At 43.4% G+C, this 143,803-nt stretch overlaps 1 protein-coding gene across 5 annotated transcripts; it reads left to right on the forward strand.

Moving 5' to 3' along the window:
* The first annotated feature begins 27,105 nt into the window (after window positions 1-27,105).
* Window positions 27,106-121,573, forward strand: hao2 (hydroxyacid oxidase 2 (long chain)). Of its 5 annotated transcripts, none has more exons than XM_080203745.1 (8): window positions 27,106-27,363; window positions 40,527-40,752; window positions 99,564-99,716; window positions 102,262-102,413; window positions 103,410-103,693; window positions 105,233-105,451; window positions 107,286-107,444; window positions 120,425-121,573. In XM_080203745.1, exons 3-8 carry the CDS (start codon window positions 99,586-99,588, stop codon window positions 120,614-120,616), a joined length of 1,137 nt encoding a protein of 378 aa, XP_080059871.1. In that variant the 5' UTR covers window positions 27,106-27,363; window positions 40,527-40,752; window positions 99,564-99,585; the 3' UTR covers window positions 120,617-121,573. The 5 variants fall into 5 exon arrangements, with proteins under 5 accessions (XP_080059871.1, XP_080059873.1, XP_080059870.1 ...); XM_080203744.1 differs by lacking the exon at window positions 40,527-40,752 and adding an exon at window positions 113,410-113,479 and having other exon boundaries at window positions 27,112-27,363; window positions 120,425-120,639; XM_080203749.1 differs by lacking the exon at window positions 40,527-40,752 and adding an exon at window positions 94,493-94,601 and having other exon boundaries at window positions 27,219-27,363.
* The last annotated feature ends 22,230 nt before the right edge of the window (window positions 121,574-143,803 follow it).

A 143,803-nucleotide genomic window follows, 5' to 3' on the forward strand; every position in this document is an offset into this window, starting at 1 on the left:
GCAGACATACCACTTGATGAGCAACACGTGTCAGTTCCGAGATGTACCTGAAAAAGAAGGGATCTTACTTCCTCAAAGTTCAGCTAATATTCAATGCATCATGCAGGTAAATGCCTGCTATCCTGTCAGCTGTCACAATGTCTTCATTCTATGGCAGCCCACTGTGAAATTTGCAGTTGAAGCACCAGGACAAACCAAAGCCTCTACTTTCTCAGGAAACTAAGGAAATTTGGCATCTCAGCTATGACTCTCATCAACATTTACAAATGCGCCATTTTTCTGGTTGTATCACAACTTGATATGGCTCCAGCTCTGCCCAAGACCACAAGAAACTACAAAAAGTCGTGAATATAGCCCAATCCATTAGCAAACCAGCCTCCCATCCATTGACTCTGTCTACACTTCTCACTGCCTCGGCAAAGCAGCCAGCATAATTAAAGACCCCACACACCCCAGACATTCTCCCTTCCATCTTCTTCCTTCAGGAAAAAGATACAAGATTCTGAGGTCATGTACCAACCAACTCCAGAATAGCTCTTTCTCTGCTGCCGTCAGACTTTTGAGTGAACTTAACTTGCATTAAGTTGACCCTTCTCTACACCCTAGCTATGACTGTAACACTACATTCTGCACTCTCTCATTTCCTTCTCTATGAATGGTATGTTTTGTCTGTATAGTGCGCAAGAAACAATATTTTTCACTGTAAACACGTGAAAATAAAAATCAAATCAAAATCAAAAAGGTTGGCTACTGGACACCAGGGGCTATCCACTGACCATCTGGCTCATGACTCTGATGCACTACCCAAACATATATGGACAGCATGCATATAACAATGCCATGCTGCAACATGTAGTATGAATGAGTATACCATTGGGGTACTTAAACATCATTTCCTCCGCTGTGTCAGCTCTGATGGAGAGGTGTATTACTAGGAGGAGCAAGTGTCAAGATTCATTGCCGTCTGCTCTGCATGCTGCACAACCTTGCCATCTTGAGGGCACAACCTTTGCTACCGGACTTGAGGAGAAGGAGGAGCAGGAAGAGGAGGAAGATGAGGTGGAGGAATAAAACAAGAACCAACATAATCCCTTTCTGGCCTGGCTGTCCATGATTAATTCATTTGATTGCGGTAATGGTGAACATAAGCACAATTCTCCATTCACCAGCAGTCCCATTGCTTAATTAATGAGCAACCCAGTATTGGCTCGGCTGTAATACTAATAAAAAAAACTACAATAAAACAAACATTCCAAACCATATTTCTAAATCAACCCATCTAACATTCCATGCTAAAGACAACTAGTCATCCTCATGTGTCCCCTTACTGCCAGTCTTGTGTGTGTTCTTTCCTGTTCCAGTACTGCAGTGCAGTGCCAAAATGACTGCAGCATGGTTGGAGCAAGACAGCTGACTTTTACTGAAAGACATTGTAGATGGCCTCGTAGGATGATTTTGAGCCCTGGGATCCCTAGAAGGCCCAGCTTCAGATTGTACCACCCTGGTATGCAGCAGTCTAGGCTGGCTGACTGACAGAAAACAGCAAGGTCACGGGCAGAATGGCAGTGGTGGGAGGATGAATGCTATCACCTTCAGATAAGGCGGCAAGTTCATGCAACATGATGCCACTGCCTTTCCCATGAGGCAGCACCCAGCAGTCTAGCTTTGTGTTGGCAGACAGATTGATGACTGGTATGATACTCTGCAAGCCCATTTGCACACTAGTAGCTGTAGGACATGATGGCAGCAGTCTGAGCTTGTGTGGCAACAAGCTGAGGATTCATCTGAGCTTCCAATGCAGCACTCAGACATGGAATGGTTATTGCTTGTGTTGCAGTGGATTTGAGACATCAACAATCAGATGCTTCATCACTCTCACACCTGCAAGTTTTCTCAAGGAGTTGACAATCAGTTCCTGACCAGAGAGGTTGTGCTCCAAGCTCTACGCAAAGCCCCATGTCATCTTGATGCTGAATTCTTCCATATCCGTGAAATATCCTGCAAGATTTCAGCCAAGTCTGTCAATAGAGATTGTTGGGAGATGAGCTGAATTGAACAGAATGTGAGGCTATTGGTCAGTTAGTGGGATATGACATTTGACTATACATTCGTTGCATTGACCATTCATATGAAAGCAATTAAATTTCTAGCAGTGCTGCATCCAGATTTTGGGGTATTACTGGCTTGGGCCACAGCATTTATCTGCTCCCACTGTCTCACAATCTTTGTATTGAAAGTCTCCTGGCCTTTTGCAGATAGAGGACCTCTATCTTCCTATCCTCCGCCTGCTCCAAGACTCCCAATGCAGCACTTGAGAACCTGGAGCCTGCTGTCTCTCCTCCGTTACACCAATAGTCATTCTTCTTGAAGGTCAGACACTCTTTTGCAACATCTGCTGTTACTAACAAGTACCTTCTTTTTTAAGCTTAAAGTGATGCTAGCCTAACATGAGCATGGACAACCTTTGTAAATTATGGACGTCGCTGGCTGGCTGGCATTTATTGCCCATCCCTAGTTGCCTGAGTTTAGTTGAAAGTTATTACTACATTGCAGTGGCTCTATAGTCACATGTAGGCCAAACCAGGCAAGGACGGCAGATTTCCTTCCCTAAAGGGCATTAATGAACCAGATGGGCTTTCCCGACAACGGTTTCATGGTCATCAGTAGATTCTTAATCCCAGATTTTTTTTTATAAAATTCAAATTCTACCATGGCAGGATTCGAATCCAGGTCCCCAGAATGTTTGCTGAATTTTTGGATTAATAGTCTAGTGATAATAACACAAAGCCATTGCCTTCCCCGCTGAGGTGTGAAGCCATTCAATAACACATTTAACACTGGGCTGCATGCTACAGTTGTTTCAATGAACAGGTAACAGAAGAAGCAATAGGCATGGATTAGTATCACATCATGGTTCACGTGAACATTTTTGGGGACTGCCTAGTTTTGCTGCTAGAGGTTTCAGTTTCAGATACGGTTCAAAAGGCCTGAGTTATATCTTTGAAAATTCACACTAAATCAAAGCAGTTTACTGTAATGTTTATACAAACAGAAATGTGAGCATGTGTAGGCCATTCTCGTCTGCTCCACCATTCGATGTGATCATGGTTGATCTGACTGTGGCTTTAACCCTACCTCCCTGTCTCTCCCCATAACCATTGACTCCTTTCTTAATCAAAAATCCATCTAGAATCCATCTTCAACGATTCAGCCTCCACTGCTCACTGGCGAAGAGGAATTCCAAACACTAACAGACTATTTGAGAAAAGAAATTCCTTCTAATCTCTATCTTAAATAGAGAGCCGTTTCTTTTCAACTGTGCCCCCAATTCTTGGTTCCCAAATGAGAGGAAACATTTACCCTGCCAAGCCTCCCCTGCAACCCCCAGAGTCTTAAATGTTTTAATAAGATGAAATCAGAGAATCCCCACAGTGTAGACGGAGGCCATTCAGCCCATCAAGTTTGCAGCGACTCTCCAATAGAGCATCCTATCCAGGCCCTATTCCTGTAATCCAATGGGTTTACCTTGCTAATCCCTTAACCCACACATTTTTAGACACTAAGGGGCAATTTATCATGGCCAATCATCCTAACCTGCACATCCTTGGGGTGTGGGAGAAAATCAGAGTGCTCAGAGAAAAACCCACACAGACATGGGGAGAACGTGCAAAACTCCACACAGCCAGTGACCTAAGGCCTTAATCAAGCCTCTCATTCTTCTGAACTCCATTGAGTATCGGCCCAAGCTGTTCAGACTGTCCTCATAAGACAACCCCAAGAATCAGCATAGTGAACTTCGTATTTTTAAATGAAGTGGGCTAGATTTTGCAAAAATCTACACTGACTAGAAAACCTGACTACAATATTTTTCACAATATTTCATTTATTTATGCAGCTGTTGAATTTTGCAGGGAACATAATACCACAAGGTGGTGCTATTTCAGTAAAATCAATGCTGCCAAGGATCATGAGAAAGCGAGTTAAAAATACTTGCAAAGTGCTCCTTTTCAAGGGCAACAGTCAGTCCAAAATCTCTTGATATCGCTAAGTGATGCTTCTTGTGGTAGTAGACTGAATTTTTAATCTGCCATTCATATAGTCTCTCAAAAGTAAGCGAAATAAAATATACAACACGTTCTGAAGACCCTCTCGTGTTGTGGATAATCTGCATTTTTGGATGCAATGATGCAACCTTAATTTATTTGTGACCATAAGCAGCTGCTGTAAGTCTAATTAGTACAAAACAGGTAGGATTGTGTTAGGTTGTACCTACAGAGATATCTGCAAAAGCCAGATGCGCAACAGCAGCTGTGGACTGGCCATTTGGTGTTTTAATGAGATCTAAAGCCCCTGTGAGCTGATGAATGAAAGGCAGGATGACAGAGCAGCTGCAAAACTAATGATGAGCTTTCAACTGTGAAAAAAAAATCATAAAACCCTAAAGACACCTCTCACATACATCTGTTTTCCATTTCCCTTCTCCAGTTTTTCAGTACTGGAGCCCATCCACACAGCGCTGGAGTTTAATTAAAGCCTGATCGCTGGGAGGAAGTGAGAATGCCAAGACTTTTTCCCACAATTCATGGGTCTACCATGCACACCTCAGGCCAGCTTCTGGGTGTGTTTGTGGTTTGGGAGTTTTGGCTTGGGCCCTTTCTTTCAGCTTGATATTTCAGCTACATGCCCAGCAACCCCACTGTACTGAAGTGCAGTTCCTCTGGGTGCTCCGGTTTCCTCCCAAAGTCTGAAAGACGTGCTGGTTAGGTGCATTGGCCATGCTAAATTCTCCCTCAGTGTACCCAGTGTGGCGGCTAGGGGATTTTCACAGTAACTTCATTGAGTATTAATGTGAGCCTACTTGTGACACTAATAAATAAACAACAAATAATTAACTATGTAATCAGTGCAATGATAGCATGGGCTAACGTCCCATTTCTCCTAAATGTAGATTAACATTTTCTTGAACACTCAATGAAGCTGAACTCTAATGGGAAAGGCCCTTTCTAAGAATTAACTTCCCTTTTGTTAATTTGTTAGTTTTTATTTCTGTGGCCAGATCAAAGTATAATTATCTATTTCAGGCTGTAAGGTTACCATTATATTTCCATTTTGGTATGCATTCTAAGTGCAACGTTTTGAATGAAGAAAGGTATTTTCTGTACAAAGTTTGTCTCTCATTTTATAACTCTTTAACAGCTAGAGTTGTGGAATGTTTGAGAGAGAGAGGCATTGTCAGTATGAAACAATGATACATCACATGACATGTAACCATTGGATTTTCCTGTGCGAAACTGACGAGGTAATATTATGGTATGCAAAATAGAGCAATCTGAAGAGCATAGTTTTCTTAAAAGTATCCTTGAGAATGAGGATAAGAAAATATTTGTGCTGGAGAATAGACCATTTTTACTTTTTTATCATAAGAATCAAGGGTCTTCTATCAGGCATTAGCTGAATTATATACTGAATAAAATTGCTTTATATACATAATAGCAGTGATTACACTTCAAAAGTGTTTAATTGCCTTTAAGGTGTTTTGGGACATTTTGAAATTGTGGAAATTGTTGCATTGCCTTTATATATCATTACCAAAATGCCATCATACCAGCCACTGACTCTCCAACTTTCACTACCATTTAACACTCATTAGAAGGCTTAATTTGACTAATAAGATTAGCCAACCAATCTTCAACCCAGCCTGACATAGTGCTGTCATGTTCAGAAGCAGTACTGCATCAATCTGCCTGGGATTAAGTTCTGGGATCAGGGATGCCTGGGGGAGTCAGGACACCGGGGAAGCAGGGTTCCCAGAGCTCCAATGTCCCGGGGAAGGTACCCCATCATCCCTTCCCCACTCCCACCAGGATGGAGAAAGGTCTAAGGACATAATTTTCACACCCTGCCCACCATGGGAATCATAATGGGGAGAGGTGGACCATGCAAAGTCCGTGGACGTCAGGGGAGATTTTCCAGTCTTGGGGCAAGTGCGGCTGGAAAATTCTGCCCTCAATTTCACTTCCCACCTTACCCTCACCCACTCTTGCCAGCCTAAAAAGTGAGGCTGGGTGAGACAAGGCCCTTCGATAGCCATTCAGTGGCCACTTAAGGGCCCTAATAGCTGAATGGGTGGGGTTCCCACTTGAGGCCCTGCTCACCAAAGCATGAAATTGGGCAGCAAGTTCCTGGGAGGAAATCTGTCCATTGAATTTTACACACCCCTCCCCTACCTCAGAACCTGCCTTGTGGAGAGTGTGAAATTCAGCCCCATAGCTGAAAAATATAAAGTTTGTTTTTAAATGTAATATTTTAATTTATGTCATTTTGGCTGCAATTTTGTCTATTCAATATAAAGGTGTCAGCATGGACCACGGGCCTTTGTTTGCGTTTGGGCATTGTTGGTTTGGGGCAGTTCTGAGTCAGGTCTCAATCAATTATAAAGTAAAATTTCTCAATTGAGTCTATCGATTTTAACCAGAAAATTACCTCCTACTGCTCCAATGTGAATGTTTCATTCCCTAAATCCATATATCTTCAAGCCTTCTGAATGAAAATGGCAACTTAATGGTAATTGTGTTGTGAATTTCAGCTCAATGAAATCACTCAAATAATTTTTCCTTAGGATTCTTGCAGAGATCAAAGAGAGAAGAGTTAGCCCAGATTGAATTCAAACTAAAATTTCAGAGATGATATTACTTTTACAAACCAGACCCCTGTAAACATGTGATTTTGAATAGGATGACATGATGAAGATTTTTCACTGTTGTTAATTTCAATTGTAGTTTTTATGGTTATTGATGTTAGATTCAATTAAAATCAGTCACCTGCACTTGAACAATAGTATGAGTTTAATCTCCAATAAAAAATTCTAGAATGCCTTAGTAGGTGTCTCCTGAAAAAACTGCAACCTACTAAGGATTTAGAAATTACCTGCTCATTGGATCTTGCTTATATCTTTCATATCTTTCCTCCTCTAGCTATTCAAAAGGGGAGACAGTGGCGTTGTGATATTGTCACTGGACTAGTAATCCAGGTAATGCTCTCTAGGGGACCCGGGTTTGGATCTTACCACAACAGATTGTGGAATTTGAATTCAATAAAAATCTGGAATATAGATGCCTAAAGATGACCATAAAACCATTGTTGATTGTTGCAAAAATCCATCTGGTTCACTAATGCCCTTTAGGGAAGGAAATCTGCTGTCCTTACCCAGTCTGGCCTACATGTGACTCCAGACCTACAGCAATGTGGTTGACTCTGAAATAAACAAAAACAAAGAACAAAGAACAACCCAGCACGGGAAACAGGCCCTTCGGCCCAACAAGCCCGCGCCGCCGCAGCACCCTACACCTATTCTACCCTGCGTATCTACAAATAGAACCCCTGACTTAGCCAGATTCAGGGGAGAATAGTGTCAATTTGTTATACCAATCAGCCTAAGAGCACATCTTTGGGGTGTGGGAGGAAACCGGAGCGCCCAGAGGAAACCCACGCATCCACAGGGAGAATGCACAAACTCCCACAGACACAGGCCCAAATCCATGTATCTGCACAGCTAGCAGTGCTAGTCACCGAGCTGTTGCGGCACCTGTCTACCGGTCCAGGATCAAGCACACACACCGACACGAAGTACTAGGCCACTCCCGGAACCTCCAAGAGCAGCCCACGCACGACCCACCGTGTGCATGCCCCTCGTTTGACAACGAGGTGGACCTCCACCTGCGGAATAAAAAGACAAAAATGTTAATCACAAGCCTGCCTTTCCGGTGTCTCCCGAGGTTCTAACCCTTATTTAATAACCCCTACCATAACCCTCCATCCTTGTTTCACTCATGTACCTATCTAACTGAACCTTAAACGAGTCCAACGTTCCCGCCTCCACCACCCTACTCGGTAGCGCGTTCCATACCCCCACAACTCTCTGCGTAAAGAACCTTCCTCTCGTATCCAAATTATACCTCTCCCCCCTCACCCTTAAATCATGTCCTCTTGTATTTGTAACCAATCTAGGGAGCAGTCTCTCACTATTGACTCTGTCTATTCCCTTCAGTATCTTATATACCCCTATCATGTCCCCCCTCAATCTCCGTCTTTCCAAGGAGAACAGTCCCAGTTTCTCCAACCTTTCCTCGTAACCCAGCCCCTCCATGCCAGGCAACATCCTGGTAAACCTCCTCTGCACCCTTTCCAGAGACTCCACGTCCTTCCGGTAGTAAGGTGACCAGAACTGGACGCAGTACTCCAAATGCGGTCTAACCAACGTTCTATACAACTGAAGCATTAGACGGCAGCTTTTAAACTCTATACCCCTTCCTATAAAGGCTAGCATTCTATAAGCCTTCCTGACAACATTCTCCACTTGTGTCGCAACCTTCATGGATTTGTGAACCTGCACTCCCAGGTCCCTCTGTGTTTCTATACTCCTAATTTGTCTACCTTTAATCACATAGCTCCTCTCTACATTATTCCTTCCAAAATGCATCACCTCGCATTTGTCAGGATGAAATACCCTCAGGGTGGGCAAAAAATGCTGGCCCAGCCAGCAACACTCACGTCCCATGAACAAATATATAAAAAAAGATCAAAATAATTCTTCCTGAACTTTTCCAATGTATGTTATCACTATCAACTTCTAATTGTCTGATTATTGGACACTTCATGTCATCTTGAGTCTGGGCATAGAAGCCATGGGCAACAGCGGGTCACCTTTGTCTCCTCTGGCTTCACTAAGGAAAATGTATTCATTTCTCTTGGTGGCTTCCTGGCAACTTTACTTGGTGGGTTGGTAGTGATGGCCTCCAGGCCCAGGGTTCTTTAAAATAGCCTTGCCGTATTTCTACAACATGGAAACCTAAGTTGGTTTCAATAATGCGTCTTTCACTCAAGACCTTAGGAGAGCCTCATGTTTGCCAAACATGGTGGAGTTAAAATGGCGCTGCTGTATTTTATCTGTCTATACACACTCCCGGCAGCTTTCCCTCTGATCAGAGAGAAGTAACATTTCCCTTATGCTACATGCTTGAAAGGGTGAAGCGGGGAAAGTTTTACAATACTTTATATTTTCCTATTGAGGCTGACATAAATCTCTTTCTTATGATTTTGTGGAGCATGTGTTACGGACAAGATTTTTTTATTCACGCGTATCCTCTAGAGTCGGAAGTAATAGCTTGTTCAAGTGTCACTGTGGATTTTGAAATGTGGGGAAGAAAGCCGACCTCTGAATTACTTTGCCATTAATTTGATACCTTCGTGTTTCTGCAATGAACTTTGAATTATTTTCACTCAGAATAGCCCTTCCACCTTTATTGAGAGCAGGACACATGTGGTCCATTGAGAATCATAGCTCATCGCAGGCCTTTTACCTTTGCCTCTGGTTTCTGATGTTCCCATTTCAACCTTTTCTCGATGGAGTAGTCTTAGAAAGAGCTTGGTGTATCCCAATAAGCTCCACTGCCATTGTTTTAACTGGGAGATCTTAAGGCTCAGAACATGACCTACGCCTGGAAGTCTGGATGGAATTCAGACTTCAAGAAAGCCTCTGGATGTGTCCCCAGAACTTAACAGGGACAGCAAATAGAAGCATCTAATCCTCCTGGAATTTCTCAAGAAGCTTTCAAAAGTTAGAAACTTCATGGATTCAAGCCAAAATTGTGCCACTTTTTTAATGCCACCTCTGGAATTTCTAGTTTTTGTTTGGCGGTTCATTTAAAGTTCCTTTGTTAGACATGCTTTTAATTGAAACAACATTAAAGTTCGGATTTTCTCTTCAAAAGACCTCTGTCCAATTTTTAAGATGTTCAGGCCAGGCTTTACTCGAGACATTAAAAATACAATTGTATTCTTTATAAAGATGTTTCAAATGATATAACAGAGATTAAAAAATTCATATCATTTTCAACTAATCCTCTGGTTTGAAAAGAATGTTTCCTTTGGGTTACAGATGAAGAATGCACAATACACTAATGCAGCGATTCATTCCTTTATTATTAGACAAAACAAGCAGTACCAAGCTGAAATGAGAATAAACCATGTAACTGAGGAAATATATATCTTTACTGGAATGGGATCTAACTTAATAGCAAACACTCAAATAGAATCATAGAATCCTACAGTGTAGAAGGAGGCTATTCAGGCCATCGACTCTACACCAGCCACAATCCCATCCAAGCCCGATCCCCATAACCCTTTGTATTTACCCTAGCTAGACCTCCCCCACCCCCCCCCCACCCCCCGACACTAAGGGGCAATTTAGCATTGCCAATTTGCCTAACACACTCATCTTTGGACTGTAAGAGGAAACCGGAGCACCCTGAGGAAACCCACGCAGACACGGGGAGAGTGTGCAGACTCCACACTGAGAGTGCCCCAAGCAGGGAATTGAACCCAGGTCCCTGGTGCTGTAAGGCAGCTGTGCTAACCACTGTGCCACCATGAATAAGTACATAAGTAAATAATGAATAATAACTAAATAACAACATTTGGTGGGTGTATTTCTGTTTGTGCAAAAAACTTCCTAAAAGACATGAGGAAACAGGTGAGCAAGTGTAGTTATAAAGGACTAGACTTCACTTTTGTTTCTAGACTGATTTCAAATCAAATTAATTATCTTACCTTGACAGATCAGCCACTGATAAAGTAGTTTGGATCCATTATTAATACTTCCAATACATCTTGTCATTGCAACTGTCCACTCCTGAAGTGTTTTGGTTTAGAAAATAATGGATGTAACTTTGAGGGGGCGATGAACGATTTATAATGTTCAAGGTTAACGTTTCATACTTAGAAAAAGAAATAGACTCGTCTCTAAAGAGATTGATGGTTTGACTAATCTAAGGAGAGGTAATAACTTCTAGGTGTTTGGCATTTCAGATTATCTAGACAGCTAAATCTTCATTACTTTGATTCAGGTTGAAAAAATGAAAAAAACAGTTATCTCATCATTTTCCTTCCTGTGGAAAGAGTTTGTAGGATGGGTTCCAAATTTTGGGTCTGCTGTAGATATTGTCTGGTTACGTTGACACCAGTCACTCCTGGGATTGCCTGAGAGTCCCAAATTCAGGAGTATGCCTGCACAACTATCTAGTTGTGTGATAGTGTCACCTAAAGATGCAAAAAATAGTACTTTCCTGTTTTGGATATAGCATAGATACCATGGATGTCTCAGTGCAAAAGATGGCCATTTGGCCCATCGGGTCTGCATCAACAACAATCCCACCTATGCACTATCCCTGTAACCCTACATAATTACCTCACTACTCCCTCTAACCTACACGTTCTGGGACACTATGGAGTAATTTAGCACCTAATCCGTGCATCTTTGGACTGTGGGAGGAAATTGGAGTACCCGGAGGAAACCCATGCAGACATGGGGAGAATGTGTAAACTCCACACAGACAGTGATCCAAACCGGGAATCAAATCCCGGTCTCTGGAGCTGAGAGGCAGCAGTTTTCACCCCTGTGCCACCATGCTGCCCTTGTCTGCACCTTTCACATATTTAAATGGTGGACTTGTATAACGAGGCCAGATGCTGTTCATTAAGTTGGGTTTATTTTTGCTTTGTAACAGACAAAGCAAATTTCACAAGTTCACCTCAAAAAATGGAAGAACATAATAAACTACTTCTCCAGTTTCTTTACTGAGTTGACTTAGTTGTTTTTTTTAAATAATCCATATGCAAAAACTGATCTGCAGCATTTTGGCTTGAGGCATGAAGCTCACAAACTCTTATTTAAAATCCAGATTCACAGCCCATGTGTTCTTTTGTCTCTCCAAGCAGAGAATGGCTGTGACATTAACTCCTTCCTGGTTCAGTGATTCACTCGTAGACACATCAATAAAACTGGCTAGCTCTCCACCCATCATATCCCAACCATTGGGGTATGGGGCCTAGTAATTCAACTGTACAATACCCATTTTTCACACTCTAATGAGCTTTCTAAGCTTAGAATATGGCAGCTAGAAAGTGCACCCTGACTATGAGTTAGAAGTGAGTTGCCTGCCATATTGGTACAGGCCATAAAAATCAGTCTGCATTGCCCATGTCTGAAAGTGGCTTGTGGTCTCATATTCACATACAGTTTGAGGCTACCACTACAGGGCTTTTTTTTTAATCTTGAGGCAGCTAACACTAGTTGCACTCAGGAAAACCAGGCTTTCCCAGGCAGTCCTGAGAGGAGTGCTCCTCTTTATGTCACATGTAAAGCACATGGGAACATCCTCCCCTGTATCATGAGAAAACAAATCAGCTAATTCAGTGTGGAGGCACTGGGTGACAAACTGCAAGTCATAGAGGTCCATTTGGAGTTGTCGATGGCTATCAGGTTCTTAAGTGCGCAGGGTACAGCAGATATTTAAGGTTCAATAAGATTGATTCTCCTGTTAATATTTGGTGACTTGTGCCTGCGTCCTGTACCAATAGAATAGTCAGAGTGCATCCCGCAAGGTCATAGTGGAGTACTCAATCAATACCCTGCATTGACCTTCACAGGGAAGTTCACATGAAGACTCCCTGTGCTACTGATCTTGTCTGAAGATCTTGCAGCAGCAGTGAACAGAACTTTTCCAAAGTTTTGTCACTGAAGTGTTACTGCTCAAGATTAAAATCATGAGGGAGATCACTTGGGCTGGTATTTTTTGGCTGGTGAATACTTCTGGGTTGATCAAGCTGTTGTTTTTTTTGTGTGTGCGCACGCTGCTTGATAAGCCTCACTGTCCTTCCAGTTCCTGCTGCTGTTCTCCCCCTAAAATGTAAATTTTGATAATTGGGAAACCTATTTTGCAATGTTCAGACAAATATGGCCTCATTTCTCCCCATATAAGATGAAAGCCTCGGGAGTAGATCATTAACGGAGAATCTAATCAATCCAAAGAAATGTTTGTTAATCCATCAGGTTACTCTGAATGTTAACAATTTACATCTAACAAATCAAACTCTCCTTACCCAATTCATCTGGTTTATTGCACCTGCCAGATATGGTATTGGTATGTACTTGACTTAGAAAAGTTCACAAGAAGCCAAAAGTGACAGGAGTTTTGCATAGACAATATCGTCACATCCTAAGCTCATTATTTGTACAGCTGTGATGTTGAAAGGGTGTGTGCCCTCAAAATGATGGAATTGATAATGAATTTTAAATCGGATAGAAGCCAGGAGGATCTTGTTCAGCTTTCGTCTTCCAACTTTCAATCCAAGAATTTTGTGCCCGCAAGTTTAAGAATAGCCAACATTTTGAAATTCAAGAAGTAATAAGATGTCTCTTCGTGTGAATCAATAACAGTGACAAATGACTCAGGACAGTAAATATAATGGATTGGTTGAATGAATGTTTCTTTTACAAAGCTCATGACAAATTAGAATCATTTTATGAAGAAGGCTAGTACACAGCACATCAACTGCTACATTACTTTTCAAGCTGAAGGTCATCAGAAGTTCAAGTCAGTCAGTTCTCAGCCAAATCCCTGGGTTGAATACTGTGGGTGAGGGATGCATTGCATTCAGAAGGGAAGAAATCACTAGTGTGATCCTGTCATGTGCCAGTTACATTTCTCGGAGTAACAGTAGCCCATACAGTCTCTACTTCCCAATTATAGTAACAAACATTGAAGCAAGGAAAAAGTAGGTCGGGTATGAATCTTAAAAATGCAAAGATGTTTTGTATAATGAATATTACAGAAGCTCCAATGTAGTAATGGCTTTAAATAAAATGGTTTGCAAAGTGTTTCCATCAGAGAATTTCCATCTCTGCCTTTTGCACAAGTTTGCAGCACCCCAATTTACTCTCAACAATGGCAGGTGCTCGACTCAAGGGTGCATCCACGTTCTGACAAAAGGCCAGTTCACATCAAGGCAACATTTGACTGAATGTGACATCAAGAAGCCTAGTCAAACCAGACCTAATGAGAATCAGGGAGAAGAGTTTCTGCTGGTTGGAATCATACTTAGCACAAAGGAAGATGGCTTTGGTTGTTGGAGGCCAATCATTTCAGTCCTAGGACATTGCTTCAAGGGTTCCCCATGGTAGTGACCTACCTCCAAGCACCTTCAATTTCTTTATCATCAGGTCTGAATTGGGAGTGTTCACTGATGATTACGTAATTTTCAAGACCATTCATTACTTGATGAAACAGCCTGTGCCTGCATGCACAACACTCAGACTTGGGTGGGTAAGTGGCAAGTAGCACTGGCGCCACACAAGTGTCAAGCAATGACTACCTCCCCTTGACATTCAAGAGCATTACCATCACAGAATATCACACCATCAATATCCTGGGAGCATTCATTGACCAGACACGTAACACCATATAAATTGTGTGGATACAAGAACAGATCAGAGGCTGGGAATTCTGTGCCAAATCTTGACTTCCCCAAATCTTTCCACTATTTAGGCATTGTGGTGGAATACTCTCCACTTGCCTGCATGAGTGCAACTCCAGCGACACTATGGAGTCTCAACGTTAACCATGAACAAGTCATTTGATCCACATCCCATCCACCAACTTAAACATTTTACTCCTTCCACCACCAATGCAATTATAACTGTATGTGTATCTCCTACAGGATGCACAGCAGGAATTCACAAAGGCTTTTCCAACAGAATCCACAAATTTCACCACCTGGAGGATAAAGTAAATGGGAAAGCATCGAGCAACATCGCCTGCAAGGTCCCCTCTAAATCATACATTATTTCTGAGTTGGAAATATATCATTGTTCCTTCATCTTGAGTCAAAAACCTGGAATTCCCATATACAGTGCTCTGGGAGTTGTATCAGCTCGGAGGTGTGGATAGGGAACAGCTGTTCCCCTGGTTGAAGGATCAGTTAAGAGGGGCACAAGTTAAAAGCGAGGGGTGGGGGTTTTTGAGGAAAAGCTTTTTACTCAGAGGGTGGTGACGATCTGGAACGCACTGCCTGGCAGGGTGGTGGAAGTGAGATACCTCACATCCTTTAAAATGTATCTGGACAAGCGCTTGGCACGCCAAAACATTCAAGGCTATGGGCCAAGTGCTGCCAAGTGGGATTGGGTGGGCAGATCTTGGTCTTTCATGAGTCAGTGAAGACTTGATGGGCTGAAAGATCTCTTCTGCACTGTAGTATTCTGTGATTCTTTGATTCTGCAACAGGCTTCAGCAAGTTAAGAAAATGACTCATCACCATCTTGTCAAGAGCAACTAAATTAATGCTGACCTTGTTGGTGATGCTCACATTCTGTGAATTAAAAAGCTAGAGGAAAATCTTGACTATCCCGTTCTGTTTCCAATATCCCCTCTGGTCCATATGTGGCAAGAGTCTGACAATGTTTCCATTTATACAATTTGCAATAAGTAAAACAGTGATTTGAAAATCTGGTAATCCATGTAAAATAATTGATAAAGTTATTAGCATATAAAGGTATTACAATATAATGAATTCCGTTTCAAATCATTAATTTCTTGTCCGTTTTGAAAATAACCAAGATTGAAAGCTCATTAATTCGTCTTCTTGTGATAGTCCACAGTTTACAACACTGATTCTTTTCAACTCATTCAAACACAGAAGTGCTTTCCTGTATGTTTGCTAAAATTTAATCGAAAGAGTGTTGTGATTGTCCCTTTAAGGATCGATCTGCAGGCTAAGGGTCACATGACCGGGGGAGCCAATTAGGGAGCAGGATGGGAATCACCCTGATAAGCACGGGTTTCTGTCCTCAGAGTCATCTCAGGAGCTGATTAAAGCCAGGAGGGTGCAAGCCTTTGTATTGTTTTAACTTGTAAATGAACGTGTTGCATTTTCCCTAAGCGGGTGAACGAGCATCTTTATGTTTGGCAACAATGATTTTAAAAAAATCCCCAGTTTGTGAGTATTCAGTTTACACTGAAGTTGAGAAAAGGAAATAGCACTCATCAAGATTCCCCTCTTTGGTCAGATAGATCCATTTGACTCCTCTATGGAGGACCGGAAACAGTAGCGCCCACCTCTATATCATTCAGTGAGCTCATGAATTGGTAATTTGGTAATTAAATTGGTAAAATTTCCAGCGTAAACTATCTGTCATGCACCAGAGGTTCAAGTTTAATTCAAGGGGATGAGCCCCAGGCAAAATGGTTGTGACTTACATCAGTAAATTGAAACAGATATTGTGATTTTGGAGGCATCTTAAATGATATGAGACAGATTAATCTGTGGGGTGAATAACAAAGTGATTGAACAGAGATTACTTGCAGAGGTTGATATAAATTTTAAATGAGCAATAAGATAGTGCAGTAATGGATGGTGCTGAAAAAGGTGCACAAAGGTTAGAGAGTGCACATATGATACCGTTCACCAGTGAAGGCAACAACCTGCAATCAACAAAGACACCAAAACTGAAAGAGTAGCCATGAGACAGGAAGCGAGTTCAGCCACAAGTAAGACAGGGGGATTGAGAAGAGGTAATCAATCAGCAAAGTTGGAGGCGGTATGTTACCAATGTGAAGGTAACCACGCCCCTGAATCCAGCAGATATAAAGAGGCTGAGTGTTCTTGTCATAGGAGAGGCCAGTTAAGGCAAAGGTGCAGAACCATGTCAAGTCTACTGAGGACATAATGCCATCTGTATATAATATGGAAACATACCAACAATTTAAATATTCACTCACTAATCAATATAAAAATAAACAAAATAGCCCATATTACTGAAATGCTCCAGGTGAATAAAAAACCTCTTAAGATAGAAGTTTATTCGGGGCATCAGCTACTGTGATGGGTTAGCATGCATATCAGTACTTAAGAGAAGGAGAAAGGAATTTGAAGAGCACTGCAGCTAAATTAACAATTTCTACTGGGGAGGCAATGAAAATAGTGGGTATTGCAATGGTACCTGTAAGCTATGGACAATGATCTGCCCAATTCCTAGTGATCATAGTGACATGTGAAGGACCAAGCCTTCTCCACTGTGATTGGCTTTAGGAAATCAAGTTAAATTGGACCAAGATTTTCCAAGTGCGAGAAGGAAGATTGCTTGAACTGATGAAGAAATATGAGAAAATTTTGAAGGATGAATTAGGCAAAATAAAAGGCCTGGAGGTGAAGATCGCTATGTGGACCCTGAGGCTGACCCCTTGATTCTTTAGGATGAGACCAGTAGCATATGCTTTATGAGGAAAATAGATTATGAGTTAAAGCAATTGGAAGAACTGGGCATTATCCACCCAATTCAGTTCTCAGAATGGGAAGCATCCTTAGTTCCCACATTTGTGGTGATTACAAGTTAACAGGTATTTGGGCTGCCCAGTTGTATAAATTTGGAATATCCAATACCAAAGATTGACAATTGATATGCAAAGTTGGCTGGTGGCCAATCTTTTACAAAGCTGGAATGATGCATATTAGCAATGCGAACTAGATAATACTTCCCAAGATTATGTCATGATAAACACACACAAAGGCTTTTTCCAATAGATGTGCCTGCCTTTTGGCATGCCTTCAGCATGTGCAGTTTCCCAGAGGACAATGGAAAGTCTGCTGCAGAGGCTTCCATGAGTTGGGTATACCTTGAAGATGTTCTCATTACTGAATCAACAGTAGCCAACCATCTAGCGATCTTCGCTGAGGTGCTGAAGAGATTTGAAGAGGCTGGAGTTCACCTCAAGAAGGAGAAATGTACTTTTCAAGCCATTGAGGTAACCCACCCGGGGTACGGTGTAGGTGTACAAAGATTACACTTCATGGAAGACAAGCTCAAGGTCATAAAGGAGACACTTTGGGAATGGTAAATTACTATGGGCGTTTATTGTTGATGTTATTGGCCCCCTTGCATATTCTGTTAAAGAAGTACCAGTAATGGTGTTGGAAGACTCCCTAGAATGCAATTGTTACATTCTTTGAATTTGTTTGTACATTTCAACCTGTCTAAGGAATTGATGTTAACCTGCGATGCCTCTCCATATGGCATTGGCACGATATTGCCCCATGAGATAGACAATCTCATGGGGCAATAGGGTATCTCTCAAGAACCATTTCAGAGGCCAAAAAAGGCTGCTCATAAATTGAGAAATAAAGACTATCAGTAGTTTTTGGTGTCAAGAAATTCCACCAGTATATATATGGTAGACATTTTACCATTGTTTCTGACCAGAAGCCACTCTTGGTCTTTTTAAAGAAGATCTGGCTGTTCCATCAATCACATTGGCAAGAACTTAATGTTGGGCACACGAATATGCATTCAAGCACCAGCCTGGAACGCATATAGCAGATGCGAATGCGCTTAGCCACCTACCTTTACAGGAAAGTGTTACAGCTGCTCTAGTACCAAAGAAAACAGTTGTGGCATTGAATATTTTGGACACATTGTCAGTTTCAGCAAAGTAACTCAGGTACTGGATCAGTCAGGATCCATTTTTGTCCAAAGTGAAACACAAGATACCCACAGGGTGGGCCAATGAGCAATTTTCTGAAGGAATGAAATCATTTGTTACCCACAAGGATGAATTGAGTTGCCAGGATGGCATCATATTCTGGAGAGCAAAATTAGTAATTTCTGAACCAGGAAGAAAGACGCTTCTAATGAAGTTACACAGTGTCCATCCGGGAATCTCAAAGATGAAGATGCTCACTACACATTATGTATGGTGGCCTGGCATTGATGCCAACATCTAGAACAGTGTCAACTGCAACAAAGGTTGCCTTCTGCAGCCCCACTGCAACCTTAGGAATGGCCTGGCTGGTCATGGGTATGAGTCCCTATTGATTATGTTGGTCTATTCATGGGCACAATGTTTCTGCTTATTGTTGATGTACACCCTTATGTGGATGGGCGATTTGAGGTGAAGTCTCCCACATTCCCTCATCTAAGCTTATTCATCTTGGTAACAAGCATGACCAATTGCGAATAAATGTCCTTCAGGTAGAAACAATTAGTTCAACCAGGAGTTTGTCTCATACACAATAATATCTGTAAACAATAAAGTTTTGCATTTCCTTTATTACACTCTATGTATTTGATACAATTTATTCAACATATATTTAAAATAATTGCCACTAGCTTGCAAGCTCTATAGTCTACAGAAAGAAGTCTGTTGGTGATTTGGACAAGATATATAGATACAATACACATTGAATATTTGTGCTGGCTTGGATAATGAAAATGATAATGAGACTCAACTTCACTTAAGGAATGGTTCCTATTAAAGTCATTGACTGCTACTCTGATGTTTCTATTGGTTTTCCTCACATTGCAGACAAAATACTCCTGGATGATGGATTTCCCTTATATCCCAGGTCACTGCAAGAGCATCAGCTGCACAAGTTGGCTACTGCAGTTTTGTTTCCTCCGTTCAAACTTATCATGTGGGACCATCCAGACTACTGTCACCATGGATAGTTAAACTATCCAGGAGGCAGAGTATAATGAATATCTTATTGAAATTCTTGAGAACATGCTGCAAGGTATTTCCCAATCTGTCCAAGAAATGGAATCAAAAAATGTTTTTACTGTTACTTAAACGTTAGCATTAGATCTGCACAATGCAGATGTTGATGCAGACCGTCCTATATTTTGTTTTTAGCTGAATAAGTGCCAGGCACAATCGGTACATTTAAGCCCAATTGTCCACAGTTCCTCCTCCTGTTGCATCATGTGCCCTGTTCTGTGAGTAATTTTTATTCTCCTGCATGAGAAAAATATCTTTTTCACAATCAGCAACAGACTGTTTCACCGTTTTACTGCTAAAGAATTCTTGTCACTGTTTGTGTAGCTCTCCCAGGAAAAGTTAAACTTGAAAGTTGATACATCCATTACACAATGCTATTGCCATACATTTGAAGATTGCATGTTAATAAAAGGTTAAAGTTTAATTCGTACCCAGGGTGATGAGGCCCTCTGAATAGTGTCTGAGCTTTTAGGGAAAACCTTGTTCCATTGTCTCCTGTAACATTCTGAAAATAGACACGACTGGCTTAATTTGGCAACAATGGCAGTGAACTTACCAGAATTTGACAGTGTTGCTTCCAGTGAGAAAAAAAACGAGAAACAGATTGGTTTGTCTCCAGACCTTACAATACTTCATCAAAAAAAACAGCTGGGACATGTCACGCTATCATCCGCGGTTGGGGGGGATGGGGGGAGAACACCATGTTTGAAGGATGCCCCAATCAGAATATGAGCTATCCACACACCCCAACCCTCCTCCCCCGCCCCCCCAATTGGAGTTAGCATTCACCCCTCCCAACACTCACACTATTTCCATACTGCCCCCTCAACTGACTGTGATAGGAGTCGGCACCTCTCTCCCACGCCCCCACCCCCACACCCCCCAAACCCCCACTCATACAGTCAATGCCAGCACCATCTCTCCTCCAAACGGCCATTGCAGACATCCCCAGCTCCCATGTTCACTTCTGGCCACCACCACAAACAAATGGATCCCACTCCCTCCAATCCCCCTACCTTACGAGGGTCCCACTGGGGTCTGCCCCTGGCACAGGTTGGCACTGCCAAGTTGCCACTGGCAGAACAGCACAGTGCCCACCTGGTAGTATCAAATTGTGGCAAGGGGCATTGCCAGGCTACTGTCTGGCCATGTCCCTCTCCCCCTGGAGCTATACTTACCTATATGTCCCCATGGGAATCCCCATGATAGGTTCACATCTGGAACCTGTTGTAACCCATGCCAACAAGTCATCATGTTGGTGTGGTGTGAACATATAGCAGGGGTGGGTGGGGAGGTCAATATCTGGCAGGTATGGAAATTGGTTGAAATGTATGTAAATCTGCTTCATACCCATGATGGCGAGGGGCAGGGATGAAATTCAGAAGTTGCAATCTTGTTGGTGAGATCTGTGATGTCTTGGTTTCAAAGCATCTTGAGCACATAACACCAATCTCTTGAATGGGCCCAAGATCCTATCCAGTGTGCTTTTCTTTTTTTGTATAACAAATTAAGTATTATATATGATTAATGATTGTGACTCCACATAGTCTTGATAATTTGTAATATTGTATTTAAAGCCAAAATGGTTTGGTAGAATTGAGTACATGGGTAGAGCACACAGCAATAAAAACTGCACATACCCATAAGTATTGCCACCTGTAGGTGAAGAGCAGCTGGGAAGCACTGTCCTTCAGGGGTTTGAAGATGCTGCTAGAATATCCAGCAAATTCCCCGTACAACATAACAGCAATCTTAGGTCTTACACAATTCCTCACACAACATTTGTATTTCTTAGGCCCTCCACCCAAATATAAACTCCTCACCTCCTCAACATGAGACTCCTGCAGAACAACACAGGAAGTCAACCCCGTCACTTACTCCTGACCTTCATGTAACACATTTTTTCTGTGTTAAAGACATTATTATAAATGAAGTTCTTGTTGTTGAGGGATCTCTTTGCAAAGTGATGTTGTGTAGTGTGCAGCATTTTCACACTATCCCTCAGGTTTGAGTTGAGCTGTATTAAAGCCTTGCCAGGAAAAATCCAGCCACTATAATAGTGCCTTCAACATTGTGCGAGGCAGTAACCCTGATAGCCAATTAGGTTTTATTGGTGATGCTCTGCATCTCTCCTGGGAAAGCACATAGGTGTCACCAGCTAAGGCAGCAGATCTTACCGGAAGCACCGTGTAATTTTCTTCAATTCTTTTACGGGATGTAGGCATCACTGGCTGGGCCATCCCTAATTGTCCTTGAATTGATTGGCCCATTTCAGAGGGCATTTGAGGGTCACAGTGCTGTGCTCTGGAGTCACATGTTGGCCAGACCAGATTTCCTTCCCTAAAGGACATGATGTGAAGATGCCAGCATTGGACTGGGGTGTGCACAGTAAGAAGTCTCACAACACCGGGTTAAAGTCCAACAAGTTTATTTGAAATCACAAGCTTGTGGAGCACTGCTCCTTCATCAGGTGAGTGGAGGAACTTCTTACTGTTCCCTAAAGAAACAATCATTTCACGGTCATCAGTAAATTCTTAATTCCAGATTTTTTTTTGTTGAAATCAAATTCCATAATCTGCCATAGTAGGATTTGAACTCAGGTCCCCAGAAGGTTAGCTGAGTTTCTGGATTAATAGTCTAGCGATAATACATCGAGGTTATCGGCTCCCCAGAATTGTTTTTCTGCTTTTAACAAATGATGGCACAGTTCAACAGACAGACAAGCTGCTGTTATCAACTTCTGCCCAATGGTGGGAGTTACAAGCTTGCTCAAAAAAAAGGTAATCAGAGTGCCAAAAATAGGAAACCTTGCAGAAGGAGAACTCAAGAGGTGAAAAATAGCATGTCTAAGGATTGGCCAGGACTTGTAATTTAACCGCAGTATTACTTGTGGATTTCACTTGTGAATTTACCATATTGCCTTAGCAATGGCCATGTTACAGGCAGTGGGAAAATCGAAGCTCAGTAAGATTCTTATTAAGTATATTAGTTTGCTTGACTAAGCTGTTGTACAAAATGTGAAGTGAAGAATCATTGTAGCTAGGAAAAGAAAACTGCAGGTCAAAAGTGTTTCATTGATTTTTAAGTTTTAACCAACAGAGGAAACTGCAGCAGGAACTAGAATGATATTTTAAAATCTCCATTGACATCAAATGAGCTAGCAAATATGTAATCTTTAACTGTAAAGTTATTATATCAACCATATAATGTGAAAATTGAAAACACATAACTTCGCAACTATGGGATATGTAAACAACAATATGAAAATCAGGCTGAAAGAAAGATTATGGTAAGATCCCATAATTTTAACACGATTATAGATTTTGCACCACAAATAAAATCTTGCTTTAAGTACATATGGCCTTTACTAATTATCTAAAACAGACTGCCTGTAAGTCCGGAAACCACTGCCTTCCTATACACATTCTAGTGGATACCTTAATCCTCCATTGTCCTATAAACCACAACACAATGCAATAGTTTCTGTTGAACCTTTTGTGTAATAGGTCGGGTTCTGTGCACGTAGGACTGTAACTTCATGTCTGCAAACAAAATATTGTGGTTAAGTTCTTTCAGTTTATTTTGTGAAGGTGCAATAGGTTATACCATGCATTGATCTAGATACCTGAGGAAAGATAACGTTTTAATCTATACAAGGATGCTGGTTGCTTCGGGATAGATGTCTAGAAACTGCTGTTGGTGTATCATGGAGGAGTCGATAATGTCACCTTAGACCTTTCACAGTTACTCAGTTTACTGATTAACCCCCTTCCCCCTTTTTACTGTTCTTTTTAAAGCTGTGTGAAAATGTTTGCTTTCACACTTTCATGGTTGACTGCGTGCAGTGAAGCGGGAGATTAATAATCTTGTGAAGCAAGGAGTTACTTAAACATCTGACAATGATCCACAGAAGCCGTTACCTGAAAAATGGAGTGCAGCATAGTAAGGACAGCCATGTTTGCTGGATTCAGACAGCTCAAAAGGAAGGTATCAGGAAAAGGAGATATGTTGATTTCACTCCATGTTACTGGCCATTTTCAGTAGGTTTTGAGGCACTAAAAAGAATAAATGCCTTAATTTATTAAGTTTGCATTTATTTATTAGTGTCACAAGTAGGTTTGCATTAACACTGCAGTAGTTGCCACAATCCGGCACCTCTTCGGGTACACTGCGGGAGAATTTAGCATGCACCTAACCAGCATGTCTTTCGGACTGTGGGAGGAAACTGGAGCATCCGGAGGAAACAGAATCATAGCACCCTACAGTGCAGAAAGAGGCCCTTTGGCCCATCGAGTCTGCACCGAACACAATCCCACTCAGGCCCTACCCCCATATCCCTACATATTATACCCACTAATCCCTCTAATCTACGCATCCCTAGACAGTAAGAGGCAATTTCTTAGCATGGCCATCAACCTAACCTGCACATCTTTGCACTGTGGGAGGAAACCGGAGTACCTGGAGGAAACGCACGCAGACACAAGGAGAATGTGCAAACTCCACACAGACAATGACCCAAACCGGAAATCAAACCTGACTCCCTGATGCTGTGAGGCAGCAGTGTTAACCACTTTGCCACCGCGGCATATGGCCTAACAATGCAATTCTTCCTTCCCTCCTTAAAATGTTGGACCAAAGTTATTCTGCAATACTCTGTCTTAGGTCACAGCCGAATTTCCCCTGCTTACCACTTCAAACCGTTCCCTGGTAAAAGTGGCAGTACAGTGCCAATCTGAAAAGCACAAAAGCCTGAGCTGCCTGTATGCTTCATTAAGAGGACTATTAAGGTTAACTGAAGATTTCTGACACCTTGGATATCCATTGGTGCCATTTGCTGCTCAGGGCCACTGGTAAACGTTCCTGAAGTTTATATTACATACTGGTAAAAGTTCAATCCTGTTCAATTATGCAGTGCATTTCAAACAAATCACAAATTATGCCAAATCTAGAAATTCTTAAGAAAATTGTAATCTATATGTTATCCGAACCAATCTAGTACAGATTTCTAACTTATTGAATCTATGTGCAGAGATAATTTTATAGTAATTTTGTATTATCCATCTTCACAATGGGGCCCTATATTGGAAGTTTAAAATTATGTTCTAATGATCGCACTTTTGTTCTGATGAGAAAGTTTCACACAGATTATGTGTTGGTCTTCCAGCAGTGATGGACTCATCCTTATGACAAATAGCTTTTGGCTCTTTTTCCTGGCAGCAGAGATGGTCCCCCATCATTTCTCAAAACAAATGAAGAGGAAAAATGGCACAACTACTGCTGGTGAAATGAAAACCATATTAAACCAACACAAGCAAGGCAAAATCTTTTCTAAACAAGTTCCAATTTTCAATCACCCCATTAGCAAGCAGATTGCTGGAATGTCCTTTGTCTCAACGCTGTAGCTTAAGTGTACTTAAGTGTACTGTTAAATTCCCTACTGCTGAGGGTATCCTCAAGAACTCACACCACATACAGGCATCAGGGAACACAGGTATTTATTGTGGGTCTTACCAGCCCCCCACTCCAAACTGCAACTGCCCTCTCAGGATGGTTCCCAAAGCAGATCACTCCACACCCAGGGTTATCTGACCCGTTCCCTTAAAGGGGCTATGCCCCAAAATACATAACTTGTACCACATTAAACATTTTCCTCGAACAACCTTGTCTAAATAGTTCAACATCCCATCCCCCACGCCCTCAGACCCCCTACTCTCCACAATGTACAGGCATTCCATCACCCCATCATTATTTGTCATTAGGAAATGGATGTTAATTGGCCTATGTAACATAGCTACAGCTCAGCCAGATTTTTTCCTCACTTCCCACACATATGCATATGCTTTCCAGCAGGGGTCACTGGTGTCAATCAAGAGCAGAAACCCTATACCAATAGTTTCACGCCAACTGAAACATTATTGAGTTCTAACACACATCTCAATGCAATCATCCCCGCTGTTCCGATTGTTATGGATAGTTGAATGAATCATGATCAGACTAAAACAAATCCATAGCAGGACTTTAAATGTAATAATTATAACTCAACGTTGTTGCAATAGTTCCTTGCAATATGTCATTTTAAAAGGACAGTACTGCTAAAGGTTAAGGGAGCGACTCACGAAGCCTTATTCCTCACCAACTGATTTTAAGACCAGCAAGCTAATTAAAGTAGATAGAAAAACAAAGTCAACTCCAAGGAGTAAAGACAAAAATGAAAGGTAGCAACCACAGGTCACAGAAGGCATCCAATGATGCTACTTGAACAGTGTCCAAGAAATCTGTCACAAAAACTATTGTTCTACAGATCATCTGTAATATTTTTCAAGATCATGGATAAACTGACAAGTTGCTCAAAATGGTGAAGGGTTTATAATATCAAAATATACAAATTGGAAAGCTCGGTATAAGAGAGGAAGCAACCTTACAATGATAAGACTTTGGATAACTTTGTGAGGCAAAACAGTACTAAAAAGGTTAAAAAGAAAATTAGATGTGTTTCTGGAGAGAGATTTGGTAGAAGTTATGTGAACAATTAATATTATTAAGCTGATCTTGCTCTACACCTTAGCTATGACTGTAATACTACATTCTGCACTCTCTCCTTTCCTTCTCAATGAATGGTATGCTTTGTCCGTATAACACACAAGAAACAATAGTTTTCACTGTATACTATATTGAGACTACATGAAAGGTGCTAATGAAGTGATTGGAAATTGGAACCTTTTTAGATTTGGCATGGCTGAAGAATATTCCTTCTTTTTGACATTCCTGTGAATTTACACAGATTGTTCTCAGATGATGCACTTCAAATTCCATTACATTGCTTTTGCCTTTTACCCATTGATTTGTCTCAACTGACTCCATGGGTGGGATTTTTCTAGTCACGCTCACCCCAAAACTGGAAAATCCCGCCCGAGGTCAACAGATATTTGCATGGTTCCCGTGGTAGGTGGGATGGGAAAATTCCAGTGCGTATGTAGATTCATGCTAATTAAGTCCTGCTATTTGTTGCCCAGTACATATTCAGCAATTTGTTTTGATATACGTTCACAATAAAGATTTCCCCCCCCCCCCTTATCTCTCCAGTAATTATACCACTAATGCTGGAGTTGCAACACAAAAGCAGAACCATGGCATATTTCATTTCATTAGGATCATTTCATTAGGGACCATCCGGTTGCAGGAGGGATGACCTATGATGATGCCTGTCAGATGAAAGGTTGACTGTTTCAAAAATCCACTGCTGGATGAAACTAGTTATGATAATGAGTATGTTAAACATCTGCTCAGACTAAATGCACCAATGTGATCAACACATCTGCAGAAGGTTAAGATTTAATTAAGCAATAATGGACATGTGTCTGGCTAAATTGAAGACAGGCTCTTCTCAATAAAGGATATAGAATACACACATGTTGTTTACCAAAATGACACCTGAGCACTTGCTAAATCTTTGCTGAGCACGGATCAAAATACCTTCATGATTAATAATTATGTGATATCATTAAGAATTCACCCACAAGGATAAATGTATGATAGGGGTTAACCAATATTTAGTGGTAATGTTCTTCCTTTCAACATTATTCTTCAACTCTGCTTAAAACTGAGATTCTGAAGGTTACTAAAATTTGCCAACAGGTGGATTTTAAGATTTTTAACATTTTCTAACAGGTTAATATCTTGCTTTAACTGCTGTTTTTCAGTAGTTATTAAAAATGTGCAGACTGAGCACTTCTCGGTCTGGTGTTTTCCAGGGTACCGAATGCCATTTGTGGAGATGTCACGCTGTTTCTGGAGTTTTTCTCCTCTATATATTAAGTGACATAACAAGGTGCAGCTGCCGACAGCTCACAAATTTGGCCTTGGTGGTTGGTGGGAGCACTACAAGCTCTACTGAGGTACCAACAGGCAAATCAGATTAAAACAGTTACATGTGCGAACCAGAAAGGAGCATGCAGAGGAATCTCAGATCATCCTGTCCGTAAGTTGCAAACATTTAATATGCTTTCTTCAGTGTGCATTTGACGCCCCCTCCAGTTACCTTAATGTCACTGTGTATAATTAGATATGTAAAGCCCTTTTTGGGCGCCTGTTCATTCTCCTCATCCCCGATTAACACAATACGTGATTGTTACTGTCTTTCCCATACGTCAAGGTTACACATAATTCTCCTAAGATCTTTTTAAAGCTGCTAAGTATTTTAAAGCCATTTATATTTATATTGTTCATAAAATATAAAGAAATAATGCACAGAAACGATATAGTTTAATTTGAATTCAGTATAGGGGAGGCACGTTGGCATAGTGGTTAGCATTGCTGTCTCACAGCGCCAGAGACCTGGTTTTGATTCCCGGCTTGGGTCATTTTCTGTGCTGAGTCTGCATGTTCTCCCTGTGTCTGCGGGTTTCCTCCAGGTGCTCCGGTTTCCTCCCACAGTCCAAAAGCCTTTTTGGTTTAGTGCATTGGCCATGCTAAATTCTCCCTCAGTGTACCCAAACAAGTGCTGGAATGTGGCGACTAGGGGATTTTCACAGTAACTTCATTGCAGTGCAAACCTATTTGTGACACTAATAAATAAACTTAAACTTTTATAAAGCAGAATTTGGCCTGTCACTGATATTAACATTTTACAATATTAAATATTGAGATATATAACTTCAAATAAATCTAATCTAGAATGAGCCATAGTTGTAGAAAGATTTAACGATACACTTTTCTAGCAGTTGAAGGTACTTGAAAGGTGCTTTTCCTATTTTTCTCTGTCAACAGTAAATTGTACATAGAACATAGAACACTATAGCACAGTACAGGCCCTTCAGCCCTTGATGTTGTGCCGAGCTATGTCTGAATCCAAAATGAAGCTATCCCACTCCCTATCATTTCTGGTGCATTCCATGTGCCTATCCAATAACTGCTTGAAAGTTCCTGAAGTGTCTGACTCCACTATCACAGCCGGCAGTGCATTCCATACCCAACCACTCTACGCCCAAAGAATCTACCTCAGACATCCCTCCTATATCTCCCACTATGAGCCTTATAGTTATGTCCCCTAGTAACAGCTCCATCCACCTGAGGAAATAGTTTTTGAATGTCCACTCTATCTATCCACTTCACCATCTTATAAATTTCTACTAAGTCACCTCTCATCCTCCCCTGCTCTAAAGAGAAAAGCCCCAACTCCCTCAATCTTTCCTCCTAAGACCTACCCTCCAAACCAGGCAGCATCCTGGTAAATCTCCTTTGCACTCTCTCCGATGCTTCCACATCCTCCTTATAGTGAGTTGACCAGAACTGATTACAATATTCCAAATGTGGTCTCACCAAGGTCCTGTATAGTTGATCCCATGACTCAAACTCAAACCCCATGTTAATAAACGCTAATACACTGTAAGCCTTCTTCACAGCTCTATCTACTTGAGTGGCAACCTTCAAAGATCTGTGGATATGAACCCCAAGATCTCTCTGTTCCTCCACATTCCTCAGAACCCTGCCATTGACCCTGTAATCTGCATTCAAGTTTGTCCTACCAGAATGAATCACCTCACCTTGCAGGGTCATTGATTTTTATTTTCCCCTTTGACTATTTACCACAAACCAATTAAACAGCTGAATTGATGTTACATCTTTCATATCTTGCACCTAATACAGACATTTGTTCTTCGCACTCAACACTCTGTTACCATCACTTTTTTCACATTACCTTCATTTTTTACATGGGATGTGGGCATTGTTGGCTCTGACATCATTTACTGTCCTTTCCTAATTTCCCTTGAGAAAGTGGTGGTGAGATGCCTTCCTTTAATTGTTGCGGTCCATGTGGAGAAGATACACTCACAGAGCTATTAGGAAGAGGCTTGGAAGGGAATTCATAGGCGGTGGTCTTTCCCGATGCCTGCTGCCCTTGCCCTTATAAGCGGTCCGGTTTGCCAGATTTGGGAGGTGCTGTCAAAGAAGCTCGGCAGGTTGCTGCAGTGTATCTTGTAATTAGTGCACTGGTGGTAGAGAATGCCAGTATTTGAAATGGTGGATGGGAGGTGCCCTATCACACTGACTCCTTGACCCTGATGCCAAGCTTCTTGATTGTTGTAGTAGTTATATTCATAGTGAAGAGCATTTAATCACAGTCCTAACTTATGCTTTATAGGTGTTGGAAGGGGTTTGGGGCATCAGGGGGATGAGTCATTTGCCACATAATACCCAGTCACTGACCAGGTCTTATGGAGTCAATACTATGGGGCTAGCCCAATTAATTTTCTGATCAATGGTAACTTCCTGGATGTTGAAGGTCAGGGATGTAACGGTGCCGAAGGAAGCTGTTTTTACTAGCTTTTGTTAGAGGTAGTCATCCCCTGATACTTGTGTGGTTCAAAGGTTACTTGCCACACATCAGCCCAGGCTACAATGCAGTCTATGACTTGCTGTATGCATGCATTGACAGCTTCAAATCTGAGAAATTGTGAACAGAATGTTACCCTGTGCAATCATCAGTGAACATTCCCACTTCTGATCTTATGATGAAGGGAAGGTTATGGATGAAATAGTTGAAAGTGGGTGGGCTTTAGAGACTCTCCTGAGAAACTCTTGCTCTGGTTGAGATAATTGGCCTCTAACAACCACAAACATTTTTATTTTTAGTAGGTCGCAGAGAATCACAGAATTGTTACAGTGCAGAAGGCCATTTAAGAACATAAGAACATAAGAAATAGGAGCAGGAGTAGGCCATCTAGCCCTTCGAGCCTGCCCCGCCATTCAATAAGATCATGGCTGATCTGTCGTGGCTCAGTTCCACTTTCCCGCCCTCTCCCCATAACCCTTAATCCCTTCTCTTATCAAAAACCCATCAACCCGCTTCTTAAAAATATTTAGCGAGGCAGCCTCCACCACTTCAACGGGCAGAGAATTCCAGAGATTCACCACCCTTTGAGTGAAGAAGTTCCTCCTCAACTCCGTTCTAAACCGCCTCCCCTTTATCTTGAGGCTGTGCCCCCTAGTCCTACTGTCTTTTTTGAGCGGGAAGAGTCTCTCCACCTCTATCCTATCCATCCCATTCATCATCTTATACGTCTCAATGAGATCTCCCCTCATTCTTCTAAACTCTAACGAGTACAAGCCTAGTTTATTCAACCTCTTTGGCTCATTGTGTCTGCCCCAGCTTTCCAAAATGTGCATCATGAATTAATCCCATTCCCCTGCCTTTTCCTTTTACCCCTGCATATTGTTTCTATTTTAGGAACACTGTGCTACCATAGGTAGCCCTATTAGGAGCAAGGAGATCTCAATTTCATCACTCAAGAAATTGCAATATGGACAGAATCCTCTCCAACATGTCAAGGTGGCAAACTGCTATGTATGACTCCAGCAAGTGGAGAGTGTTCCCCAAATTCCCATTAACTTCTATGTGACTTTAGCTCCTTGACATCATATTTGGTCAAATATTTTGGTGTCAAGGCCAACAATTCTCATCTCACCTCTGGAATTCAGCTCACTTGTCCACGTCTGGATAAAAACCATCATTTGGTCAAGAGCCATGCAATCCTGTCACAACTCAAACTGAGCATCAGTAAGCTGGGTATTGGTGAATAAGTACCACTTGATGATACTGTTGGCAACAGCTTCCAGTGAAAGTAAACTGATGGAGTGGTAATTGGCCAGATTGGATATGTCCAGTTCTTTATGGTGTTTCTAAGAACATCACTCTAATTATTCAGTTCTTACTACTTCAAGGGTAGGTAGCACAAATAGCACCAATATAAATATTATAGAAGTTCTCAATAATAAATAATTTGTTTTTTGTACTATTTAGAGGCAGCTGGAAAATAGACAATTTGAAATCCATGTTAGGGCATTTTACTCACAACTTTCCTGTTGGGATTACTTTAGTTGGGATTAGTGGCCCCAGCACTTGCTCAGACAATTTATTTACTTTATGTATAAATCCACTCAATGGCAGATCATGAAACTCCAATGGTGAAGGCTAGGCAGACTTGCTCGCCTACGTCATCACTAAAATTTCATTTCAACCTTAAAATGCTTTGGCTAGAGTTATTCCCTCAATAACATTTACAGCTGCACAATTATCCTGCAGAATATATTTCCCCATTAATTAATCTTCCAGACTTCCTTCATACCACCTGTAACTTCCTGCAAATTACATTTGATCTCTGTTGTATTTATATTAACATGGTCGTCTTCATTCTCCATCATCATGATTCCTTCCCCATTGTCCATATTGTTGTTGCCTTTAATCAATTCCCTGTCCTTTTCACTCCACATTCAAAAATTTCCAGCCCTTTCACTCTACAGCCTTCCTATTTTGTTCATTCTGCTCCTACTTTTCTTGCTGCCTTTCTTCACTTTGTCCCCTCTCTGCCTTTATTTTTCTTACTTTCATTCTTTGACCTCCAATTTGTCTATTTTCATCATCCTTTATCCTTTTCACTAAGTATCCAAGATTGTAACTGACTGTTAGTAGCCCACCTAGACCTTATAGTAAAGACGCAATCACTGAAATTAGTAATAATGATAACAATTTTAGAGTGATGTTGCTATCCTGAAATTAGCTGTACCAGAACATTCAGTAGATCTTATTTTAAATCGTTATTTGAAAAATGATAGATATACAACTAGAGCATTATTACTGCTCTTTGATTTTTTTACTATTTCACTCCTTATTCTTGCTTTTATTCCTTATTCTTTCTTCTTAAACTTTGTGCTTTGACCACACATCATATTGTCAATTTTCCAACCAACAATCTCACCATTCTTTCTCTAATTTTGCAAGTATTTGCCATCCCATATATGCTATGGACATTTATTAACATTTTCTTACTTTGTTTATTCATCTGTTTTGCTAACTGTTAAGTGATGTGCCTACATGTGTTAGAATGTGATGACACACATCTGGCTGACTTTGCTATGTCTATGCATGAAGTATTTATGCCAATAGCACCCATGACAAATCGCATTATTGCATTGTACAGATGGCATCAATTCTCACAAAATTCAAAAAATGTAGACTTTTTTTTGCTGCATAGCTTAGGTTTTTTGTGTTTGTTTTTTGCAATGGTACCATCGAAAGTGAAGTACTGTTGTTTTATTTCACATAATGCAAAGAGACAGAAATATAAGGGCAATATTTCAGATTAATAAGAGAACAAATCCCATTACATTGAAGCAGGAAAGGATTTGTCAATCATGTCAACAGAAACAAATCCAATATGTTAAAATACACATTGCTTCTCGCAACTAAACTTTGAACGTGAAATTAAACAGCAACACCAGTTGTGGTGACTGAAATCCCTCCCAACTTAAAGAAAAAATAAAGAGGAATGGAACAAAGAGAGAATGTCTGAAATATTGATTTTACGGTTCATTACAAAAGGTCAAAAACTGAAGCATCCTATAACCGTCCTGTAAATAAGTAATAATTATCCCAATGTCAGATTGATTGATCTCACCGAAACTTTACTATTTGCCTTGAGGGAGATCAGAAAGTTCCAACATAGCTTTCAGCCAGGGGTGAATATTTTTAAAACCGAGGGTAAGGCTACTATAAGCAGATCCTCCTTCATTGGATGTATCCCAACTGTGGCAAGGCTATGATCCAAAATTCAGTTTGTGGAGATAAGGGATCATGGCATGTCTGGGTGGTACCTTGGCACAATGGTTAGCACTGCTGCCTCACAGTGCCATTCCCAGCTTGGGCCACTGTCTGTGCAGAGTGTGCACGTTCTCCCTGTGTCTGTGTGAGTTTTCTCCAGGTGCACCAGTTTCCTCCCACCGTGTAAAAGATGTGCTGGTTATACGGATTCGCTGTGCTAAGTTCTCCCTCAGTGTACCCGAACAGGTACAGATTTTCAAGATAACCAACTTGAAAAGAATTATAAAAGCAGCATGTTATTTAAATGGGGAGAAATTTCAGAATTCTGAGGTACAGAAGGATCTTAGTGTCTGCACATTAATCACAAAAGTTAGTATGCAGGTATGGCAAATGATTAGGAAGGCAAATGGAATGTTGTCATTTTTGCAAGGAGAATGGAACATAAAAGTAGGGAAGTTTTACTACAGTTGTACAGGTGGGTCCACATTTAAGACGCTGTATACAGTTTTAGTCTCCCTACTGAAGAAAGGATAAATGTATTTGAAACGGTTCAGAGAAGATTCACTTGACTGATTATTGGGGTGAAGGTGTTATTTTATGAGGGATAGTTGGTCAGGCTGGGCCTGTATCGATTGGAGTTTAGAAGAATAAGGGCTGTTCTAATTGAAATATGTAAGATCCTGAGGGGACTTGACAAGATGAATTCTAAGAGGATATTTCCCTTTGTGGGGAAGACTAGTGCTAGCCATTCATGTTTGTCAAGCTAACTGTTCTGGTAAACACCTATGTCCAGAGCAGTTTTGAGGAAGAGCCTCTGTCTGAAACATTAACTATTCCTTTTCTTGTGCAATGGGAATGGTATTGCTGTGCATTTCCAGTACTTTGCAATTTTTAAAAGTCTAAAATGTGGCTGAAAATTAGAGTCAAGTTATTCATTACATTTATCGCAATCTTCATTCGGAGAAACTGTTGAGTAAAGCTAATGGCACAAGAGACATTTTGTCATTCTAAGACAGAATAAAGAAAAGAGAAGAAGTATTAGCAAGGAATGGCATGTCAGGAACTCAGGCAGTTCAAGAACATTTATACATGTTCAGACGACAGCAGCTAATTAACGTGCTGACCCCTCAGTTACTAATAGAACAATATTTGCTGCATTGTGGTGCAGTGGCAAGAAGTGAGAGCTGTTGAGAATCACATATGGACAACATTTTCTTCCATTTTTCTATTCGATCTGGACTGCTAATGGAACAGCAACTCAGTCAGCGAGTTCTCTGACAAACTGCCTTGCTCCATGAGACTGCCTGATTGCTGGCGTGTTGCAATACCCTAGAACTAAGTGTGTTTATTAAAAAGATATTTTAGGAATGAGCCTTTTTGTCTACATGTCGCACGATGATATATCACACTCAATCTTGTAATGTAATGTGACTCATTCATGTCTTTTCCTCACTTGTACATGTGTCACAATGATGTTGAGTAACAAGAATGCCGCTTCGTCTCATGGTCCACCAGACAGAATAGAGACTTTTTTTATTAAACTGAAAAAGCATATATTCCCACTTCATGCTACCTGCACCACATAACTAGGCAACATGACTCTAAGTCGGCTGTTGGTCTCTGTGTCAGATTTATGCCACAATCTGTGTTTGAAAGTTATTTTTGTAATTCAAGGCTTAATACACTAGAAAAAATGTTAGAAGCTTTATTAATACATTCATAGGAATTATCATGCATCCGCAAAGTCTCTATATCAAGTGTGCAGGTGACCAAGGCCATATAAGGGTGGCCCCGGGGATACAGTGGTTAGCACTGCTGCCTCACAGCACCAGGGACCCAGCTTCGATTCCAGCCTCGGATGACTTGTTATGTGGAGTTTGCACATTCTCCCCACATCTGTGTGGGTTTCCTCCTAGACTCCAAAGGTGTGCAGGTTAGGTTGATTGGCCATTATAAATTGACCCTTATGATCAGGGGGATTATCAGGATAAAGATGTGGAGGCTATAGGGGTAGATAGATAGAGAGTAATGGGTGTCTGGAACATGCTGGCAGGGGTGGTGGTACAGACAGAAACGAAAGGAGCATTTAAGGGGCCTTTAGATAAACACGTGAGTTTGCAAGGAATGGTGGGATATGGACAAAAGACAGGCAGAAGGGATTAGTTTAATTTGGCATCATGTTCGGCATAACATCATGAGCCTGTTCCTGTGTTTTATATAAGTTGACCTGTTGGAATGATATGAGACTGAGCCATGCCAGCTTCTCACTCACTTTGCTTTTATTTTTGTAGCCTGACTTGGCATTTCCCTTGGGTATTGCCAAGAGTGACAACTCGTTGTCTGGGGATACTGCAAACATAAACTCACCACCTAACAGTTCATGCTTGCATCATCATGCATTCTCACAGCATTAGTTCAGAATTGGTTTGTTGAAATCACTGGTGTTTATGATGCATGGTGCAAAAAGAATGTTCCAGGGAAACATTTTTTCTTCTATTAATTCAATAGCCAAGTGTTAATGTCATGCCATGAATTCTCATTATAAATAGTTACTTATGTGTGGCGATTGTTATTGTGAAATGAACAAGTTGTATAACATTAGAGATGGCTGTTAACTAATACAATTATTATACTACAGATTGATTTTGACATCCTGAAGAACAGGATTTCTTTCAAATCACAGTATTGCTATAGTGCAGAAGGAGGCCGTTTAGGCATTGTGTCTGTACCGGCTCTCTAAGCGAGTATCACAGCTTACTGCCATTCCCCTGTCTTTTCCCCTGCACGTTGTACATATTTACAGTATGTGAAAATCTGCTCCCTTAAATCAGCCCTCTGACCAACGTAGTGGGAGGAATTCTCCAGTCCCATCCGTTCCTGCCCCGCCACTGGCAAGAGTGGAGAATTTGGTGTTCCAGCCAAAACTCCATTCGCTGCAGTGGTGCCGGAGGATCCCAGCCACGAATGAGGTCGGAGGTTGTTGGCGATATAATAATCACCTTGAGTCTGCTTTTACTGTACCTTTTTATTGAACAGGTACTTCATTTAACCAAGACTCGCCAGCAGTCAGTTTTTGTAAACAACAGTCCGGGCCAACAATTAAGGAAGAAAGGTGGTCTTTGTTGAAGGATCAAAGAGGAAATAAGAAACAAAATGGAGCTCAAGTTCAAGTGGTGGAGTGCTGGGCCTTTAAGAAAATGTTGAGTTCAGGTCCTGAGGCTGGGAGAGGGCTGTTCTCAGTTATCAGAGTAGAATCCAAGGAACCCATTTCTGAATAAGATTATTGACATTGCTCATATTGACCCAACAGGATTGTACCTTCTTAAGAAGATGAATCATGTTTATGAATCAATCAGCCCATCAGATTTGCTCCCTCCACGGACCATGTACAATCCATTCTATAACCACATGTGTATATATATATCTTGTAACTTGGTCACGCAACAACATGGAGAGATTAATGGAAAAGTCAAAAGCCCAGAGATCGCCTTAGTTTCTGGCTCAAATTATGCAGGGTGGCAAAAAACCAGAAGGACTTGTCCGTGCGAGATTTGTTTTTATAAAACGATTCCGTAACCAAATAAATATCTTCCTACGGAGCGCAAAAACATATTAATGACAGACTGCATGGTGAAACCAGGGACATGTTTTTAATGTTGTTTCTTCTTTCAGCAGCAATGCAATCTGACTCCAATAATTTTACCCACAACCTGCCAATAAATTCTCTGCACACCACATCACATCTCAGATCCCTGCTCTAGATTGCACGTGACAGCTTGTTAAACCTTAAATGCCAATTACACACTTTTCTTGCAGAGTGCAGATTTTTCTCCAAATAATGATGAATCGAGGAATTAATAATCACTTGCCTTGAGCCCCATTCCACACTGAATTATAAACAGGCAGGTAAACTTGATGCCCATCCCCGATAACTGTATTAGCTGTCAAAAAGATCCTGTTTTACCTCATAAATCTGTCAACACATCTTTATACCTCTCACAGCATAGCCACTCTGATCAGGGCTTGGCAAGAGCATATGCGCCTCTGTCTGTACAAAAGAAACAAAGTTTCTCAACAATAAAAAAAATGCAATACTTCTACAATTTGTGGAAAAAAAGATTCTTACTTTTCCTGATATGCCTAAAATCAGATCAATGTTTTCATTTTACGGGTACATGCATACATTTTTCATTCTTAAACTATGGAAAAAAGATGTCATCTAATCAGGGACAGTTAATATGCTCACTTGCCAGGCCAAGCTCCTTTGAACTGGATAATCAAAACTGGCTGTGTAATAGGAAACATCTTTTGAACACAGAAACTGTGTTAATTCTGGCTAAAGCAGATACAAAAATAGTTAAGTTCGACTAATCATCACATGTGTTTGCAGCCAGCCAGGCAATATTTTAGCCTATCTTGCTGCAGAGAAGGACCACTCTCGCTTTGCCATACTGGAGTGTGGGTAATGCCTGTTTTATTTGGTGTGATGTGATTGCACATCTTGCAATTCATAACTTACCGAGTTGGGGGATTACTCATGCTGACTGACAGGATCCAGGAGAGGGTCCAGAAACAATATGTGATTCCCTGTTTATTAAATTATTTTAATAAATGGAAGATGCACAATCCTTTGAGGTTATATAGGCTCCACTTGTACATTATTGAGCATCACCTGACTGTCCATAAACTGCAAAAACTCAGTAAAATATTTTATTATTGAATCAACCACTATTCTTGGAAATATTTGTGGGCAAGGCTGTATTCTCTGGAGATTCAAAGAATGAGAAGTGATCTCATTGAAATTGACAAAAATTATTTTAGGGCAGGGTAGATGAAGAAAAGATGTTTCCCCTGGCTGGTGAGCCTCGAATCGAGGGGCACCGTATCAGAATTCAGAGGCAGGCTGTTCAAGACTGAGACAGGAAGGAATTTCTTCTCACAGAGGATGGGGAATCTTTAGAACTCTCTATCTCAAGGAGTTATGGAAGAACAATCACTGAGCATGCTCAAGACAGAACTCAATGAATTTCTGAATATTTATGACATCAGATGGGGACATTAGGAAAAATGACATAAAGGTGGATGATCAGCTATGATGTTAAATGGCACAGGAAGTCTGATGGGCTCAATGGCCTGCTCCTACTTGCTATGTTCCAAGGATTCAACTTTTGCAACCTTCATCTGTTGTGTGTGATGACCTCAAAATGGGACAGATTTAACACCAGTGATGTGATTGGCTCCATTTTGAAAGATTGCTGAGTATCATAGAATCACATAATACCACACTGCAGAAGGAAGCCATTCAGCCCATCGGGTTTGCACCAACAACAATACCACCATATCCCCATAACCTCATATATGTATCCTGCTTTTCCCCCTGACACTAAGGGACAACTTAGCATGGCCAATCCAGCTAACCTGCACATCTTTGGTACCCAAAGTACACACTATTTCCAGGCCACCTTTAAAATGGAAATTATGATCTGATGATTAAAGGACCTTGACTGCCATTTTGGGTGAGAATTAATTACAGCCTCTACCATTCACTATCCGTACTTTTCCATGGGCAATGGCACCAAAGAGGTCCAAATCTAACAAAATGGCCTCTTTCTGCACTGTAGCGTTTCTATGATTCTATGAAATTATTTCAGAAGAACAGGATTATTCCACTAGGGCTCACGAACACAATCTGAGCCATTGCAAGCCAGGATTGCCAACACTGCAATTTACTTTGAACCCTGGCTCTATACTGAGGTCTCAATTCAATGTGCTGCCATTTGGCTACTGAGGTTGCCTACAAATTTAAAAGGGTCTAGGGTCTCCTTTCATTTGGAATGTTTTCTCACCAACTTGCTCTCTCAAAATTTAAATGCAAATCCCAAGACCTTTCCATTTAGATGCTACTCTGTTGGCCACTGACCACTGTTCTTAATCACACAATAAGGGGGATTCAGACAAGAATCTTTTGAAAGCATACAAGGGTTGGCCCAACGAAGACAGGATGGTAGCAGTATGAAAATCCCAATGCACAACTTGCCACTCTGTTATTGTTCAAACATTATTTTTACAGGGTCCTAAATTGAGAAAATGTTTCATTGGGGAATGCAGAATGGGGTTACTCATGGTGTACATCGCAATTTCAAAGCACAACAAGTAAAAGCCCTCAAAAAGGTACAGGGGCTAGAAGAAACAGAAATGCTTCCCCAGAATCTGCCAGAATATTGTGCCCTTTCCATTTCACAGTTAATCTCCCCATCATCTCTTCCCCCACCCCAGGACCCACCTGTTTGCCATCACAGAGCGTGGGGCAAACCAGGTGGCAGCAGCTCACAGTGTTCTTGCCCATCCCAAAGCAACCCTCTTACTGCAATTGGCCACAGAAAAATACTTCTGTTATCTTTTGAAGTATTTCTTGCTTCACTTTCTGCTATAGCTTAGCAGTACTTGCATAGGCATGGTCCACCCAGCAAGCCCTTAAGTCTCCAATGGTGGCACAGTAGTTAGCACTGCTGCTCTCAGTGCCAGGGATCCGGGGTTCGATCCCTGGCTTGGGTCACTGTCTGTGTGAAGTTTGCACATTCTCCCTGTACCTGCGTGGGTTTCCTCCAGGAGCTCCAGTTTCCTCCCACAGTCTGAAAGACGTGCTAGTCAGCTGTATTGACCATGCTAAATTCTCCTTCTGTGTATCTGAACTAGGGAATTTTCATTGTAACTTCATTGCAATGTTAATGTAAATCTACCTGTGACACTAATAACTAAACCGAATATTAAAGCTGCAATGACAAAGCTCCTGTTCAAATTCAGGCACCACCTGGACCACGTAGGAGGAAGCTCCAGGAAATGTGGTGGTTGGTGGAATCTAAGTGAAAATTGGGTGAAACGGCTCGCTTAGGGAGACTACTGCCCTATTTTCACCAGAGGACCCAAGTTAAAATTGACTGGACAAGCTAAGAAATGTTCACTGCAATACCACAATTAACCAACAGATGGCACTTATGTTCACACCACAATAATATGTAAGGGGCACGAAGGAACAGCAGTAATTCTCAATCCATTTTTCCAAAGAAATAAAGAGCCAAGATTCTGGTAAAAGGAGGACTGGATTTTATTTTTGGCTAAAATAAAACTGGCTGAAGTGACTTGGTATAATGGATGGCGGAAGGGAAAATTTGGTGAATGTATAATTTCCATACTGAAATGCTGGGATTAAATATGCCTTCTGCAGTTGAACCTAGCTCAATGGAAATGCTTTTGCATTTTTAACTTGATACAAATAACCCTCACTGCCTGTGTTACATTGTGACGCTTAAATTTGATCTGATAACATTTTAAATTGATAGACAACCTGATTGTGTTGCTAAAGTATTTTGAATCTAAATTGATATATATGATTTTTCCCCTTCATTCTTGCGATGTGGTTGTCGCTGGCAGTCTTCCCCGTGTCTCCTCCTCATTGCTTTTGTTGCTGCAGTCTTAAATATCCAACTTGTAGTGAGCTCTCGTAGTGAGATGGTCCCTTTAATTAGAAATCCTTCCTTTGACAGAATGGATGTATCATCCTGCTGGCCCTCCCTGCTTCACCAGGCTGATTGCTCTGAGGCAGAAACCATTCCTTCACTACTCTGCTTTCCAACTTGCTAATACTCCTGTAGCTTCCTCCGGGTCTAAGTCCAGGAAATTCCACCCAGCAACTTCATGACTTGAAATCCATGTCAACGGCAAGGAATCCAGACTGTCAGATGTCATTTTCTCAAAGCTACTAGAAAAGCAGTACAACAGCTTTTGGATATTGATTTTTTACTGTGTATCCTTTCCTCACTTCCAGTTGCTATATCGTTTAAACAAGAATCATACTGAAAGCAATTACCTCACTCTCATTTTCATAGCAATTTATGACCAGTTAAACATTTGGAAAAGCAGATTTTGTTCTGAAACTGTACTTATTAACCTTATGAATTGAGCAACTTGTGCAGTTGTTCAGTTTTAATGATACCACGTATGCCTACCATTTATCAAGCTGATCTTTCTCTCCACCTATCTGTAACTGTAACATTATGGGCCTGATTTTACCATTTTGATTCTAAGTGCTTGCTGTACTTGAATCTGACAGTGTTTCAGATCTGACTTTTAGACCTGTTCTCCAGTGTCCCCACATGCGTTCTGCCTGAAAAAATATCAGCAATTCCAAATCGGGCTGCACAAACCTATGGATGTGGTTTATTGCGCCCGAAACCTTGCAGCTCCAATCGGAACCTTCAACTGCGCAGTAAACCCCTACTGATCATATGCAGAATGGCAACGGATCCTCTTCACCCCCCACCACCACCAATTGCACGCAGAGTGGCGGCAGACCCATCTGCCCCCCGCCTCCCCCTGCACCCCCACCAGAGAGTCATCTAACCCACCTCCCTCACCACCCCCCCCCCGCCAGAGTCATCTGACTCCTCCCATCTCCCCCACCCCCCACCACCACCGACCTGAGTCAGAGAGCAGCCGGAAGCTCTGAACTTACCTCCTCAGAAGCTGGAGCACCCAAATCGAATCTTTGCAGTCCATGTCTGTTTTGTGTTGAATCGGGACCGGCAAGCGCAGTGGTAAAGTGGGAAGTGCTGGTAAAGTTGGGCGTGCAGCCCATTCATTTACATGCATTCAAATGCATTTAAATTGCCGCCATGCCTGTTCTGGGTGTGGTCCCGGTCACCGCCACTTTCAGCCATATGTAAAGGGGGAACGGCCACAGAGACAGTCGTAGATTGCACTACTTGCCTCACACCCTTTACCACATTTTCATGCCGGAAAACGCACACAACTTGATGGTAAAATCGGGCCCTATGGGTGGAATTCTCTGGCCGCACTTGTCTGAAAAGTGGAGATTTCTGCCTGACTTAAATGGACCTCTATATGCTCTGCCTCCTTGCTCGCTAGAATTCCAGTGTCGGGTGGGATGGGAGAATTCTGGCCTATATTCTGCACCCTCTACTTCCCTTCTTCCCTATGCACTCTATGTCTGCATAGAAACAATGCTTTTCACTGTCATGTGATAATAATAAACCAACAACAATCAGCAATGCCCATATAGATGGTGTAGCCATGGGACCTGTTTTTCATCCAATGTTTATTAACACTTTTGTTGGTTTCCATGAAAGAAATGCGTTTTTGATTGAAATGAGCCCTAACCTCCCACATCCTGCATTTTTTGGACATGTAAATGATATGTTCACAATTTTAATTTACTGCTGCGTGAAAGGATTTTCTTAAGCATTTTAATACGCTCTAACCTGTGCACAAGTTAACTTTTGAGATGGAGCATTTTGCTGCCATTTCTTCGGCTGCTGATTGCGGAAGCGACTGATGAGTTCTCTATGACTCTCTGCTCTAAGTCTACCTTCACTGCTCATTTAACAAGTTGGGAATCATATAGCTCCATGCACTGTAAGATTGGCCCATTCAGCAATCTTATAAATAAGCCCTAAGTCATTTGCTCACTTTGCAAACTTGACACAGAAATGGAGTGCAACAAAATTCTCTTGTGGGACACTGGTTATTCTCATCAGATCATTGTTCAATTCATACTGTGCAAACTCTCAGATAATCAACCTTTTGAGCTGAGAAGTGCCCGGTCTACCTGAAATTACATGGAAAGGCAAACTACCTCAAGAATTGGAGCAGCAGTTTAACATTTCATGCTACTACTATGCAGCGGCTATTAAGTGTATGGTTTCCACAAACAGAAAGCCATCATCAGTCCAGAAAGGCAATCCGCCTACCATACAATTAAGGCCTTTCAGAGGGCTATTAAGAGTCAACTATATTGCTGTGGCTTTGGATTCATATGTAATCCAGACCGGGCAAGGATGACTGATTTTCTCCTCTAACAAACAGTAGTGAACCAGATGGGTCTTACACTTCAGTAGTCTCATAGTCATGATTGCTGAAATTACATTTTTACTCCATTTTAATTGAACTAATTGAATTCAAATTCCCTGTTGCCATGGTGGGATTTAAACATATATCTCCAAATCATTGGCCCAGCCCTTTGGATTGCTAGTCCAGTAACATAACTCCAAAGCTACAATACCCATGAGGTTTCCCCTGTTGAAAGTACATAGATTCATTGGTTTCTAAAAACAAAAGATAACAACATTTTGGACGAGATTGTTGATCAGAACCTACCCGAAATGTTAACCTAACCTTGATGGATGCAACCTTTGATGTGTTATAAAGTATTTCCAAGCAATAAATTTTCCAAGAATAGTTTAACCAGTGCAATTATAGCCACTTTTTAAAGTTTCTTTTAGTTTCCCTCTAAAAGGAGTTTCCTTCCCTTTATGAATGTAAAACTAATGCAGCCTCAAGTACATTATGTATTAATTGGGTAGAAAATGTCTCATTTCTGGTTGTGAATATTGGAGGAATGCCAACATTTGCAGGCCCATATAATTCACGTGGAGAATGTTATGCCAGACTCAGAGCTAGACCCAGAACTGGATATTTCTTTCTACAATATCTGACAGTCTCAGACTACTTTGCAGCAAACGTATGACTTCCGAGGTGAAGCCTCTTATGTAATGCAGAAACACAGCAGCAGATTTGTGTGCAGCAAGCTCATACAAACAGCAATGGTATAACGAGAAGAGGGAAGTCTTGTTGTGCAGTGGTGGTGACTCTACCTCTGGGTTCACGCCCCCTTTTAGGACTTGTTGGCCAAGGAAGGTAATGTGACCTGATAGATTGATTATCAGCCTGTAGATCCTTCCAATGAACTTGCTGGGAGGCAATAAAGAGTAGGAGAGTTTCTTGGCCAGCCACAGTGCAGGAGGCAACTGCAAAGCACTACAGCATTACCAAATATTATCATGGACCAATCCAATTTTAATTAAGTCATGGTTGTTAATGCTCCTTAGCATCTGGTAACTCAACAGGGACAATGGGTTTTTTAGTGATGTTTTTGCAGGGATAAATATTGGCCAGCATACCGATGATAACTCACAATGGGATTTTAACCATCCATTTAGAACCACAGAATCATTGAGAATTTACAGTACAGAATGGCCCATTGTGCCTGCACCAGCTGAAAAACGAGCCATCCAGCCAAGTCCCACTTTGAACCATTTGTCCATGTCCATACAGGTCACAGTTTTTCAGGCTCACATCCAGACACCTTCTAAATGAGTTGAAGGCTTCTGTTTCTCCTACCCTTTCAAACAGGGAGTTCCTGATCTCTATAACCCCCACCCCTTCCCCTCGAATGAAAAACAAAATCCTACTCCCCCCTCTAAGGTTTCTACTCACTTTAAACCTACGCTCCCTAATCATTGGCCACTGTGCTAAGGTAAATTGGCCTTTCCTATCAATTCTATCCAGGTCCTTCACAATCTTCTACTTCTCAATCAAATCTCCCCTCAGCCTCCCCTATACCAAGGAGAACCAACCCAACTTACCCAATTTTTCTCATTGCAGTTTTGGCAACATCATCTTAAATCACCTCTGTAGCCTCTCTAATGCAATTGTGTTCTTTCTATAGTGAGGTGACTGGAACTGCACAGAATGCTCAAGTTGTGGCCGGATTAATGATTTGTACTGTTCCAGCATAACCTCCCAGCTCTTATATTCTATAATTTGGCCAATGAAGGAAAAGATGCCATTTACCTTCTAAAAGCAATTTATCGACCTGTCCTGCTATTTTCAGTGATCTGTGGACATTCATTCCAAGGTCCCTCACTTCCTCTACATCGCTCCAAATTTTCCCATTAGTTGTGTAATCCTTTGCCTTGTTTGATCTCCCCAAATGCATCATCTCGTACTTCCCTTGGTTGAATTCCATGTGCTCCTTTTCTGCCTACCTGACTAGCCAGGGCCTTGAGACAGGGCCCAAGTTTAACATCTTACCTGAAAGCTCCCAACTCTGACAACAAAACTCTCCATCAAAACTGGCATAAGTGTTTGGTACTTCTAGGTTATCTATTGCATAGCCAGAGGTTAAGCCCATTTTAACTTTACATAATCACGTGTAAACCAAAAGTCTGAAGAGCAGCATGATGGTGCAGTGGTTAGCACTGCTACCTCATGGCTCCAGGGGCCTGGGTTTGATTCCTGGCTTGGGTCACTGTCTATGTGGAGTTTGCACATTCTTCTTGTGTCTGCGTGGATTTCCTCCTAGTGCTCCAGTTTCCTCCCGCAGTCCAAAGATGTGTAGGCTAGGTTGATTGGCCATGCTAAATTACTCCTTAGTGTCCCTGGATGTGTAGATTAGATGGATTAGTGGGGTAAATGTATGGGGTTCTGAGGATTGGGCCTGGGGTGGGATTGCTCTGAGTGCATACTTGATGGTCCGAATGGTCTCCTTCTGCACCATCGGGTTTCTATGATTCTATGATCATCCCGTACTGCAACATTATGAGCTTTCAGGTAAGAAGTTAAACTTGGGCCCTGTCTCAAGGCCTTGGTTGATCAGATAGGCAGAAAAGTAGCACATGGAATTCAACCAAGAAAAGTGTGAGATGATGCATTTGGAGAGGTCAAACAACTCAGAGGATTTTCTAATTTCTTACACCAGTTACTTTAGTGACCTGTTAAGTGCGCTATTGTCAATTTGATGCTAGTCTTTGCTAATTTGTTTAATATTCTTTCATGGGATGTGAGTGTTGAAGGCAAGGCATTTGTTGACTATCACTAATTGTCCTTGAGGTGATGGAGGCAAAGGGGCCTTTGTCAACCGTTGGCATAGATAGAGCCACAGTTGAGTGGTGGCCTGCATTATGCACCCAAACTCACAAGAACTGCTTTAAGAATGGCTGATCTTATCTGTCATTTAGTCCTTACACGAAGAAGTGTGAAACCTTTCATCCCATCGGTATTTGCTGGTCCAAACTCTGCAGCTGAATTCAGTGTCCTAACTCTGTCAACTGCTCACTCTTCATAACTTCATTACAGGTGAGGATTCGGCAAGGTATGCAGCACCCAGTTGTATCAGTGGTTCAAGGTATAACGTTACTAGATATGCCATCTAGTCGATATTTTAGTGAATGTTTGAGAACTATTGTTTTCGGAACTGAAGTTGGAATTTTTGAGAATGTGCGCCTGCTCACTGACTAGGATTGGATGGTTTTAATCAGCATGACCATTGACAAATCACTAACACAACAAATTAACATTAATAAATCATAGAGGAAGAAATTAGGCAGTAGCAACTAACAGGCTTTCAGCTTCAATTCATTAGCACATTCCATGCATATGGATTCCTTGTATACATAAGTTTAATTTATGGTAAGGGATACACATTCCATGTATAGCACTAACTCTTTTATCTTGGGTTCAGCGTCCAGAGGGAGTTGCTTTAGGATTTGCCTACTATCTTAACAATGTCTGTGTGGAGGCATAAGTCATATTCTTTAAAATATCTTGTTTATTTGCAGAACTATGCACATCTCAGTGCTCTGCACAAGGTTGTACTTTCTGCTTCCCACCAGATCTTAGTCATATGCCATTGTATCAAAGTTACATCAGTAGTTACATTCGTAAGAGGTGCTCCTGATCTTAACTCTTTCTCCACCAAGTCTTTAACCCAACTATATGCATTCTTCTTTATCTCCCACAAAGTCATACCATTCACAGGATTAGTCTCTAGTGCCTTGATCAATCTCCCCAGTTTAGTTCTGACTTCATTTCAAGCTTGAGGATTAACTGCACTTTCTCATTGTTCAATAGGACCATCTTCAACCTGGGTGTTGTAGAGTTACCACTTCTTCCTGATTCCTTGGGGCAAATTTTTCCGTTCCGCCCACCACCAATCGTAGCAGGCGAGGGGCAGAGCATGGAAGGGTTTTCCAGTTTCAGGGTGAGCGCAGCCAGAAAATGCCGCCACTTGCCTCTGTTGGATCTAACTATTATGTCAAGGTTCCATGGTTTCCTTGCTAATGATACCGAGGCTTTTTGGTTCCTTCTGATATTTCCCTGGATCCTGATCTATCTCAATTCTATATGCTCTTTCTGTTATAATCTCTTTCCTCTGTCAATCTCGTATCCACATTCTCTCTTGGACTTTAGCTCTGTTGTTCCTCATGTTTCCTCATTTTCTCACAATCATCTGAGGTAACGTTAGTTTGTAGTGCTTGTTGCAGAGTTGAAAGTTGTGTTCACCTCTGCCTTCCAATCAATAATCCTAATGGTGAGTACCTGTTTTCTTTTCATGGTGCGATTCTGTAGTTAAGGAGGGCCAAGTTAATATGCTTATACCTTTTCATTAATTTCTGGATGATTCAAACTCTTTTTGCTTCTCTGTTTGACTAAGGATATCTATAATCTTATACATGAAACCATACTACTGTGCAAAATTATGGAGCAGCTCATTAGGCAACTGGGGACTTTTGTCTGACACCACAATGCCTGGGAAGCATGTCATGAGGATTCTTCTCAATGAGATAATAACTACCTCTGTTGTGGTGTTGTGCAGTCTACTCACTTTAAACTATCTGGAGTAGTAATCTGCAGTGATGATGAAAACTTTGCCATTAAACAATTGTATTCCCATGTGGTGCCAATACCTGGAAGGGAAAATAAGAACATAAGAAATAGGACCAGGAGTAGGCCATCTAGCCCTTCGAGCCTGCCCCACCATTCAATAAGATCATGGCTGATCTGAAGTGAATCAGTTCCACTTTCCTGCTCTCTCCCCATAACCCTTAATTCCCCTGTCTATCAAAAACCTGTCTACCCGTGACTTAAGTATCTTTAGCGAGGTAGCCTCCACCACTTCAACGGGCAGAGAATTCCAGAGATTCACCACCCTTTGAGTGAAGAAGTTCCTCCTCAACTCCGAGTTGGAGTTGTGGAGGATGTTGGTGATTCACTCTGCTGTTGGCTATTCACTGCACATATAACGTAACTCATGATTAACTCTCCAATGAAGTGAGTAATGAATGGCTGCCAGAACCACTGCTGGGATATTGTTTGGAATTTCGCTCTTCCCAAGTGACATTGCTGTATTTTCTGCAGAACGTCAAGTCGAAGGCTGGAATTCTCTGGTCTTGTATGGCCAGCTACTGCTGCCAGCGAGAACGGAGAGTTTCATGCTCAATGAAATCTCTGTTCATTGCAGCAGGACTGGAGAACCCCAGTCACAGGTGAGGTTGGAAAATTCCAGTTGAAGTATTTTAGGGATGACCAGTCTGTCATTAAAAATAAAGAAATCATTAATGATTGTGAAATGTTTTCTCTGTTTGAAATATAGGCAAAGTATTGCGTTGCTAAGAGTATACTCTGGTGATCCATTCTGAAAATACTCTTTGGCCAGAATGTTACCACCATTCATGCCAGCAGGGTTTTCCCATCTCGCTGCAGCGAACGGAAATCCTCACGTCCTTTGATTTTGATGCACTTGGCATCCTGCTGTTGTGCTTGCTTGATTTCTTGTAATCTCTTCTCAGTGATTGGTCATGTTTAATAATGAGTGAAGTTGATGCTTCCACTTCCTCAATAAAGTTTAAATGTTTCAGTTTAACTCCTTCCACTGGTATTCTTGACAGTATACCCTTGAACACATTGAGTAACCAAATCATATCTCATGAGTCTCAGCCCATTGCATTGAATTTTAGGCAGCTGTTTTGCATTTTGCTTTCAGTTAAGAAGAGTAATCAAAGGCTTGTGAGCAGGTTCAATTATAAACCTTTGATCCATGACTTAATCAAAGAACTGCTTGCAGGTCTATGTCTCTGCTAATGCTTCCTTCACAATGATCAGGGTACCTCTTCTCTGAGTGTGAGAGAACTTGAGGTAATAAAATGGTCTTTTTGTCCATATTTGTGAGCTTGAAACAGCATTGTGCCCAAGCCTGTAGACGAAGCATCCATTGTTATGATTGTCTGTCACTCTGGATTGTGGCGCTCTAGAATTTCTGATGAACTTAGGAGATTTTTGCTCTTGTTGAAAGCATTTTGCTGCTCAACTTTCCAAAACCACTCTTGACCATGTCACAACAGCTGTCGTTCATTGATCACTACCGAGTTTGCTGGGAATTTGCTCACTTAATTTACCATGCCAAAGAATCTTTGCAATTCTGCCATGCTCTTAGACTGTTGGAACTTCCTAATGATCTGAGTTTTCTTGGGGTCATGTGTAATTCCTGAAGCTTGCACAATGTGCCCTAAGAATTTTATTATAGGCTTTGGAAATTCACATTTGCTCCTTAACGTCAAATCTGCTTGTTGTAGAACTTTGAGGAGTCAATGTGTCCTTTGCTCGATGATCCATGTATGAGAATGTTGTCCACATGATGTATTACTCTTTCCATGCCCTCTAGGATTTAAAATTAAGTTATCTCAGGTACAGAATCAATGGCAAATGGTAATCTGTTAAAACGACAATGCCCAAATGGGATGACTAAATTCATTAACAATCAAGATTCTTTGCCAGAGGCAACTGCCAAGAGCTGTCGTTAGCATACAACTTTGTGAAAGGGTGCTGTTTGCTTATCTCATTGAATCATAGAATCCGTACTGTATAGAAGGAAGCCATTCAGCCCATCAAATCTGTATTGACCACAATCCGACCCAGGTTCTATTCCCGTAAACCCATGCATTTACCGTGCTAATCCCCTTAACACTAGGGTCAATTTAGCATGGTCAATCGACCTAACCCAAACATCTTTGGACTATGGGAGGAAACCGAAGCACTTGAAGGAAACCCATGCAGACACAGAGAAAAAGTGCAAACTCCACACAGACACTGGCCCAAGGCTGGAATTGAACCTGAGGCCCTGGTGCTGTGAGGCACCACTGTGTCACCATGCCACACAAATTGATGCCCTCAGTTACATCTCGCTCTTTCCTGACTTGTTTAATTGAGTCAAATTCATACAAATGGTAATTGAACCATTAGCTTTGATACTGTGACCATTCCAAAATATCACTTTATCAGAATGGAATCATCTCTCCAGTAACCAATTTGTAACATATGTTCAAAGTGCTCTTGACTTTGTCTAAGATTGGGTGAGGGACCTTCCTGATTATGAGGAGTCACATAGGCTTAGCATTTGCCCTTAGGGTCATGTGATATTTTGTTTTCAGCAGAAAATAGGAATGGAATTCATTCTTAAATACATTACTAGACTGCTTGTCAACTATGCATCAACCTTCTAAATGAACCTCATCTGCAAACATGCTTTTCTGTTCAATAACAATGACACCTAGTTTTGTACAATATACAGGGTTTTCACAATTTTTAAAATCCTTATATCTTAATCTTGCCATATGTTCGCCTATTACCTTTATCATTACACTTCCTGGACTTTCCAGCTGGATGGAGGTTAGGTGTAATGTGATATTTTTAAGTTATTTTGCTTCACCTAATAGTACTGAAATACCTATCCCAGTATTAAGCTTGAATGCTGTGGGGTGACCATCAACTTCTAATTTAATGCTCGGCTAATTACTTTAGACAGATTCATAGAGTTTAACGGCATGGAAACAGGCCCTTTGGCCCAACTTGTCCATGCCACCCTTATTTTTATTTAAACCCCTGAGCTAATCCCAATTGACCATATTTGGCCCATGTCCCTATAACTATGTAAATGCTTTTTAAAAGATAAAATTATACTCATCTCTATTACAACCTCTGGCAGCTTGTTCCAGACACTCACCACCCTCTGTGTGAAACAATTGCCCCTCTGGACACTCCCCTCTCACCTTAAACCTATGCCCTCTAGTTTTAGACTCCCCTACCTTTGGGAAAAGATATTGACTATCTACCTTGTCTATGCCTGTCATTATTTTACAGACCTCTATAAGGTCACCCCTCAGTCTCCTACGCTCCAGAGAAAAGAGTCCCAGTCTATTTGGCCTCTTCTTATAACTCAATCCATCAAGTCCAGGTAGCATCCTAGTAAATCTTCTCTTCACTCTGTCTAGTTTAATAATATCCCTTCCATAATAGGGTGACCAGAACTGCACACAGTATTCCAAGTGTGGCCTTACCAATGTCTTGTACAACTCCAACAAGACGTCCCAACTCCTGTATTCATTGTTCTGACCGATGAAACCAAGTGCGCTGAATGCCTTCTTCACCACTCTATCCAACTGTGACTCCACTTCCATAGAGCTATGAACATGTACCCCTAGATCTCTTTGTTCTGTAACCGTTCCCAATGCCCTACCATTAACTGAGTAAGACCTGCCCTGCTTCAATCTTCCAAAATGCATTACCTCGCATTTGTCTAAATTAAACTCCATCTGCCATTTGTCAGCCCACTTGCCCAATTGATCAAGATCCCACTGCAATTAGAGATAACCTTCCTCACTTTCCACCATGTCACCAGTCTTGGTGTCATCTGCAAACTTACAAACCATGCCCCTTATATTCTCATCCAAATCATTAATATAAATGACAAATAACAGTGGACCCAGCACTGATCCCTGAGGCACACCGCTAGTCACAGGCCTTCAATTTGAAAAACAACTCTCTACAACGACCCTCTGGCTTCTGTCAAGAAGTCAATTTTGTATCCATTTAGATACTCGTCCTGGATCCCCTGAGATTTAACTTGATGCAACAACCTACCCATTCAGTACCTTGTCAAAGGCTTTGCTAAAGTCCATGTAGACAACATCAACTGCACTGCCCTCATCTACCTTCTTGGTTACCCCTTCAAAAAAACTTTCTGTTATGTTAACTTCTACAAATGTTAACTTCTAAGAAGGATATTTGTTTTTTTACTGTGACTCTTCCACATCTTGAATCTTACTTGGTTCCATTGTTTTCTCATTCATCCTGTTGAGCTACAGGAACTTTGGATCTGCAGGCTATTTTAAAATGTCCAAACTTCCAACCGGTGTGGCATCGAAGTCCCCCTGCTGGGCATTTTTCCAGCTTGTGAAGAATTTTCCCACCACACTGAGAACATCTCAACATGGCAGGTGACACACTTTTCCCCAGGGTTGCGGGCTTTTGCTTCATTGCATTTATCATTTTTGTCTGACATATTGAACAGCTTTCACTAATTCTCTTCTAAGGGACGTTGCTTGCCCCAAGAACAACATTCTGTTTTGCCTCTTAAGGTCTGCCTGTTATTTGTATGGCCTTTGCAAGAGATCAATCCTCTCTTGTTTGAAAAAGATCTGATAGGGTTTTATCTAGGACCCCAACCACTATACAATCATTTGTTAATTTATCTCTGATGATCCCTTAGTCACAATTCTCCATGAGGTTGTGAAGGTCATTTATAGATGAGTCCGTGGACTCATCCATTTTTCTTCCTCTTAAGTTTCGCTCAAGCAACAATCAAATTTATTGGAACATTGAAGTACAAATCATATACCTGAAAGACGCCCTTATATGAGATTGAAACCTCATCAACAATCTGTCCAACATTAACATAATCTTCTATGGCCCCTATTCCATAGACTAGAGTACTGATCTGAATTTTTTTCCTCTTTATGTAAACACAAATTGTTCTGTATTTGGAGAATCACTTCTTCCAATTGTCCCATTGTTGACCCTTTCTTACAAATTGTCCTTGGAGTGGCAATGTTGACTCCACGCTTCCCTTAAGCTCTGAATCCATTGCTGCTTCAGTAGGATGATTTGTAGATTGTGATCTGTGCTCACTGCTGTCTGGACTCTTTGTGTCTTTGTGTCCGCTTGCATCTGCAGCATCCATAATGCTCTGCTCTCAGGTGAGACCTCAATCTTTTTTCTTCTTGTCCTTTTTTCAAAGGATTTGTAGGTCTTGCAAATCTGCAATTTTTTCTTCCAGGTCTGTCTGCTACCACCATGTTTTCAGGTGGCATGCATGAACAGTCAACAAAAACTGTTAGCTGCCATAATGTTTGTCTAAGGTTTGAGGTCTAGATGAGCTGTCTTTAGGATCTGTTGCCCTAAGAATGCTACCATAGACTCCCATTCAAAAAAAAACATATTCTTGTTGTATTGTCAGATCTATGTACATCCCAGTACTGTACACAAGGTACCACTACTGCTTCCACCAGATCTTAATCTTCTGGGCATTGTGATATTGACTCATAGTTACATCAGGATTAGGTGCCTCTTATGCCACCCCTTTACTCTAGAGAAACTAAAAGATGTTCAGCAACTAATTCATCCTCACATTCCATGCATTTAATAACAGTACATGTATGAAAATGTACAAGCATGCACATAGCAGAACATACATGAGAACAAGCTTTCCAAAGCTTTGTGTGCATATGGCTTCGATGGAAATTTGGTTTATGAAATTTATTTTGGTGAGTTTAAAATGGTTAGTCACTTTGATGTTAATTTTTCTGTTTTTTAACCCAATCTGGCACCTTTTTTTCTTTTCCGTTCTGAAGGTATTTTTAAGTCTAATAAGATCCAGCAGCACAGGGCTTCAATTTGGAGCCACAGCTAATAGTTTGGGCTTGAATGGTTTTTCACTTCACACAAGAAATAAGCTGAAAAGTTAACCACAAGCAGCAGTGACAGAATGGAAATATTATGAAGTGAGGAAACATAATATGATTATCTCACAGGCCTTACCCCATTCATGTTAGCTAATTTTTTCACAAAAGAGAAAATAAGCCCCTCTTGGGATAAAATCGTAGAAGGCCCTAATATTAAGAAATTTGATTTCATGAATGCCTGAAGGAGATAAGTAGACTGAAATGAGGGGCATAGTGTCACAGTTGCTAGCACTGCTGCTTCACAGCACCAGGGACCCGGATTCGATTCCAACCTTGGGTCACTGTTTGTGTGGAGTCTGCATGTTCTCCCTGTGTCCGCACAGGTTTCCTCCGTGCTGGTTAGGTGCATTGGCCATGCTGAATTCTCCGTCAGTGTACCCAAACAGGAGGGTGGCAACTACGGAATTTTCACAGTAACTTCATTGCAGTGTTTATGTAAGTCTACTTGTGTGACACTAATAAATAAACTTTAATAGAGAAAGGTGGAATCTCCCATTGCTTGCAAAGCTAATTTAAAATATAAAATCTTCTTTATCTAAAAAAAACCCTGGCATGCCTGGCAGTGCTAATGTAAGCCTTATGTCTTAACCACTTGAACTGAGGAAGTTTTTTGTCATGTGATTACGATTGTGAAGAAAAAAAATCTGAGAAATATTGTGGAAATCATCACTGTACATTCTCTTATAGCATGTACTTTCAGACACTGCAGTAATTGTTCTCTCTGAAATCCCAAAAGATCTGTGACAGTGAATTGGTAACAGATCACATTATTGGTTCCAGCTGCCAATATGATCCAGATAGGCAAATATCCAAATAGATTTATCATTGTGCTCTCTGTGATATGGAACTCTGTTTGGGTCACTATCTACAAGCATTGCCTGTTTAGAAAAGAATTCTAACATATCTCTGTGGTTCCCTTTGATCATTCATATAAAATCAGTACTTTTTCAAATGTGGAAATCAAGAATGTTCTCAAATCGGATTCAGAGAGTTTTTTTTAATTTGGTTATGGAATACGGGCTGGAACAGCATTTGATGCCCATCTCTAATTGCCCTTCAAGTGAGCTTGGCGATTGAAGAGTCGACCAACCACATTGCTGTAGATTTGGAGTTGCATGTAGGCCAGACCAGGTGAGGACAGCAGATTTCCTCCCAAAGGGGCTTCAGTGAACCAGATGTATATTTTTCTGGCAATTGGCAATGTTTTCATGGTCATTGTTAGACTTTTAATCCTAGATTTGTTATTGAACCTGGGTTCAGTAACAAATCTAGGATTAAAAGTCTAACGATAAAAGAAACCCCAATTACATCAGGGACCTTGGGTGGAGGCTGCTGCATGCAGCAGTGCCGCACAAACGTAGGATTTGTTGGTTCACGGGCTCCTGAGACAGCTCTTTCTGTGGCCTCAAGGAGTCCGTGGACCATGTCTACATTTCGTGTTATAGATTGTACACCCTTTTTGATTTTCTGAAGCACCTTTTATTGATGTTTTGTTTGCACTTCAGTCCCATGCTCCTGATCTACAGACACCCGGTGCAGAGAGGGGAGGGGAGGGATGCCGATCTCCTCGTGAACCTGCTTCTGGGCCTGGCGAAACACACCATCAACAGGTCCAGGCAGCGGGCGATCGGGAGGGCCGTCTGTCCCGACTGTCTGCCCCTCTACCGCGGCTACGTTCGCGGCCGGGTGTCCCTGGAGAGGGAGCACGCGGTGTCTGCAGGCACAGTTGACACCTTTCGCGCCCAATGGGCATCACAGGGGCTGAGGTGCGTTATAGACCCTGACAATCACATTTTGATTTGACATGTCTTAAGTTTCCTTTGTACTTCTTGTTTCTGTTCAGGCCGTTCCCCTTCCTTTTGGGGAGCCACCCTCTTTTTGTTTGTCCTAATGTAATTTGAGTTTGTTTACTTGGTTTGACCTGAAAGACACCGCCCCACCCTCAAGAGCATTAGCTTAGGCCTTTAGAGTACTAGAATTGTCTATTTCCACTTTGCAAATAAATATTTTCTGATGTTGTTCAACACCCACATATTCAACAATATTGTGTATGGATGCACAACGCAGGGTTATTAACTTCAAGGAAATTCAAATCTATGTGCACTGATATATTTTGATTTTATGTGACTATTGTATATGAAGGTGATTGAGTAGAAAGTGTACTAGAACTGTGGCCTTGTAAATCACTTCAACTGTTACAATCAATATAAGAGCAGTCCAATTGTTTCTTATATAAAAACTGTCTCTCCAGCATTGGATGTTTTCACAACACACACGTGCCTTGTGTACACAGGGAATTAGATCAGATTTGTTTTCTACATTCTGCACATTCCAAGGGTCTCCTGTCCTAATGTCTGATAGACAGAGTTAGCTCCATGAAGGAAATAGTGTAATTGATATTTAATTAATTAATATACAGCAACTCAAAAAATATGTGGCAGAAATATGGAAACCTGATGATAAATGGATTAAAATGTGGTGATCCTATTATAACATCCAATTGTTTCTTAATTCTACAGTATTTTCTTTACATTGTTTCATCCAGCAGTTTATTTTACTTATTGATCACCTGAGCTTGATTTAAAGAACAACCACTCAATGTGAATGTTCCAGTAGAGCTTTGACTGTCCTTCTGGCTTGTTTATTGCTTCATTTACAATGGCAGTCCAGATGTTACTACCTGTATCAGGGCATGGGATGAGCGATTGAAATGTTAATTTCGGTGGGAAGCCACTTGTAATTTACAGGTCGGACTTGTGTAAATTTAGCAACGCATTGTGATTATAATTGGATTTAAACCATGATCTGCATGGAATTAATGTCATCGTTGCTAACTTAGATTATGACAAAGAAACTTGCCTATAATTTACACTCATTTAAATGGGTCTTTGTGAGTAATATGTGGCATTATCACAGATTGAGCAAAACAACTTCTGTCTAGTTTATATGACTAAGAAAATGAATAAATTTAATACCACGCTAATGTCATCAACACTTTCACAGTCCTTTAGTATTGTCAGCTTCCAATGACAAAATTAATGGCTGGGATTCTCCAGTCCCGTCGGCAGTGCACGCCGCTTGCAGGTTTCTCAGGTTGGGGTGATGTCAATAAGAATTCCCATCAACAGTGGCGGAACCAGAGGATCTTGCCGGTACCAAACAAAGCGCCACCTCCCGCCAGTGGGAAACACTTGGGTGGGAGGCCGAAGAATCTCATCCAATATGTTTAATCAACCATTCAGCAACTACCACTTTTCATCGGCCTTCTGATCTGTCAGTAGTGCTCTAACATTGGGCCAGCGAGCTGATAAATGGCAGATGGAGTTTAATTTAGATAAATGTGAGGTGATACATTTTGGTAGATCAAACCAGGGCAGGACTTACTCAGTTAATGATAGAGCGTTGGGGAGAGTTATAGAACAAAGAGCTCGAGGGGCACAGGTTCATAGCTCCTTGAAAGTGGAGTCACAGGTGGACAGGGTGATGAAAGCATTTGGCATGCTTGTGTTGGGATGTCTTGTTGAAGTTGTACAAAACATTGGTAAGGCCACATTTGGAATACTGTGTACAGTTCTGGTCATCCTATTACATGAAGGATATTATTTAACTAGAAAGAGTTCAGAAAAGATTTACTAGGATGCTACCAGTACTTGATGGTTTGGTTTATAAGGGGAGAGTGGAACTTTTTCCCTGGAGCGTAGCAGGCTTAGGGGTAATCTTATAGAGGTCTATAAAATAATGGGGAACATAGATAAGATAGTCATCATCTTTCCCCAAAGGTAGGGGAGTCTAAGATTATGGTGAGAGGGTGGTGAGTGTTTGGAACGAGCTGCCACAGTTAATGGTAGAGTTTGGGATAGTGACCCAAGCTGAGAGCTGCTCTCCCCCATCAACTCCTCTCTTTCTATCTTCCAATAGCTTATCCTCCTCAGTGTTGCTAGTGCTCATTCTCCAAGTCATGCTGCAGTCCAAGGACATGCAGCATACTATTCGCATGTCTGGAAGAAAGAGGTGAGAGCAGAATGCTTGAAGCCAGAGCTGAGATTTATTTTTAAAGTTTATTTATTACTGTCACATGTCGGCTTACACTAACACTGCAATGAAGTTACTGTGAAAATCCCCTAGTTGCCAGACTCCGGCACCTGTTTGGATACACTGAGGGAGAATTTAGCATGGCCTAACCAGCATGCCTTTCGGACTGTGGGAGGAAACCGGAGCACCTGGAGGAAACCCACGCAGACATGGGGAGAACGTGTGAACTCCACACAGACAGTTACCCAAGCAAGGAATCGAACCTGGGTCTCTGGCATGTGAGACAGCAGTGTTAACCACTGTGCCACTACGCTGTCCTCACCATGGTCCATACCACCACTGCAGACATCTTCAATTTCAAGTAGAGGTATAAACCTCCAGTACTTCCACTGATTCTACAAGAGGCAGGAAAAATAAATCAGCAACTAACCTGAAAGTGGTGGATGATTCTTTTAAACAGCACGAGAGAAGGACTCCTTCCACTGCTAAATGCATTTTCAGCTGCACATACAATCCCTGCAGTGCAAAAGGAGGTCATTTGGCCCATCAAGCCTACACTGACAGCAATCCCAACCAGGCTGTACCTCCATTACCCAATGTATTTATCCTGCTAATCCCCCTAACACTTTAGCACGGTCAATCCACCAACCTTTGGACTGTGGGAGAAAACCGGAGCACCCGGAGGAAATCCACACAGACATGGGGAGAACATACAGATTCCGCACAAGCAATGACCCGAGGCCAGATTTGAACTCAGGTCACTGGCGCTGTGAGGCAGCAGTCCTAACCACTGTACCACCGTGCTTCCATGAAACAGCGTTATTTGGAGCACTCAGGTCGAAAATGATATCGCCAGATTCAAATCAGCATTGGACAGAGTTTGATGCTGCGATCGGCCAACTCTGCATTCTTCTGATGCAATTTGCAAATATCCACGGAAAGGTTCTGCCCAAGATGGCATCCATTGTGGCCAGCAGCAGAAGTGTGTGCGCATGAGGCACGGACACCATTTTGAACCTGAAAAGGTACTCATGGTGCTAACAACATGGGCACTGTACCATCAAATCTTACCATCTGAATTTCTTGATCCACTTCAGCTAATCCAGGAGTCAGTTCATGGCAGTTTTAATGTTTCCAGGCCTGTTGAGTGTGTGTCTATGCCAAGCAATAAATTCAGGCCTTGATGTGATAATTTTCTTTCTTCCTATTAGGAAGAGACTGACCTCTACACAATAACTGGTTATCATCTGATTGACCTCACTGTTTAATACAGGCATGGGCCTATCACTGTTAGATGGAGAACTTTCTAACATTGCCCACTTGTTGCCCATATCCCTTTCATCTTCAGTTTACAACATATTTACAGCCTGGCCTCTGAGTTTGCATTCAAGTCTGTCCATTTGGCATTAGGGCCATTGATACAATGGCTGGGACTTGAACTCCCAGCACCCAAAGAGAGTGTTGCATGGAAGGAATTAAAATGTGCGTTCGCAGCCGATGGCGAGTTCATAATGGCACTTAATGGTATCAATGAGGCACTCGAGTAATGGAAGTTGGGATCAACTTAACATTTAAAAGTCACGGCCTGGTAGTACCCCATGTAATTTTAACATCATGTGAGGGTGTGGGGTGTGGCCTGCACTATCGACAGCCACAGCAGGAGGGGCTATCTGGCTAGAAGCAGCAGGATGAATTTAAAAGATTTGCTTCCTTTGGAACTCGTTGAGCGCCAGGTTGAACAGGAATGCTCTCCCCAGGCCCCACAACGAGTCATTTCCAGGGTTTCCAGAGTCTTGACCACCCTCCAACTCTGCCAACTCCCTCCCAGTTGTTTTGAATTCCAAGTCCTAACTTATCCTCTATTCCCTTGGGATTACCTTTCCAATGCCCGATCAACTCAGAACCCCTCTCCATGTCATCGCTGGGAACCATTTCCCTGGATCCCAGGCTGCAAACTCCTGCTGCTGCTTTTTCCCAATTCCTTGGTTAAGGAAGTGAATCTGGCAGGATTTAATAATTCATCTTCACCAGTTAGAGTAAATAACAACGGCAATGTTTATTTACATGTACCTATAACATAGAATCAGAGAATCCCTACAGTGCAGAAGGAGGCTATTCGGCCCATTGAGTCTGCACCAACCACAATCCCACTCAGGCCCTATCCCTATAACCCTACTTATTTACTCTGCTAATCCCCCTGACACTAAGGGACAATTTAGCATGACCAATCAACCTAACCAGTTAGAGTAAATAACAACTGCAATGTTTATTTACACATAACTATAACACAGAGACATGCAGCATCATGGTTACCAATCAGCTTCCGAGAAGGTTCTGGAACAGAAATACCAACTCACCAGTGTTATCCCCCACCCTGCTCCTTGATTGGTTCCCCGGGTAATGTGATCCTTACTCTGCAGACTGTTCCTTAAAGGGACAACCACCACATCTCTCCCTCTCTAATTCCTTTTATACGAATGTCAAGACTCAATTTGCACAATCCAAGAATTAGTCCATGAATTTAGTCAATTATAAATTAAGTCTTTGAGGGGGTTTCTGAATCCTTGTTGGGGGGGGGGGTGCGGCGGCGGTACTCTTCTATGGGGAGCTTCCACAGGATTGCTGTCAGCTGAAACAACAATGACAGGTGCCTCTTCAGGCACAGCTAGTTCAGTTCTGTCTGTTTCTATGAGGGTGTCGTTTGTGTCTACCACTGGATGACCAGCTACTGGAAAGTCATCAGCATTCCCAAATGGGAATATAGCTCTCGATGGCAGTACTGGTCGTTGGGGCAACTCTCGCTCTCTCAAATGGTCTATATGTTTCCAGACCATCCTTCCTTCTACTTCCACTTGATAAAGCAGGGGCCCAATTTTACAGACAATGAATCCAGGGACTCAATTCAACCCATTTCCAAAATTCCTCACACACCCGGCTTCATCCACTGAAAATGGCCTTGTTGAGTTACATGGATCGTGGTTTGTCTTCTTGTACCAGACCCAGAATCTGGGGAGCTTGAGACTGGACGTAAGCCAGATTTGAGGATTTTACAGACTTTGCATTCTAGGCCTAGCATGTGCCTGTAATACATGAAAGAACATGTGAAAAATAAAGAATAAAAGGGTTTCATTTGAATTGTTACCCATGCAAGGCTCCAGCTTCAATTGTAGTCGGTGTTTGGGTCCTTCTGGATTTTGGGACACGTGATAAAGGATACTGCAATGCCAAGGGCTGTGACTTCAAATCATCCAGAGCCAATTTCAAACTGTCTTTCATTGAAATCACAGGACTGGTTAAGAATGTAGGCTTCTCAGAGCAAACATGAATGTCTGTTAAAACAGTGACACAAAAATGTCAAGCTTAATATTATACAAATGTACCTTGCAAGCTTACATTATTTCACAGACAAGTGGATTTGCTGAAAGGATTACATATCGCATCAACATCCACCGAAGCTTCCATATAGTTTCTCTTAACCTTTTGTTTTGAGAGCTAAAACAATTTCGTTTTTATCTGGTGCTCACGTTGCAATGAACTTTGACATCTAATCACAGAATTTCGTAATGGGTCATCAGTTATCCATTATGTATAAAGCAGCCTGGAATCCCAAAGATGGGCAATTTTTTACCCCAAAGGGTCGGAAGGGCACTTCATTTGTACGGGGTTAATGAATGATCAATTACTATATGTGCATCTCAGGCACCCATTTATTCCATGAACTTTCAAATGTCAGCACTGACTGATAAAAACAAGCGATGGTGGCCTTTCCCTTGTCGAAGCCTTATCTTGTGTCCGTCAGTGACCCCAATACCTAACAGTACATTATAGTATGTTAGTATGTTAAATAACACATTTTAATTTTTATGTCATTTCACAAATAGTTTGTTTCAATGGAACATGGATGTGTCTGTAGTAAATGTTCAAAGTATTTTCTGCATCAACCAATATTTGCGATGCATTTAAAAATTGGTCAACAATCAATATTAATCTTGAAAACAGTAACAGTTCCTTAACATACAGCTTGTGTGATTTAAAATGAACAGAAACTTGTTCCCTGTGTTGAGTATGTTTAGGTGTCAGCATGACATCTCCCCGAATCAGCAGATTTCTGCAATGTTCCTATTATCGTACTGGCAGAACAGCTGGGTCATGGCTGGGGTCAGTCAGCACTCGATAGAATGAGCTGCCACACACATACGGTATTCCCTAATGCAGCCTCCACCAACTCAGTACATTGATGTTAAGACGTTATTGGATCAATGATTCTCAAATATCTTTTAAAATGGGCCCGTCTATTTAAATTATATTCAGGAAATGAATACATCAAATATAAAGTGTTTTAATTACACTTCCAAGAAACAGTATGCTTACCTACAGATATCAGTAACATAGGCATGTCTGCTTCTTGTTGTAGATCAAATTTATTACAGGAATGAACATGGTGAATGAGAAGCTGAAAGTATGTGAGAACACGGGGATAGAAAAAGCAGATCATGCAAAAAGAATGAACTGAGCAAGTAGAGAACCCCAAGAGAGCTGGAGTTCAGAGAGGCTGAAAACCAAAGAGAGCAGGAGCCCAGAGTAGCAGATCCCGGAGGGAGTGGGATCCCGCAGAGAGCAGGATCCTAGAGAGAGCAGGATCACGGAGAGATGACGAAGGGAGCGGGGTGCTGGAGAGAGCAGGATGCCGGGGGGAGAGTGAGGTCCCCAGGGGGCGCAGAGTGAGGTCCCCTGGGGCAGAGCAGGATCCCGGTGAGAGTGAGATCCCAGAGAGCGGGATGACGAAGGGAGCGGGATGCCGGAGACAGCAGGATCCCAGGGGGAGAGCGGGGTCCCGGGGGGGGGGGGATGGAAGAGCAGCGTCCCGGGGGGGCAGAGCAGGGTCCTGGAGGGGCAGAGCGGGGTCCTGGGGGCAGACCGGAGTCCCTGGGGGGAGTGGGAGTACGTGGAGCGCAATGGGAGTGAGGGAAGTGACGTCTGGAGAGAGCCAAAACCCTCAGACAGCAGGAGTGCAGGGATATGAGATGAATGGGGGAGGCGACACATTCCACCTATTTTCTTCTACTTACGAGTAATTATGTAGCTGAGCTGATGTGCCTTTCAGGAATTTGAATCAGGCTAGGTACAAGCCTTTGTCAGAGGGGTTCTAGTTTGGCTCATTTTGATTTTTATTGAACAATGCAAACATGCACAACACTCAACTTTATACATACAATGCCCTTTTCTTGGATTCTTGCCAAGTTGTCCTGTAGTGAGTGAGGATGAAAGACAACCACAAAGATAATGGGTTCCACATTTTTTTAACGTTCCACACCTTTTGTGGTTCTTTGGTGTCTTAATCCTGGCAGTGTGGGATAGGGAAGGGGAGAAAGAGGGAAAGGTGAAGTGAATAAAGTGCACCTTTCCATCAGAAGTCCCCCAAATTCACAAGCAAAGTGATAAGAGGCACGTGAAGCCTGTCAAGTCTGCTTCCAGCCTTAATGTCATTACACTCCAACTAGGCCTGCATTGGAACACTGGGTTTAAAAAAAACACAAGATCATCATCTGTTGAAAAGGAAAAAGAAAGAGTGCCAGGGAAAGAGTCTATTTCAATCTTCTAAAGTGGAATTCCTGGTTTGTGGATCATTACGGAATTAGCTGCTTCCCTGGTGATAGCCACAAATGGAATTTTCTTCATCTCCAAAGGGATATCATGTGTGTGGGGAGTGGAGATTTGGGGAGTGGAGATTTGGGGGGGGGGGGGGGGGGGAGTGGTGGAGGTGTTGGGAGTTGGGCAATGTGGGGGAGGGGGTGAGTTGTAAGAAGATTTTCTCCGTTTTTTTAAACAACAAAGAAAGACATCCTGTGACAGATAATAGTGCTAATCATTCCACACAACACAGTAGCATGACAGAACAGCAATGGTTAGCTGTACAGCAAGATTCACAATGGTCAGTAATCAAAAGGATAGGATTACTTCCCTTGATGGCACGGGCTCAGCAGAATTCTGGCAGCCGATGCCTCTGCAACACAAAGGTTAGCACTGTTTGGCTTTGCACAGAGAGTTAATCCCTGATAGTTTTTTGTACTTTTTGTATTAACATGAACCCTAAACTGTCTGGTTGGGTAACAGTCTGTGTGTTTTGGATCCTTTTGGTTTGTTTAGCCCACTGATATAGAACGATGCTGTTGATTTGTGCTATTCTTAACAAAGAAACTAAGGAAAACAGAGCTGCCTCAAAATACCAGCAAATTGGGACTTGGACACTGAAGGTAGGATTGATTTACATGCATGTAGATGGGGGGGAGTCCTTCCATTGCTCGCTACAAGCAACCGCACAAAGAAACTGAAAGGTGTGCCCCCGCCCCTTTTTGTTAGTTTCCCATTAGTTTCATGTTCCGATGTGGATGGCTTATATGTTGTGGGCCAAGGTTGGGTCACGATGCAGCAACAACTGCTTCTCACACAAACTGATACCACGTAATGTTTGCAACCATTTTATTCCTTGTTTGTTCTTTATTTCTGGTGTGTGTTGCTGTTTCAGAAAAATAACAATAATCGATGGTTTTGGGGATGTCTGAATTCGATCTCAGTCCAGTTTTGGGATGAGAGTCGTTATCTGAAATACAGCAATCACATTGATGCACTCTTTTTAACCTCTTGATTCAAAACACCGGGCTTTATCTTTTTAAAAAGCGCATAATTCAAATTGGAGTTTATCGAATATAATGGTATTTCTGTAAGGCTAAAAAATACTATTTGAATGCTATTGTTAGATAAAACTGGGACATTTTGCAAAATGCTGTGCATTTGTTAAGTGAGCGAATGTTAAGAGTATCTAAATCATATCACCCAAGGTAAAGTGAGAATAGTAAAACAATCACAGGCAATTAGCACATTTATGTGTCCAAAAGGTGGTTGACATCTTGTGAGTGAAATACTCCTGACATCACTTGGCTGATTATGGTACAGTCTGTGACTCTCAAACAGCCTGGAAAGATTGGAGAGATAAATAAATCTAACTTAATTATTTTGGTAACTTTATTACACAAGAAAACACATTAAAGCTTTTCTTTTAATGTCTTATTAATGGTAACCTAGCTTTAATTTCTTCTGCCATTATGCCACAAAGTCTTACAAGTATTTTTCAACTTCTGGTTTTAAATTTTGGCTCTTATTTTGCTTTTAATTATTTTAAGCTGTTGTGATAAACATTATGTTGCGATAAAAGCCCTTCTCAGGAATTGTTGACTCCTGCAATCCTAAGATATTAATATTTTGAACTCCTGGTGACAGTCTTATTGAAAGCGCTATGATCTCTGGACATATAATCTTAATAAATATCTGCATTTATGTTGCTACATCTTGTAAATCGCGAATTACATTTACATATTTTACAAATTTGAATCTGAGCAAGTTTGAAAATGCTGTTTCCTTTAATGAGTTAAAAGAAAGACAACACTTTTACAAAGAACTTTCCACAAACTTAGGATACCCTAAAATATTCTGTAGCCAGTTAAGTAGTTTTGGAGTAAAAGCAGAAAATGCTGGGATTACTCGGCAGCTCTTCCAGCATCTATGGAGTGTGTAGCAGAATTAATGTTTGAGGTCAATGACCTTTCGTACTTGGTGCAAGTACTTTTCAAGAGGAGTTACTGTTGTACTGCAGGGAAATGCAGCAACTAATTTGCCTAGTGATGGTCCCAAAACAAGTAATAAAATAGATTGCCAGATAATCCATTTTAGTGATAATTGTTGAAGGATAAACGATGACCAGGACACCAGGAGCAATTTGTTATACTTCTTCAAAAAGTGTCGTGGGATGTTTCCCATCCACCTGATGGCGGGCAGATAGATCTGCTTTACGGTGTCATCTAACGTTGCATTTCCAAACATCTGACACTTTGACAGTAGAGTTTCTTCTGGTCTCCTAGACAATATTTCTCTTAAATCGTACTGCACCAGTTTAATTGATCATTCCTCTGAATTGTGGGATCTTGCTGTGAGCAAATTGACTGTTACACCTGTCTACATAGCAACAAGGTGATATTGCAGTTTATTGTTTATAAATGACACCTTGAGAGACAGGAGCAAACACTTAGTTGTTCTTGGAATGTGGGCATCTCTGGTAAGGCCAGTGTTTGTTGCCCAGCCCTAATTGCCCTTTGACTAAGTGGTAGTGAACGCCTTGTTGAATGTAGTGTAGGCACACTCGCAAATGCTGTTAGAAAGAGATCTCCAGGATTTTGACCCAGTGGTAGTGAAGGATGAAGTTAGAATGATGTGCCATTTGGAGGAGAACTCACAGGTGGGGAGTTTCCATGTTTCTGCTGCCCTTGTCCTTCTAGGTTGCATTGTTGAAAGAGGCATAGTGAGTAGTATGTATTCCTGTCACTGTGAGCTGGTGGTGCAGCAGGGTAAATGTTTAAGACGGTGTATGGGGTTGCTGATTAAGTTGGCTATCTTATCTTGGATGGCGTGGGGTTTGTCGAATGTTGTTAGAGCTGGACTCAGCTATACTTTTCATTCCTGACTTGTGCCTTTGTAGATGGTGGACAGATTTTGGGGAGTCAGGAGGTGAGTTATTTCAGAATTCCCATCCTGCTATTTACCAACAGAGTTTAAGTTTCTGTTCAGTTTCTGGTCAATGGTAATCCCCAGGATATTGATAGTGGAGAATTCAAAGACGATAATGCCATTAAATATCAAGTGGTTAGATTCTCTGTTCTCAGAGGTTGCCATTGCCTGGCACAAGTGCTATTTGCCACTTAATAACCCAAGCTTGAACGTTGCTGAAGTTTTGCTGCATGCAAGCATGAATTGCTTTAACATCAATGGGATTGCAAATGATATAAAACATTGTTAATCATTAGTGAACATCTATGTTCCAAACCTTATATTGGAGGGAAGGTCATTTGATGAAGAACTGAAGATGGCTGGGCCTAGAACGGGACCCTGAGCAATACCAGCAGTGATGTCATGGGGCTGAGATGATTAACCTCATGGTTGCGAGGTCTGTGCTGATCTATCCGTTTAGCACAATGGTGGTGCTGCACATCACAATGGAGGATGTTCTTACTGTGCAGCCAGAACTTTGTTTCCAAGAGGACAGTGTGGTAGTCATTCCTACTAATACTATCATGGACAGACACATCTGTGACAAGTGAATTAATGAGGATGAGATCACGTAGGTGTTTTCATCACATGCCACAGGCCCAGTTTTGGAAAAAATATCTTTCAAGGAGGGTTTGCTTAGTCAGTAGTAATACTACTAAGCAACTCAATCAGGGAAATAATAAGGCCCATTACAGATCAAGGGGGCAATCTGCGTGGAGCTGGAGGGCATCGGTTGGGTGTTAAATGCATACTTCACATCTGTCTTCACTCAGGAGATGGACAATGTAGGTACAGGATTTGGGGAGAGGGACTTTCAAGCAGTGATTGTGTGTGTCGATTGTGTGTTGTTGTCACTTATATGGATTTCAGCAAAGCATTTGACAAGATCTCATTAAGACTGATAAAGAAGGTAAAATCACATGGGATCCAGGGTAACTTGGCAATTTGGATCAAAAATTGGCTTAGAGATAGGAGACAGAGGGAGGAATAGAGGGCTCCTGTGAGACTGGAAGCTGGTGTCCAGTGCCTTCCACAGAAATCAGTGCTACATCTCTTGTGCATGATTATATATAAATGATATAGATGAGAATGAGAGAGATGATAAGTATATTTGTGGATGACATGAAGATCGGTAGAGTTTTTAAAGGTGAGGGAGGAAGAAGGTCCTAAATTGCGAAAAGATGTAGATGGGTTGGTCAAGCTGGGAGATCAGTAGCAGATGAATTTAGTCATGAAAACTGCAAGGTGATGCACTTTAGAGAGAGTAACAAGACGAGGGAATACTCAGTGGATGGCAGGACACTAGGAAGCTCAGAATAACAGAGGAATCTTGGGTTATCTGTCCATAAATCACTAAAGGTGGCATGACAGGTTAATAGGGTAGTTAAGAAGGCATATGGGACACTTACCTTTATCAGTCATGGCATAGATTATAAGTCATGATGTGGAGATGCTGGCGTTGGACTGGGGTAAACACAGCAAGAAGTCTGACAACACCAGGTTTAAGTCCAACCGATTTATTTGATAGTACTATCAAGTAAATCGGTTGGACTTAAACCTGGTGTTGTCAGACTTCTTACATAGTTTATAAGAGCAGGGAGGTTATGTTGGAGCTGTACAAAACTTTGGTTAAGCTACAGCTGGAGTGTTGTGTGTTAGTCGCCTCACTAAAGAAGGATGTGATTGCACCGGAGAGGATTCACCAGGATGTTGCTTGGGATAGAACATTTGAATTAGGAAGAGAGGTTGGATAGGCTCGGATTGTCTTCTTTAGAGTAGGGAAAGCATAGGGGGAGTATAATTGAGGTGTATAAGATTATGTGGGGTATGGACAGGGAGGATAAGAAGCAGCTGCTCTTCTTAATTCAAGGATCAATAATGAGGGAGTATAGTTTTAAGGTGACTGACCAGAGGTTCAGAGGGGATTTGAGGAAAATGTTTTACACCCAGACAGTGATTGAAGTCTGGAATGCACTGCCTGGGAGGGTAATAGGTGAGGTAAACCTCACAACCTTTAAAATATACGTGGATGAACACTTCACATGTGATAACATTAAGTGCTAGAAAGTGGAATTATGTAGATATAGTGTAGTTTTGTCAGTGCAGACTTGATGGGCCTCTTCTGTATTGTATAACACCATGACTCTTGGTAGCGGATATTAAAGTCCCCATTCAGAATGCATTCTGCACCTTTACTTCCCTCAATGCTTCTTCCAAGTGGTGTTTAACATGGAGACAGACAGATTTATCAGTTGATGGAGGGTAGTAAGCGATACTCAACAGGAGATTTCCTTGCTCATGAATTCTGGAGTTAATATTGTGGATTCCCTTGGCCACCCCAATCTGGCTGCATATCACTGTGCTGCCGTCTCTAGCCTTGCTAATAGGACAGCTCATGCCCAGGGAAGATAATGCTAGGATGGTTTTTCCAAGGTATGGTTCCCTGAGTATGATTATGGCATGTTGTTGCTTGACTAGACTGTAGGGCAGCTCTTCCAGTTTTAGCACAAGTTCCCAGTTGTTCATGAAGGTCAGTTGGGTAAGAATATGCCTTTGTGGTTTCCAATGAATAGGTGAAAGTTGAATTATCTGAATATTTTGCTAGGATATTTCTGAAATCAATTAAGAGTCAATCATATAACATGTATAAATGCAAACTTGTTAGTCAACTTTACTCTTCAGTGACTTAAAGTTCATTTAATTGTTGTGATAATTTGGAACATTTTTAAAAATGTAAACAAATTTAGTATCCACACAAGTGCAGTCCCTGAACTATTACTTTATTAACTTAGAAATGAAGGAATAGTCTGATTTACTTAATCAGATTAGCATTTTCCTTTTTCTGAATTTTACTGACTTACATTTGTAATTGCTTCAACTTTTTGAATCGAAGATGACAAACATGGCAAAATAGAAACTGTTATGAGCTAATTGAGAGGGAAATTTACTGGAAGAGGTGTAGTCCATTCAGCTCCTTGAGCCTGTTCCATTTTTTAGCATAAAGAAAATAAAATAGATCGAAATTTATGCGGCTGCATGAATCTTATTTTTCAAGATGTGACGATGCTGGCGTTGGACTGGGATGGGCATAGTAAGAAGTCTCGTAACACCAGATTATCTGAGGAAGGAGCAGCAATCTGAAAGCTCGAGATTCTAAATAAACCTGTTGGACTTTAACCTTATTTTTCAACAATGCTCCCCTATTTGTGAGCTTCTTTCCAGATCGTAGATCATGAAAATTGTGATGGCAATTTTTCCAGTGAAAATTAAAATTTCACCAATATGTCATATATTCTTTGCTGTAAAATATTAAAGAACTTAGTAAGAGACTGGTATGAATTTTACTAATAATGGAAGGCTTTGAATTGCATTGTTAAGTGAATTGAAAAGAAAATTGGGCAGAGTACCAAAGGGACTGTTGATTCACTATTGTTTATTTTGCACAACTACCGAAGAAAAATGTATATCCCAATTTTACATTTTTCCTCATTACTAATGGGTAATGTAAGGGAAGAAGATTAGAGATGCAAAGGGCTTGATTTTGTAAAAAATGCCGATACATTATTGGGGCAGCCTAACTGTTTGCCTTGCTGGGTGAATGGGAAATATTCCATTGCATGTCATAGAGTCACAGAATCACACAGCACAGAAACATAGCTTTGGCCCACCACATCTATGCTGATCATCAAATACCAATCTATAGTAATCACATTAACCAGCTACTATGCCTTGACGCTTGCCTAGATGCTTCTTAAATGTTGTGAGTACCTGCCTCTACCACCCTCTAAGGCAGCACATTCCATATTTCTACCACTCAGTGAAAAATCTTTCCTCAGATCCCCTCTAAATCACTTATTCCTCACTTTAAACCTATGCCCTCTGATCTTAGATCTCCGTGCCATGGGGCAAAGATTCTTATGAACTACCCTATCTATGCCTCTCATAATTTTGTATACCTCTATCAGATCCCCCTCAGCCCTCTCTGCTTCAGGGAAAACCAACCAGTCTATCCAGTCTCTCCTCAGAGCTGAAGCTTTCCACCCGAGGCAACATCCTGGCAAATCTCCGCTGCACCCCTTCCAGTGCAATCATACCCTTCTGATAGTGTGGGAACTAGAACTGTACATAGTAATATGGCCTAACCAATGTTTTATGAAGTTGTACCAAGATCTCCCTGCTCCTATATTGTATCCCCCAGCTAATAAATGCAAGCATTCTGTATGCCTTCTTCACCACCCTATCTATCTGCGCTGCCACCTTCAGGGAGCTATGGACGTGTAAACCAAGATCCCTTTGTTCCTCAACACTCCCTAGGGGATGTACCGTTCATTGTGTGTATCTTATCCTGGTTAAATCTCATCTGCCTTTGCTCTGCCCAACTTACCAGCTGATCAACATCAGTCTGTAGCTTAAGACTATCCTCACTATCAACAACACCACAATTTTTGTGTCATCTGCAAACTTACTAATTATACCTTCTACGTTCACATCCAAGCCATTTATATATATATAACAAACAGCAAGGGCCCAGCAATGATCCTGGCAGTACACTGCTGGTCACAGGTTTCCAATCACAAAAGCAGTCCTCCACCTCAAATTAGAAATGCACAGAGTTCTTATTTTATTTAATGATGTCAGGGAAATCCTGCTGGTGTGAAAGCTGTTTCTTACTCCCCCTCGATTCTCTGTCTCCTCTGCCGTTCTTGCCTCATAAAACCAGGAGCAGTACTGCACTGCACTTTGTTTAAAATACTTAGAAAAAGAATAAAGACTTATATTTGTATAGGCTGAGAATTACCACCCTCGTTTGTGTGAGGCAGGAATGGTAGAGCGGCCAGAGAATCAGGGCAGGGGGTTAAAAACAGCTTTCATGCTGGCAGTGTTTCCCCGCTTGAGCGTCCCCACCCCCTACCAGGGGATAGTGCTCAGACAGTGAGGAGACATACCAGGGGGAATACAAAGAACAAAGAACAACACAGCACGGGAAACAGGCCCTTCAGCCCAACGAGGGAATCTGGGGGTTCTGTGGTAGAGGTGCCAAGGCTTCCATGATAGTAGTTGGGCGGAAGTTCCATGATGTATGGTGGGAACGGTGGTGTTGGTCCTGGGGTGAGGAGTTTCCATCTTTGTTTCTTTTATATTGAGACACCCTTCAAAAACTGGCTGATCCACCTGACTGACATTGTGGGACCTGCTCCTTCATTTTTTTCCAAAGTGTTTAAAAAATACATAAGAATAGTTGGCAAAGCAGCTGATGGCATGCCCTCCGCTTCCCTGCTTGAGACAACAATTTGAAAACAATTCAGAAATTTCCAGCCATAGTGTTTATCACGACCACGGGATATAAGAACATAAGAACATAAGAAATAGGAGCAGGAGTAGGCCATCCAGCCCTTCGAGCCTGCCCCGCCATTCAATAAGATCATGGCTGATCTGTCGCTGCTCAGTTCCACTTTCCCGCCCTCTCCCCATAACCCTTAATCCCCTCTCCTATCAAAACCCATCAACCCGCGTCTTAAAAATATTTAGCGAGGCAGCCTCCACCACTTCAATATCTATATATTATATTATATATATATTATGTTATATATATGTATATATATATATCTCGACAGACTCTGCAGCCAATGAGGTATATTAAGTGTTGTCGCTGTTGGAGATAACCCAGAAGTCAATGTGTACAGCAAGCTCCCACAATGTGATAATAGCAAATAATAGAGTTGTTTCTGAAAGTTAGAAAGCATTTCATCAATGCACATCTTTTTCTCTTTTTGGCCTCAAAAAGACTTGGTTCTTCTGATAATTATTCACACATGACTTTAAATTTTAAAATTTGTTATAGAGTCAGAGAGGTTTACAGCATAGAAACAGGCCCTTCAGCCCAACTTGTCCATGCTGCCCTTTTGTTTTGAACCCCTTACAGAGCTATGAAATCAGCATGAATAGTGAATGTTTTTGTTGATCCACATATGGAGTTAGTGAAGCATATCAAACACTCATAGTCAAGATTCTTCAAAGTACATTCGATATACCAAGCTGTAAAGGTCATATTAGACAGCATGATTGAACTTCCTGGACTGTAGCATCCAGGAAAATGGCAGATGTTCGCTCATTATCAACCAAACTCCTGTTGGTAATTCTAACCCAGTCCAATGTAACTCCACCGGCAACCACATTTCTGTTGTCGCTGGCAGTCCCAAACTTATTTTCAGTGGCTGTCAAACTGAGAGACCATTGGCAATTCTAGTTAGTTATGTCAACGTGACTGTCCATCCACTGCTGGTCCTAACCCAGGTTTTGTTGTACCACCACAAGTGGAATGATTTTGGTATTCCAAGTGCACAACTGCAATTATTGCATTTCATAGAATAATAATATAAAATAGCACAAAAACAGGTTATGACCCATGCTTTCTCTGCACATGCTTTTCTCCATATGATCCATCTCATCTAACAACTAAGAAAAGAGCAAAGAAAAAAAGTACAGCACAGGAACAGGTTCTTCAGCCCTTCGAGCCCATGCTGATCATGATGCCCTAACTAAACTAAAAAAAAAGCCTTCTGCCCTTACTCAAACTGTATCCCTCTGTTCCCTCCCTACTCATGTATCCAACCAGATGTCTCTTAATGTATATGCTTCCACCACCTCCTCCGGCAGCATGTTACAGGCACCCACCACACTCTGTGTGAAAATCTTTCCCGCACATCCCCTCTCACTTTGAATCTGTGCTCCCTTATAATTGACACTTCCACCTGGGAAAAAGCCTCTGACTATCCACCCTGTGTATGCCTCTCATAATTTTGTAGACCTCTATCAGGTCTCCTCTCAGTCTCCATCTTTCTTGTGAAAACAATTCTAGTTTATTTAACCTGTCCTCATTGGCAATTCCCTCGAGATCAGGCAACATCCTGGTGAACCTCCTTTGCACTCCATCCAAAGCTTCCGTGTCCTTCTGGTAGCGTGGTGACCAGAACTGCACGCAACACTCCAAATGCAGCTTAACCAAGGTTTTATATAGCTGCAACAAGATTTTCCAACTCTTGTAGTCAATGCCCCGGCCGATTGAAGGCAAGCATGCCTTCTTAATCAGCTTGGCCATCTTTGTGGCCACTTTAGCATCATTCCCCTGCTCTCTCCTAATATTCTCAACTATTTAATTACCTTTCAAAGAGAGAGAATCATAGAAACCCTACAGTGGAGAAGGAGGCCATTCAGCCCATCAAGTCTACACCAACCACAATCCCACCCAGGCCCTACCCCCCCCCCCGCCCCCCCCCCCCCCCCCCCCCCCGCCCCCCCCCCCCCCATATGCCTATATATTTATCCGCTAATCCCTCTCAGGATCTAAGGGGCAATTTTTAGCATGGCCAATCAACCTAATCGGCACACCTTTGGACTGTGGGAGGAAACCGGAGCACCGGGAGGAAACCGGAGCACTCGGAGGAAACCTACGCAGACATGAGGAAAACATGCAAACTCCACACAGACAGTGATCCAACCCGGGAATCAAACCCAGGTCCCTGGAGCTGTGAAGCAGCAATGCTAGCCACTGTGCTACCGTGCTGCCCTAGGTTATGGTGCTTTCTCCAACAATGGGTCGTACGTTCCAAGCGTCCTCCGTGTCATTATATTTTCATGATGGCTCTTCCATTCTTTTTATGATTTGATCACGGAGTCAAGATTGCATAAATTTGGTTTGTATTCCCTTGAGTTTAGATGGTTAAGGGCTGATCTGATTGAGACTTACAACCTATCAAGGGATTCAGCAGAGAAACTATTTCACTGAAAAGGGGGCATGATTTGAGCTATGCCACTTAGCAATGAAATCAAGAAACACTTCTTGATCGTAAAGGTTGGCAGAAATATAGAATCCCTACAGTGCAGAACGAGGCCATTAGGCTCATCGAATCTGCACCAACCACAATCGCACCCAGACCAGTAAGTAGCCTATCCCCTTTACTCCAAGTATTTACCCTGCTAATCCCCCTGGCACTAAGGGTCAATTTATCATGGCTAGTTCGTCTAACCTGCACAACTTTGGAGTGCAGGAGGAAACTGGAGCACCCTGATGAAACCCACACAGACATGGAGAGAACATGCAAGTTCCACACAGTCACTGAGGTCAGAACTGAACTGGGGTCCCTGGCGCTGTGAGGCAGAAATACGAACCACTATGCCACCGTGCTGCCCAAATATAGAGCTCTTACTCCCAAAAAGCTATGATAGTTGGGTCAGTTGAAAATTTCAAAACTGAGATTGTTAGATTTCTGTTAAGTAAGAGTTTTGAGTGAGTAAATGAAGTTGAGATAAAGATCTGCCATGATCTAACTGAATAATATAACAGGCAATGGGTTTAATGCCTATTCCTGTTCTTATGCTCCAATATATGCCTTCTCATTGCTGTTTCACTAACCAATTAAACCAACTTATCATTTCTTATCTTATAATCTTTTAGTAACCATCAGAGTTGTGCAAAGTCCTTTCACTTTTCAATTTCATTTAAATACTTACTATTTACGGTTTATCTCCTTTCCTCATTCTTGATAGAAAAGTTATTAAACAGCACTGACCCACCTAACTGTTCATCCTATTAATCTATTTATGTCTCATTGCAGTCTTTCACAATCCTTGCTCCAATTGCTGTGCCACAGAATCCAACAAATTTGATATTTTTCTTTCAACTCCTAAATCAAACTAATTTCAATAAAGCAAATAAAAGTGGCCACAATCCAAATTCCTCATCTTTGTGAGCTAAAAAACTTCATGCCTATCCTTACTTTCTGGTCCTCCAGCTGTGCTTCTTATGCAGTTACTTGGGATTGAAGATGACTTGCTTTCACTCTGGTTTGATCGGTTCTGAAATGGCCAGTAAGTCCAATGGGCAATCTGCAGATTCTGCCACATGTGGGACAAGTTGTCTTTGAAGGGTTTGGTAGATAGAACAAGAACAAAGAACAGAACAGTACAGGAACAGGCCCATCGGCCCTCCAAGCCTGTGCCGCTCATGCGCCCAAGTAGACCATAGATTTGGAGATTTGTGCGCTCTGTTTGACACCTCAATCGTGCGTACTCCAATAAAATCTCTTGATGGATTTGGTGCCATTCTGAATGAGCCTCTCCATTTTGGTTGCTTACAAGTAAGGGTCTCCCATGAGTTTGTGGGTACGTCTGGACTCTTCAGGCTTATTTTGAATACATGCTTAAAGCATTGTTATTTTTCTCTTGGGTGTCGCCTGCAATGACTGAGTTCTGAGTAGAGCAGTTGCTTCAGAAGTCTGATGTCAGGCATCTGAATAACATGTCCCACTCAGCGGAGCTCAGTTTAAATGGTTAATGCCACAGTGCTGGGCAAGTTGGCTTGGAAAGGGGTGCTGCTGTCGGACTGGCTATCTGCCAAAGGATTCGGAGGATCTTGCAAAGATGTCACTGAGGGTACTTCTCCCATGCTTTAAGATGCCTGCTGTAGATTGTCCAAGTCTCAGTGTTCGAGCAAAGGATTAGCGCTCCCCGGTAAACATTGGACTGGATTTCATGGCCTTGCTTGGGTGAGACCCAGAATTTCCCACCTGAGGTCAACGGAGATTTTTTTTTAATCAGACCCTCGCCCGTACTGAGGTGGTAGAGTTCCATCCACTGATCTTAGTCTCAGGTTTGCGATTCTGGTCCTCAAATACTCTTTCCCTCAGTCAGCTGAAGGCTGAGCTGGCACATTGGAAGTGAAATGAACTTTACCATCCATGCCTTCGTCAAGAGGAGGCTGCTAAGATAAGATCCAGGTTTTTTGTGAACTCGCCATCGATGAGCAGATGTTTTGATGTGAGAGCAGGTTCAATAGGGCCATCCCCTTCCAGATGTGCAGTGAAATGTCCATATTTTCATTTGCTCCAACTATCACATCCTTTATTTTCTATCCTCCTACTATCATTCTAACCATAAGACTTTATTCCCCTTAATTTCACTTGGTATGATTTTTGCTACAAGTCTGTTTTCTAAAGATGGCCTAAAAAGGAGTTATAGGCCTGGATTTTCACTCCCGGGTCAATTCTGCAGAACCATGCAATTTCTTGGCTCCATGAACAGCCCCCCCGCCCCCCTCCTCCACCCTCAGAAGAGCTGGGTATTTTGGAATTGGAATTTTCATTCAGGGTGGGTGGGTGTGGGGTGGTTGTAGAGGGGGGAGTCAGGGGGTGATTGTGGAGGTGGGGAATGAGCGGGGGAAGAGCAGCCTGCCAACCCCAGAATGAATGAGGAGATTGCCAGGAGCAGAGGCAGACTGGCTGGAAGGCATTGGCACTGTATGAAAGATAAACCAAAAAAAAACCCTCACCTCACCTCCCACCCCTACACTCTCCATGCCACACCCATGTTAGCCCAAGTCACACCATGCCCTCACCCAACTTTCCAAAACATACCTTGATGTACCTTCTGTGTCAGTCTATGCCCTGTTATCACCCCTCATGGATCCCATACCCTTCATGTCAACCTGAACTCCTGTACCCATACAAGTAATTTTAACAAACCTAACATTTTTTCCTAAAATTTAAAGGGCAGGCCGTTTAAATGCCTTGACAGCTTCATAGCACCCTTTGAGAGTTGCTTTTCACTGGTCCTTTGACAGTTGATTTTGACAGTATATTGACAGTTCCAATCAAATTGGCAGTAATGGTTTTATGCATGTTTTATGCACGTTCATGCCTACCTTTAACAATTTATTTACCTTTAACAATTTATCTTTAACAATCCCAAAGGACATACCCTGCCTACCTAAGGTTGGACAGATTGCACCTGTAGGAGTTTAGAAGATTGAGAGAAGATTGAAAAATATGAGATCCTGAGGAGACTTGACAGGGTGGATGCTGAAAGGATGTTTCAGTTTGTTTGAGAGGCGAAAACTAGGCGACACGGTAAAAGTCAGGAGTTTATCAACTAAGGAACAGATGAGAAGAGATTTTTTTTTCTCTCAGGAGATTGTGAATCTATGGAAATCTCTTCATTAGAGAGTGGTGGAGACAGGGTGGGTAAATATTTTTGAGACAGCGATTGAAATATTCTCGACTACCAAGTGCTTCAAAGATTATCAGGAGTAGGCGGATAATGAGATGGAGGCCACGATCAGCCTTGATCTCATTGAATGGTGCAGCAGACTCAAGGGGCTGAATGACCAACTGCTGCTCCTAATTTCTTTGTTTGTGTGCATCCCAAAGTGTACCTGACCTCTATCAAAGGTGTCACGGGACCAAATCAAGGGGTACCTTACCTCCCCAAAGGAGTACTCTGGCTATCCAAATGAATCCACCAAGTTCAAACCAGTTTGTAACTGGTCTAATCTGCACATGGCCCGTTTCAACTCCAGGCCAACTAAAGTCTGACTTCAGTGGAAACAGACAGTGATTTAATTGGCCAACTACCTCCATAACCTCAAATGTGTGAACCTGGCAGCATGGCAAGTTCTGGTCACCTCAGTACCAGAAGGACATGGAGACTTTGGAGAGAATGCAGAGGAGGTTTACCAGGATGTTGCCTGGTATGGAGGGTCTGAGTTATGAGGAGAGATTGGGTAGACTGATGTTGTTCTCCCTGGAAAGACAGAGAATGAGGGGAGACCTAATAAGGTATAGATAGGGTGAACAGTGGGTAGCTTTTTCCCAGTTCGGAGTTGATGATCATGAGGGGTCACAGGCTCAAGGTGAGAAGAGTGAGGTTTAACTCAGATGTCAGAGGGACTTTTTTTTACACAGAGGGTGGTGGGGGCCTGGAATGCGCTGCCAAGTAGGGTGATGGAGGCGGACACGCTGGGATCGTTTAAGACTTACCTGGATAGTCACATGAGCAAACTGGGAATGGAGGGATACAAACGAATGGTCTAGTTGGACCAATGAGAGGCACAGGCTTGGAGGGCCGCTGGTCCTATTTCCTGTGCTGTACTGTTCGTTGTTCTTTGGGTCCCTGGCGCTGTGAGGCAGCAATGGTAACCACTGTGCCAACGTGCCACTCAACTCGCACACACTGCCAGCTAATTGGACATTGAATATGCAGCACTGGCATACTTGCCTCTCTCTTGTCTTGTAAAGTGGCCTTATTTGCTGCTTGCCTTTATTGAAGGAGCCATGAGCCAGCAGTGGTATCGACCCCATTGATGATGATGGTTTCCTCATACCTAATTCTCCTTCCCCTATCCCACTTCTCCATCATCCTGCAATCTTTTATACAGATGGTGTAACCATAGCCGGGGGTGAGGATCCCAGAATCGCAATGGCAGGGAGAGCGATCGACAGGGGTCACTTGCAGGTCTTACCTTCCCTGTATGTCGGGGTGCCCCTTGCTCTAAAGGGGTTGTGGAGGCTGGTAAGCAGGCAGCACTCTCCTGGGTTCCTGTCCATATCGCAGCTGAGGGAGTGCCCTCAGTGAGGGCTGGCAAGAGGGTGGGAGGGATGTAGCACTGCCATTCTTTCATTCTACAGGGATGAGGCACCAAGTAAGCACAGTGATTCCTCCAAGCACGACCAGACATGTTGAAGGCTTTCTGAGTGAATTAAGTGAAATTTAACGCCAAGCATCCAAAACAGAATGGTGATCCATATACTTTTGTGCCTATATTTACCCGTGCCCACTAAATGCCTTCAGTTTCTTAATCTTCCTCACCATCCCATCACATTGAGGTGTGGCCCCAGGATCGACAGCTGAAGTTGAGGCGGCCAGCTAACTTCCATGTCCTTTTGCGGTGATGACTCTAGTGGGTGTCCCTTGGGGGGCTGGGACCTTGAGGGTTCAGGCCTGCTTTCAGGCAGCACGGATGTTTGATTGCTGCCTTCCTCAGTGTCAGGGCCTGGAGGTGTGTTGATCATAGGGAGGGGGTATCAGATGGGCTGGAGATGCCTGTGGCTCCCTTGTTGGAGAGCCCTGGGCTGTACTCCTGCTGACCCTCTTCCCTTCAGTCTCCTGGGGTACCCCTGTGCTGCTCCATGAGATAGGGGAGCAACAGGAGTGAGATCCAGAAGGCCGGCTATCCTCTGGCACTGACATTTGTGGATTCCCACCAGTGCCTGCACCATGGTGTGGACATCTCCTGCCATAGAACGCACATTTTGTACCAAGATCTTCACTGCGGCGCCATCCTCATAGCACTGCAGTGATGGTACTATCTTTTCAGATAGAAGGCAACGGGACTCCACCATTCGGCCTTACACTCTGACGAGGAATGCTATTCTCCCTTCCTGATACTCACAACTCATAGAATCATAGAACATCTACGTTGCTGAAGGAGGCCATTTGACCTATCGAATCTGTGCCGACTCTCTGACAGGCCCCCCTCCCCCACCCTATCCCTGTAATCCCAAGATTCAAACTAACCTGTATATCTTTGGACTGTGGAAGGTAACTGGGAAGGGAACAAACATGGGGAGAACATCAATCTCCACACAGACAGTGACCCAAGGCCGGAATCGAACTCGGGTTCCTGGTGCTGTGAGGCAACTGTGCTAACCACACTGCCATCGTGCAGCTCATAGACGTCTTGGAGCTCCGCCAGCTGTGGGGTGACTGCGCCCAGAGGCACATCATCGGCAAGAGGCTTGGCAGAGTCCTGGGTTTAGCATCTTTCCAAGTGCCGGTTCTCTGGGACATATCTGCTTCTGCCTGCTGTGGATCTTCAGCTGTGAGGTGCTCACTAGTGAGTGGCCCAGAAGCTATTTCACTTATTGATCCCACTGAGGTGTGAGTATCTGCGTTGGTGCTGGGTGTGGGTGACAGCTGTGACACCTCTTCAGTGGCGGGGTTGGAGAAGTCCCTCTCTGAGCTGTTGGAATCCGATGGGTCCAGGGGGCACGAGGATGGTCCGGCCCGTTCCATTGGTCAGCCTGCAAGAGAAGGGACATGATGTCAGTGTGTTACAGAGGATACAGAGGGAAGATTGATTACTCACTTGAGACTTGAGGAATGGCAGCATATGTTGAGGATTCTCGCGTCCCTTTGCTGCCCCCACTTCACCAGCAGCACTGGTACGATCTTCCTCCTCCCCAGCCAGCTCGAGGGCTCTCTGCTCAAAATGTGTGAGGGTTCTCAACTCAGACATGACACCAGCTGGCTGTGCCCGCTCAGGCCTGGTGTGGTTGAGTTTGTTGTGCAATGACAGAGTGTCAGTGGGATGGCTGACATTTAAGCTGGTGATGAGGTGTGGCAGGTGTGGAGTTTGGGTGGGAGCTGGAGTGTGCGGAGAATAGCAACTATTGGGAGAATGCGGTGATTGTGGGAGGGAGGAGGGGAGCCTGTTGCCTGGTGTTGGCAAAGGCCAAAGTGTCTGAGTGAGAGATGGGATTGGGGGCGCGAGGGGGTTCAGTGGGAGACTGGGGGTGATTCACTGAGCAAAGAAGATCACCTGCCTTCTTTCAGCACTGCTGCCCTGTCCTCTTCTGAAGTGCGCTTGCACTGACCAGGGTTGATACTGCATCCCAGGCGAGGGTGGTGACCCCGTGGAAGGCCGTTGCCTGGCGTGGGTGTAGAGTGTGTCCTGCCCCTGCTTCACTCCATCCAGCATCCTGGTGAGGGCCCCCTCCAAAAAGCACAGTGCTGCGTCCTGGCCTGCCATCCACTGCAGTCATTGTGGAACAAGTGCTGGGGAGCCATTTATATGGTGCTCCACAGTGCTTGCAGCAGTTAAGTTGTTACGTGGCAGCTGAATGAAAGGGAATGCACTACTGAAGCTGCATGAGATTTGTGGGCATAAAAATTATGAATAATGAGACATAAGATTGGGACCAGAAACACACTGGTGCTGTCGGTGGGAAACAGTCTGTTTCTCACACCAGAAACAATACTCTTTTGGTATGTTTTCAGAGACTGTCACAGGTAAATGACAGTGGCTGATTGGGACAGCGACTGCCCTCTTTCAAAATCACAGCAGGAAGTCTCACAACACCAGGTTAAAGTCCAACAGGTTTATTTGGTCGCAAACACCAGTAGCTACCAAATAAACCTGTTAGACTTTAACTTGGTGTTGTGAGACTTCTTATTGTGTTTATTCCAGTCCAACGCCGGCATCTGCTCATCTTGACTAAAATCACAGCATTCATCCTGCCACCACTGCCGCTCTGCCAGTGCTTTTGTTGTTGCCCACCAGCCAGCCGGACAGCCAGCTCACACTGCTGCTGCCAGTGCCAAGCCTGTGCAATCCAAAGCTGGGCCTTCTTGGGCTGCTTTACATTGTCCGACAAGACTATCTACAGTCTCTCCCAGCGAAAATCAGCAACCGTTCACCAGCTGCAGCCACTGGGGTAGCACCAGGACAGGCAGAGGTGCATGGAAGATGCGCACCAAGGATATGCATAAGGCTGATTTCCATTAGGCATGATAGAATCTTATTGAATTTCAATGCGGCACCCACAAAGTGAGGAAGCTCGCAATGAAGCCACGGAGGAGAAGAAAGTGGGTTCCCGGACACGCGTCCTTTGTTTGAACAGAGGGGAGTATGGTAGGATGAGAGAAGAATTGGCGAATGTGGACTGGGGGAGCACGTTGGAGGGAGGGTCTGCTGAGGAGCAGTGGAGGATCTTTAAGGAGATCTTTCTTGGTGCTCAGCAGAAATTTATTCCGATGGTCAAAAAGGACCGTAGGAGGAGAGGTAATAAGCCGTGGATAACGAAGGAGGTGAAGGAAAGTGTTAAATTAAAAGCGGAGGAATTTAGAGTAGCTAAGAGTAGTGGGCGAGAAGAGGATTGGGAGAGGTTTAAATGTCAACAAAGATTGACAAAGAAGTTGATAAAAGAGGGTAGGAGAAACTATGAAGCTGGGCTAGCGCTTAATATAAAAAAGGATAGCAAGAGTTTTTATAAATATATAAAAAGGAAGAGGCTGGCTAGGGTGAACGTTGGTCCTTTAGAGGATGAGAAAGGGGACCTAGTGGTAGGGGATGAGGATATGGCTAAGGTATTGAATAACTTTTTTGTTTCTGTCTTCACGGAGGAGGACGTGAATAATTTGCCGGGTGTTAGCGATGGAAAGGTGGTAGGACTGGAGGGTCTTAATGACATTACTGTTACTAGAGAGGCGGTGCTCGACAGACTGGAGGGGCTGATTGTGGACAAGTCCCCAGGACCGGATGGAATGCATCCGAGGGTTCTGAAAGAAATGGCGGAGGTGATAGTGGATGCCTTGGTGGTTATTTTCCAGACGTCGCCGGATTCCGGGGAAGTGCCGGAAGATTGGAAAACGGCTAATGTTATGCCGTTGTTTAAGAAGGGTGCCAGGCAAAAGGCAGGGAATTATAGGCCGGTTAGTTTAACGTCTGTGGTAGGTAAAATGTTAGAATCCGTCATTAAGGAGGCATCTTGAAGGGAATTGCTTGATAGAGCAGACGCAGCACGGTTTCATTAAAGGGAAGTCGTGTCTGACAAATTTACTGGAGTTCTATGAGGATGTGTCTAGGGCGGTCGATAGAGGAGAGCCGGTGGATGTGGTCTTTCTGGATTTTCAGAAGGCGTTTGACAAAGTACCTCATAAGAGGTTATTGCAGAAGGTCAGGGGACTTGGAGTTGGGGGTAGGGTGTTAGCGTGGATAGAGGATTGGTTGTCAAATAGGAGGCAGAGAGTGGGGGTCAACGGGTGCTATTCGGATTGGCGGATGGTGACTAGTGGAGTGCCCCAGGGGTCGGTGCTGGGGCTTCAGCTTTTTACCATTTATATAGATGATCTGGAGGAGGGAACTGAGTGTAGGGTGTCGAAATTTGCGGATGACACCAAGATTGGGGGAACGGCAAATTGTGCGGAGGGTGTGGAGAGTCTGCAGAAGGATCTAGATAGGCTGGGCGAATGGGCCAGGAAATGGCAAATGGAATTTAATGTTGGCAAGTGTGAGGTGGTCCACTTTGGTAGGAAGAATGGTAGGAAGGACTATTACTTACGTGGCGAAAAACTGCAGCAGGCGACGGTGCAGAGGGACCTTGGGGTCCTTGTGCATGAGTCGCAAAAACCCAGCTTGCAGGTGCAGCAGGTGGTCAGGAAGGCGAATGGGATGCTGGCCTTCATAGCGAAGGGGATTGAATATAAAAGTAGGGAGGTCTTGCTGCAGCTGTATAGGGCATTGGTGAGGCCGCAGCTGGAGTACTGTGTGCAGTTTTGGGCGCCGCACCTGCGCAAGGATATTTTGGCCTTGGAGGGAGTGCAGAGGAGGTTTACTAGGCTGATACCGGAGTTGAGGGGGTTGAGCTATGAGGAGAGGCCGAATAAACTAGGCTTGTACTCGTTGGAGTTTAGAAGAATGAGGGGAGATCTCATTGAGACGTATAAGATGATGAATGGGATGGATAGGATAGAGGTGGAGAGACTCTTCCCACTCAAAAAAGACAGTAGGACTAGGGGGCACAGCCTCAAGATAAAGGGGGGGCGTTTTAGAACGGAGTTGAGGAGGAGCTTCTTCACTCAAAGGGTGGTGAATCTCTGGAATTCTCTGCCCGTTGAAGTGGTGGAGGCTTCCTCGCTAAATATTTTCAAGAAGCGGGTTGATGGGTTTTTGATAAGAGAAGGGATTAAGGGTTATGGGGAGAGGGCGGGAATGTGGAACTGAGCCACGACAGATCAGCCATGATCTTATTGAATGGCGGGGCAGGCTCGAAGGGCCAGATGGCCTACTCCTGCTCCTATTTCTTATGTTCTTATGTTCTTATGTTTGGCCTGTCTGCACAGCGGCACAGTGGTTAGCACTGCTGCCTCACAGTGCCAGGGATCGGGTTTGATTCCCAGTTTGGGTCGCTGTCTGTATGGAGTTTCTCCCCATTCTCCCCATGTTTGCATGGGTTTCCTCCAGCTGCTCTGGTTTCCTCCCACAGTTCAAAGATCTGCAGGTTAGGTGGATTAGCCATGCTAAATTGTCGTTTAGTGTCAGGGGGACTAGCTAGGGTAAATATGTGGGGTTATGTATAGGGCCCAGGTGAGATTGTGGTTGGTGCAGACTTGATGGGCCGAATGGCCTCCTTCTGCACTATAGGGATTCTATGATTTCTCTGACGAAGAAACATATTTAGCTCCTTTTGCACGCAGTTCTCCATTATACCACAATGCACAGATGCTTTAGATATCACCTGTTGTAAATATCCTAATCGTTCTATGAGGCTGCAATTGAAGCAGCAATAGGCTTCACTGAGCACTCTTGGTGAAACTGAAATGGGGGTTTACTCCCTGAAGATGAAGTATCTATTGCACTCATAACCGAGAGCATGTATCTTAGTATAATAATCAAGGCCTTTCGTCATGTGCTCCACCACTCCCTGTAGATTACAGCAACTTTAATGAGCAGTACAACCCAAACATTTCTACTGAGTCAACACCAGCTAGCAGAAATCAATCAGCAACTAACTTGAAAGTTCTTGATGATGCCTTTAAATAGCTCTAGTGAGCTGGGCCTGTGCGAATAAAAGGGGGAGATAGTTGGGGTATTGAGGTTGAAAATGACTCCGCTGCAGTCAAGCCAGTGTTGTACAATGACTGAAGTCACATCCAGTAACTCTGCGTCCTTTCGGTTCACATGCTCTGCACTCATTGCTAAAGTCTCCATCAAAATGGAACCAACAGCAGCTAGCACCAGAAGTGTGTGGTGTCAAATTTATTTTTGACCTGAATGACACCTGTAGCGCTGAGACATGGACACTATGTAACTGAATTTTGTGTCCTTAGGGTGTCAGTCACCCTTCACCTCTCCAGAACATTTTAGCATTGTTAACCAGTCCATCCTCCTCTGTTGACACTCCCTTATGAACCATTTCTTTGGGACTGCCCTTGATTGCTTCCTTTCTTAGCTGTCAGCTTGTTCTGGTAAAAGATTATCCTCCTTCTTGCACATAACCATCCCAGGAGAATCCCAAAATTTGTTTCTTTACCCTTTACCCTTTCCCATACTATTGCACGCGATCAGTGTTTTGTCTAAGGTCCATGCAGGTACGGATGCCCAGCTGTCTGAATTGTGCCATACACTGAAATAAACTGGCTGCTCAGCAGAGCAAATCAAACATAGGCTGGAACTCAGCATCAACCCCCGACTGTAAAAGTCTGAACAGCTGGAGAGAGGATGACAGCTGTGATTGGGAGAGAGGGAATCTGTGATTGGATGAGCAGTTAGCATAGGAGAGAGGGAATTTGTGATTGGAGGAGCAGTTAGCACCGGAGAGAAGGAATCTATGATTATACGAACATACTAACATGCAAATTAAGAACAGGAATCGGCCACTCAAGCTTTCTCTGCCATTCAATAAGATGTTGGCTAATTTTAATATCAGTTATTCATTTGTACCTACCCTTGGTAACTTGGTAACACCTTCTTGTTTGTCAAAAATCTATCTATCTCTGCCTTAAACTTATTAAAAACTTTGCCTCAAACATCTTTTGAGGAAGAGAATTTTAAAGTCTGACAGCCCTCTGAGAGAAAGTATATTTCCTAATCTTGGTCTAAAATGGGCAACTTCTTGTTTTGAAACAATGGCCCTTAGTTCTAGATTCTCCCCCAAGAGGAAACATCCTTTCCACATCCACCCTGTCAAGTCTCCTTAGGACCTCATATGTTTCAATCAAGTCACCACTTACTCTTCGAAACTCCAGCAAATATAAGCCTAGCCTTTACTTTTAAAACAATTCACCCATTCCAAGTATTAATCTGATAAACCCCCTCTGAACTGCTTCCAATATATCTTTCCTTAAATAAGGAGACCATTACTGTACACAGTACTCCAGATGTGGTCTCATCAATGTCCTGTCTAACTGAAGTATAACCTTCCTGCTCTTTCATCCAATTCCCTTTGCAATAAAAAATAAAACTCTATTACCTTTCCAGATTACTTGCTGTACCTACGTACTAATCTTTTGTGACTTAAGTTATAGAATACGCAGATCCCTCTGCATCTCAGAGTTCTTCAATCTCTCACCATTTACATAATATGCTTCCATTTTGTTTGCCCTGCCAAAATAAACAACCTCACATTTTCCTACATTATACTCCATTTGATGACCTTTTCCTACTTCCCTAACCAATCTACATCCGTTCATCCCTTATGTCTTCTTCACAACATAATTTCCTACCTATGTTTCTGTCATTGTTAAAATTAGCAACAATACCATCGGTCCCTTCATCCAAATCATTGATATAAATTGTAAACAGTTGAGACCCCAGCACTGATTCCTGTGGTGCACTGCCCAACAAATACTGCCAACCAGAAAGTGAGCCATGTATCTTTTTCCTATTAGCTGGCCAATCTTCAATCCACTCTAATTTGTTACCCCTACACAGTGAGCTTTTATTTTCCACAATAACCTTTGATGAGACATCTTATCAAATACATTCTGGAAATCTAAGTACAGTACATCCACTGGTTCCCCTTTATCCACAGTACACATGTTACGTCTTCACAGAACTCCAATAAATTGGTGAAACATTGTTTCCCATTCCCATTGACTCTCTGCCTGATTACTTTGAATTTTCTTAGTGCCCTGCTTTAATATTTTTAATAATAACTTCTAATGTTTTCCCTATGACAAACGTTAAGCTAAATGGCCTGTAGTTTCCTGCTTTCTGTCTCCCTCCCTATTAGAATAAAGAAGTTATATTCACTATTTTCCAATCTAATGGAACCATCCCCAAACCTAGTGAATTTTGGAAAATTAAAACCAATGCATCAATTATCTGACTTGCCACTTCTTTTAAGACCCTAGGCTGAAGTCCACCAGGAATGAGGACCTGTCAACCCATTGTTCCATACAAAATCTGAATTACAAGCAGGGTTAGGTCACTTGGCCCCTCGGCATTCAAAAAGATCACGGCTGGCCTGATTGTAACCTCAACCTCACATTCCTGCCTCCTTCTGATGACATTTCATCACCTTGTTAATCAAGAATCAATTTTTGCCCTAAAAATATTCAGTGATCCTGTTTCCACCACCTCTTGAGAAAGAGAGTTCCAGAGAACTTGGAGAAAGAAATGTCTCCTAATCTCCTTCTTAAATGAGCGACCCCTTATTTTTAAACAGTGATCCCTTGTTCTAGTTCCAACAATTTACTAAGTACCATTTCCCTGGCGATTGTAATTTTCTTGAGTTCCTCCCTTCTTCCCACCCTTCCAATCCTGATTTCTGGAATGTTCCTTATAGTGGAAACCGATGCATTATTAACTCCTCACACTCACATTCTATAGGACCAATGTTGACTTGGTTAACTCTTTTCTTCTTAATTATCTATAGAATCTCTTACTATGTGTCTTTGTTTTTAACTAGTTTTCTCCCTGTAGGAGCTTTTTTCAGAGAGCTTGTATTAAGCTGGCTTTCACTTAATTACAGCTCAGCTAACACAAAGACTCATGGAAAAGGTATTCTGATTAGAGATGTTTCTTTATTTTCCAGCCCTGGTCAACTTATGAAGAAGAGAGAGATTTGAGACAGTTCCAAATCACTCTGAAATTACATCACTTTCAATGTTACAATTATTGAATTTTCAAAAGTCATCTGCCCACCTCCCTGCTCACCCAGATGGGTGAGCCAGTAAGTATTAGTATAGGTTATTTATCTTGGCCAATAATATTGACCCTCTGACAGCATGGGAACACGTGTGTTTGTAGACTTTGCAAGTCTTTCTCAGAGTCCTCTAACATTTTCTAGACTTTTTTATCTGACCTATGCATTTGAGCTGTTTGAGATCCCTAGCACTGTCCTTGGCTAATGAATATTCTAATAATCAGAGCCATCTAAAGACACTGATAAGAATTGCCTCTCCCTTCTCTTAGTGGCTGCATTATTCTGAGGAATGTGATTCTTTTTACTTGACAACATCCCATCATGCTTTAGAGCACTGTGTCATTAGTCAATGCATATGCTTTTAATACAGAATAGAATATGTTTTCAAAAGTACATGTTTATATTTTCTAACAGTGGTTATATGTGTCTCTATGCAAACAGTACCTTTGTAAAATATATTCTAGGCACTTTGTAACTTCACTCTAAATTAATCTATCCTGATCATTAGTCTTTTAGTCCCAAGTTATTCTAAACTCCCTCTTAGACTCCTTACTCAAATTTTCCCTCCTTATTAAGCTTTCATCATTCTTTTCCTTCTTTTAATATTCTGTCCAATCCTCTGATCTGCCAGCCATCTTTGTGCAATTATATGCTTTCAAGTTAAATTTGATGGTAACCTACTATTGTGCTAAAGTGGCCTTTAACTAACAGAACCACCCCTCCATCTTTTCTTATTTTCCTGTCCTTCCACATAGCCTTCAATATCGAGCTCCCAATTTATGTCATCCTGAAGCTATGTCTCTGCAATGTCCATTAGATGGTAGTTGTTAATCCCTATTTCTACTATCAATTCATCTGTTTTGTTTTGAGCTCTATTATTGGAACTCTAGCCTTAATGGTTGATTTTATCCTAGACTTATACTCTCTCTCCTTTCCTATTTATCGTTTTCCATATTAATACCTTCTTCCCTTTCCTGTCACTACTATTTAACATACTACATCTGCCCATGTAGCACTAATCCAGAGATGATAACCTTAGAAGTTTTGCTTTGTAATTTAGTGCTTAGTTCCACATACTGTTGATGCAGAACCTCTTTCCTATGTTTTTGATACATATATAGACCACAATAACTGGATCCTCCACCCTCCCACTACAAATTCCTCTCCAACGCAGAAGAAATGTCCTGAACCCTGTCATGGGCAAGCAACATAGCCATCTGGACTAATGCACTTTGCTTCAGAGAACAGTATCAGCCCCCTCACCATACTGTCCCCTAGTACCACTACATTCCTTTATGCTCCCCCCATTTGAATGGCTTCCTGTGCCATGGTGCCATGGTCAGCTTGCCCTTCCATCTTGCAGCTACACTCTCATCCAAACAGGCTGAGGGAACTTCAACCCTATTGGACAATGCAAAGGTTCACAATCCTGCCAGCTGACCTGCCCACTTGCAATCTCACCTTGCTGACCACTGACCAAATCAGAAGACCCTATGCTAAGAGATGTGACTAGCTCCTGGCACAAAACACTTGGGTAACTTTCCCTCTCCCTGATGTTTTGCAGCGTCTGCAGCTCAGCCCCCAGCTCAAGACTCTGAGCGAAAGTTCACCAACCACAAACACAAAATGCAAATATGTTCACTCTGGATCTCACTGGCATTCTATGGGATGCAGCCTTAACATCTCACCTATCCTGCCATCCTTAATGTGTTTTAAGTAAAAGCTTAATTATATTATTAACTTATTTAATTTTTCATATATAGTATTAACTTTATCACCAGTTTGATAGTATGTGAAATAATACTAAGGGAACACACCTTAACCACTTAACAGATAGTCGTCAAACAGTGAGCACCTTTCCATGTAAGAGAGGAAGAACCAATTCCTATGCAGTGAGAAAGGTAGAAAAACAAAAGAAAACAAAACTTCCTTCCCACACTCACCAAATCCCACCCCTCACCAAACCCCCCCCTCACCAAAACCCCCCCACTCACCAACCCCCCCCCACTTACCAAACCCCCCCACTCACCAAACCCCCCCACTCACCAAACCCCCCCACTCACCAAACCCTCCCAACTCACCAAACCCCCCCACTCACCAAACCCTCCCAACTCACCAAACTCCTCCACTCACCAAACTCCCCCACTCACCAAACTTCTCCATTCACTAAACCATCCCCCCACTCACCAACCCCCCCCTCACGAAACCTCCCCCCGCTCATCAAACTCCCCCACTCACCAAACTCCCCCGCTCACCAAACTTCTCCATTCACTAAACCATCCCCCCACTCACCAACCCCCCCCTCACCAAACCTCCCCCCGCTCATCAAACTCCCCCACTCACCAAACTTCTCCATTCACTAAACCATCCCCCCACTCACCAAACCCCCCCTCACCAAACCTCCCCCCGCTCATCAAACTCCCCCTTTCACCAAACTCCCCCACTCACCAACCTTCTCCATTCACTAAACCATCCCCCCACTCACCAACCCCCCCTCACCAAACCTCCCCCCCCCTCACCAAACCTCCCCCCCCTCACCAAACCTCCCCCCGCTCACCAAACCTCCCCCCGCTCACCAAACCTCCCCCCGCTCACCAAACTCTCCCCCCGCTCACCAAACTCTCCCCCCGCTCACCAAACTCTCCCCCCGCTCACCAAACTCTCCCCCCGCTCACCAAACTCTCCCCCCGCTCACCAAACTCTCCCCCCGCTCACCAAACTCTCCCCCCGCTCACCAAACTCTCCCCCCGCTCACCAAACTCTCCCCCCGCTCACCAAACTCTCCCCCCGCTCACCAAACTCTCCCCCCGCTCACCAAACTCTCCCCCCGCTCACCAAACTCTCCCCCCGCTCACCAAACTCTCCCCCCGCTCACCAAACTCTCCCCCCGCTCACCAAACTCTCCCCCCGCTCACCAAACTCTCCCCCCGCTCACCAAACTCTCCCCCCGCTCACCAAACTCTCCCCCCGCTCACCAAACTCTCCCCCGCTCGCTCACCAAACTCTCCCCCGCTCGCCCACCAAACTCTCCCCCGCTCGCCCACCAAACTCTCCCCCGCTCGCCCACCAAACCCACCCCCGCTCGCCCACCAAACCCACCCCCGCTCGCCCACCAAACCCACCCCCGCTCACCAAACTCTCATGTACCCACTCAATCCGTCAGCTGCACTTCTTTGATTGGAGGAGTAGAGAGTACATGAGTGTGGGAATCTGTGATTGGAGCAGCAGTGAGCATGGGAGAGGGGGAATCTCTGATTGGAGGAACAGTGAGTTGTGGAAGAGAGGGAACGGGACATGTAGCCAATCTATCTGGTGGTTGTTTTGCTCTGCGCAATTGAATTGTTTGCCCATCCCATATCTCGCCTCTCTTAAAATTGGATTTGGGCAGCTTCAAGGAAGATTCTGGTCCTGTTCCATATTCTTTGGATTCTAACCTTTGACCCAATCCATGTTTTTGGGAGTTAAGATTTTGCCCATCGAATCTGCATTGTTATGGAAGTCTCACAAATGACTGTTAATCTGTTATTGACCCACAGAACATTAATCAAATGTGGTCAGGCTGTAGTTGGAATGGAACATGCAAATAAGGTTTGCTGATCCCAGTATCACTTAAAATTGTCTTTGATGGGCAATTAGTTTTAAAACATCGCTGAAGTTACACATATTCACTACATCTTTAAAAGATGGGAGGTGATGGCCTAGTGTTATTATCACTAAACTATTAATCCAGAAACTCAGCTAATGTTCTGGGGGCCTGGGTTTGAACCCTGCCACAGCAGATGGTGGAATTTGAATTCCATCAAAAATATCTGGAATTAAAAATCTATTGACGAGCATGAAACCATTGTCTATTGTCGGAAAAACTCATCTCATTCACTAATGTCCTTTACTGAAAGAAACCTGCCATTCTTACCTGATCCAGAGCCACAGCAACGTGGTTGACTCTCAACTGCCCTCGGATAACTAGGGATGGGCAATAAATACTGGACAGCCAGTGCCGCCCATTTCCCATGAAGGAATAAAAACAAATGTTTCTTTTGAACTTTTATGTTTTGCTGTTTTAGAGCAATCAGAGTGAAGTAGGGGTGGCACAGTGGTTAGCACTGCTGCCTCACAGCACCAGGGAATAGGTTCAATTCCCGGCTTGGGTTACTAACTGTGCGGAGTCTGCACATTCTCCCTGTGTCTGCGTGGGTTTCCTCCAGGTGCTCTTGGTTTCCTCCCATGGTCCAAACGACGTGCTGGTTAGATGCAATGGCCATGCTAAACTCTCCCTCAGCATCGATGAACAGGCGCCTGAATGTGGCGACTAGGGGATTTTTCACAGTAACCTCATTGCAGTGTTAATGTAAGCCTACTTGTGACTAATAGATAAACTTTGAAACTTCAACATGAAGGAAAATGTAACAGGTTCAGCTACTGGACAGGGACTAGGACCCTGAGGAATGTCCTGTGCTCTATCTCTGTTGCACAGAAAGATTTTCAGATGACAACAGGACTGTGCTTAGCTTGCTGAATTCATCCATTTCCTCCGTCTGTACAGTGGAGATAAGAGGTAAGGAGATTGACAGAGATTGGAGCTTTCTTGCATCAGGTCAGACTTTGGTTAAAGTGCTGGTTTGAAGCCAAGTTTAATGTGCCTTCAGAGAATGAATAAATGCTCACTTAAGTGCAGATACCTCTTTATTAGTAGTCAGAATCAATGGTGTATAATGCATGATTGTTCCTAAACTTACATACTTACAGAACAGAAACTGATTCTATCTGCAGCATATAAATGATTGTGCATTTTTATTTTATTCATCACTCGCTTTTACCTGTTCTCTTTATCACAAATGTAATTACAATAGCATTAACAGACCTGTCAACTATTATTCACTTGAAACAGCACTCACTCCTATTTAGAAGTAGAATTGTTGAACAGAATCTAGCACACGCTTAAGTTGTTTGAAGAGCTAAATGGAATTTTTCAAAGCATTTTGAGCTATTCAACAGATCTATACAGAAGAGGTTCTTTCATTGCACTCTTTAGCAACCTACCACACGCATCAGCAATACTTTCATTACTCATGTACCAGACTCTGATCGCTCAAGCACCATCTGTACCAGAGGGCAGCAAGGTTTAGCATAAAGCCAGCACCAAGAGCTAAGACATTTTTATTAAGAAAGGCCCATCTGACCTCAAGAGGGCCAGGAAGAACTATGATGTGCCATAATTCCTGTAAGGAATCAGACCAGGTGGGCTTCAAATAAACTTCTAATTCAACTGCATGCCAGATTCAACCTGACATGCATGTCGCTCAGTGGAAGAGAGGTTAGTGCTTCTGTCACCTTAAACATAATGATATTTGAACTTGCCGCCTGTTGCACACCACCCCCCCCCCCATGCAAGTTAATGCAAGTGTGAGTTGGTACAAAGGAGGATTCCTTCTACAATATATTCCAGCCCTCCTGAAAGTCAGCACAGGAACACCCTTACGGTCATGGAATTTTGACCTTGAGATGACACGTGGCTACATTCTCTTAGTAACTTGCAGGTCACATGCCACTCAAGCTCAAGCTGTGTGTGAAATGGACATTATTGCAAGTGATTGTCCGTCTTTCTTTCATAACTGTTTTCAGGTTCATATGGAAGTAAATTGACCAATTTAAAATTGTGAGTACTCACCAGTGACCATTATATTTGAACAAAAACAATTATTAGCTCCTTTTTTGTATTATTTACCACCAATCTAAACTTGAGACTGTTAAACGGTCAGTGGGATTGTATACAGTGGGGCTATATTGTTCTAGTTAAATCACTTTGCTTTCACTAGAAGCAGCTAATCAATAAGCACTAAGAGTAGTTAACAGCTAGCCTGTTTCACCTACACGGTTGTATTGTATAAGTTAGTGCCCCAGCACTAACTGATAATTTGGTGTGATCAAAGTCCAAATAAGGAATTTAGCAGGAGGTTAATGATTATGTGCCTGATTTATTCAATAACTTGTAAAATTGACCCTCTACAGTTCATTAAATAGCCAGCCGAATAAAGTGGTCTGTTAGTATTTTTGCTCTTACAATCCACTGAGTGATTGATTAAATAAGTTAATAAGTGACTGCCTTTCTGGATTTTGAAATGTTTCATAACTTTGGAATTTTTGCATGTAAAAGACTTTCAATGACATCTGTTGGTACCTTATGCTGTGTAATAGAAATTGTGTAACTGGAACCTAACCAAAGGGTGGGATTTTATGGCCTCGCTTGGATGAGGCCTGAAATTCCCACCCGAGATCAACGGAGATTTTCGTTGTCACACCCATGGTGGACGAGGTGGTAGAATTCCAGCCAAAGTGGAGAAAAATAATTGGGACATGACTTGCTGTCAAAATAACGGTGCAGTTAATGGCACTCATAATTATTGATGCACAAGTCGTCCAGTATTTTCTGGCAAGAGGCAGATGCACAGTTATACATAAGCGTCAAAGAGTTGCTGTCTGAATTAGCTTCCATTGTGAGGTTCATGGAAACGGCATTAAAATCACCACTGAAATGCACTGATTGACATGAGTATGCTGTTCTTCTGTAGTGGACACAAACCAAGCTCACATCTTTAATCTTGAGTAATCTGCAGTGTATGGGAAATCCTCAAGGGACTGGTGGGCAGACAGACGGATATAAATGTATAAAAATGTTCATTAGTTGATTTTTTAACATAGGACAACGTGCGCTTGGGTTTCCTGAGTTTCTCAGAACTCACAGAGAAGATGTGAAGAGAGGTCAGTGAGCTTTGACAGGACTGACCAATTGAAAGGAAAACAATGCTTTAAATACTGAGATCTGACAGAAGCTTCCTTGTGGAAGTGAAAGTATTTTTTCCTCACAGACCTCGTTGTGAAAGTGTGCTATCACTACTTTGGCGGCGATTCTCCATACTTTGAAAATAATTTCTGCTACCTTAGAGTCTTTCTGTCTTTGATCTGCAGCTGTCAATCATCAGATCAGCCTGGGAGCCACCTCTGCAGCTCCACCTTGGACTTCAGTAAGCAACCAATGCAGCACCACCAGCAGTAACTGGAGGAGCAGCAGGAGCAGGTGTGGCCTTTTCCTTAACCACTTGCCATTCCTTTGGATGGATGGAATGAGAATGGAGCTCCAGCTCACAAGAAACAGTACCCCAATACAGGCTTTACAGGCAGGGGCTCAGCTTCCTGGACATGATTGAACTTCAATGTTTCAGGAGCTCAGAATTTCCCATCAGGTGGTCAGTGAAGTTTGCAACCTCTTGTAAGAAGGCTTCTTTCCAAATGGACAAGGCAGGCATGCCAGTCAAGATCATTGTAGCCCATCATTTCTTTGTTTCAGCCTTTTTCCATGGATCTGCTGGTGATAGTTGTACAATCTCACAAGTTACTGACTGAAGTCCAGGTGACCGATGTTGTGTTTGTCAGGGCTGACACTTTGCTCTTCATGATGCGAGTATGAATGAGTGGGTATTTGGATTTGCTGCTCTAACTGGTTTCCACATGTCCAGGGAGTTACCAACTGCAAATGTGTGGCAATCAGAGCATCCCAAGACTGAAAGAGATTCCATTGTCTCAATGCTCAGCGGTCTATAAGCAACAAAAGATTATCATGCATCTGTGCAAATTTCCTGGGGTGCTGCCACGATCTTTTCGTCCTGCACCAGACAACTTTCCCACAAATATCACAGCTTGACACAGAGTCAGTAGTTGGCTTCTTGGTAACAAGGGTTTCCTCAGAAATCGTGGCTAATGATGCCTCTGAGGAACCTGAACACTGAAGGGAAGGTGCAACAGAATCCACATGAGCACCAATATAAGTGAACAAGTCATTGGGATGCCTGGAGGCAACTGGGGGAGTCCTGCAGCGAGCACAAGCCAGTATTGCCAGAATGATAGTGATTTACTTTGCCTTGTACAGCAGTATCAAGGACTGGAGTCCAGGAACAGGAAAGGAATAAGACATAGAATTTGGATTTATAGAGAGCTTATCATGACTTCAGGAATCTATAAAGTGCTCTGCAACCACTGAAGTATTTCTAAATAGCAGTCACTGATTTAGTGTAGGAAATGTGGCAGCCAAATTGTGCACAGCAAGTTCCTGTAAACAACTTTGACTTTGAGCTTCAACAAAGGGTCATCTGGATTCGGAACATCAGTTCTTTTCTCTCCTTACAGATGCTGCCAGACCTGCTGAGAGTTTCCAGCATTTTCTCTTTTGGTCCCACAAATAACAATGTGACAATGACCAGATATGATGTATTTGGTAGAAATGTTCATTGAGGGATAAATATTGGTCAAAACACCAGGATTATTTTTCTAATTTTTATTCAAAATCATTTAAAGGAATCATCTACATTCACCTGAGAGCGTAGACATGGAGATGGAACAATAGGAGGAAGAGGAGGAATCTGAGAACCATGCACACAGAGAAATCCAAGGTGGTCTGATTCAGATGAATCACAGTTAATCTGAGGCATGCAGCCATCTGTCCCACCAATTATCAACTCAGTGGCTTCTGCCAGCCACAAGCACAAAGCATTGCTTATAACTGGTATCATTCTTCACAAGGCAGAAGACTATTGGCAGGTGGGTGGCAGGCTAAAATGAGCAAGGGGAGACAATGAAGTGGTAAAGTATATTGTCAGGTTCATTAGCATTATAGAATCCCTACAACGCAGGCCCATCAAGCCTGCATCAACAACAATCCCATCCAGGCCCTATCCCCATAACCCTATGTATTTACCCTGCTAATCCCCCTGACACTAAGGGACAATTTAGCATGGTCAATCAACCTAACCCACACATCTTTGGAGTGAGGGAGAAAATCAGGGACCCAGAGGAAACCCATGCAGACAAGGGGAGGATATGACAACTGCACACAGTCAGTTATCTAAGGCTGGGATTAATCCTGTGTTCCTGGCACTCTGAGGCAGCAGTGCTAACCACTGTGCCACTCCTTAAGATTGATGTTAAATTGAAACAGGAATATGACAATGTTACACTGTGCCAAACACCCAAGTGAGGACCATTGAGCAACGACAAATCCTTTTATTTCCTTTATTTTACTACTTCTACAAGGTGCAAACCTTGTGCTCTTGATTTGATTTGATTTATTATTGTCACATGTATTAGTATACAGTGAAAAGTATTGTTTCTTGTGTGCTATACAGACAAAGCATACTCTACATAGCGAAGGAAAGGAGAGAGTGCAGAACGTAATGTTACAGTCATGGCAGGGGTGTTGAATAGTGCATTGTTAGAGAGTTTAAAGAGTTAGAATAGAGTTTTAGAAGCATAGAAGGTGTGTAGAAGATAGAATTAGAGGGTATGCTGGGCACAGCTTGCAAGAAGTCACTTCTCTCCGGTGCCATCTTGAATTTTTTTTGCACCAGTAAAGGTAGAGTCAGGTTACTTGTGGCCTGGCTGTGATTGCTCAGGTTTTCCTGTCTGACATCCTTTGTGGTTTGGAGCCTACCAAAGACCACCATTATGGCAGACTTAGTCATTGGGATAACAATGGTCCTGAGAAGCTGGAGAGGGGGCGGTGAGATAAGGGGTCAGAAGTGGAAGCACTCTCTGTGTTTCCTTCTCCATCTTTCCTCTTTTGATTCCCTGCTTTTCTCTGTTAGTCAATGCTGAGCTTCAGCGAGGCATTGAATGACAGAGTGAAAGTTTTCTTTAATCCTCAAAAAGGAGCCATTCTGAGTCTGCAGGACACTGGTAAAAGCCAGCAAGCACTCAGTTGACTGGTGTGTTTGATCGTTCATGCAGATGGTTACTCTGTCCTTGGTGAGTGGCCTCTTTTGAGAAGCATTTGCCCTTCTTCCTCACCATGCCCTGAGGAATGCTTGAAGAGTCAGTGCGAGTTTAAAAGGGAACTGGCAGGCTGAGAAGGTTCTGAACCATCGTTATGAACTTTATCATTTGACGTTGCCTGTTGATATCAAGTCAGCCTTAGTGACCGTTGTATGCTATGTGGCTGTGTGTGATATTTCATTCTGTCACCAGGTAACTGAGAGGCCACTTAGTCTCTCCACCTCCAATGATAAAGCATGCTGATACTCAGTTTATCACCATCATTGTAACTTTCCAGAGACGGCTGGAAGGCCACCTCTGTTTCTCTGCCTCTCCCTGATGTTCCATGCTCTGATCTCCTCTAGGAGAGAAAAAGACACCTAAGAATGTGAGAAGTGAAATGTTTTAACCTGCTGTAAGGCCACAATTAGTGGAGGGTCACTGTGAAGGATGGATATGATGTTGCGATAAGGCGAGGGTGAGCGCCATCTAACCAGCTACCACTGGGACTTACCCTCATGAGGAGGGATGGATACATCTGCAGGGTTTTCTGGCATGAGGATTGACGTGCAGAAAGTTGGGGCAAGAGGGGTGTGAAATGTTTGTACATGCCGCTATCCTTCCTTGCCATAATCAGCTCATTAAACCTCCTCCAGGAGCGTGACACCATACTTCTGCTGCTGATCTCCTCTGCTACCTCCCGACATGTATACAGTAGTTGCCTTCTTCCTCCCACCTGTCGAGAGCAGAATCTTCCTGTGAGCCCTTACTCCCTGTTTCAACATCTCCAAAGACAGTGTTGAAACACAGCTGCCATGTTGATCCTTCACCGCACAGGTTTGAGTTTTGTCAATACATCTCTACTTATCTCCAAGCCTAATCCTTGCTGAGTCTCTTTAAATAGTGGAGCTGAAAGAGACCGATGCAGGTCTTCATCAAACCCAGCCACCCTCATCAGGAAACTGAGAAGTCAGATATGTTCAGCTGTCATTGCGTTGAATGACAACGGCTGTTCCATCACCGTTGACCATAAATGCAAAGCACTCATTTATCTGTATCAAATGGCATCAGTGAGACACATGTCAATTTTCCAGTCACTATTAGATTCAATTGTAGTTGTACCTTTGCATCAACACTAGTACAAATCTTTTTATCATCCTTAAAACTGTGGACAGTTCTCCAATGCATTAGTACAGCTGGATTTTGCAATTAAATTCTTTGTTTGCAGGACGTAGAGGTGCTGACAAGACCAGACTTATTGCCGATTTCTAGTTGCTCTCACTATCCCTAATTGTAGATCACCTAGGACTGCTTCAGGTCTTTGGTCACAGTAGTACATAGAAATTCCAGAATTTTGACATGGCAACAATGAAAGAGTAATGATACATCTCTGTACCAGAATGATGTGTGACTTGCAAAGGGACTTGGAGGTGATGATCTTTCCATAACATTACAGTCCCTGACTTTCTCAGTATTTGAGGCTGCAGGGCTGGGAGATGCTGGCAAAAGAATTATGAATTAAAATATGTCTGTGGACATGTAATCCCAAAGAAAACACAACAATCAAGAAATTAGAGATTTTTTATAAGATATCAAAATCGCTTTTAAGAAATAGATTTTTGTAACATTTTAAAAGGAGTGAACTTTTTAATTGCTACAAAAATGTACGTATGAATTTTTCCCCATGAAATAAACAGAATAAATAATAGGAGTAGTTGGTTTGTGATTTCTGATTTTAAGGCAACATCTTCATAACCCACTCAGGACTCTTTATTTGATTTGATTTCATTTATTATGGTCACATGTACTAATATACAGTGAGATGTATTGTTTCTTGTGCGCTATACAGACAAAGCATACCGTACATACAGAAGAAAAGGAGAGAGTGCAAAATGTAGTGTTACATTCATAGCTAGGGTGTAGATAAAGATTAACTTAATACAAGGTAGGCCCATTCAAAAGTCTGACGACAACAAGGTAGAAGCCGTTATTGAGTCAGTTGGTGTGTCCTCAAATTTTTGTATCTCTTTCCCGGCAAAAGAAGGTGGAAGAGAGTATGTCCAGGATGTATGAGGCCCTTGATTATGTTTGGTACTTGTGAGATGTACCTAAATGTTTCCTTGTTCTGTGGAAGACATGGGGTCATTCTTTTGGTCCCTTTGCTGCCGCCTTTTTGCAATAAATGTTAGCAATTGAGATCCTTGTTAATCCTTCCCTGCAACTATTATTGTTTCAGATCCTCTCTGTGTGACCCAGAGATGTCTTTGGTATGTCTGTCTGACTTTGAGATGTATGCTAAAGAACACTTACCCAAAACCACCTGGGATTACTACGCTGCTGGGGCTGACGAATGCTGCACTAGAGATGACAATCTGATGGCTTACAAAAGGTTTGTGCTCCACCAAATTCTCATGAGACCCAAATCAGTTGAATTGCACAGTAGCATATAGTTGCAACACAATAGGAAAGAAAATTCCAAACAGTTTAAAACTTCTAGTAATACAACAAAATCAAATTTTTCCAGTCTTGTTAAGCTTGTAATTAATGATTGATATTTCAGAATTTTCATTAGCTGAAGAACATTTGACTGCAGGATACCATGCATGCTACAATTCAGAAGGAGCTTGAAATCTTAGGAGCTGAAATTTGTAGATTTCAACAGGGTTCCACAATGACACTTTCTCTTTATGTATAAGGTGTGGAATTTGGATCAAAGCCAGTTCAGATGGAACTCAGCCTTGCCGGAGAAGCCAGGCTGGGAAGGTGGATGAGTCTCCTGCCTGTCTTCCCACATTAGGGGGGGCATGCCTGTGGGAGTTCTTACCTTCACACCCAATTATGCCCCATTCAGAGATGGTGAGAGCTTCATTCAGAGCCTCAAGGCCCCAACATTTCTAAAGATGAAGGTGACCAATCTCCGGAGAAATTGATTATATTTCTTCGCTGACCATGCTTTAACTTGTAAAAAATGTTCCACTTCTTTGTTCTCATCCCTATCTGGGCCTCATCAGAGTGAACGGTACAACATTTTTACAGATTACACAAAATCCTGCAAACCTCAATTAGATATCCTTTAACCTACTCTGTTCCAATGAAACAAAACATAAGTCTATAATTTTTCACTGTCGAAAGTAATCAAGCTAGTTATCATATAAGCAATGCCGATGATAAACTAGCTTGGAAATTGCATTATATTCAGAAGGATCAATGATTACTACTTTTATGTAATTTATTTATTTGGAGGCACAAGGGGCTTCAATGGGCATTGTGGCACTAAAGAAGGAATCTGCTTGAACCACCTGCCACAGAAATTGTAATGGGTGGGACAGGACCATGCAAAGATCTGTTGGCCTTGGGTGAGAATTTCTGGCCTTGTGGTGAGCATGGGTGGGAAACCCTGCCCTGAGTCACGTATGGTGGTATTAGGGCAGATGGATAAAGTGATAGGTTTTAAGGAGCATCTCATTTAAGGAAACAATGTTAGTGAAGCAGGGAGGTTTAAGGAGGGAATCCCAGAACTTAGAGACTCAGTGGTGAAGTGATTGAAATCAGGAGATACTAGGGAAATCAGAATCTGATGAGTGCAGCCAAATTGAATTTGGTATAGTGGCAGCGTCTGACTGAAAAAAGTTGTTTTTTCTCTCAAGAGAAACAGGCTGGTTTTCACTCCAGGTGTTCACTCCAAAAAAAAAATTGGGTATGTTTCACACCATCATGTTGAAGGGCGGGGCCTAAACAAGCCAATAAAACTCGGCAGCACTGAGATTGGGCGGCGTGTTTAAAGGATGCCCCGACCAGAACAGCAATAAACCATTCCCCACCCCCCGACCCCCGTCCACCATGGACGTCTTAGGGATCTTCCCCCAGCCTCAATTGGCTTTACTCACAATATTCACCCATCACCCTGTGCTCGCTGATCTATATCAGGTCTCAGTCAAGCAACGTCTTGATTTTAAAATTCAAATCCTTGTCTTCAGGTCAGTCCATGAGCTCACCCCCTCCTTATCTGAGTTATCACCTCCAGCCTTACAACCCTTCAAACTGACTGCATTTCTCAGATTCTGGTCTCCCTAGCTTCCCCTGATTTTAATCGCTCCACCATTGGTGTCTGAGTCCCTCCCTAAACCGCTCTGCTACACTAGTGTTATTTCCTTAAATGAGATGTTCCTTAAAACCTACATCTTTGGTCTTCTGCCCTAGTACCACCATATGTTACTCAGAGCAGGGTTTTCTGCCCACACTCACCCCAAGGCCAGAGCTTCCCAGTGGACATTGCCCAGATGCCTAATGGGCATTGCCCAGGTGCCAGGCTGGCATTGCCCAGGTTCCAGGTGGAACTGCCCATCTAGCACTCACCTTGCAATCGGCCGCCCGAGGAGGCCTCAACAGCCTCTGGTTGCACCGGTGAGGCCAACATGACTGCTCCCTGTTCATGGGAACAGATGTTTTTCTTGCAGAGAGAACTTCTTCCGGCAAGGCCGTAAAGGCAAGCGAGACCAAATGATTGAGCACCGGGCTCACTAAGCAGATGGAAATAAGCATTAGAATAAAATTCAAGGCGTTAATCAGCTCTTGCCCATTTCTGGCAAGAGGCTTACCTGGAATTGTAGGTGTCGTAAAATCACGCCAGTCGCGAAAAGCACGCCAATTGCGCTATCTGCTTTATGCCTAATTTTATAGCATTTTCCCACTGCAAAACAGGCGTAAAGCAGCAGTAAAATTCCATCCGTTGTATCAGTTCTGTTCTGAGCATTTGTTCCTCCTCTCAATTTTCCTTTCAACCTTCTCCCTGGCTGATACTTTATACCCAGCGAGTATAAGCTAAAATATAATCCTGTAAACCAGTTTAGCTTGTGAAGGGAGATCTGATGTGACGTAGAACCAGATAGGTTCAAAGAGTTCTGTCTAATTTCAAATTTCTGCTAATTTTGTAGGATCCGTCTGCGTCCCCGAATGCTAAGAGATGTCTCCGTAACAGATACAAGGGCAACCATCCAGGGCATGGAGATCAGTTTTCCCATAGGAATTGCACCTACTGCCTTCCACTGCATGGCATGGCATGATGGAGAGATGAGTACAGCTCGTGGTACTTCATGCTAGACACTTTCACTTCAAACAATAATTATATTCATATGTTTGCAGTAGTATAAATAAAGGCATGTTAACATAGCCACATGGCAAAATGCAATTGATGTGAGTTTTGGACACGAGTCCCTTTACGCCACTTGCAAGCATTAATAAACCAATAGCTTAACCAAAGATCAAAATATTCCATAATTCATGGCTTACGATTCCCAGGGCAGGAAATATTTCATCAGTATAAAGGTCTCAGGTGCCATTGTTTTTATGTCTTAAGTGGCTGGGAGTGTGAACACTAGCATAAGTGAAGGAAAATAAGATCACCATAGATTTTAAAGGAAGCAGGTTTAATAATAACTGTCTGTTTGTTAATCAGCAGAAGTATCCAGCTAATGTGCCGTGACCTAAGTAATATCATCATTTCTGGGAATTTTTGTGCTATAATAATGACATAGAGCTGAATAATGTAAATTTTCAGCCAATTTAAGCCTAATGCTTTGATTGAACATAACTATAGGGACAAAGTGATTGATCTAATGCCCAATGGTAAATGCTTTAAAAATCCAGGGAGGGGAAAAATGTCACCTTTTCCCCTTGGGCTGAAATTGAATGCAGATCTAATGGCAAGACTCTAATGTAACCCTTTCAGGTTAATACCGTGGCACAGTAGTTAGCACTACTGCCTCACAGTGTCAATGACCCAGGTTCAATTCCTGGCTTGGGTCACTGTCTGTGCAGAGTCTGCGTGTTCTCCCCGTGTCGGCGTGGGTTTCGTCTGGGTGCTCCGGTTTCCTCCCACAATCTGACAGACATGCTGGTTGGGTGCATTGGCTGTGCTAACTTCTCCCTTGGTGTGTGGCAGTAACTTCATTGCAGTGTTAATATATGCCTACTTGTGACACTAAAGAACTTAAAAATCTAAACAAAGAATGTGGAAATCTTGGAGTCAGCAAGTTGAATGAAGAACAACATGGATTTTGATCAGTGTTTGTGTGTTTTGTAGCTGCTGAAGCCATGAATACATGCTACATTGCAAGTACATACGCCACCTGTTCTGTGGAAGAGATTTCAGCTGCAGCACCAAATGGATTTCGATGGTTCCAGCTTTATGTCTATCGGAACCGTAAACTCTCAGAGCAGCTAGTACATCGCGTGGAGGCACATGGGTACAAGGCCATTGTCCTAACTGTGGATGTCCCTTATACTGGCAAGCGAAGAAACGATATCAGGAATAACTTTAAGCTACCACCTCATCTCAAAGTAAAAAACTTTGATGGCATTTTCGAGGTATGGCTACTTCCCCTTCTAAAGATACTTCAAGAAATTAACTGATTTCGACCAGGCTGGCACAAGGTCATACCAATTAATCTCAGTGCTATTGGGTAGGGAGGGGACAGAGGACCAATCTCCTGACTTCTGACTGGGTGAAGTATGCTGAAATCCATCAATAAAAACTGTTAAAGAAAGGATAAGGACTGGTTGAGAAAGCTCAGACTCACTGTTAGCTCTTGCATTTAGGCAAAATGGGATCCATATGAACCATAATTTGGCAAAAGAGCAAACACCTTCAGGAGAGGAGGGCTTAAACTGATGTCTAAGACTGGCAAGGAAAAGTGAAGAATGATCTCCTTCCTGTCTTCTTTTCACACCATCTCCTCTTTGCCCTTTGGGTATTTGAAGATCAATGTCTAAAATTTGATTGCATGTACTTCTGTTTTTTTGGTGAGGAAGGTACTAAGAAACACACTAACAATTTGCACCAGAAGTGAATAGTATTGGTTTAACAGCTCTTATTTGTGTAGGAAGTCATATGAATCAGATTTCTACATCTATTTCCCTGTTTTATAGGTACAATGCACTTAGTGAACTTCAAGCATATATCAACTGCTGTTTGATTCCTTAATAACATTATTATAGTTCATATTTGGGCGCTGATGACCTAGCAGTATTATCGCTAGACTATTAATCCAGAAGCTCAGCTAATGTTCTGGGACCCAGGTTCAAATCCTGCCATGGCAGCTGGTGGAATTTTAATTCAACAAAAAACATCTGGAATTAAGAGTCTACTGATGACCATGAGAACATTGTCAATTGTTGGAAAAACCCATCTAGTTCATTAATGTCCTTTAGGGAAGGAAATCTGCCGTCCTTACCCGGTCTGGCCTAAATGTGACTCCAGAGCCACAGCAATGTGGTTGACTCTCAACTGCCCTCTGAAATGACTGACTGAGATATTCAGTTCAAGGGCAACTAGGGATGGCCAATAAATGCTGGCCCAGCCAGCGACACCCATGTCACATAAGTGAATAAAAAATAAATTTATATACTAAGTATGGAAGTCTGTAAGCAGTTATTTCTATTTCAATATAAGCTCTATCATTTGAATAAATTCTTGTCATTGCTTAAAACTTCAAAGTAAGTTCAAAATATTTGCCTATGTATAAACTATTTTATGCCACATGATTGTGGATTCAAGAAGAAATTAGATATAACGCTTAGAGCTAAAGGAATCAGGGGATATGGGGGGAAGGGGTGATCAGAATACTGAATTTGATGATCAGCCATGTTCATAATGAATGGCTCTAAGGGCCGAATGGTCTACTGCTGCTTCTAGTTTATAACTGATATGGAGAAACTATCTGCAGATCAAGTTTAGAAACCAAATGATCAGTTACAATTAAGATAGAATTGAGCCAAAAGGATTTAAAGTGTCTGGATGAATTATGCTGCTTCTACAACCCTCAACTGAGTTCCCCCAAAATAAAAGCCTCTTTCCACTGTGCTGAAATCCCACTATTACAATGTAATAATTCTTCTATACAACAGAATCATACTGAAGCAGAGGTGTATGGAGTACCAGCCAACTCTCTGGATCCATCCATCTGTTGGAAAGATATCTACTGGCTTCAGTCATTAACTCGCCTGCCTATAATTATTAAGGGAATTCTAACCAAAGAAGATGCAGAGCTGGCAGTGGAGCATGGTGTCCAAGGTATCATTGTGTCAAACCATGGAGGCAGGCAACTTGATGGAGGTCCTGCTACGGTCAGTCCATTTATCTCTCTCACAACCACTGTATCCTTCTTTCCTCCATTACTTTGCCTCTTTAATCCAGGACTAACAGTTCGGTTTTAAGGAGTAGTCACTGTTATTATATAAGGAGGCATGGCAGTCAATTTGCACACAATTTCCCACAAACAGTAACTGAGGTGAATGACTAAATCCGATGTTGGTTGAAGCAGAAATGTTGGCCAGGATACCAACAGAATTCATTCCCCTTCTTCAAACCATGCCACATTTGTGTCCAATTATGTAAGTAGACAATGGGTGTGATTTTCTGTCCCCTTGAGGCATATTTTACACTTGGTCATTGGCTGTTGGCAGAACCTTCTTGTCTTCCTGTTTTCCCGTGGCAGAGGGTCTGCAAGATCAGAACATCCCGCCAGCTGGAACAGCTGGAAAACCTTGGCCAATGTTTCAGTTCAACATTCCATCCAAAGAATACAAAGTAAAGATATCCTCAAAACTTGCTCAGTGCCAATCTGAATTATGAGTCTATATTAAGTATCAGCAACTCACCAAGGCTTTTTCAATAGTGTCTACTAATTACACAAACTGTATCACTTAGAGGGACTAAGATAACAGACTATGGGTACACCCCCACATATGGTCACACACCATCCAGAAATTCAACTGGATTCACCACATTAACACAATGGCTACAAGAGCAGATCAGAAGCTAGGAACACTGCAGCAAGCAACTCACCTCGTGACTCCCCAATGCCTATCTACCAGCTGCAAAGCACAAGTCAGGATTGTGATGGAATATTGCTCACCTACCTGGGTGAATGTAGCTCCAACATGACTCAAGAAGCTCCATGCCATCCAGGACAAAGTGGCCCAATTGATTAGCACCATATCTACAAACATCTACTCCCTCCACCATTGATGCTCAGTAGCAGCAGTGTGTACTATCTACAAGATGCACTGCAGCAATTCACGAAAGATCCTTAGACAGCACCTTCCAAACCCACAACCACTTGCATCTAGAAGAACAAGGGCAGCAGATACATGGGAACAACACCATGTGCAAGTTCCCCTCCAAGCCATTTACCATCCTGATTTGGGAATATATCATCTTTTCTTTACAGTTGTTGGACCAAAATCTTGGAATTCCCTCCCTAACATCATTGTGGGTCAACCCACAGCACATGGACTGCAACAATTCAAGAAGGCAGCTCATCATCATCTTCTCAAGGGCAACTAGGGATGGGCAATAAATGTTGGCCAGCCAGTGACGCCCATTTCCCATGAATGAATCCTGACTTAGAAGTATATCCCTGGTCCTTAAGTATGGCTCAGTCAAAATTCTGGAACTCCCTATCTGATTTCACTGTGGATGTAACTACACCACACAGATTGCAGCAGTTCAAAAAGGCAGCTTCCTACCCCATACTCAGGGCAACTAAAGATGGACAATAAATTCTAGCCTTGCAGTGACTCCCACATCCCATGAATGAAAAATAAAAAATAGGATGTGTACTTTCTCAAATGATTCCTTGCACTGACTTTGCTGCTACGGTGACTCAAAGAATCGCTTAAGATAAAATTGGCTGTGTGATGGGATTAATTCATGAAGGCCTCACAGTCAAACAATAAAGGTTCATTTATTTTTTCTTTTTAAGAAAGCCACAATTCTATTCCACTTAGTTACAATTAGTATTAGCTGGAAGAGATGGTGGAACTATTCAACATAACAGAAATTTCATCACAACTTAATTATCAGCAAACTAAGTTAGGTAAACATTGTCATTTTCTTAGTTCCAAACTGAATGGTAAAATGAAAGGCAGTGAGTAATATTTATTTGAACGTTTGCAGATAGATGCCCTATCAGAAATTGTGGATACGGTACAAGGAAGAATTGAGGTTTATTTGGATGGCGGAATCCGTACAGGAAGTGATGTGCTCAAGGCTTTAGCTCTTGGTGCCAAGTGTGTTTTTATTGGCCGGCCTGTGGTTTGGGGTCTTGTCTACAAGGTAACTGATCGATCTTTATGTTCATTACCAATATCAACCCTAAACGTTTTCACATTCCCTTTGCTCCGGCCATTGAAAAAGTTTGGTGGTTCTTTGATGGTCTTTCATTTCTTTATTTCCAGTGATTCCTACTCTTCTCTAAAATCCTATCTACCCCCAATGTCTACAACTACACAGCTATCCTTCAGTAGCCCCAACTACTCTCAAATATTCACCAGCTAGCTCATTACCTGTTCAGCATGTTAATACCTTCACTAACTAATTGTTTAAGAAGGGGAGCAGAGACTTCCCTGGGAATTATAGACCGGTGAGTCTTACTTCTGTGGTGGGTAAGGTTTTGGAAAGGATTATTAGAGACAGGATTTATAGTTATTTGGAGAGTAATGAATTGATTAGAGACAGTCAGCATGGTTTTGTAGCGGGTAGGTCGTGCCTTACTAACCTTATTGAGTTCTTTGAGAAAGTGACCAAAGAGGTGGATAGGGGTAAGGCAGTTGACGTGGTGTATATGGATTTTAGTAAGGCGTTTGATAAGGTTCACCATGGTAGGCTTCTGCAGAAAATGCAGATGTATGGGATTGGGGTGATCTAGGTAATTGGATCAGGAATTGGCTAGCAGATAGGAGACAGAGGGTGGTGGTTGATGGTAAATATTCGTCATGGAGTTCGGTTACGAGTGGTGTGCCTCAGGGATCTGTTTTGGGGCCACTGCTGTTTGTAATTTTTATTAATGATCTGGATGAGGGTATAGTTGGGTGGATTAGTAAGTTTGCTGATGACACCAAAGTCGGAGGTGTGGTAGATTGTGAGGAAGGGTGTCATAGTTTGCAGGGTGACTTAGAAAGGTTGCAGAGCTGGGCCGCGAGGTGGCGGATGGAGTTTAATGTGGAGAAGTGTGAGGTAATTCATTTCGGTAGGAATAACAGATGTGTTGAGTATAGGGCTAACGGGAGGACTTTGAATAGTGTGGAGGAGCAGAGGGATCTAGGTGTATGTGTACATAGATCCCTGAAAGTTGGGAATCAAGTAGATAAGGTTGTTAAGAAGGCATACGGTGTCTTGGCGTTTATTGGTAGGGGGATTGAATTTAGGAGTCACAGCGTCATGATGCAACTGTACACAACTCTGGTGCGGCCGCACTTGGAGTATTGTGTGCAGTTCTGGTCCCCACATTACAGGAAGGATGTAGAGGCTTTGGAGAGGGTGCAGAGGAGGTTTACCAGGATGTTGCCTGGTATGGAGGGGAGATCCTATGAGGAGAGACTGAGAGATTTGGGGTTGTTTTTGCTGGAAAGAAGGCGGCTAAGAGGGGACCTTATTGAAACATATAAGATGATTAGAGGTTTAGACAGGGTGGATAGTGATAGCCTTTTTCCTAGGATGGAGAAAGCTAGCACGAGGGGGCACGGCTTTAAATTAAGGGGGGGTAGTTATAGGACTGATGTCAGGGGTAGGTTCTTTACCCAGAGGGTGGTGAGGGATTGGAATGCCCTGCCAGCTGCAGTTGTAAATGCGCCTAGTTTGGGGGCGTTTAAGAGATCTGTGGATAGGTTTATGGACGAAATGGGATTGGTTTAGATTAGTGGGTTAGTGTTGTTTTTTTTTAAAAAACTGGTCGGCGCAACATCGTGGGCCGAAGGGCCTGTTCTGCGCTGTAATGTTCTATGTTCTATTAACTTACCCAAGCAGACAAACAAGTTCAGCCATAAAATTTCTAGTAGATCAGCTCAAGATTTGAAGGCAAACCCCAAAGAGAAAGGTTTGAATCACAAACCTTCACTCCTGCTGAAAGTAAGGCATCCTTTTTTGCCATTGTTTAACAAGCAAGTTTGCAACACTATTGATTCGAAATAAAGAGTTCAGCTCGCAACCGTTTTAGATTTGGACTGTCAAGCAATGCTTATCCAGTGATTATTGCCCATTCCCAACTCAACAATTCAAATTCTAACTGCCTCACTCTATCTCCTTACTATTTCAATACCCTAAAAACTTCCTTTGCCCTCTCTATGACTCATTGCCCCTCAAACCAACTACCTCTTCTAAATTCTCAGTGCAATCTTCCCTATCACTCCATTCCTTCACAACTTGACATTGCCTTAAAGGTCTAATAAACACCTCTCACAAACCATGTCGAATCAGTTACCAAACGTAATGTCACCTTCTGTGACCACGTGAGCAATCCTATCGTAATGCTCTGTAACATAGGATAAAGCGCTTTGGATACATGAAGGCACCAACTCAGTGACTCCTTACCCCACTAACAATAAAGAAATTCCTTACACTAGATAAGCATTGCTCCGGAGAAGCTACGACATCTTCTCTGGAGTCTTCAACATATCATTGATGAAGACAAATATCTCGCCAAGGCCATCACCACACCCCCACTTCTTGCCTTCAGACTACCGCACAACCTCAAACAGACCATTGTTTGCAGCGAACTACCCAGCCTTCAGGAGAACAGTGACCACAACACCACACGCCCCTGCCACAGCAACCTCTGCAAGACATGCCGGGTCATCGACATGGATGACATCATCACACATGACAATACCATCCACCAGGTACACGGCACATACTCTTGCAACTTGGCCAACATTGTCTACCTAATACATTGCAAGAAAGGATGTCCCGAAGCATGGTACATTGGGGAGACCATGCAGACGCTATGACAACAGATGAATGAACATCGCTCGACAACCACCAGGCAAGACTGTTCTCTTCCTGTTGGCGAACACTTCAGTTGTCATGGGCATTTGGCCTCTGACCTTCGGGTAAGCATCCTCCAAGGCGGCCTTCACAACACACAACAGCACAGAGTCGCTGAGCAGAGACTGATAGCCAAGTTCCGCACACATGAGGACGGTCTCAACAGGGATCTTGGGTTCATGTTGCACTATGTGTAACCTCCGTGACTTGCCTGGGTTTGCAAAACCTCATTTACTGTACTGTCTGGAGACAATACACATCTCTTTAACCTGTGCTCAGTTCTCCTTCCACTCACATTGTTAGCCACTTTAAGACTTGAATAGCAGGTTAGAAGTAAAGATTCGCATTCTAATCAGTAATCTGTAAACTGTGCTGTTATATGCTCTGTCTGAGGCCAGTACTCTCCGTTCACCTGACAAAGAAGGAAACCTTGAAAGCTTGTGAGTTTACTATCAAATAAATCGGTTGGACTTAAATCTGGTGTTGTCAGACTTCTTACTGTGTTTACCCCAGTCCAATGCTGGCATCTCCACATCATAAGGATTGCTTGACAGCCCAAATCTAAAATGGTTGCGAGCTGAACTCTTTGTTTCGAATCAATAGTGTTGCAAACTTGCTTGCTAAACAATGGCAAAAAAGGATGCCTTGCTTTCAGCAGGAGTGAAGGTTTGTGATTCAAACCTTTCTCTTTGGGGTTTGCCTTCAAATCTTGAGCTGATCTGCTAGAAATAAGAACACAAGAACATAAGAAATAGGAGCAGGAGTAGGCCATCTAGCCCTTCGAGCCTGCCCCGCCATTCAATAAGATCATGGCTGATCTGTCGTGGCTCAGTTCCACATTCCCGCCCTCTCCCCATAACCCTTAATCCCCTCGCTTATCAAAAACCCATCAACCCGTGTCTTAAAAATATTTAGCAAGGTAGCCTCCACCACTTCAACGGGCAGAGAATTCCAGAGATTCACCACCCTTTGAGTGAAGAAGTTCCTCCTCAACTCTGTTCTAAACCGCGCCCCCCTTTATCTAGAGGCTGTGCCCCCTAGTCCTACTGTCCTTTCTGAGCAGGAAGAGTCTCTCCACCTCTATCCTATCCATCCCATTCATCATCTTGTACGTCTCAATGAGATCTCCCCTCATTCTTCTAAACTCTAACGAGTACAAGCCTAGTTTATTCAGCCTCTCCTCATAGCTCAACCCCCTCAACTCCGGTATCAGCCTAGTAAACTTCCTGTGCACTCCCTCCAAGGCCAAAATATCCTTGCGTAAGTGCGGCGACCAAAACTGCACACAGTACTCCAGCTGCGGCCTCACCAATGCCCTATACAGCTGCAGCAAGACCTCCCTACTTTCATATTCAATCCCCCTCACTATGAAGGCCAGCATCCCATTATGGCTGAATTTGTTTGTCTGCTCTTCTTCACAACACAAACCCCAGGGAGCAAGCAGACTTGCCGTAGATGGTGGCCCACTCTGCCGCAGGTATCTGACTCATTGCCCCCCAATGCTGATAAAAAATACTGCAACAACCTCCAGCCCAACCAGTCCAGGACTCAAGCCTATGTTGCCATTGTTCTAGTGCTGTTCCACACGATGCCCTGGCGCCCATGGAGGCTCTTTCACTCCTCCCAATGCTTGAGCCTGTGCATTCGTGGCCCCTGGCTTTGCCTCCCAAAATCTCACTCCCAGAAACTGCTCCCCCAGATCAAGGGAGCACCGAGAAATCCTGTGCTTTCCAAAACCACTGCTACCTCCTGATGAGGATCAGGCCAACAGCCACTGTGACAACCAGCAGGGTCCAGTGCAAATTAGGGATCCAATATGATCATTGTTCCAATCCCATAATATCCACTTCCTACCCTTGGATAATTTCAAGCTCCTATCAGATCAGTTGGAGAAGTTCGACAAAGGATCGAATGAATTTTTTCTGAGCGCTTACAAAAATGTTGCTGCCTGTGGCTGGTACAAAGTGTACTACCTTACAGGTGCAATAGACAATCTCTCTGGGTCAAAATTGTTAAATTCATTTCATGGATAAAGTCATAAAACTAGCAATTTTTGTGCCCATGGAAATTTCCAGCTCACGAAGATCTCTGGAAGTGCCAATTCCTGGAATTCCTACAAGCTCTCTCCTAACCCTCACTTCTGTAAATTCTTCAGTGGTTTGGCAGAAACCTCACCTCCCCCACTGCTCCCCTCATCCCCAGATATACAGACTTCCTTAGCGGCTGCACCTTAATGGCCACAGTGATTAGCATTGCTGCCTCACATCGCAAGGGACCTGGATTCAATTCCTGGCTTGGGTCACTGTGCAGAGTCTGCACATTCTACCTGTTACTGCGTGGGTTTCCTCTGGGTGCTCCAGTTTTGTCCCACAGTCCAAAAGATGTGCTGGTTAGATATATTGGCTATGCTAAATTCCCCCTCAGTATACATGAACAGGTGCCAAATTGTGGCATTTTCACAGTAACTTCATTGCAGTGTTAATGTGAGCCTACTTGTGACACTAATAAATGTATTAATTAATCAATATGTTGAGAAGGCTTCCATATTCCTATAATCCTGAGAGTTATATTAGTGAGAACATTACTATGGAAAGGACCACCAAGTCCAGGTAGATTGAATGGGAGTTTATTCTGAGTGTGATAGTAGCTTGTCTGAGACAAGACAAGTTTGTTACAGAATTGCAATGTTAAAATGACTGGAGAATCATGTTCTGCTGGATGTAAGGCTGGATGATGCTCCTGTTGGAGTCAAATATCAGCAGTTTTTTTCATATTATTCAAAAATTTGTTCTTTCAAATCTGCATTAAATATTTTTCCAGCCTAAATGGGCTCTGCCCCAACATATATAACGCAGCCTAAACAATAACTTTATAACTTAAAACTGAAAAGATAGAGTGAAGTGGTTCATGAATATTATGTCAATCTCATAATGTGCTGCAGAAGTTCCACAGATTGTGATTTTGCGGAATAATGCACACCCTTTTGAATTCTTATATGACTTCTGGACATTATTCTTTTACTTATTTTGACCAATGCTAGTGTCATAAAGGGTGGAAATTACATGGCAGATTCAGTGATATTGTGCTGTGCAATCCTGGGATTTCTTTAAATAATTGAGACAGACAAACAACATTTATTAAAGCCTTATAGTAATTCAAATTGTGTTTTGATATAACTGATGGATGTAACATTTGGAATTACAAAATTTTGACAAAATCAATTTGAAAACAAAAATACAGTATATTGTTTTATCTTTAGGGAGAAGAGGGAGTCAAAGAGATTTTGCAGATTTTGAATGATGAATTCCGTTTGTCAATGGCTCTGGCTGGTAAGAACGTTTGCTGACTCTACAGCAGAATGGGTTAACACACGTGGTGGAGCGTGGTTGAAATACTGGCTCAATAAAACACAGATTTTGCTCCCTTGAGTGACATTTAAAAGTCCATAGGGCGCACGACCTCAGTGTATCCAATACTACAAATCCCTTCTCACCTTCCAAAAGATGTAGGTTTGGCTTGGTCTGGCCTCTGGGTCTGAAGTTCCAGTCCTATCCCAAAGACCCATGCACACGATTTATGCTGGTAATTCAATGAACCACAAAGGAACTGCAGTGCTGTCTTTCAGATCAAATGTTAAACCCGGTGGATATGAAAGATCCTATGACGTTATCCTGAAGTCTGACACACAGGCAATCCCTTCACCATGGTTAAGAGGCACCAAACCAAATTACTAAGAATTGCATGCAGTTAATGATCCTGTTTGTCTGTTTCCATGCATAATGTCTTCCTCTTGGGATTCACCTTAAATGAATCCAGAGAGATTAGGCACAGAAGCAGGGCTCTAGGGATAATCCTACTGTGCAGTTTATCAATAGGAAAATAGGAACATAGGATCATTGGAATTAGGAGCAGAAGTAGGCAAATTCAACTCTTTTAACCTGCGCCGCCATTCAGTCAGATCATGACCGATTTCTCCCTGGCCTCAGAATCACCTTCCCACCTGTTCCCCAGTTCCATTTTTTCCTTTTCTTTGGTAGAATTATGTCTATCTCCTTCTTGAAACCATTCAACAATTCAGATTCCACCGCGCTGTGGCGCAGCGAGTTCCACAAATTCACCACCCTCTGCTAGAAGTAGTTCCTCCCCATCTCAGTTTTGAATCTACCGATTCTCAACCTATAGCTGTGACCTCTTGATCCAGATTGCCCCATAAAAGAAAACATTTGAGGCCCGATTTTACCACTGCGGCGCAAAAACTTGGTAAAGTCGGGTGTGAGGTGATTAGTGCGATCCTCACCCATGTCCATGCAGGTGTCCACTTTACCAAGGCTCAGAAATGGCTGTGATCCGAACCGCACTCGAAACAGGTACGACGTCAATTTAAATGCATTTGCATGCATCTAAATTGACTTAATAAGATGGACGCCCAATCTTACCTGCATTTCCCCCTTTACTATCACGTTTGCCCGTTCAGATGTGGCATGAAACAGATATCTCGGCAAAGGTCTGTTTCGGCTGCTCCAGCTTCTGAAGAGGTAGGAGGTGATTTTACCATTTTCATTCTAAGTGCTGAATCTGGGCGCAATTCAGATCTGACTTGGAAACCTGTTCTCCGGCACCCCCCCCCATATACACTTAGGCTGAAAAAAAAGTCTGAATCGCACAGTGGGCAGGGCTTATTGCACCAGAAACCTGGCAGCTCTGATCGGAGCCTTCAACTGCACATGGCCAGTAAAAAAAAATAGAAAAGCGTGCCTCTGTCACATCACTGCTGGACAGCAAAAAGCAGATAAAGCAGGAACGATGGCCCCACAGATATCACCCCACCTCCACAGCATAACTGTCCCTCTTATCCACCCACACCCATTGCTACCCAGACCGATCGCGACCCTCTGCCCCACATCCCCCCCCATCAATTGCCTGCAGACTGGCAGCAGACCCTCCTCCCTCTGCCTCTCCCCTCCCCAACAGAGATCCATATGGCCTCCCTCCAGAGAATGAACGGGTCTCCCAACCCACCTACCCTCCGCCCTGCCTCTGAGAGCAGTTTGGCCCTCCATCCCTCCCCCCCACTGGAGAATGATTGGGACTCCCTCCTCTTCTCCCCTCCCCCACCAGAGATCCATCTGGCCCTCCTCTCTCCTCCTCTCACCCTCCCCTTTCCATCCCACCAGAGGACCATCTGACCTCCCTCCCCATCCACCAGAGAATGATTAGTCCTCCCTCCTCCCCCCATCTGGCCTCCCTCCTTTTCCCCCCTCTCACCAGAATGATCGGGTCCCCCTCCTCCTCCCCTGCCTGCCAGAGCTATACCTGGCCTGCCTTTTCTTCCCCTCCCCCCCACCAGAGAATGATCTGCCCCACTCCCACCCCCATGAGATAAATGAAATTCTAACTCATTAGGATGCCAGTGAATGCAAATATATAAAGATTATCTACTTTGCCGGGTCATTGTTCTGTGCAAAAGGGATCTTTTATACATTGCTAGTGTTGAGCTAGGGCTGGATTACATTCTGGGGTGTCCAGATAAAGAGATCGCATGACTTTAAGACACTTACATTGGTCAGCATTGGTTTACATGGCATTCTGCAGTGTGTGATTGCTGCACATTGTGGCATCAACTTACTTTTCATCAATAATGAAACTGATGGAAAGTAAAACGCTACTTGTGGAGCCTCTAATACAAGGGTCCATAAATATAGGTTAGCCATTGTAAATTTAAACAAGGAATTGAGAAGAAATGTCTTTCCTCAGAGAGTGGTGAGAATGAGGAACTTGCTATCATATGGAGTGGTTGAGGAGAGCAGTGAAGTTGCATGTCAGGAGAAGCTAGGCAAGTACATGAGAAAGGAATAGAAGAATATGTTGACCGGGTTAGATGAAGTCATTGGGACTAACTGATACAGTATCAGTTAGACCCAAAGACATCTTTCTCTGCTATAAATTCTCTTCAAAAGATATGAGTTTTCCTCGTGCACTGGCTAAATTTTATAGATTAGCTGAAGACTGGCTCCCATGTGGGGATAACCTGAGTAATGGACTGAAACAAATCATCCATGGGGCAGCACAGTGGTACAGCAGTTAACACTGTTGCCTCACAGTGCCAGGGACCCAGATTTGATCCCAGCCTTGCATGACTGTCTGTGTATAGCTTGCACATTCTTCCTATCTCTGTGTGAGTTTCTTCTGGATGCTCTGGTTTTCTCACAATCCAAAGGTGTGTTGGTTAGGTGGATTAGTCATGGTAAAAGCGGGGAGATAGGGCAGAGGAGATAGCCAAGGTGGGATGCTCTTTCTGAGATCAGTGCAGATGTGATGGGCTGAATGGTCTCTTCCTGTACTCTGGTGATTCCATAGTTATCGGGAGATAATGCTGCAGCTTTATAAGACTCAGGTCAGACACCACTTGGAGTACTGTGCTCAGTTCTGGTTGCCTCATTACAGGAGGGATGTGGAAGCTAATGAAAGGGTGCAGAGGAGATTTACAAGGATGTTGCCTAGATTGGGTGGTATGCCTTATGAGGATAGGTTGAGGGAGCTCGGTCTTTTCTCCTTGGAGAGATGAAGGATGAGGGGTGACCTGATAGGGGTGTATAAGATGTTGAGAGGTATAGATAGAGTGGATTCTCAGAGGCTTTTTCCCAGGGCTGAAATGGTTGCCACGAGAGGACACAGGTTTAAGGTGCTGGGGAGTAGGTACAGAGGAGATGTCAGGGGTAAGTCTTTCACTCAGAGGGTGGTGGATGAGTGGAATCGGCTGCCATCGGTGGTGGTGGAGGCAAATTCGCTAGGGTCTTTTAAGAGATTTCTGGATGAGTATATGGGACTTAGTAGGATTGAGGGTAAGCCTAGGTAAGCCTAATATGTAGGGATATGATCGGCGCAACTTGTGGGTCGAAGGGCCTGTTTGTGCTGTAGTTTTTCAATGTTCTACGTTCATTTGGCAGCTCTGATTGAAGATGTTTTCAAACGCTTCAATTATTTGTTTTGCCTTCACCTTCTGGTTTCACCCATCATTGAGGCTGAAGAGGTTAATGGAGTCTTCTCTTCCTACTCATAATTAAGATGTGGAGATGTTAGCATTGGACTGGGCTGGGCACAGTAAGAAGTCTCACAATACCAGTTTAAAGTCCAACAGGTTTATTTGGTAGCACAAGTTCTCTGAGTTCAGCTCCTTCATCAGGTGAGTCCTGATGAAGGAGCAGCACTCCAAAAGCTGGTGCTACCAAATTAACCTGTTGGCCTTTAACCTGATGTTGTGAGACTTCTTACTGTGCTCATAATTAGTTCACTGTCCTGCAGCATTTATGTGTGGACGTGCTCAGTCTGTAGAACGTGGATCCGATTTGTTGGTTGTCGGAAAGCTTAGCCATTTCTACAGTTTAATATCCATGTAATCTTGTATTGTAGTTTCACCATATTGATATCTCGTTTTCAAGTATGTCAACTGCTACTCCTGGCATGCTCTCCAGCACAACTCATTAAACCAGCACGGGTCCCCTAATGCGAGTTGAGCTATGAGTTTAAAGGTTGCAATTAAGTACAATTCTGTTGCTGCTAGTGGCCAACAGATCCTCTTGGATGCCTAAGTTGGAGTTGTAAGATCTGTTGTCAATTAACGCGGTCTAGTGCCACACAATATATTATGGGTTTCCCCTTTGTGAAGTAGAAAGTCCATTTGTGCAGTAAGGACTATGCAGTGGCCATCCCCACCAATATTATCATGGACAGATGCATCTGCGACAGATAGGTTGGTGAGGACAACCTACCTGTCGCAGATTCACAGGACAACCTACCTGTGTTAATTTTCTCACCTGCTGCTGCGGGTGTAGTTTGACAACTATGCCAGCACTCAGCTTAGTCCCCTCCTGGCGACAGACATTAAGGTAATTCCCCCACGATTCTGTGTGCTTCCACCATCAATCCTTCTTCCAAATGATGTGCAACGTGAGATGCACAGATTCATCAGCTGGTTATCAGAAGACAGTTTCCTTGGCCTGTGTTTCATTTGATGCCATTAGACTTCTGGAGCCAATATTGAGGACTCTGAGGGCTACTCGCTCCTGATTCTAAACCTCAGATATGCCTGTCCTGCCAAAGATAGTGATGGAGGAATTCAGATGTGAGCTGTAAGGTATGATTCAGTATGTCTATGTCAGACTATTGCTTGACTAATTTGTGAGGCAGCTCTTCCAATTTTTATGTAAGTCCCCAAAAATTAGGAGTGGACTTCATGGGGTTGATTTAAAGCCTAGATTGATGCTAGGTAGTCAGTGAAGTTTTATTTTGATTATTCTTTCTCATCGTATTTTGACAGAATTCATTAGCTTGCTAAAGTATTTCAGAGGGCGATTAAGAGTCACGCACATTGCTGGGATGTTTTTTTCGAAAATCCAGTAATTTCATTGTCGCCATTGCTGATACATGCTTCTTTTTACAGATTTATTAAATTAGCTGAATATAAGCGCACCAGATGCTGTGTTGGAATTTTAACTCGTTCCTTAGGGTCATTTGTCCAGATCTCTGAATTGCTGGTCCATTAATATAACCACTGTGCTACCATTCCTGATTGTGTTCTGTAGGTGATGATGATTTTGAAGACTGTGGCTGGAGTGCCACATACAGCTCTGCCTGAATAGCCCAAAAAAATTGAATGTTGCCTAAGCAACCATATGGTGATTGGATGATGGCATACATCTCACAGCACAAGTGCTCTGCTGCATGGGGTTTGGAATTGGGGTCATTAGCTATTGTCTCATAAAAGCTGCCTGTTCATTCTCTTGTGACTAATTTGGCAGGAGAGGTGAACCAGAATGTTGCAACAAATGTGAGAGTCAAGGGCCGGGATTCTCTGACGTTGCCCACGACTGGGATTAACCCGTCCTGCTATTGAGAATGGAATTTTGGCTGAGCGCCAAATTCTCCGTTCTCACTGGCAGTGGTAGGGGGACGTGTGAGACCAGAGAATGCCAGCCAAGGTGGATAGAAAACTGGAGTACAAATAGCAACAGAATGGAGGGGTAAACAAAATAAGAACTAGACGTGGAAACAGAATACCATTGCGGGCGCAAGTTGTCACACTGGGTTATGATGTAGTGGCTGTCATGGAGACCTGGCCTAAACATGGGCGAGAATGGAAACTAAAAATTTCTGGCTGCAGTGTATTCAGGAGTTCCCTGGGTGACAAAAGAAATGTGTTTATCACTAATGTTCAGGAAGGAATACCATTAAAAAAAAGATTATAGAGTAAGCAAGGGGGAAGTGAAGAATTATTTACAAGCTACCTGCCCATTAAAACGGTTGCTCAGAGAAATGCACACTGGCAAGTCCAAACTGGAAACTGGTTTGTATAAGTAAGTGGCAGAAATGTTGATGAGAAGTCCACATAACAGACAATTGTTAACCCTCATTTGTATGTTAGCCAGGAAATATTAACATATAAGTGTACACAACTACATTCTTGACTCCATATGGATAAAAGGTAGGTATTTTGTTGTCTCCAATAGTAATTACATGAATATGCTTATTTTCTTGGGTGTTTATAAAGACTGTGTGCAAATTGAAACCTTAATAACAACCTATGAAAGCGTAATTCATATAGTTTTCACAGAAAGACAGAACTGTTGCAATGCAGAAGGAGGCCATTTGGCCCATGGTGTCTGCACCAGCTCTCCGTATGAACCAATTTAACACAATACCGTTTAACTCTAGGTTTCAAAATAATCACTATATTTTCTTTGATCATACGTTGTTAAATCTGTTTTCCTAATTTGTTGAACATGTTCTCCAATTTCTGTTGAATGATTTCATGAGCAACATTAACAGTCCAAATTCTTATAAATTATATTTTCATATGTTTGCTTCTATCCTGTTTTGTATCCATATTTATTAAAGTCTAATCTTGAACAGGTATGTTATAAGCATTTTGTATTGCATACTGCACAGACATGTGTGGAATCCTTCTTGGATAACCTGGTAAAGTGTCTTGCAAGATTAACATTGATAATAGCATCGATAATGTACAAAATTTGGAATGATTTCAAAACATGTCTTTAAGCATGTTTCCTGAAGTGTACCATCTGACTGCAGTTGTGACTCAACAATGAATGGTGCATGTCCCACTCAGAGAATTCTGTTCTTAGTTCTTCCAGAGATTGTTTGGCTAAATCTATTAGACATCAACTTATTATTTAATCATTGTGTAGTGAGAGGTGGCAGCAATTTTATGCACTTGGGTTTTATTTAATGTCACCAATGTTCCATCTTTGCTGCAGGCTGCAGAAATATCTCCGAGATCAACAGGAACCTCATCCAGTTCTCCAAGCTTTAGAATGATCCCTGAAATAAAATTGAGCACCACATCTGAGTCTGGGCATCATCGCAGGAAGATCAATATATTGAGAAAGCAAAGATCGTTTTGGACAAATTTGGGCCTAATTGAAAAACACTGTAACCAAGGCAAATAAACAAATCAGAATATGGCGAATAACCTCTATTTCATAATGCAATTACTGTTGAAATATGTCCATTTGAGGAATCATCTTCTTGTTGACATGAAGAAATGTTTTTTATCTGATCCCTCTTAATTGCAGCATTGATACCATTGTTAAGCCCACATTAGAGACCATTCTCTCCACAAATCCCTCTCTTCCTTTGAAAAATTCTTTAAAATCCATCTTTAACCAAACTTTTGGCTGTCTCTCCAAGTCTACCCCTCTTTGGCATGGCATTTTTTTTTCAGTTATACCATCTTTACATCCTTCATGATTTGTTTGTGCCACGAATGCTGTACAAATGTAACTTACTGGTTTTGTTGGCGCACAGCCACTGTATGAAGCATTGATACATTTCATAAGGTAAATTCTGCTCAAAGCCAATAGCTTAATGATGGAAACCAGGTGGTTTATGGTGCAAGTGGAACTTGATCATCTTTCATCTTTATAACTTGAGTTAGATTTCAGCCCAGCGAAAGGAGATGTGAAGTTCCTTTAGTGGAGGTTTGGGTGGCAGTGTGTATCAGGATAACGTGCTTTCATCTCTGCCAACCCACTATTCATCTTTAATGTGATTCCTTCAGATTTCTCTAAAGAGCACTATAAAATTGCAATAAATACACAATATTGTCAATGCCTCTGTGACAGCCAACAATGAAAGAATTCTTCTGATAATTGAGATGAAGATTGTAATATGTAAGAGATTTTGACATGATCATAAACTTCCAAGGGAAAAGGTTGGACATTTAATACATTTGTTGTCTCCCTAATATTGCATTACACTTGGAAGGCATTCACAAACTGTAATCATTTTTGTAAACATATTGGTGAGCTTTGCCAGTTGAGTTTGTAACCACAATACTTATCACATCTATTATGTAATTTGCCAAATGGTTTACACTGCTTGATAAAGTATGATCTTTTCACATATTCAGAAGGAAGAGTTTTACTCAGAAAATACTTATTAGATATTCATTGGCCTGCATCGACTTTAACATTGTTGATACTTCCTTTTAAAACAATAATGGCATTTAAAATTAAAACACTTCAGACAACAATTCAACTTTCATTCCTTCCAATTATTGGAAGTTACAAATAACTTATACTGGGAACAGTTTGACAAGAGTAATCAGATTTTTTTGAATGTTATGATAATCTGTGTTTTGGATTTAATATATTTGGGTATATTGGATTTCACTGTGCAGTTTTAATTAAGCTTACAAGATGGGTTGCTATAGAGGAGGTTGTTTTAAGTTAAATTCAACACTAATTCAGAATGTTTGTTAGTTAAATATTGTGCACCTTCACAACTGACTGGCTGCAATAGCAATTTAAAGAACAACTTGCTTTTCCAAGCATGCCTTAAGTGAGGAAAATGCCTCTGAGCAATTTATGGGATAGACGAACTGTGAGTCACTGGCCAGCAACTAATAAAGGGATGGAAAAATTACATGGGAGGAGATGAGTATTAGAGAAATACCGTTATAGAGTAGGTAATTTGAAAAGTCTTTTGAAACAGGGGGTGAGGTGAAGAGCTAGAGTGATTTAGGAAAAGAACTCTTGATGCAGGGGCAGTTGCGGGTGAAACATTAGTCACTCCTGGTAAAAACTAGAGTGGTGATGGAGGGGCAGAGGACATCTGAAGTAATGTGGAGCTGGAGGTGATGGGTTACTGAAGTGAATGAAGAGGAGGGATATGTCCTAGGGGGTTTTATGGGCCAGTTTAGCAGGGCAAATGGCGCCAGTGAAATTGAGAAGAACAGAGGTGTTAGGAATGCAGGATTTTGTGAAGGAAAGAATGCAGCCAGCAGCATTCTCAATTCAACCAAGTGACGAAAACCCAATGTTAAACCAGTGTTGTAAAATGAACTGTCATTTAGAGAGGTCACAAAACCTGAAATATTTTATAATTTGTCAATGCCGCATTTCAAAACATTTTACTTCTGATAAAGAATAATGCTACTATTGAATTACAATTATCCATAGATTTGTTTCAATCATTTCTGTATCTGAAATGTTTTCAAGGTTATCTCCAAATTATGTTTACTGATGTTTATGCAGTAGCTAGTCAGATGAAAATGTTTAGAATGCGTCTTCTTCACTACTGGAGCATATGTTTTTTTACTTTGAAATATCTTGTAACGGATCCATGCATAAAAATTAGATGAATGGTATATTTAAGATGCAAACAAGCCACAATACTAAAGAACATTAGTGCCACTTGCTGGCCACAAACAGTAGCACATGCTCAAACATTCTTATAATATTGTAGACAGATTTTGGAATATTGGTCTAGATCTTCCAGTCTCCAGGTTATCAGATAGTGGACATTCCCCCATCCCCTGGGAATGGGACCCCTGGGAAATCCCAACACTTTGATTCTGTGGGAATTGCCCAGGGAATTTGAATTTCTGACGGGCAGTTCCCCGACTCCCTTGGACCCTCTGAAAAAGTCTCCAACCCTGAGCTGGAGGATGCAATCTTATCGGCTATCCATGCCCTGTTACCATTGCTGTGAGGACAAAGAATTTGGCGCCCAGCTAAATCTCCGTTCACTGCAGCGGGATGGGAAAATCCTGCTCACATGAAAGGCTATAACATTCCGGCCAGAGTCTATGGTCGGTTTCAACTTACTTACGTAAATAGTTAATCAGGAAATGTTGGACAGAAATATGCTAGTCTAACTCCTGGGTTACTATACAACTAGTCCCACCGGACTCTCCTCCCTGATCCTGCCTGACTCCCCGACATGTGCTGACTAACCCCCACCATCTGAATTGCAACCCTTCCTCTTCCAACCCAACCACACATTCAAATCATCTACCCACCTCACCCTTCAGCCACCCTATCCTACTGACCTGCCACCCTATTGACCTGTCACCTACCACCGTATTCAGCTTCACTGTACCCAATAACCTCAGTCACTCTACCTACCTTCGCCCACCCTACCTACCCACCTCACCTACCTGCCACAGTAGGATAGCTGTCAATCTATCCTACTTACCTGCCATCCTATTTACCTGTCACCAGCCTCCCACCACTCTAATTCGCTTTACTCTATCTACTTACCTCACCTACCCTACCTACCTACCTACCTCACTCACACTACCTACCTACCTCACCCACTCTTCTCCCTCACTTCTCACCCACCCTACCTACTTACATCACCCACCCTACCTACCTCACCCCACATTACACACTTGGCTTCTCTTCATAGCTTTCAAAAAGGGTTTTGGACATTTTAACTCCACTTATCAGAATGCAGCAGCTAGTGCCATAAAAAAGGGGATTTGGCTTCTGCCCTTCGAATTCCCTTCACCGATATCTCCATGCTTTCCTGTACTGCCAGTTTGGAAGGATTTTTTTATCGAAAGATTGCCCAGGAAAATCGGAGTAAGGTAAGTGGGTACTTTTTGACGCATCAGGGTCAGGTAGGGGTTACGATCCTGAGCAGAAGGTGTGGGTCACTAAGCAGCTAACAGTTGTGACATTTTTGTCGTTTCGCTGAGGTAGAAAATATTGTTAACGTGAAAATTTTGAATCTGATGCGATTATATCTGCTGTGTTTAGTCGGGTAATGAGGGGCTAAGTACTGCAACTTTACGCCTTACACAGATTGTACTGCTAAATGCATCGGTGATGAATTGTTATAGAGCAGTCTGTGGGGGAGCAGCAACTTCCCATTTCACATGTTTAACTGCATAGATGTGGACTGAGAGATTGGTCTAACTTACTCTGTAATAAATTGTAGAAGTTGCTGGATTGTATAGACAACAAGAGGTTAACAAGCAGGAGGGCTTATTCAACAATCTTAGCAGCTCTTACAGGCTGTCTTTCTGCCTATGTAGGGGGATAACTATCACGTTATTGAGACATCATTTCCTGTGTCCACCACATCCTGATGTACATGTGACCACCCAGTCTACAATAACAGTTTGTCGAGGCGTTAATCTCAATACAAAATCTGGGCATTGAATTCAGATGTACAGATCACCATACACATATGAGCTTACAACCTCGGCTTTGTAACTACAGCTACAAAAACAGCATTACAGAACAATCCTGCAGTAGTGAGATACCTCTTGCAGTCATCAACTGCACTATCATTGAAACCAATGGAAAGTGTACAAAATCAATGACACTGAAACAATCCCCATGATAAATTTATATTTTAATTACATCAACTTGGTAGCCTGTTTCAAATGCTCCACTGATCACATCTAGTGATCAAAAAGACATTTAATAGAATCAGAAGAAAGGAGAATCTATGCCAACTCTTTCTATAAACAATAGAGTTTGTCCCATTCCCTGCTCTTCCCTGTTAATGTAACACCCTTATTCAAAAAGGGGAGGAGACTATTATTTCACAGAATCCATAGAATCCTGCAATGCAGAAGGAGGCCAATCAGCCCATCGAGCCTGTACCAACCACAATACCACCCAGACCCTATCCTCATAACCCCATGTATTTACCCTAGCTAGTTCCCCTGATACAAAGGGGCAATTTAGCATGGCCACCTAACCTGCACATCTTTGGAACGTGGGAGGAAACTGGAGCACCCGGAGGAAACCCACACGGACATGGAGAACATACAAACTGCGCACAGATAGTGACCCAAGCCAGGAATCAAATCTGAGTCCCTGGCGTTGTGAGGCAGCAGTGCTAACCATTGCCACTGTGCCACCATATTTATGTTAATGTCTTGGACAAGGGAAGTGAATATACAATTGCCAAGTTTGTGAATGACACAAAAAGGGCGGGAAGGCAAGTGGTGAGGTTGACATGAACAGAGATATATAGGCAGGTTAATTGAGTAGGCAAAAACATAATGGATAGAATATAATGTAGGAAAATGTGAAGTTTTGTACCTTGGCAGGAAGAATAAAGGAGCTGATTCTGAAGTAAATAGAGAAAGACTGCAAAAAGCTGCAGCACGGAAGGATTTGGGGACCTTATGCATAAATCACATTAAGTTAGCATGCAATTCAGCAGGAACTTGGAAAGGCAAATGGAATGTTGGCCTTTATTTCAAAGGGAATGGAGTATAAAAATAGGAAAGTCTTGCTAAAACAATGCAAGGCACGAATTAGACTACACCTGGAAGATTGTGAAAAGTGTTTGTCCCCTGAGCTGAGGAAAGATGGATTGGCATTGGAGACAACCTGAAGTATCATAGAGTCATACAGCCCATCGAGCTGGCACTAATACATTAGAAACACCTGAACTCCCACCTGCCAGCACTTGGCCCATAGCCTTGAATGTTATAATGTGCCAAATGCTCATCCAGATACTGTTTAAAACATGCGAAGCAATCTACCTCTACCAACCTCCCGGGCAGCGCATTCCAGACTGTCATTCCCTCTGGGTAAAAAGGTTTTCCTCACATCCCCCCTAAACCTCCTGTCCCTCACCTTGAACCTATGTCCCCTTGTGACTAAGCCTTCAACTAAGGGGAACAGCTGTTCCTTATCTATCCACTCTGTCCTTGTTTCTCATAATTTTGTACACCTTAATCCAATTGTGCCTCAGTTTTCTCTGCTCCAACAAAAACAATAAAGCCTATCCAACCTCTCTTCATAACTTAAATGTTGCATCCCAGGCAGCATCCTTTTGAATCTCCTCTGCACCCCCTCCAGTGCAATCACATCCTTCCGATAATGTGGAGACTAGAACTGCACACAGTACTCTAGCTGTGGCCTCACCAATGCCCTATACAATTCCAACATGACTTCCTGTTTTTGTAATCTATGCCTCGATTGATAAAGACAAAAGTCCCAAATGCCTTTTGCACCAGCCTACTAACATGCCCTTCAGCTTTCACAGATCTGTGAACAAACACGCCAAGGACCCTTTGTTCCACAAAACTCCCTAATGGCCCACCATTCATTGTGTACTTCCTCGTCAAATTACTCCTTCCAAGTGTATGACTTTGAGAAGGTTTGCAAAGTTGATTCTGGGTATGGTGAGATTTTTCTCACGGGGAATGGGTGAGTATGTCAGGACTGTACTCAGTGGAGTTTAATGGAAAGAGCTTATTGAGACATATAGGATTCTCAGGGGGGTTTGAAAGGATAAATTCTGAGAGGTCATTTCCCCTTGTAGGGGTGTCTACGAGCAGAAGGCGTAATCTCAGAGTAAGGGGTCACCCATTTATAGATCATAGAATCCTACAGTGCAGAAGGAGGCCATTCAGCCCAACGAGTCTGCACTGACCACAATCCCACTCAGGCCCTATCCCCATAAACCTATCTATTTATCCTAGCTAGCCCCCTGACATGAAGGGGCAATTTAGCATTGCCAATCCACCTAACCAACACATCTTTGGGCTGTGGGAGGAAAACGGAAAACCCAGAGGAAACCCACGCAGACATGGGGAGAACATGCAGACTCTGCACAGACAGTGACCCAAGCCAGGAATTGAACCCAGGTCTCTGGCGTTGTGTTAACCACTGTGCCACAATGCTGATTTAAGACAGAGATGAAGAGGAATTTCTTCTCCCAGAGGGCAGTGAACCTATGAAGTTCTTGACCGCAGAGGACTTTAGAGGTTGGGTTGTTAAGTATGTTCAAGGCTGAGATAGACAGATTTTTAATCATTAAAGGAACTCCAAGTAATGGAGATAAGGCAGGAATTTGGATTGAAGATTAGCGATCAGTGATTGGGGAGGGGGGGAGTGGTGATTTTACGCCCACATTTGCTGTGAGCGTAAAAGGCGACATGGGCACAAAATCTCAGAAAGTCAGGAAACAAGGTTCTCCCCTGTGAGACTTTGTTTCCCAATTTTCCTCACCCCCTCACCAGTGGGAGAGGCACATACCCAAGCCCTGGCATTGCCAACCTGGCAGAGCCAGCCTGTGTCAACCTATGCCAGGGAGGAGTGCCAGCAGTGAGCCCCCTGGGGAGCCCAATTTGAGGGGCGTTCCCATTATGTCGCACTGGGGAAGTGAGCACCAGGGCCTTTGAGGTGGAGGAGCTTGGTAATGACAGGTAGAGCACTGGCAGTGATGAGGGAAGTGGGCAGTGGGTGGGGGAGGGGGCGGCAGGGAGGGCCGGGTGGAGCCTGGCAATGAGGGGGTTGGGGGAGGGGGGAAATGGCAATGGAGTGAAGGGAACCTGGCAGAGGGTGAGCTGACTGATAGGGAGAAGGCCGATAACACTGCAACAGTGGTCTTGCAGAGTGGAGGAAGGCCCTGTTAATTGTGCAGGTGGGAGAAGTGGGGGAATGCCGTCAATACCTGTGGAGGGAATTGTGGGCAGTGGGGTGCATTTCACCTCAGTGCTCTGTGCTGACTGGGGTGTCCTTAAAAGATGGTGCCCTGACCTTTGTAGATCCAGCCTTGCCAGTTCTATCAGGCCCTACCCCACTAGCGTAAACCACAACCCTAATTTATTTTTGTTAGAGTGGCTCAAGATCTGGACTGAAAGCCTGGCTGTATATCTGGAGAGTTACATGCTGGCTTTCAGTCAGAGCCTGACACTCTGATAAATTATGGGAAAATTCCTTCTCTGACCTCATTCAATGGGCTGAGTGGCCTACTTCTGCCAAAATCTCTTATAAGGCTCCCAAATCACTGCATTTTTTGTCCTTCAACTAATTGCACATTCCCTTTTCAAGATTACAGTTGGATCTGCCTCCATTACGCCATCAGTGCCTTCCAAATCCTAACAACTTGTTTGATAAAAATGCTTTTCCACAGGTTGCCTCTGGTTGTTTTGCCATTCACCTTTAATCTGTGCCCTCTGGTTATCAACCCCTCACAGTAAGAAGTCTCACAGGTTAAAGTCCAACAGGTTCATTTGGTAGCAAAAGCCACCAGCTTTCGGAGTGCTGCCCCTTTGTCAAGTAAGTGTGGATTCTCAAAAGGATGTCAAATGTTAGTAGGCTGGTGCAAAAGGCATTTGGGACATCAACCCTTCAGCCATTGGAAACACTTTCTCCTTATTTAATTTCATTAAATCCTTCATGACCTTTATCAAAGCACTTGTTAACCTTCTCTGTCCTAAATGGAGAACAACATCAGCTTCTTTGTTTTGTCCACATTGCTGTCGTCCCAAATCCTTGGAATTCTAGTAAATCTCTTCTGTATCCTCGACCCCCAAGTCACTGAGCCCTTTCCAAAGTCCGATCTCCAGAATTCGGCACAATATTCCAACTGGTATTTTACGTAGATTTAGTGCGCCTCTTTTGATTCATTCATGGGATTCATTCAACATTTTCAACCTCTTGGCATTTGTATTCTATGCCTCTGTTTACAAAGCCCAGAACAGGATAAGCTTTATGTTTTGTTGGGTTATCCTGCTAGCTTGGAAGATTTGTGCTCAGCCACTCCCAGTATTCCTTGTACCCCCCCATATTCCTCATGAAATTGTGCCACTCAGCTTGTGGTGCCCCCCTTCACTCTCCCCAACAAAATCAAAATCATACATTTCAACACTGAATTCCACCCATGAACTACTGAGACTAAGGACAGAATTTTCTGGCTGTGCTTGCCCCCAAAACCAGGAAATCCCACCCGAGATCAATGGACCTTGTATGGTCCGCCCCTCACCTGATCTGAATCTTGAGGCAGGCGGAAGGGGAAAAATTTGCCCCTAAAGATGAGTCACTCAAGGAATGTAATTGGTCAGTGTTAAGCTCAAAGTTAACAAGCCTTCTCCTTCCATTGACCATATCATCAAATCAATCTGCACAATGGCTCGACCTTGCTAGTTTATTTCTTTGATGATGCTGTACTTGGGACACTGCAATTGGACTCTGCATCCATGAGCTCTCCGACAACAGACGATCACATCACAGCTAATTTATATTTATTTATCACACAATCATCGAAGTATAGGATGATTGTTGCACATAAGATGACCATTTGGCCCATTGTGTTAACTCTACAAGAGCAACTCAGCTAGTCCCACTCCCTGACCCTTTCCCAGTAGCTCTGCAATTTTTTTCCTCTTCAGATAATTGTCCAATTTCCTTTTGAAAATCATGATTGAATCTGCCTCCATCGCATTCTCATGCAGCCATGTGGAGATGCCAGCATTGGACTGGGGTGAGCACAATAAGAAATCTCACAACATCAGGTTAAAGTCCAACAGGTTTATTTGGAATCACGAGCTTTTGGAGCACTGCTCCTTCATTAGGTGAGTGGAGAGTGTGTGAGTGGAGAGTGGTGAGTGGTGAGTGCCCACTCACCTAATGAAGGAGCAGAGCTCCAAAAGTTTGTGATTCCAAATAAACCTGTTGGACTTTAACCTGGTGTTGTGAGACTTCTTACGATTCTCCAGCAGTGCATTTCAGGTCCTAACCACGCTGTATGAACTGTTCTTTTTTCTCTTGTCAATTTTGCTTCTTTTTACTGTTCACCACAATCAGTGTCATTGGAATTTCAACCCTTAAAGTAAGGGTAACTGTTTCTCCCTATCCATTCTGTCCTGACTACCCAGGATTTTGAATACCTCAAACACATAGCCTGTTAACCTTCTTTTCCCTAAAGAGAACAACTCATAACTTCTCCAGCCTACCCACTTAACCGCAGACCCTTGTCCCTGCAACCATTCTCATAAAATGTTTCTGTACCCCCTCGAATGCCTTCATATTCTTTCAAAAGTGCGGTGCCCAAAATTTGTTGCAATACTCCAATTGAGGCCGAACTGATTCTAAAGGTTCACATCAACTTACTTACTTTTGTACTCTATGGGCCCAATTTTACCAAAAATTGCGCCTGTTTTCAAGCGCAAAATTGCGGTAAATTCGGGCGTCGGGCCTTTAACGTGATCTGCACCTGAATCCGAGCAAATCAGGCGGCCCAACAATTTAAATGCATTAGCGTGCATTTAAATCGATTTAATGAACCAAGTGCCCAGCTCTCCCATCAAATCCCACTTTACCTTCTTCTGGTCCGTTCCGGATCCGCGCTGTAAGTGACCTGCAAAATAAAAACCTGAAGCCAATTTTTATTTTGCAGGGGAACCTCCGAAGCGGTTTCAAAGCCTGCAACAGTTCTATTACTTACGGGGCGAAAAACTGCAGCAGGCGACGGTGCAGAGGGACCTCGGGGTCCTTGTGCATGAGTCGCAAAAACCCAGCTTGCAGGTGCAGCAGGTGGTCAGGAAGGCAAATGGGATGCTGGCCTTCATAGCGAGGGGGATTGAATATAAAAGTAGGGAGGTCTTGCTGCAGCTGTATAGGGCATTGGTGAGGCCGCAGCTGGAGTACTGTGTGCAGTTTTGGGCGCCGCACCTGCGCAAAGATATTTTGGCCTTGGAGGGAGTGCAGAGGAGGTTTACTAGGCTGATACCGGAGTTGAGGGGGTTGAGCTATGAGGAGAGGCTGAATAAACTGGGCTTGTACTCGTTAGAGTTTAGAAGAATGAGGGGAGATCTCATTGAGACGTATCAGATGATGAATGGGATGGATAGGATAGAGGTGGAGAGACTCTTCCCGCTCAAAAAAGACAGTAGGACTAGGGGGCACAGCCTCAAGATAAAGGGGAGGCGGTTTAGAACGGAGTTGAGGAGGAACTTCTTCACTCAAAGGGTGGTGAATCTCTGGAATTCTCTGCCCGTTGAAGTGGTGGAGGCTGCCTCGCTAAATATTTTTAAGAAGCGGGTTGATGGGTTCTTGATAAGAGAGGGGATTAAGGGTTATGGGGAGAGGGCGGGAAAGTGGAACTGAGCCACAACAGATCAGCCATGATCTTATTGAATGGCGGGGCAGGCTCGAAGGGCTAGATGGCCTACTCCTGCTCCTATTTCTTATGTTCTTATGTTCTTAAGAGGTGGTGGAGTGGCACTGTTGATCAGGGACAGTGTCATGGCTGCAGTGAAAGAGGATGCCGTGGAGGGACTGTCTACAGAATCTCTGTGGGTGGAAGTTACAAACAGCAAAGGGTCGAAAACTTTGCTGGGTGTATTCTATAGGCCGCCCAATAGTGACAGGGAAGTTGAAGTGCAAATAGGGAAACAGATTCTGGAGAGATGTTTTAATAACAGAGTTGTCGTGATGGGAGATTTCAATTTCCCAAACATTGACTGGAATATCCCTAGGGTAAGGGGTTTGGATGGGGAGGAGTTTGTTAGGTGTGTTCAGGAAGGTTTCCTGACACAGTATGTGGATAAGCCTATGAGGGGAGAGGCTGTACTTGACCTGGTACTGGCGAATGGACCAGGGCAGGTGATGGATCTTTCGGTAGGAGAGCATCTTGGGAATGGTGACCATAATTCTATCTCCTTCACAATTGCATTGGAACGAGATAGGATCAGGCAGGCTAGGAAGGTGTTTGTCTGGGGTAAGGGGAGATACGAAGAAGTCAGGAAGTTACTTGGACAAATAAACTGGAAGGAGGCGTTCTTAGGGAAAAGTACCGAAGGAAGGTGGCAGATATTCAAGGAATGTGTGTCTGGAGCTCTGAATGACAACGTTCCGATGAGACAAGGGGGTTTTGGTAGGTCGCGGGAACCGTGGTGCACAAAGGCTGTGTTGAACCTAGTCAGGAGGAAAAGGAAGGTGTACAAGAGGTTCAGGGAATTAGGAGAGGTTAAAGATCTTGAGGAGTATAAGGACTGTAGGAAGGAACTTAAAAGGGAAATTAGGAGAGCCAGAAGGGGTCATGAGAAGACCTTGGCGGGTAAGATTAAGGAGAATCCCAAAGCCTTCTATAAATATGTGAAAGGTAAAAGGATAAGAAGAGAAGGGATAGGACCTATAAAAGGTGAGGGGGGGAAAGGTTTGTGTGGAACCAGAAGAAATGGCAGAGGTGCTCAATGAGTACTTCGCCTCAGTATTCACAGTGGAAGCTGATCTGGGAGATTTTGTTATGGATTTGCAGCAGATGGAAAAGATTGAGTACGTGAATATTAAGGAGGAGGATGTGTTGGAACTTTTGAATTCTATCAAGGTAGATAAGTCGCCTGGACCAGATGGGATGTACCCCAGGATACTGTGGGAGGCGAGGGAAGAGATTGCAGAGCCCCTGGCGATGATCTTTGCGTCATCAATGGAGACGGGAGAGGTTCCAGAGGATTGGAGGATTGCGGATGTAGTTCCTATTTTCAAGAAAGGGAACAGAGATAGCCCGGGAAATTACCGACCGGTGAGTCTGACCTCAGTGGTTGGTAAGCTGATGGAGAGGCTTCTGAGGGACAAGATTTACGAACATTTGGAGAGGTTTGACATGATCAGGAATAGTCAGCATGGATTTGTCAAGGGCAGGTCGTGCCTTACAAGCCTAGTTGAGTTCTTCGATAATGTGACTGAACACATTAACGAAGGAAGTGCCGTGGACGTAGTGTACATGGACTTCAGCAAGGCGTTTGATAAGGTCCCCCATGCAAGACTTCTTGAGAAGGTGAGAGGGCATGGGATCCAAGGGCCTTTGGCCTTGTGGATTCAGAACTGGCTTGCCTGCAGAAGGCAGAGAGTGGTTGTGGATGGGGCTTTTTCTGAATGGAGGTCAGTCACCAGCGGAGTGCCTCAAGGATCTGTTCTGGGACCCTTGTTGTTTGTCTTTTTCATAAATGACCTGGATGAGGAAGTGGAGGGATGGGTAAGTAAGTTCGCTGATGACACTAAGGTCGGTGGTGTTGTGGATGGTCTGGAAGGATGGAAAAAGTTGCAGCAGGACATAGATAGGATGCAGGACTGGGCGGAGAAGTGGCAGATGGACTTCAATGCGGATAAATGTGTAGTCGTCCATTTTGGCAGAACCAACGGGATGAACGAGCACACTATCAAGGGCAGAAGTCTGAGTAGTGTTGAAGAGCAGAAGGATCTTGGGGTCCGGGTCCACAGGACTCTTAAATCGGCCTCGCAGGTGGAGGAGGTGGTCAAGAAGGCGTATGGTGTACTGGCCTTCATTAATCGAGGGATTGAGTTTAGGAGTCGGGAGGTAATGCTGCAACTTTATAAGACCCTTGTCAGGCCTCATTTAGAGTATTGTGCGCAGTTCTGGTCGCCTCACTATAGGAAAGATGTAGAAGCTATTGAGAGGGTACAGAGGAGATTTACAAGGATGTTGCCTGGACTGGGAGGCATGCCTTATGAAGTTAGGTTGAGGGAGCTGGGACTCTTTTCCCTGGAGAGACGAAGGTTGAGAGGCGACCTGATAGAAGTTTACAAAATGTTGAGAGGAATAGATAGGGTGGACTCTCAGAGGCTATTTCCCCGGGTTGAAATGGTTGCTACGAGAGGACACAGATTTAAGGTGCAGGGAGGGAAGTTCAGAAGTGATGTTAGGGGTAAGTTTTTCACTCAGAGGGTGGTGAATGAATGGAATCGGCTGCCGTCAGTGGTGGTGGAGGCGAACTCGCTGGGGTCTTTTAAAAGACTTCTGGATGAGTATATGGGGTTTAATGAGATTGAGGGTTATAGATAGGTCTGTAGGTTGGTAGGTGTTGATGTGATTGGCGCAACTCGTGGGCCGAAGGGCCTGTTTGTGCTGTAGTGTTCTATGTTCTATGTTCTAAATCATTCCACAACAGCTTATAGATGTCTACATCTGCAAAGGTCCATTGACAGTTACCATACCAGGCAGTTTTATCTCTTTGCAATTGCCTCTGAGGTAAAACAAGCAGCTAACTTTTCAAAACAAGATTTCTTCACAGATATTTTTTGCAGGGTGATGGTGGTGGAGGGGGGGAGGTGTTGGGGATGAGGGGGCAGGGGCGGTGATTAACAGTTTCCCTGATGTTGTTGAGGTATAAAATGGCTCTCCATCATAGGTTTAATCAGTTTCTTAAATACCTTTTACTCCTTTGATCTTCCCTTATCTGACCAAACTTATTTTAGAACTCAGATTTAATTAGTGTTATTGATGTTAGCTTTTAACGTGTAATCAAAAGGTACGCCCACTTTATGAAACCTTCTTCACACCCCTGTTTCACACCTTGTATCTTCTTCCTTTGAACCCTTTACACCGTATTCAAAATCCATCCTTGCTCTGACTCCATTATTACCTTAGATAAACATCTGTTTGCTGTGTTGCTATGCTATGCTCACCAACATATCAAAGGCCCTACTTCCGTTAACACAGCCATGCTGTCCCTGCCTTAATTAATTTACATTTTCCACAGTTTTAAAAATATATAACCAGCAGAAAATACTCCCATTGCTTGGATTTCCTAGATATTTTCATGTCACCAATATTTTTCTGACGTGGGACAGGACATATGCAACAGTTAAGTGAGGGAAGACTCCTGCTCTCTCCCTCTCACACAAAGCCCTGTCTATTAAACTTGATTGTTCATTGCTAAAGACTGTATTCATACAGCAACATCTCCAGAGAAGAAGAAAACACCAGTCACAACTTTAAAACAACCTTAGAATTGAAAGCAAAGCCCTCAGACTCTTTCTGCAGCCAGACAAGACACCAAACCACTAACTGTGAACTTTATTTATCTTTCTTGTGAACTCTAATTTGGCCACGTTTATATTCCTCTACTCTGTAATCTAGAATTGCGTATGTGTGTTTTTGTGTTTGCATGTGTGCATTTCTACGGAATTTGGGATGCTTTAGTTTTAGTGTGACCTCGAGCTGTAGGAGAAAAAACCCTCTCATTTTGTAAAACTCAAGTAAATATGCCTGACTGGTTCTTTGACGTAATGGTATAAAACGTTAAGAACGCTGAATTGACAAGTATATCATTTTTAAAGCAAAAACTCTGTTGCAGTCAAATGAGGTGACTCCTCATCTATTTATAGCAATTATCATCCACATAAACACATTGGCTCAATTTTGCCATTGTGTCGCACCCGTTTGCGGGTACTAAAATGTGGTAAAGGTTGGCGTGAGGTCATAAATGCGATCCGCGTCCACGCAGATGCCCACTTTACCAAGGCGAGGGAATGGACGCAATCTGATTCGCGCCCAAAACGGGCGCAACGGTGATTTAAATGCATTTGCATGCATTTAAATTGAATTAATAAACTGTCTGCCCAACTTTATCATTCGCATTTGTGTGTCCAGTTTTGATGTAAAACAGACGTGCAAAAATGTCTGTTTCGGGGGCCCCAGCTGCTGAAAAAGTAAGTTCAGAGCTTCCAATGGCTCTCTGACTCAGACCAGAGGTGGGGGGGAGGCGGTTGGGAGTCAGGTCAGATCATTCTCTGGTGAGGGTGGGGTGGCAGGAGAAGGGAGACCTGATCATTTTCTGGTGTGGGCAGCGGGGAGGGGGGCGAAGGAGGAGGTGATGGGTCAGATACATCTCTGGTGGATGGTGGGGGGAGGGAGGACAGGTCGCTCTCTGGTGGGGGGAGAGGGCATGGGGAGCCCTGATTGTCGTCTGGTGGGAGAGGGGAGGGGAGATGGGCCCGACCATTCTCTGTGGGGGGGAGGGAGGAGGAGGCAGGTCAGATGTATCTCTGGTGGGAGGGAAAGGGGAGGAAGGCCAGATGGATCTCTAGTCGATGGGGCAGAGGAGGGGTGTTAGGAAGGCCCACATGGATCTTTTAAGGGGGAAGGAGGAGAGAAGCCAGATAGATCTCTGGTCGGAGTGGGGAGAGAGGGGAGGAGGCCAGATGGATCTTTGGGGGGTGGGTGGGGCGAAGGGAGGCCAGGTGGATCTCTCGTAACGGGGGGTGGGGGAAGGGAGGACAGATAGATCTTTGTGGGGGGAAGAGTGAGGCCAGATGCATCTCTGGTGGGGGGGGGGGGCGGTTTCTGGAGGAAGGGAGGACAGTTGGATCTCTGTGGGGGGAAGAGGGAAGCCAGATGGATCTCTGGGGAGGGAGGCCAGATGCATGTCTGGTGGTGGTGGTTGGGGGGGGCGGGGGGTGGGGGAGGGAGGACAATTGGATTTCTGGTGGCCAGGGGGAGAGAAGCTAGATGGATCTCTGGGGGGGGGGTGGGGAGGTGAGGGAGGCCAGATGGATCTCTGGTGGGGGTGGGGAGGTGAGGGAGGACAGATGGATCTCTGGGGGGGGTGGGGAGGTGAGGGAGGCCAGATGGATCTCTGGTGGGGTGGGGAGGTGAGGGAGGCCAGATGGATCTCTGGGGGGGGTGGGGAGGTGAGGGAGGACAGATGGATCTCTGGGGGGGGTGGGGAGGTGAGGGAGGACAGATGGATCTCTGGGGGGGGGTGGGGAGGTGAGGGAGGACAGATGGATCTCTGGGGGGGTGGGGGAGGTGAGGGAGGACAGATGGATCTCTGCTGGGGGTGGGGAGGTGGGGAGGACAGATGGATCTCTGGTGGGGGTGGGGAGGTGAGGGAGGACAGATGGATCTCTGGGGGGGTGGGGAGGTGAGGGAGGCCAGATGGATCTCTGGTGGGGGTGGGGAGGTGGGGGAGGACAGATGGATCTCTGGTGGGGTGGGGAGGTGAGGGAGGCCAGATGGATCTCTGGGGGGGTGGGGAGGTGAGGGAGGCCAGATGGATCTCTGGGGGGGGGTGGGGAGGTGAGGGAGGACAGATGGATCTCTGGGGGGGGTGGGGAGGTGAGGGAGGACAGATGGATCTCTGGGGGGGGTGGGGAGGTGAGGGAGGACAGATAGAACATAGAACATAGAACATAGAACATTACAGCGCAGAACAGGCCCTTCGGCCCACGATGTTGCGCCGACCAGTTACAAAAACAATGACCCACTAGCCTATACCAATCCCTTTTCGTCCATAAACCTATCCAGAGATCTCTTAAACGCCCCCAAACTAGACGCATTTACAACTGCAGCAGGCAGGGCATTCCAATCCCTCACCACCCGCTGGGTAAAGAACCTACCCCTGACATCCGTCCTGTAGCTACCCCCCCTTAATTTAAAGCCATGCCCCCTCGTGCTAGCTTTCTCCATCCAAGGAAAAAGGCTATCACTATCCACCCTATCTAAACCTCTAATCATCTTATATGTTTCAATAAGATCCCCTCTTAGCCGCCTTCTTTCCAACGAAAACAACCCTAGATCCCTCAGTCTCTCCTCATAGGACCTCCCCACCATACCAGGCAACATCCTAGTAAACCTCCTCTGCACCCTCTCCAACGCCTCCACATCCTTCTTGTAATGCGGGGACCAGAACTGCACACAGTACTCCAAGTGCGGCCGCACTAGAGTAGTGTACAGTTGCAACATTACACTGCGACTCCTAAATTCAATCCCCCTACCAATAAACGCCAAGACACCGTACGCCTTCTTGACAACCTTATCTACTTGATTCCCAACTTTCAGGGATCTATGTACACACACACCTAGATCCCTCTGTTCATCCACACTATTCAAAGTCCTCCCGTTAGCCCTATACTCGACACATCTGTTGCTCCTACCAAAGTGAATTACCTCACACTTCTCCACATTAAATTCCATCCGCCACCTCTCGGCCCAGCTCTGCAACCTATCTAAGTCTCCCTGCAGACTATGACACCCTTCCTCACAATCTACCACACCTCCAACTTTGGTGTCATCAGCAAATTTACTAATCCACCCAACTATACCCTCATCCAGATCATTAATAAAAATTACAAACAACAGTGGCCCCAAAACAGATCCCTGAGGCACACCACTCGTAACTGCACTCCATGATGAATATTTACCATCCACCACCACCCTCTGTCTCCTATCTGATAGCCAATTCCTGATCCAACTTCCTAGATTACCCACAATCCCATACATCTGCATTTTCTGCAGAAGCCTACCATGGTGAACCTTATCGAACGCCTTACTAAAATCCATGTATACCACGTCAACTGCCTTACCCCCATCCACCTCTTTGGTCACCTTCTCAAAAAACTCAATAAGGTTAGTAAGGCACGACCTACCCGCTACAAAACCATGCTGACTATTTCTAATCAATTCATTACACTCCAAATAACTATAAATCCTATCCCTAATAATTTTTTCTAAAACCTTGCCCACAACAGAAGTAAGACTCACCGGTCTATAATGGATCTCTGGGGGTGGTGGGGAGGTGAGGGAGGACAGATGGATCTCTGGGGGGGGTGGGGAGGTGAGGGAGGACAGATGGATCTCTGGTGGGGGTGGGGTGGTGGGGGAGGACAGATGGATCTCTGGGGGGGGTGGGGGTGGGGAGGTGGGGGAGGACAGATGGATCTCTGGTGGGGGTGGGGAGATCAGGGAGGACAGATGGATCTCTGGGGGGGGTGGGGGTGGGGAGGTGGGGGAGGACAGATGGATCTCTGGTGGGGGTGGGGAGGTGGGGGAGGACAGATGGATCTCGGTGGGGGTGGGGAGGTGAGGGAGGACAGATGGATCTCGGTGGGGGTGGGGAGGTGGGGGAGGACAGATGGATCTCTGGGGGGGGTGGGGAGATCAGGGAGGACAGATGGATCTGGGGGGGGTGGGGAGGTGAGGGAGGACAGATGGATCTCTGGGGGGGGTGGTGGGGAGGTGAGGGAGGACAGATGGATCTCTGGGGGGGGTGGGGAGGTGAGGGAGGACAGATGGATCTCTGGTGGGGGTGGGGAGGTGAGGGAGGACAGATGGATCTCTGGGGGGGGGTGGGGAGGTGAGGGAGGACAGATGGATCTCTGGTGGGGGTGGGGAGGTGAGGGAGGACAGATGGATCTCTGGTGGGGGTGGGGAGGTGAGGGAGGACAGATGGATCTCTGGTGGGGGTGGGGAGGTGGGGGAGGACAGATGGATCTCTGGTGGGGGTGGGGAGGTGGGGGAGGACAGATGGATCTCGGTGGGGGTGGGGAGGTGGGGGAGGACAGATGGATCTCTGGTGGGGGTGGGGAGGACAGATGGATCTCTTGTGGGGGTGGGGAGGACAGATGGATCTCTGGTGGGGGTGGGGAGGTGAGGGAGGACAGATGGATCTCGGTGGGGGTGGGGAGGTGAGGGAGGACAGATGGATCTCTGGTGGGGGTGGGGAGGTGAGGGAGGACAGATGGATCTCTGGTGGGGGTGGGGAGGTGGGGGAGGACAGATTGATCTCTGGTGGGGGTGGAGAGGTGAGGGAGGACAGATGGATCTCTGGTGGGGGTGGGGAGGTGAGGGAGGACAGATGGATCTCTGGTGGGGGTGGGGAGGTGGGGGAGGACAGATGGATCTCTGGTGGGGGTGGGGAGGTGGGGGAGGACAGATGGATCTCGGTGGGGATGGGGAGGTGAGGGAGGACAGATGGATCTCGGTGGGGGTGGGGAGGTGGGGGAGGACAGATGGATCTCGGTGGGGGTGGGGAGGTGGGGGAGGACAGATGGATCTCTGGTGGGGGTGGGGAGGACAGATGGATCTCTGGTGGGGGGTGGGGAGGTGGGTGAGGACAGATGGATCTCTGGGGGGGGGTGGGGAGGTGGGTGAGGACAGATGGATCTCTGGTGGGGGGTGGGGAGGTGAGGGAGGACAGATGGATCTCTGGGGGGGGGTGGGGAGGTGGGTGAGGACAGATGGATCTCTGGTGGGGGTGGGGAGATCAGGGAGGACAGATGGATCTCTGGTGGGGGTGGGGAGGTGAGGGAGGACAGATGGATCTCTGGTGGGGGTGGGGAGGTGAGGGAGGACAGATGGATCTCTGGTGGGGGTGGGGAGGTGAGGGAGGACAGATGGATCTCTGGTGGGGGTGGGGAGGTGAGGGAGGACAGATGGATCTCTGGTGGGGGTGGGGAGATCAGGGAGGACAGATGGATCTCGGTGGGGGTGGGGAGGTGAGGGAGGACAGATGGATCTCGGGGGGGGCGGTGGGGAGGTGGGAGAGGGCAGATGGATCTCAGTGGGGAGGTGAGGGAGGACAGATGGATCTCGGTGGGGGTGGGGAGGTGGGGGAGGACAGATGGATCTCTGGTGGGGGTGGGGAGATCAGGGAGGACAGATGGATCTCTGGTGGGGGTGGGGAGGTGAGGGAGGACAGATGGATCTCGGTGGGGGTGCGGAGGTGGGGGAGGACAGATGGATCTCTGGTGGGGGTGGGGAGGTGAGGGAGGACAGATGGATCTCGGTGGGGAGGTGGGGGAGGCCAGATGGATCTCTGGTGGGGGTGGGGATGTGAGGGAGGCCAGATGGATCTCGGTGGGGGTGGGGAGGTGAGGGAGGACAGATGGATCTCGGTGGGGGGTGGATGGGTGTAGGAGGCCAGATGGATTCTCGGTGGGGGGTGGGGGGGGCGCGGATGGGCCCGCTGCCAGCCTATGGTCGATGGGTGGGGCTTGGGGGGATCGCGATTGGTCTGGGTAGCAGGGGGAATGGGTGGATAAGGAGGAAAGTTATGTTGTAGGGTGAGGTGATGTCTGTGGGGAACCATCACTCCCGGGCCATTTTATCTGCTTTTTGCAGCCTGGGAGTGATGTGACAGTGGTGCGATTTTCAAATTTCTTTTCTCACTGCACAAACGCTGTTCAGAGCTCTGATCATTTCAGGCATGATAAGTCCTGCCCACAGCGTAATTCAGACTCGTGATTTTTTTTTTCAAGCTAAGTGCATATGGGGGCACCTGAGACCAGGTTTCTAAGTCAGATCTGAATTGTGCCCAGATTCAGCACTTAGAATGAAAATGGTAAAATCAGGCCCTTGTGTTTGTTTTCCCCAGATTCATTACAGCCTGGAGCTTAATGCTAACAATGCTTAAGATGGATCTGCTTTGGTTTGCTTTTGCAGAAGGGATATTAGGTTCAGGCAGGTGTGTGTGTGTGTGTGTGTGTGTGTGTGTGTGTGTGTGTGTGTGTGTGTGTGTGTGTGTGTGTGTGTGTGTGTGTGTCAATTTTAAAATAACCAGCCACAAAGTTTTATTTTTAAACAGAATGAAAATTAATTCATTACAAAATCTCTATTGTAAGTTGCCAAAGTCAAAGTAATAAAGTTATCAACTAAATATATGCAAAGTGACATTTATTTATTAGTCACAAGTAGGCTCACATTCACACTGCAATGAAGTTACTGTGAAAATCCACTAGCTGCCATGTTCTGGCCCCTGTTTGGGTACACTGAGGAAGAATTTAGCTTGACCAATGAACCTAACCTGCACATCTTTTGGACTGTGGGATATCACAAATATTGTATAAATATTCCTATTTGTTCCTATTTTCAAGAAAGGGAACAGAGATACCCCGGGAAATTACCGACCGGTGAGTCTGACCTCAGTAGTTGGTAAGCTGATGGAGAGGCTTCTGAGGGACAAGATTTACGAACATTTGGAGAGGTTTGACATGATCAGGAATAGTCAGCATGGATTTGTCAAGGGCAGGTCGTGCCTTACAAGCCTAGTTGAGTTCTTCGATAATGTGACTGAACACATTGACGAAGGAAGTGCCGTGGACGTAGTGTACATGGACTTCAGCAAGGCGTTTGATAAGGTCCCCCATGCAAGACTTCTTGAGAAGGTGAGAGGGCATGGGATCCAAGGGCCTTTGGCCTTGTGGATTCAGAACTGGCTTGCCTGCAGAAGGCAGAGAGTGGTTGTGGATGGGGCTTTTTCTGAATGGAGGTCAGTCACCAGCGGAGTGCCTCAAGGATCTGTTCTGGGACCCTTGTTGTTTGTCTTTTTCATAAATGACCTGGATGAGGAAGTGGAGGGATGGGTAAGTAAGTTCGCTGATGACACTAAGGTCGGTGGTGTTGTGGATGGTCTGGAAGGATGGAAAAAGTTGCAGCAGGACATAGATAGGATGCAGGACTGGGCGGAGAAGTGGCAGATGGACTTCAACGCGGATAAATGTGTAGTCGTCCATTTTGGCAGAACCAACGGGATGAATGAGTACACTATCAAGGGCAGAAGTCTGAGTAGTGTTGAAGAGCAGAAGGATCTTGGGGTCCGGGTCCACAGGACTCTTAAATCGGCCTCGCAGGTGGAGGAGGTGGTCAAGAAGGCGTATGGTGTACTGGCCTTCATTAATCGAGGGATTGAGTTTAGGAGTCGGGAGGTAATGCTGCAACTTTATAAGACCCTTGTCAGGCCTCATTTAGAGTATTGTGCGCAGTTCTGGTCGCCTCACTATAGGAAAGATGTAGAAGCTATTGAGAGGGTACAGAGGAGATTTACAAGGATGTTGCCTGGACTGGGAGGCATGCCTTATGAAGTTAGGTTGAGGGAGCTGGGACTCTTTTCCCTGGAGAGACGAAGGTTGAGAGGCGACCTGATAGAAGTTTACAAAATGTTGAGAGGAATAGATAGGGTGGACTCTCAGAGGCTATTTCCCCGGGTTGAAATGGTTGCTACGAGAGGACACAGATTTAAGGTGCAAGGAGGGAAGTTCAGAAGTGATGTTAGGGGTAAGTTTTTCACTCAGAGGGTGGTGAGTGAATGGAATCGGCTGCCGTCAGTGGTGGTGGAGGCGAACTCGCTGGGGTCTTTTAAAAGACTCCTGGATGAGTATATGGGGTTTAATGAGATTGAGGGTTATAGATAGGTCTGTAGGTTGGTAGGTGTTGATGTGATCGGCGCAACTCGTGGGCCGAAGGGCCTGTTTGTGCTGTAGTGTTCTATGTTCTATGAAAAATAAACTTAAAAAGAAGAAATTGAGTTGAGTCCTTGAAAGACTGCAGAATCATGTTGGGCCTGTATCCTGCAGCTGAATTACTGGATGTCTGGAGTGAAGGGTTGAAGCTGAAGAGTTGTGATAGCTTATGTAATCGAATATTCAAATACACTGCCTTTTCAGTTGGTTTCTGGGAGAAGGATAAGGTTTCTAATTCCTCATTAATTCTGTGGTTACAGCACTTGCAGATTGTCTGGACTCCTTCGGCAGAACAGCAGTTGATTTCTTGGATGTGAACCTTCTCTTATGTTGTCTCTCAAAGTTCTTCCTGGAGGCTTGTGCACCTGTCAACAGAGATGGCTTCTTGCAGCCTCCATTATTCTGTTCAAAACACAAAACGGCTGCTATGTTAAATTTCTGAAAGTCACTGCTTCAAACAAAGAAGTCAATTACATTTAGGTCATTTGAACTTCCTTCCTGCTTCCTGTTCCCTTAGAAGCGAAAAAGTTTTCAAACCTTTAGGGACATTCAGTGGGCATTCCTAGAGGTGTCTTTTGCATTTTGATGATGCCTTATAGCCTGATCCTGAAAATAGGAGTCACACAAACTTGAGCAAACGTGAAAAAAAAACTGTAATATAAAAGCAAATTACAGCGGATGCTGGAATCTGAAACAAAAAGAGAAAATGCTGGAAAATCTCAGCAGGTCTGAGTGTATCTATGGAAAGAGAACAGAGCCAATGTTTCGAGTCTGGATGACTCTTTATCAGCCAGATAAAGGTGCCACGCTTTCCATACTTTCATTTTTAAA

The sequence above is a fragment of the Carcharhinus amblyrhynchos genome, chromosome 15 (genome assembly GCF_965287045.1).
Source record: "Carcharhinus amblyrhynchos chromosome 15, sCarAmb.v2.hapA, whole genome shotgun sequence".
NCBI classification, from domain to species: Eukaryota; Metazoa; Chordata; class Chondrichthyes; order Carcharhiniformes; family Carcharhinidae; genus Carcharhinus; species Carcharhinus amblyrhynchos.

Excerpts from the sequence above, each read along its gene's own strand:
- hao2 (XM_080203744.1), top strand. The coding sequence starts at position 27,314 with ATGTGCGAACCAGAAAGGAGCATGCAGAGGAATCTCAGATCATCCTGT. Across the intron at positions 105,452-107,285 it reads TTGATGGAGGTCCTGCTACG|ATAGATGCCCTATCAGAAAT; the intron begins GTCAGTCCATTT and ends GAACGTTTGCAG. Across the intron at positions 113,480-120,424 it reads TTTGTCAATGGCTCTGGCTG|GCTGCAGAAATATCTCCGAG; the intron begins GTAAGAACGTTT and ends TCTTTGCTGCAG.